The sequence below is a fragment of the Ammospiza nelsoni genome, chromosome 6 (assembly GCF_027579445.1).
Source record: "Ammospiza nelsoni isolate bAmmNel1 chromosome 6, bAmmNel1.pri, whole genome shotgun sequence".
NCBI classification, from domain to species: domain Eukaryota; kingdom Metazoa; phylum Chordata; class Aves; order Passeriformes; family Passerellidae; genus Ammospiza; species Ammospiza nelsoni.
This window is the reverse complement of record NC_080638.1, coordinates 6,833,578-6,948,423: the sequence shown is the minus strand read 5'-3', so window position 1 is coordinate 6,948,423 and position 114,846 is coordinate 6,833,578. Positions and strand designations below refer to the sequence as shown.

At 41.2% G+C, this 114,846-nt stretch overlaps 2 protein-coding genes across 6 annotated transcripts in view; one reads left to right on the top strand and one right to left on the bottom strand.

The window, feature by feature from the left end:
• DKK3 (dickkopf WNT signaling pathway inhibitor 3) overlaps nucleotides 1-23,949 on the top strand; it is a 24,002-nt gene extending 53 nt beyond the window's left edge. Inside the window, exons 1-7 of the mRNA XM_059474388.1 lie at nucleotides 1-151; nucleotides 1,693-1,830; nucleotides 2,340-2,423; nucleotides 17,034-17,126; nucleotides 19,316-19,460; nucleotides 22,100-22,256; nucleotides 23,400-23,949. The exon at nucleotides 1-151 is cut by the window's left edge and continues 53 nt beyond it. Coding sequence (XP_059330371.1) covers nucleotides 1-151; nucleotides 1,693-1,830; nucleotides 2,340-2,423; nucleotides 17,034-17,126; nucleotides 19,316-19,460; nucleotides 22,100-22,256; nucleotides 23,400-23,643 — 1,012 coding nt within the window. The 3' untranslated portion in view covers nucleotides 23,644-23,949. The remainder of the gene's footprint in view (nucleotides 152-1,692; nucleotides 1,831-2,339; nucleotides 2,424-17,033; nucleotides 17,127-19,315; nucleotides 19,461-22,099; nucleotides 22,257-23,399) is intronic.
• A 1,591-nt stretch (nucleotides 23,950-25,540) lies between these two features.
• On the bottom strand, nucleotides 25,541-77,271 carry USP47 (ubiquitin specific peptidase 47). 5 transcript variants are annotated; one of them, XM_059473746.1, is made up of 29 exons: nucleotides 77,061-77,271; nucleotides 62,757-62,816; nucleotides 59,516-59,719; nucleotides 57,988-58,104; nucleotides 56,742-56,880; nucleotides 55,129-55,225; nucleotides 54,484-54,629; nucleotides 53,596-53,675; nucleotides 52,636-52,785; nucleotides 46,545-46,640; nucleotides 46,302-46,454; nucleotides 44,766-44,933; nucleotides 42,907-43,038; nucleotides 42,148-42,224; nucleotides 41,786-41,841; nucleotides 41,136-41,248; nucleotides 40,159-40,263; nucleotides 38,631-38,838; nucleotides 38,102-38,217; nucleotides 37,059-37,178; nucleotides 35,046-35,829; nucleotides 33,266-33,441; nucleotides 33,024-33,104; nucleotides 31,877-31,992; nucleotides 31,051-31,169; nucleotides 29,510-29,640; nucleotides 28,133-28,180; nucleotides 27,911-28,041; nucleotides 25,541-26,956 (listed from the first exon to the last, which is right to left on the bottom strand). In XM_059473746.1, exons 1-29 carry the CDS (start codon nucleotides 77,097-77,099, stop codon nucleotides 26,782-26,784), a joined length of 4,137 nt encoding a protein of 1,378 aa, XP_059329729.1. In that variant the 5' UTR covers nucleotides 77,100-77,271; the 3' UTR covers nucleotides 25,541-26,781. The 5 variants fall into 5 exon arrangements, with proteins under 5 accessions (XP_059329729.1, XP_059329731.1, XP_059329730.1 ...); XM_059473748.1 differs by having other exon boundaries at nucleotides 44,766-44,930; XM_059473747.1 differs by having other exon boundaries at nucleotides 57,988-58,101.
• Between the last annotated feature and the right edge of the window lie 37,575 nt (nucleotides 77,272-114,846).

Below are 114,846 nucleotides of genomic sequence, written 5' to 3'. Positions count from 1 at the left end.
CTGGGCGCTGCTGGCCGCGCTGCTGGCCGCGCTGTGCGGGCCCGCGGCGGGCGGCGGGCGGCGGCGGGCGGCCAGCCTGGGCGAGATGCTGCGGGAGGTGGAGGCGCTGATGGAGGACACGCAGCACAAGCTGCGCAACGCCGTGCAGGAGGTGAGGGCGGCCGGGGCTCCCTGCTCCCGCCGCTCCCCGGCCGGGCAGCATCCCCGCGGCGGCCCTGAGGGAGCGGCTGTGGGCGGCGCGGGTTCCCCGGCCCGGTGCGCGCCGGCCCTCGGGGCTCGTCCGGTGCCATCCCGGGATGGCATGGCATGGGATAATGGGATGGCATGGGATGCAATGGGATAATGAGATGGGATGGGATGGGGTGGGATGGGCCGGGCCGGGGCGGCGGGCAGAGGTGCGGGCCATGGTCCGGCTGGTGACAAAGGGACAGAGCGGGGCGAAGGGAGGAGCGAAGGGAAAAGCCACGGGATGGTCTCTGTGCCGCGGGAGCTAAGGAGCACCAGGGCGTCCCGAGCCGGCATTCGGGGCTGTAAGTGTCCTGGGAATGTGTGGAGGAGCAGCTTGCCTGCGGTGCGATTGCATGTCTTGATCTGAAATTGCTGGCCCGGAATTGCCCAGGATCTGTTTCAGAGCCAGAAATTGAGACCAGACCCCAAACCAGTGTTCTCATATGGTTGTCAAAACACCTTGTCCCTGCACTCCCCTTTCTTGTGGGCTCTTCATTCCTCTACCTCTTAAGAATCTTCCTTTCAAGTTCTCTTCTCCTCTCGTTCAAAAATATTTAATCTGCAAAAACTTGTAACTGACAACCTGCTGCAGAAACAGACTTGGTTTACTATAATTAAATTAATTTCGGGTCTTTTGCTGTCCTCTGGATGGTTTCTGAAATCTACCACCGTTATCCACTTCATTTAGACTGCAAATACATTGAGACAAACCATTCTTTACAATGCTGTGAAGATGTTAAGGGTGTAATCAGAATTTCTGTCTGTTTTTCTGTAGTCGGTTCTGGGTTGCTGCCTGGGTGCAGCGCAAAGTGTGAATTGTTTGAGCAGAGTCTTAGGAGATAAATGGTTTGCACTTAGAAAGATTTGCAGCTGTAATTTAAAATAAACAGACACACCAAAAGGAGGGATTTTGTCTTGGGGAAAATCCTGTTGTTCATCCTGGTTGAACTTTTGGCCTCCTAGCTCTGCAAATAAAAGGACAGATTTATTCTTGTGTGTTTGCAAGATTCACGCCCTTCTTCATCCCACAGAAACAGCAGGAACTGAAACAGAGAATTAAATTCTGGATGTGTGCACCCTCATCTGCAGGGTTGACTTGAAGGGGCTTTTGTTTCTCTCTCCTCTTGTGAGGAGATTTTCTCTTCTTTGTCAGAACGGAAAGTCTGCCTGGAGTTTTCTGCAAAGAGCAGAAAGCTGGGCTCTCCACTGACACCAGCCTGTGCAGATACCAAATTGCCAGTGGCCTGCACACTTTTTTCCCTCCCAGAGACTGGCTTTGCTTTACCAGCCCAGAGCTGAAGGGTTTAGCTCTGTTTTTGTGGCCCCTGAAAAGAGCAGCTGCAGGCAGTGTCTGGAGCAGGTAGTGTCAGTCACTGGGGCCTGCGCAGGAAGCATGGCTCGGCCTCTTTTGTGACATTTTTGCTAGTTTTCAGTTGTTTTGTTATGTTTTTCATAATTTGGCAGATGGAAGCCGAAGAGGAAGGGGCAAAAAAGCTGTCAGAAGTCAGCTTTGAGGATTTACCTCCCAACTACCATAACGAGTCCAACACGGAAACCAGAGTGGGCAACAGAACTGTTCAGACCCATCAAGAAATTGATAAGGTATGAGAAAACTTGTATATGGTGAGCTCTCCATTCTTAAGCAGGTTTTCTTCAAACCTCCCCTGCCCCAGCCCAGTTTTACATGGTTATTCACAAAATAATTTGGAGTGTAAATTTTCCTGATGATAATTACTTTGGGGTTTGATTGTATCTTCTGTGCTTGACTAGTCACAGTGTTAAAGACACCTGTCACGAAAGGTTAGTGTGAAATAACAATTTATTTTGAAAAAGGGCCTGCTAAAAATGGGGCACAGCTACAGCTATTACATGAGGAATGAAAACCCAACCATCTCCTGCTCAGTTGGCTCCTTTACAGTGCCATTTTAAATAGACAGGGAGGTAGCTCTGTCATCTACTTTTCCCCTCTGATTATGGTTTATTAAGAGTGACAGCAAAGTGGGGAAAAAAGAGGGGGTGGGAGTGGGTTAATGATTGCAGGATGTAGGGCTGAGAGTAACAAAGGACTAATAAAAACTGTAGTTTGATATTTTGTTCTTTTCCGGTATCAGGTTACAGATAACAAAACTGGATCAACAGTTTTTTCTGAGACAGTTATCACATCCATAAGAGATGGAGAAAACAAAAGGAATCATGTAAGTGAGCACGTTTCTTTCTTTTGAAAATCAAACAAAAACTTTGGGTTCCTTGTTCAGAAGACTGTGACAGAGTTCACCTAACAAAATTTTGCAATGTTTTCAAACATAAAACTATTGGGGTAAGCAGTCAAAAACATCTGTGTTTTTTAATTAGTTTAACTTTAGAATATTATGACTTGGAAACAGAGTTCCAGTGTTGTGGTTAATAGACATGTTTGACTATTTGTCTGTCAAATGTAAATATCAAATAGCAAAGGTAGTTACACAGCCCTTTCCAGTGAGTATGGATAAATCCTTTGTATAACAGTGATCTTGTCTTCCATTAAAAAATGCTTCATAGATTTAAACAGTTGAAAATAAATAACCCCAAATCATTCATTTATGAGGAATCTATGGAACAACAGATGGCTCTATTTGCTTTTTATGCCTAACAAGTGATGGACAACTGGTTCTGAAATGCCACTTTGAGGAGAAGGGAGAGAGATGGGACAATAAATCCCCCTCCCCTAAAAATATGGTTGTTTAAGGACTCTCAAAGGAGTTTAAAGATCAAAAGATCAATAATATTCTTTACATGAGCCTTGCAAGCACAGGTACATTTGTTAAACATCAGTAGTCCCATGAGAAATTCAGCACATACCACTGCTTTAAAAAATTGGGTTTTCTCTGGTTATAGTCTTACCAAAGTGGAATATTTTTTGTGCTCTTACTAAGACTGGGCTTGCCAGGTTTCCTCTGAGAGCTGGCTTCATCTGACTAATAGTTTGTGATTTGATTTACTTCAACATATCCTGGCTTTTTTTAGAACTTACCTCCAGTTCTTTCACAGAAGCAGCTCTGTAACTATTTTATAAATATAATTATGGAAATCATTTTATAAATGTAATTATGGAAAAATTATGTCAGTAGGTCCGATTTCTAATGGATACAGAACCTGAAATTAGTGCCTCTTTTCTAAAGTTTTCCCTCTTGCAGGCTCATGTTTTTATACTGCTATTTAAGCTTGAAAATGGCAAGCAGCAACATACAGCACACACAAGCAACTTCACTTTTTTTCTTTTTACTATTAACTTTACTTGTTTTCTTTTTACTATTTTGCAATGCTTGTAGCTTAAGTGAAAACTCAAGGTATAAAATAAATTTTAACTATTCTAAACTGCAGCTAATTCTATACAAAGTGTTAACATCCTACACAGTGCTTTTTAATAAGTAATGAAGACAATACAATTTTTTTTTTCCAAGCAAATGTGATCATCACCTTCAAACCCAGTGTACAAAGGCAAACTTTTTATCCTTCTTAGCACTGCAACACAACACTAGTGATTTTCATCATGTATTTGGCTTGCCTGTGGTGGCTAATCATTCTCACAGCTGCAAAAATTACTTCTAAATGAACTTTCTCCAGGTTTCATACACAGTTCCTTATAAGCTTCATATATCAAGGTACAGCTGCATTTTCCATCTGGGAAGTTTGCCTCACTGACCAAGCCAGTGCTGCACGCAGAGCTCTCCCAGTGCTCTCAGAGCTCCAGCTGAAGGATGTGAGGGCTGAATGCACAGATGATTTTTGTCTGATTTCGTGGTGGCAGCCCCGGTGCAGCGCTGGTAATGCTCATTTCCCCCCTCACACTCATTCTGAACTTCCAGCATGCCCAGGGTACAAACACCTTATTTAGAGGTTGCCAGCTTGGAGGAGAAGCAGCCTCCAGATGTGCTTGGTCCTTGGTTAAGGAGAGAGTGAAATTAATGTGACTAAGAGGTGCCTAAAAGGAGCAAATCTGAAAATGCCTGCAAACTTTAGACATGAAGGGGGAATATGAATCACTTTTGCTATTGCAAGGACAAAGAAATATTGTAGGAGTAATGCCATTAAGAATGGGAAGAATTGGGTTACAGCAAGGAAAGGAGTGGTGCTGTGGAGAGATCTGTGAAGCAGAAGAAAGATTTTGTCCAAGTGAAAAGGCATTGTTGCTTAGGTCTGCAAACTTAATGTGAAAGTCTTGGGAAATGAGTTGCAGAAAACTTTGCACTGGACCCTTAGGTCACTTTTATGTGCACAGATTTTCATACCTGAAGTTTTGTGAGACACTGTGACATGTCCTGGTCACTCTCCAGGCCACAGGCTTCACAGACCACAGGTGGTGGAAAAGTCATTCCACTGGTTCCACAGGCTCAGTTTGTAGCCCTTATTTATACAAGTCAGGGGTTTCCACAGCTCCTGCTTTTCACAAATTTGGTTGGTAGAAAGAAGAATTTTCCAAGCACTGTCACAAACCACATGCTCTGAAATTTAAGCTCAGTGTCATTCATTCCTGCAGTAATTTGTGATAACTGGAGCCCTACCCCTCCCCAGTTTACATTTATTTTCTGTGAGTTATAAGCCTCTGAAATCACTGAAAGCTTTTCACGTGACATTTTTGGGCTTTGAGAGATGACAGAAGAGCCTCACACGAAGGCAGAGAAGTGTCTGCATTGCAATAATAAATCCACTTACTGGCCGCAATGAGAAATCCAGCCCTGGAGAAGCAGCTCCATGGAAAACAGGTTGTGCCTGCATTTTAAATCCCAGTGCTTGTCCTCCTGCAGCAGGTACCAATACACACACAGAGCAGATAAATAAATGTACATAAGCACGTATACGTACATAAAAGGCAGATATGACAGAAGCACGAGGGAGAATCCTCCCCACACAGGCTTTTCCTTCCAGACTGTCTCTTCCTGGCTCTGCATCCCAGCAGCATTCCCCTCGGGCTGCTCTCTGGTAGTGGGGGCTCCTCTGGCAGGGCTTTTGTGCCTGGGGCTCTTTGGAGTCTCCACGAGTGGGGCTGGGCTCGTTGCCATTCCTCAGAGGCACTGCATTTCTGCGAACCCCAAGTGCATTCCCAGACTCACATTCACTGTCTCAGATGTCACTGAGGGCTGGCAGGCACCCCTGTGGATGTCAGGCTTCAATCCAGCACTCTGTGTCCCTATAGAGGCCAAACACAGGCAAGAGGTAGCTGGATGGGCATAAAGTCTGTGGAGGGCTTCACATCCATTTGTTGCTGGATTTAAGGCTCAAATACTCTGTAATTTGTTTTCTCAGGGAGCACTGGGTAGCTTGCAAATTAATAAAGTATTTTCAGTCAAAAGTTCAAGCACAGAGCACAGCAAAAAATAACAGCATTCCTCATTATCCTATGAAAATCAAAATCTTTTCTAGCTCGTTGGCTAGGCCTATATCAGGTGTGATGTATTAGCCTAACCAAGGAAGAGCAAGGATGAAAAATAGAATGAAGCAAAACTGGTACTGGTAAGGTTTGCTACAGAAATATTCGTTGCATTTCTTCTCACTTCCATTCAGAACAGTAATTTACTCTCTCTTCCATTATAAGCTCTCTCTTGTAATTCAAAGCTAGTGTACCCAACCTTTTTTCTTCTCTCTAGTACTATGATAAATAATAAAAAAAAGCAATGCCTCTTTTTAGCTAGGTTGTTTTTGTGGGTTTCTTTGCAGTTTTTGGGTTTTTTTTTCTCAAATTTTAGTAGAAGTATATCTGTTAGCTTTCAATTCTCTTTTTTGAAGGAGATTGTTAATGATGTTGGTATCTAGGGAGTGAGAAGCAGGGAGCTGGAAGAACAGAATGCATTTCTCATTTCACTGCCAAGGTAACCACTTGGTTCCTCTTTGGGCACCTTGTCTGTGATTTCACCAACCATGTACTGGAGCTGCTCTCTCTGAGGCTCATACTGCTGCAGGGACAGGAGTTCCTACCAGTGCTCTGTAGAAAGGAAGCTTTGGAAACTGAGAAGGAAGAATCAATGGAGTGGAAATTGCAATTTTTCCATTAGCAGCACTGCAGGAGAGGAGTCAATGGCAGAAGTTTGAAAATGCAGCATTTTAGTGTTGACTTCTGCTCCCTGATATCTCAGGGAGGACACTTGCTTTGGGCAGTCTTATATTTGGGTCCAATTTTTTTGTTGCTTTTTTCACAGAACTTTTACTCCCTGGTGACTTGCACTCAACAACCTTAAACTATCAATAGACACTGTAAGTGCATTCCTGGGTTGAAATCCAGGTCTCTGCCTAGCCAAAAACCACGTAATATCTAAATCTGGTAGGTTTTGTATATTTAATAATTTCATTCCCTGGTACTCTGAGTCTGCTCTTAGCTGTCCAGCCTGCTCTGCCCCATTAATCATGGGGCAGTGCAGGTCTGTTCTGCACAGCAGCCACCCTTTAGGGGATCCTTGGTGGAGGAGCAGATAAGGTGAACTGTGCTTGTTTTGGAGAGCCATGTCTCCTCAGGCAGGCATGGTTAGACATCCTCAGCCAGTTCTTAATGTCTTACTGAGCCCCCTTTTTTGGTTCCCTTTTCAGTTTTGGTCTCAGCGGTGTAGAATATGAAGCTTTGGGGCAAGTGGGAATAGTTCATGGGGACAAGTAGCCTGTGTTTGTTAGAGTAGAAAATGATGTGCAAAGGGAAACTGGGTTTAGCTAAAGATGAGAAGAATTGTTCAATTGACATTATGAGTTGCTCTTATTAATCTGGAGTGTTTTCAGGCTGTGAATCTTGTTGTAGAGAGGGACTTATTCTTGTATGAAGGGGGTGATGGACTGTGTGCATATCTCTGAGACTTCACAGGTAACTCCATAAGCAGCAAGTGCTCCTTAGTGATGCAAAAGCTGTTAAGGGATTTAATTTAGGTCATGGATGAGAGGATGGCAGAGTATCTAAACCCAGTGGTTTTGACAGCCATCTGATGTTCACTGGGCTGTGGCCAGAAGCCAGTCTGAATGCTGGCCTCAGTAACTGCAAAGGGCTGCCAGGAGGAGTTTGAAATACAAGTGTCAGGCCTGATCCTGCACAAAGAAACTTCTCTGAGGAGGAGGGTGGGGAATCCCTGTAATTACCAGGGGCAGGAGAAACAAGGTGCCTTTTGCTGAGGGTGAAGCCGGGCAGGTGTTCTGGCTGGAAACACACCCAGCCATGTCAGAGAACACAGATCAGTAGCTTTTTGGGGTTTTTTTTACTCCCCTCTTAAATGGTGGCTTAGATTTCCAGACAAGCAAACTGATGGAACAGCAAAATGGTTATTCCTAATTAAAGGTATCAAATCCTGTTCTTGTTTGTATCAGTGGGAGTCTGAAGCAGTTTAGATAACTTTAGTAAATTTACTTGGTTAGTAATGAAAAAAATAGTAAAAGAGTGACTAGGATTTCTCTCATATTTCCTGTTAGTCTAGTTTAGTTTGTTTTCTGTTGAGTTAGGGAAACACAACTATGTAGTACTAATAGACATTCCAAAAGTCTTCATTAGCAATTCCAGTCTATGCCTGTATTTAGAATTGGTAAGAAATTTGCCAGATCCTCATGTGCTGTAATGTGGTATTTCTATTCCAGCTAAACCCCAAAGAAAAAGAATATTTTTATCAAATTGTTTGAACTGTCACCTCAGCGTTTTTCTCTCCCTAGGCTGTTACTCTTTGAGTAGCTAAATACCGAGTTTGGGGATCCAGGGCTGTGCAACTGGATTTCATGGACCATGCCCAAGTCATAGGGAGATATTAAAGCAAATCACCATGAAAGATTTTGTTTTCTGCCTCTCCTAGATCAACCTGTTTATTCTAAGAGAAATGTTTGGGGCTCTCTTCTCTTTCTGGTAACATCCATCCAGAAGAGTGAATCTTTTATGTGTGCTGGTGGCAATTTTGTGATCTGGTGACATCTGTTAAGAGATCATAGTATGGATTTTCTCCATTGAAGGTTCATCAGCAGTGTTTCTTTCCTCTTGCCATACACATGTAGCAAATTACCCATGAGAGGAAAAGCTTTAAGGCAAATGAGAATTTTTTTTCCACTGGTTTTGATTACGTAACTTAATCCATTGGCTCCAGCAGCTGCTTATTTGAGATTTTAGCTGAAACCATGTTATCTAATTAAGTAGCAAGCCTTAGCTGGAAGGGTAACAACAGCAGCTAAGGCTTTAGGAAATACAGGCTACAGCATTGGATGTATTGCAGAGGGTTTTTTTTTTTAAATCTTTTATTTGCCTCTGTTATAATTTGGACTGGTTGAGATAGATGCAGAGGATGCAGATAAATGGGTTAAAGTTGCTTACATCTGTCTTGTCATAGGCAGGGTGGCAGAATTTGCTGTGGCTGGGAGGTTGGAACTATAACACATTGTTCCATATATGATGAGCCTAATGTAATCTTTGCCTGGACTTGAGGAGGGCTAGATTCTACAAAATCTGTGGAATGATACTGGTTTTACACCAGTGAGTAGGAGGAAAGAGAACGAAGGTGATCAGTGATTGCTCAGCATTTCCATTTGTGTAGAGTCAGGAAGAGGTGTGAGATGTTACCAGTCCAGCTTGAAGGTGTTCTGCACTATGGTTTATTAAGCTAAACCATGGAAATTGAAGGAAAATGGGGAATTGAAGTTGTGTCTGTTTAGTGGAGAGGAAGGAGAGCTCTAGAATGGTGTTGTTATCATATTGTTGTTATCATATTTCTAGAGTCCCATACCTTCTGGGTGGTTTTCTCACGAGCAGCTCTTCACAGCAGTGTTCCTCCTGCTTCTTCATCAAGGCTCTCCCTGACCAGCCAACCCACCCCCTTTTATCCCAGTTATCTTCACTAGCCACAGCTGCTGCCCAATTAAGGCCATCACAGCTGCAGCCCATCTAGAACAACTAGGACTGGGGCAAGGCCACTTATACAATACATAGATTTTACCAGGACTCCTACTATAGAATGGTGGTTTGAAATGCAGTGCAATGCCTCGAGAAATGCATTTCTCTGTCAGCTGAGTGAGTCTCAACTTTGTCCTTGCCCCCATGTGACTCACAAGGAGCATTTTGGCTTCTTTTGTGGAGCGAGTGTCTGGCTGGCCTGCGAGAGGCTGAGTCCCTGATGGCACTGAGGGACACCACTCTGGTGATGGCATCACTGTGGTTCCTCACCTCTGCAGCCCCCTGCCCTGTCCTGATCCTCACCTTCAGAACAAATCCCCTTCTCCCTTCCAGTCACACATACTGTAACGCAGCAGCATGGTTGTGCTAAAGGTACACAGGGTGGGGTGGGAGTTCTGGGTCTGTTTACTTGTTATTCTGTGTGGAAATGACTCAGAGCCTGCTCCTGAATTTCTATCATATGAGGAATCCCTCAAAATTCTTCCCTTAGAAAGCCCAAGGGGAGGAGCAGTATCTTAGGACACGGTGGTGTCAGGCAAAGGGGAGCCTTAGTGATTTTCCTGGATCCCAGATACCTGACATCTGTCAGCAAGGGAAGGTTTTGGTCCCCTGGTGTTTCTCTTGGACTTCATACATGCTGGAAATCTGCAGTATGTTTGTATTCTCATGTTCCTTTTGGAAGGACAAAAAGAGTGTGCTGAAGACCCTTTTTCGTTTCTTTCTCATTTGTGTTTGTTTAGAAATGGAATGAATATTCATGAACATCTCATGTTGTCAATATCCTCTAGGCACATGATTTCAGATGGAAAATTAAATTAAGGGAATAATAAAATAAAAGAGGCTCTTTTGTAATCCCAGCAAATGCCCCAAAGAGGAGGTCTTGACAAAGCTTCAAAGAGTCCACACCTATGACCCAAATATCTATTTCAGCCTTAGGTAAACATGGATCTCATGTTCCAAAATCCTTGCATGCTGGAGATAATTTATTTCAATGCTGTTGCCGTAATTCAAACCTCTTCTACTTCCATCTGCAGCTCATGGAAAATAAACTATTCCATTTCTTCTACAGTAAAAGCAGTCTCCTACACTGTCAGCTCTGCCATGGGCAAAATCCACTGAATGTGGATCCTCACCAATGTACTGCTGTTCAGTATTATTGTCTTTGGCTGGCACCTCTAACAGAATCTGTTGAAGTCTGTTGAAACCATAGACTACCAAAAAAAGCACATTATAAAGGAACAAAGCCCATAAGATTCAGGGTTTGAAATCAGTTTAGTGAGGGACGGGGCACAGGTCAACATCTTACTCTTGGTGTGCTACTCTTAATTTGGTGGTGAAGATTAGCCAGCAGCTATTAAGTACAGAAATCCTGTTTCCAAAGGCTTTTATTTTCCTCCAGCTGTTTCACATCCTGGCTGCGTACAGCTACTCTGCCTTGTTTTGCTTTTACAGATTTGCAGAACTGCCATAGTTGAGTAGTGAATCACAGGAACTTCTTTTTAGCTGCCAACTGCAGAGACAAGAGCAGCCTGCAGTCAGACCCAGCTCCTGGGGAGCATCACTGCCTCCAAGCTGTGTCTGTGCTCACTAAGAATGGCACTTCACAGGTTTGTGGCACAGCCCTACAGTGGCTCCACAGCTGCTGCTGGAGCTCAGGGCATTTGGAGTGAAACCCAGGCTCTGTCAGAGCACGAGTGCTTAGACACTTCTGGTTATCAAAGATCAAAGAGTTGCTGTTCTCCCATCAACAGATCCACAGGTGGATGCATTTCTCAGTTAGCACTATAAATTGCAGACTTGTTAGGAAAGCTTTATTTATAAATGTGCATCAGTATTTTGACCTCACTTATGTATAAATATGTATACACACACACATAGACACAGTCCTTTTCTCCTTTCCTAGTTAGCTAGCTCTTAGTTTCCAGACTAAGTTAATTACCTGACAGATATATAATTTATTAAATTAAAATAGTTCTCATGTGCCCTCTTTGATACCACTGCAAACCAGATTGAAATGAGTACTTGGCACTGTGTTTCCTACACAAGAGCATTTGCAGAAGCTGTAGTCCTGCCAAGATCAGGTTCTTTTTACTGAGGAAAAAGAAGGGTGAGGGAAGAAAATGAAGTGGCTGCTTCTGCAGAGTGACCTGCTATTAAATTATTACAAGGCATACAGAGAGGTTTTGACCAAGAGTGAGCAGAGCATGGTCTGAGAGAGCACCTAGGTACCATTTTTCTCACTATTCTGAGGCATTTGCCAGGATTTTTTTTCGTTTTGTTTATTTAGGTTTTTTTGGGTGTAGTTTCTTCTTTCATTGGAGTAAATTCCTTGAAGCCGTGGATAAGATTGTATTTTATTTATTTCCTCTTTTGCCATTGAGCATTAACTGCACCAGGGTCTGAGCAGTGCCAGGATCACTGTTTGTGTGGGGGAATAAGCAGGTGGTGCAGGAAGGGATGCAGTTCTTGCCCTGGTGGTGAGCAGTTTATTGGGGATCACAGCCTGCCTCAATAATTCCCTTTTTGACACCATGTTAAGGCTAACACAGCTGTGTTGCTTTGGGTACCTAAAGCCAAGCTCAGGCCACTTTCAGTTATGTCATGTAGACGTATTTTGCCTCCATTTATATTGTCCCGTGTGGAGAACCAGAAATGAAGTTTTCCCAAATGAAATGTTTCCGGGAAATGGGGGAGAAGGAATCGGATGGGATTAGCTCTATGGAGAAGTTCAAGGCGGAGCCTGGGGACTTGTTTAGTGTTGTTTATGGGTTCTGAGCTCAGCAGGCACATTCCTGTAGAGCAGCCACCCAAGGAGCTGGTGTTCCCCACAGCCCTGACCCCCAGCACAGCTCTCAGCTCATGTCTGCTCTTTTTAGGACGTCTCTTTTTAACAGAAGTTCCTGATTTTACCAGTGCTGTGTGCTTGGCAGGACAGCAGTGAGAGACTTGTGCTGCTGGAAAGTATTACAGAGGTTTTGAGGTATTTCAAGGCAAATTAATCCATATCTCATTAAAGACAAATGCATTGCATGCCCTGTCTAGACAACGGAGAGATTAGGAACTGGAATGCTACTGCATTTCAAATTTAGGTAGTAGTTTCCATAAAGCAGTATTCCATTCTATGTAATTCTGCCTTTTTTTTTTTTTAATACATGTAGAATATAAAACAGGTTTTTATGCCTCTTTTTTTTCCCTACTACTCAGCAGTTTTTGCCATCTGCTGCAGTAATGGAGAGCAGCCCTGCGTGAAACAACTTACAGAAATTGAAACAAAACCTAGGAGGGGATTGGTAAACACAGAAATGTTAACTCTTAGGAGGACTCACTGCTGAGGGATGCCAGTGCCAGTGTGACCATGGCACTGCAGCCACAGCAGGAGCTGTTGCTGTCTCACTGGTGCAGCTCTGGCACTGTTCGGGAAGGACCTGTGGCTGTGGTTTGTGGAGGCTAACACTGAGTTTCACCAGAGTTACAGGTTTTTGAGAAGGGAATTGCTTTGTGTGAGGAGTTTTTAATTAACATGTAAAGGGGCTTTTGTTTAGAGAAGCTTTTGGAGGACAGTTGTCCCGAAATACAGTGAGAGGTGCTCCCACGCATTTCCAAGGTTATTACTAAAACTCATTTTCTGATTGTCACACCAGTTGCTCTAGTGGAATTGTTTCCTGTGCTGTGTTTCTGCTGGCAGAACTTCCTCACCTCTCCAAAATCATTGATTTTTGCCCCCACACTTCGTGGCTCGAGCGCCTGAAGTGCACAGAGGTTTAGGAATGAACACTTTGGAAGGGCTGTTTTGGCTTACCAGCTGTGCAGAAAACAATCCTGCCTTTCCCCTCAGCTCCTGCAGGAGTTTATAGGCACAAACTCTACCTGGATCACAACAGGCCAGCAAACTGAGCCATGTAGATTACACAGGGAGGGGAAAAGGGGTTCTCTTGCGTGAATCTCACCGTTCCCATGCCAGAGAACCACAGAAATGTTTTCTATTGTCATGGCTGTGCCTTCCTCTGCTTTTTTGGCTTCTAAACAAAAGAGTAAAGAGCCCAGGAAAGTCTCACTCAAGACAGTCCCAGACAAATATTTGCTGAAGATATGAGTAGTGTTTTGTTTAAAGTTACCTTTGAAGAACTTTGTGAGAATGTGGAGGCAGGGTGAGTGTGAGTGGGGAAAGGATAAATCAAATGCCAGTTGTGTATTTAAAATCAATGAGTCCATCTTGAAGGTTAGTCATCATCAGAATATTTTTTAGTCTACAGTTAGGGTTTTAATTAAGGATTAAGGGGAAAAAGATGAAAGCAAAATGAGTGTTATTTCAGTACATACTGTATCACCAGCAAAACAGCTTTAAAGGTATTGCCACAGTGAGGCACAGAAACCAGAGAAGCACTGCCAAAGACAGTGGGTTTCTGTATGAAAGCTGGTTAACTCTGCCTTGTTGTTCTCCTTTCGTGACTTGAAATGAGGAATTCTTGGCTTGTCCCTGTTTCTGCTCCCTGGTATGGGCAGAGGTGACGTGGCCCACCCTGGGCTGGGCTGGGCTGGGTGCAGTGCATCAGCCTGTGAAAAATGCCTATTTTATGATTGGCTTTTGGCAAATATTGAAATGAATATTATATGGGTTATGTTAGAAAGTGATGCTGTATTAATTCTCGTAAGTAGAGCGTTAAATATAGTTTTAGGTTATAAGATAGTGTTAAAATAGAATCTATGCTATGTAAGATACTTTTCTAAAGAAAGGACTCACCCCAGATAGCAGCCACAGGACACCTGAATCTTTCAGAGAAAGAGAATTTATTGCCCCATTATCAGAAATAAACTTCTTCCTGCCTCACGCTGCCCTGAAGATGCTGTGAGGATTCAGAGGAAGAAGCTGACACTGCCCAGACAGAATCCTGTGTTTGAATGGAATTTATGCATCATGTATGAGGTGTATGAATATGCAACAGGCTGTTGCTTTTAAGGGTTAATCCTCTGTTAATGTGGGTCCTTTTTCAGGCTTATTTTGCCCAGAAAAAGGTACCTGGACTGTCCATAACTCTTTTGTTTTTATTGTCTCATATTGTCCTAATCCAAATTGTCCAAATTATTATTACTCTAATTATATGACTATTTTAATAACCATTTTATTACTATTAAACTTTTAAAAACAAGCGATGATTGGTGTTTTTCACAGAGCCCATTCTGCAGAGCTGCCTGCAGCCCCTTCCAGCCCAGCCCATGCTGTGGGTGCAGGCTGGCACATCACACAGAGAGGAAATTCTCCTCTTCTGTGCCTTTCCCTGTGTGCAGAGCCCTGGGGGAAATGCTCCTGTCCAAGCTTGTCCCCCAGCTCAGGCCTGCTCAGCCACACCTGCCCCGTTCAGCTATCACCAACATCACTCACTGCTGTATTTTCAAATAAAATGGACACTAATCATTCTTTAGGAAAGCAATAATCTTTGACATAATCTACCAAAGACAAGAAACCTGACATTTCTTTCAGCAGCAGTTGTTTCAGCAGACATAGGAACCTTTTCAATTATTTTCAATTTTTTTTTTTTTGTTTTTTTTTTTTTTTCCCTGTTGGTTTTGGAAGAGATCCTAATGCCCAAATAGCTTCCAGGTGCTGCAGGATATTCACTGCAGAGCACAGTATTATAGTGAGAGTCCACAGGATGCTGAGTGTGTCCTTGCAGGTCCATGGCATGGGTTCTCCATCCTGGCCTCTGTTGTTGGTGTGTCCCAGTACACCCATTGATAAACGGGCAGTGCTGCTTTCACTCTGTATTAATCCCAAACAGCCTCTTCCTTTGCCACAGCATTAACTGTTACTACGCCAGAAGGGATTTCAGAGAGGTGTGCAGCATTATCAGTGTGCCTAACCCTGTCTGCAAGTTATCTGCCCAGCTTGTGTGCTCTGCTGCACATCAGAGGCCACCTCTCTTTCTCCTCACTTTACCTTGTTGCTCCTGCAATGACAAAATATTCTGAGATAATTTGGTTTTGCAGTTCCAGGAAAAAATGGATTATTCAGAATGTGCTGCAGCTGATGATGGTGTTCAGATTTGCTCCTTGTCCAGCAATTATTCTGTCTAAGGGTAGCTGAATCAGAAAAGCTCTGTTGCCTGATTAAATAAGGAAAAATAAATAATTTTAAAAATACATGTAAGCACAACTGAGTTCTGCATGAACTCTGGGTGTCTGTGGAGTGTGGCACACAATTTCACAGAGCTCATGTGAAGGGAAGCCTTTGCCATGCCAGGAAAGAAAACCACAAAGGGATTTTTTTTTTCCCCCTGACTGGAAACTCTCATAAAACTGAATGTCTGAACTGGTGGGACACAATTCAGTAAGAGGAAAAAGTTTTTTGGTGTGGGACTCATTAATTCAGGAGGAAGCAGCAAGTGGAGAATTGCAACTTTGGTGTTAGGTGGTTTTAGAGCTAGAGTTATTCCATGAGCTTAGAGCAATCATGGCAAGGTTTCTCCTTTGTGGAGAAGGACAGCTGGAAAACCTGACTGCAGCAAGACCTGGCTGTGTGCCTGAAAGGGGATGGAGCAGCACTGAAATAGTCTGTTCTGGTATGGTTTATACAGAGCATTCATAAAAGCTACAAACACAAAGCTGGCCTAGCTGCTGAAGAGAGGAGGCTGGCTGCTCACCTGGAGCACAAAACCTCCAACATACCGCATAGCATTTGGATATTTGGATTTTGATCCACCTGGTTATGTAGCAACAGAAAAGAAAAAAAAAATAAAAAAAGAAAGAAAAAAAACCAAAACCCACACAGTACTGGGATAATGAAGCAGAAAAACATTTCAATAATTTATAGCAGCCTAGGCCTGGTGATACTAATTCCTTAAAACAGCTAAAATTACTTCTTCTGAATTATAAACACATATACTTAAATGTTGAGTTGTGGACTTGAAAAGAATCAGGCCCCAGACTGTGTTTAGCTTCTGTTCTGTGTTCTGAGTAATCAGTCTCAAGCTGCACCAAGGGAAATATAGATTGGATATTAGGAAAAAGGTTATTTACAGAAAGAGTGATAAAGCTCTGGAATGGCTGCCCAGGGAGGTGGTGCAGTCCCCATCCCTGGGGGTGTTTAACAAAGCCTGGATGTGGCACTGGGGGCCAGGGTTCAGCTGAGGGGTTGGGGCTGGGTTGGACTGGATGATCTTGAAGGTCTCTTCCAACCCAGTGATTCTGTGAATTTGCACAAAATGAACGCAGTAAACTGCTGGAAAACATCAGAGGTGGCCAGGATGGGTAACTTAGATGAGGCTGGTTCCTGCAGAGCAGCCTTGCCTCGCCCAGGGCAGGAACCCCCAAATCTGGAGGAGATCTGAAGGAAAGGAGAAGCTTAGTGGGAACTTTCAGTAGAGCTTGCACAGCTGATCAGCAAGTGAGATTAGTGTGTGCCAAAGAGCAGTCAAGTGCTTAATTCAGAGAATCCAGGCATTTTTGTGTAATCCCCTTTTCCTTTTCCTTTTTTTCCTTTTTCCTTTCCACTAACAAAGGTAGAATCCAGCGCTGGGCAGGCCATAAACAGGTGACTCAGAACTAGGAGTTATTCTTCTGTTGACTAACTTGTTTCCACCCCAGAGGAAAAAAAAATATTTAGAGAAGAGGGTTAATCACACAGTTTTAAGGAGGTAACCATGAGATGGGAAAACACCCCCTCCCTCCCTGTGAACCAGACATGAGGGTGCAATAATATATCACTCTCACTGTGCTCTCCTCACTGCCACAAGCTCAGGAGGTGAAATTTGAGGCCAGAGGATTTAGATGAGCCGGGGAGAGGGCACTGCCCTGTTACAGAGCTGTGATTGAACAAAGAACCCCAACAAGCTTTTTGTCTTGGTTCCCAAATAAGAAATCTAATCAGTGAAGAACTTGTGGTGTTTCAAGGAGAATGAATTTTGATAAATCACTCTTTTATCCTTTCCTCCAGGAGTGTATCATTGATGAAGACTGTGAACCAGGGAAGTATTGCCAGTTCTCCACCTTGGAATACAAATGTCAGCTCTGCAAGCCCCAGCACACAGTAAGTGCTGAATGAGATGGGGTTTCATGTGATCTTTAGAAACTCAGTAAGTTACTGTTGCTAATGTCAGCCAGTCAAAATTGACAGAAAAGAAGCTGCAAAGCTTTCTGCATGAGGGTAAAATAAATTTTCACGTTAACAGGGAGTAATTAAAAATCAAGATTGAAATGGCCCAACACCGACCCCCCTCCCCACATTTCTTTTCAGTTCTCAGCAGAACACTTGCAGGCTAAAGAAAGTAAAAGCTGGATCGTGTGTTGTAAAGTGAGCCCAGGCTGAGGGAGGTGGGATCACCTCCCTGCCCTAGAAGCTGGACAGCTACAGAGCATTTTCCTCTTTAGTGGTGCCAGTGCAGTGCTGCTCCTTGCCCTGTGTTCAGCATCCTGTGGGATCCACTGGAAAAGAAACACAGCTTTTGTATGGCTGCCCACACAGGGAAAAGCTGCTGAAATGCTGAGCTGCTAGGAATGTTTAAGATTGTTAATCAGTCTACCTAAAAAAGGAAACAAAGTGACACACACGGCTCTTACTGGGTTGATTCCTGAGGTTTGTATGGTTAAAACACTTGGGCAATTGTCATACAAAGCAACCTTTAGCTAGAAATTCACAAAGAGATTTTTTTCTGAGAGTTTTTTCAAAGACTGTTGGTTACCAATGAGGTCTGGTTCTTATTACAACTAAAAAACAGGTTTTAGTAAGACTTGTTTTTTGCTTTGCTCTTTGAGAACAATTCTTCTGAAAATTTTGTTTAGTTCCGGACTGCATTTGACAATGGAAAAAAATCAGTAATGTTCTCCACTGGTGACATTTAATTTATTAATTTTTTGTTTGATTGCAGAAGAGAGGAGCCCAGGGAGAGCTTAGAGCAGCATTTCAGTGCCTAAAGGGGCTGCAGGACAGCTGGAGAGGGACATCCTGCAAGTGCATGTAGTGACAGGATAAGGGAGAATGGCTTTAAATTGAAAGAGAGCGGGGTTAGATGGGATATTGGGAATTAGGAATTGTTCCCTGGCAGGGTGGGCAGGCCCTGGCACAGGTGCCCAGAGCAGCTGGGGCTGCCCCTGCATCCCTGGCAGTGCCCAAGGCCAGGCTGGATGCAGGGCTGCTGCTCTGCTGTGCAGGTTCCTGCCTGGCAGCAGTTCCATGTGTGCTTCAGCTGAGAAGTGAAGCAGTTCTACCTCACCAGTGGGAGTGTGACATTTATTTAAAGTGGACATTGTGGTGCTCAGGCCCAGGGCCCAGTTCTGAGCACAGCCGTGTGTGATGTCCTGCTCTGGGTGCTGCAGTGCCAGTTCTGTGTGTGTGATGCCCTGCTCTGAGTGTGGCTGTGCCAGTTCTGTGTGTGTGATGCCCTGCTCTGGGTGCTGCAGTGCCAGTTCTGTGTGTGATGCCCTGCTCTGGGTGCTGCAGTGCCAGTTCTGTGTGTGTGATGCCCTGCTCTGGGTGCTGCAGTGCCAGTTCTGTGTGTGTGATGCCCTGCTCTGGGTGCTGCAGTGCCAGTTCTGTGTGTGTGATGCCCTGCTCTGAGTGTGGCTGTGCCCAGTTCTGTGTGTGATGTCCTGCTCTGGGTGCTGCAGTGCCAGTTCTGTGTGTGATGCCCTGCTCTGGGTGTGGCTGTGCCCAGTTCTGTGTGTGATGCCCTGCTCTGGGTGCTGCTGTGCCAGTTCTGTGTGTGATGTCCTGCTCTGAGTGTGGCTGTGCCCAGTTCTGTGTGTGATGCCCTGCTCTGGGTGCTGCAGTGCCAGTTCTGTGTGTGTGATGTCCTGCTCTGAGTGTGGCTGTGCCAGTTCTGTGTGTGTGATGCCCTGCTCTGGGTGCTGCTGTGCCAGTTCTGTGTGTGTGATGCCCTGCTCTGAGTGTGGCTGTGCCAGTTCTGTGTGTGTGATGCCCTGCTCTGGGTGCTGCTGTGCCAGTTCTGTGTGTGTGATGCCCTGCTCTGGGTGCTGCAGTGCCAGTTCTGTGTGTGTGATGCCCTGCTCTGGGTGCTGCTGTGCCAGTTCTGTGTGTGTGATGCCCTGCTCTGAGTGTGGCTGTGCCAGTTCTGTGTGTGTGATGCCCTGCTCTGGGTGCTGCAGTGCCAGTTCTGTGTGTGTGATGCCCTGCTCTGGGTGCTGCAGTGCCAGTTCTGTGTGTGATGCCCTGCTCTGGGTGCTGCAGTGCCAGCTCTGAGCCCTGCCCTTGCCTTGCAGCCCTGCTCTCGGGATGTGGAGTGCTGTGGGGAGCAGCTCTGCGTGTGGGGCCAGTGCAGGAGATCCATTTCCAGAGGGGAGAACGGCACCATCTGTGAGAGCCAGCACGACTGCAGCCCTGGCACCTGCTGTGCTTTCCACAAAGGTACCCAGGCTTTGTCCTGCCCAGCTCAGAGTGCAGGACTGTTGGTGTTTGGCTCTTCTGAGCCCAGGGGTATCGAATTTGCATCTGACTCCATTCATATCAGAAGGTTAATTAATTACTTTATTATACTATATTATTCTATACTATGTTACAATATATTACATTACACCTAAACTGAATCTGCCAAGCGCTCACCTGCTCACAGTGCCCAGAATCCCGTGGCTGTCACCCACAGTCCCCACACACACACACACACCTGGCCCTGACACCCTCCCTGTGGGTGAACAATCTCCATATTGCATTCGATTTGGCACAAACACAGGAGCAGCAAGTGAGATAAGAATTGTTTTTCCTTTCTCTGAGGTTCAGAGAATGTGAATCCCAAGAATATTCTTGCCCCGCTTTTCCCTGTGGGCCTGCACAGGGGAAGTGGTTAAATCTCTGCAGAATCAGGAGGTTGTTGTCCCTTGGCCTGTGGAATGCACTGGGTTGACTCCATTGGAAACCTTGACAGAATCAGGAGTGAGAAGCAGCCTGGTGGGATGCATGCTGGTGAAAGCAAAGCCTGTTGCACACTAGAGATGAGACCAGCAGCAGAAGCACAAAAAAGTTCATTTCTAAGACGGAGTTCTGTGTCAAATTTACATACAATTACCAAAAGTGATAGGATTACAAATGTGCAGAAGGAATTAATGAGCTGGCTGCAAGTGTCTTCTCCTTCCTCTCAGCAAGCAGCCCATCAGAATCAGGCTGCAGACACATTTCACAGCCCGAGTTTCATGTGAGCCTTCCAGGGCATCACACCATGCAGTGGGGACCAGGCAGCCAAGGGACACACAGGAATGATGCTGTCACTCCACGTGGGAATGTGAAAGTTGATTTACAGAAGGGAGCACAGAGGAGAAGGTCTTGGGCCTGAAATCAATCCCCAATCCTCTTTGGTGGGGTCCAGTTTCCTCTGCTGTTTCGTACCCACTGCATTTATCACAGCTCACCTTCATTTAGTAGTGACAGCACACAATTCCAGCCAGCTCCCTACACCAGGGACATACTGCCCCAGCTTTTTTCCTTGCTGAGAGCCAGAGCAGGCCTTGTACTGATGGCTGGGCCTGGTGGATCAGGCTGCAGGGCATTCCAGGAAAACAAAGGAGAAAGCTCCAGCACCATTTAAAAGTGAAGAGAATCTGCTCAGCTTCCCCACGTTAAAATTGAGCATTGCATAGTGGACCTTCAATGCTAAGTAAGTTTGGTTAGGAAGGAGAAACATATATAGTTATTAAGAAAATTTTATATATACACTGAGATATATAGATATATATCTCAATGTATATATCTCAGTATATATATATATAGTAGATAAGAACATTGATGAATATTGACAGAATACTAAAATTAAGAAAATTTTATATCTATATATAAATATAGATACACATATATATAGTAGGTAAGAACATTGATGAATATTGATAGAATGCTAAAATTAAGAAAATGTTATATCTATATATATATATAAATATAGATATATATATATAATAGGTAAGAACATTGATGAATATTGATAGAATACTGTTTTATATCTCTATATAAATATAGATATATAGATATATCAGTAGGTAAGAACATTGATGGATATTGATAGAATACTCTTGTTAGAACATAAAATAGTGCTGTTGATTAATAGCAATGCATTTTTATTCTCTATGGCTCTCTGCTTTAGCAGGGCTTTAGGGTTTCTCAGGTCAGGCCTAACCTCAAGGCTTTTCTCCATCACTGGAGAGTTGCAAATGATTGTCCTAATAAAGCTGTGTATTTTTATATAAAACTGTGGTAAACTGTGGAGTATTTGCTGCTCAGTATATAATGTTTTGAGACTGGGAACTGATAGGTTATGTGCATTAAAGCACATGTGTCTGTGCATGCACACACATATATGTGGTTTTGGACCAAAACTGATTGAAAAACTTAGAGTTTGAATTCTTCTCATATTTCATCCTGCCATATGAGGTGACTGAAGACAGGAGGAAGAAAGGAGCTTTTCTAGGAACATCTGGAAGAGCTGAATTCCAGATTGAGATTGGGAGTTACTGACATGAGGAAACCCAAAGGACACAGCCTTTTTAAATAATGTCTTACACAGGCTGAAATTCAGAGAGTGCCGAGCCCCAGGTGCCATCAGACAGCTTTGCCCACAGCAGAATTGATAAAATAAATCGATAAAATATTGATAAAATAAATATCTGAGTTGTAGTTCTTGTAAGCTCATTAGTTTCTGAACAATTGCTCTGTATTTGCAGCCTCTGCAAAGAAATAGAAACAAATAACAGGGTTTAAGATAGAGAGGTATGTGTCTGTTCAGATTTCAAACCTGTTACTCATTGCAGAGGATTCCCTGTAACGTTCATTTTCCAAGGGATGCTGTGCTGCCTCGAGAGCAGGCTCTGAGTGGGCTGATCTTGCTCATTAAGGATGAACTTCAAATGCCTTACTCCCACCTAGTGGAAAGAACGTGCTCGTGGCTCCCTGTCACGAAAGGGAACTGGAAAAGAGATGGAGCCTCTTTTTATGTCGTGCATGCGGAATTAAACATGGGGTCACCCCAGTTTAGCAGACAGCTAAAATGCCTTTCCCTTGGCCTGCAGAGCTCCTGTTCCCTGTGTGCACACCCTTACCTGAGGAGGGAGAGCCCTGCCATGATCCTTCCAACAGACTCCTGAACCTCATCACCTGGGACCTGGAGCCTGACGGGGCGCTGGAGCTGTGCCCCTGTGCAGGGGGCCTGAGCTGCCAGCCCCACAGGTGAGCACAGAGCTGGGCAAACACGTGCCTGGGAGCTTGGCAGGGGGCTGTTTCTGTGCTCAGGAGCTACAGAACTCTCATTCTGCCTCACTAGAAAAGGTTTTGACTGTTTTTGCTTTGTCCTTCACAGATGTGCCTAATTGAGTTTGGCAGCACATGAATCCAGTGTGAATTAAGTGTGTGAATTAATGAGGCTGGTACTGTTTTTTAATCAGTCAGTGCTAGCAGCTGTTGAAATGCATCATTCCAATTTCATTCTCTGCATGCAGTCCCTGTCCACCAACTCTCTGTGTGAGACTGGGTTTCTGTCAGATTTTTGCTTGTTTTAGAATGTAAGATATGTTAAAAGAATTTTAATACAAACTTTTCATGGGTGATGCTTTTAATATTTCTTTTAAAGGAGTTATTTTTATCGTCAGCAATTTCATTGGCAGAAAGTGAGATCATTTCAGTTTTGCTAAAAGCATTTTTACAAAACCTATGTTTTCTATGAAATAAACACTCCAAGTTTTCTCCTACACTTCCAGCATCATATTAACTTCCAACAAGGCATCATAGCTGGGATAGAGATGCAGATTAATATTTCTCTCTTCTCTGTCCAACTCTGTGTTTTTTCATGCTTGAAAAGGAATTGGGTAACATTTTGTTTCATAAATGTCATCAAAGGAAGCAAGCAGAGCTGATTCCATCCTATCCCATCAGAACCAGAATTGTTGTTCGTGTGCCATTAACCTCAGGGAAGGTCTGTCAGCAAATGTCAGCTCTAGCAAGAACAACGTTTCAGATGAGGATACAGAAACACAGAAATTAATTGGGGTGTGAATGTAGCTGAACTGTCCAGAAGTTTCTATGGGAATTTGAAGATTCAAGTGACTTTTTTTTGTTACCTGTTTGTTTTGAGGGCCGCTGCTCTTGTTTAGCAGGATCAAACATATTACGCTGTTAGGATCTCTGTATGTGGAAATCACATTTATAACTCACCAGCTGCCAAGCATGTAAGAATCAGGTGCTTGTGAAGTCAGCTGGGGTAGATCCATTGTGCATTTCACATGTTTGCCTATGGGGAGGGAATGGAGAATTTCACAGACAGCAGAAGAACACAAAACGATGTCCTGTGTGACCAGATGTGCCTTTTCCCAACAGCCACAGCACCACATCTGTGTGCCAGCTGTCTGCCAATGAAACACAGCACACTGAAAAAGAAGATCCCCTGATCATGGATGAGATGCCCTTTCTCAGCTTGATCCCTCAAGATCTCCTCTCTGATTATGAGGAAAGCAGTGTCCTCCAGGAGGTGCAGAGAGAATTAGAAAGCCTGGAGGACCAAGCAGGTTGGAAGGCTGAGCCTGAGGCAGCTCAGGAGCTGGTTTTGGGAGATGAAATCTAAAGCCCAAAACACCAGTTTAGTTAGTTATTTCTAGATTTATTTTTGTTTAGTATTTTGCTTGTCTGAACCCTGAACACACACTACTGGATAGAAGTGCAATAAACAAGGTCTTCAAGGAGCATCCTTCTCTGTGCACCAAACCTGCATGTCCCTGTGGAGTTCATGCTGCTGTGGAATTCATTCAGTGCCTGCTTCAAACCTTCTGCCAAATGGGAACCGTAGGAGTGCTCTTCTGGATTTGTACTTTCCTCTTGTATGTCAGAAATAAACTTCTTTGTACTTGTACTCATTAAAAAATACACACAAGCATCAATTATTTCAAGTTACTAGAAACTATACAAGTGATCTTTGAGTATGGATGTTCAGAGTTGTTTTATTTCTCTGGGGAAAGAACCATCTACTCTGACACTATTGCAGTCATAAATTTTAAGGAATTTTTAAAGGAATTTAAATTTTTTTCTTTAGAATTGTATTTTTAATATACTTCAAAGGCACAAATCTGTGCATGTTACAAGATGTGATTATTTTTACCACCTTAAAAGGTCATTGATTTAAAAAATCAATAGCCAGCTAAGAGTAAAATCTGACCCCCCAAACTCCCCAGCTCCCAGCTGTCTCACCACTTTGCCACCATGGCTCCTCCACTATTAATGGTTTTCTGCTAGATTTCTCCATCTGTTGTTGCACATGGTAAAACAAGATGTGAGGGTCCAGCCAAGGAACTTTCCATGGTGCTTCTTCCCAGATAATCCCAATTGCTCATGTCTAGTTTGGAGCAGCAGATCACCAGTAACCAGAGCAGGTATAGGACTGTGCCACTTTCCCCACTTCTGGTGTAAGAAGGCTTTTCAAAAAATTCCTTGGGTACCAAAATTAATAATGAATAGCCATTGTAATTATAAACAGGGAGGATAATATTTCATTGTAACTTAGTTGTGGTTTAAGGATTCTACAACCCATTCTCACACCAACACACACACACAGACATCATCTCTGAGAGTTCACTGGGTCTACCCTCCCTTTCTATCTATAATAAAATTATTATTATTATTACATTGTGCTTTAGACAGCCCTTTCTCCCCAAAGAGAAGGAATTAAATGCCACTCCTATTTTCCTGTTTCAAACCACATCCACGAGAGCAGTAACTCTCTGTAAATACAGCCCTCTTAAGGACACTATTCTCCTTTCAGGTTCTTGGTGCTGCCATCCCCAGATTTGATCTCTACATTTTTGCCTCTCCAAATACCAGAGTTAAAGGAAAATTCTTGATCCATTCTCTCTTCCAAAAGCTCTAAGGATGCTTTAGCAGTCTCTACCTGTGGTAAATGGTAGTTCAGTGAAGTTCCCTAACCAGGGGATGGTATTTCCCTCTCTGCTCCCTTTGCCCCCAGTTCCAACCTCACCTATGTTGGCCAAGAGGCAGCACAGCCCAGTGCACAGAGGAATAATGAGGGAATGCCTCTGTGCCATGCCTGCTTCCCAAGCTGCCACACCCCTCAGCATTTTAAGGGAATGCCTCTGTGCCATGCCTGCTTCCCACATCCCTCAGCGTTTTTAGGTTGCTGTAGGCCAGCATGGAAGGAAGAACTGAAGGTTCTGTTACTGAACATCCCTTTCCCACTGGAGCAGAATTTAGCTGCCAGTCATACTTGGAACTTGGAGGTTCCACTGGTGAGAAACTGAGTTCTAGAAAAGGAAACTCAGAGCTGAAGCAAAATGTGGTGTGAATGTAAAGAGGAGCAGCAGCCAGGCCATGAACCAGTTCCTGCCACACTCTGTACATGGAGGGGGTGTGCACATACACACAAACACACAGCCTTGCAATTCCAACACTGCCTTGGGAAGTCTGTATTTCCATGAAACAATTCCATAATTTTTAAAATAAAAAACACAGCATTTAATGATTAAAATAACACAACAGAATGAACAAATGTTTTATTGGCATGTTCATTGTTGTAAACAGCATCTGGCATGAAAAAGTTTACCAAAATCTTTTGATTGTTATAAATCAGGTGGTTTTTCCAAAAACTATGGAGAATTGTTCTCTATTGATCTTTATGGACCAAAGCAAAAACTTACTGTTCCTAGGCTTTGCAATGAAATCATGTTGACTGCATCAGTCTTTGCACCACAGCCTGACCTACCGAGTTCGTACGTTGAGGTGTTAAGAGGTTGCCCCAATATTTGACTACATATAGCTATGGAATCAACTCTGGGAAAAAATAAACTGGACTTTCAGCAGGTGGAGAAGATGCAAACTTGTAATAGTCTTAAAAACAAAATGTACAAAAAGTAGCAGAACAGAACAAAAACTTCATTAACAAGGGGAAGTACAACCCTAAAGTACCCAGCATCGTCAAACATAAAATGAATACAAATTTAAATAGGCAACTACCAAATGTACACAATGAATGTTGATATGTGTAAAGAATAGCATGGTAAATAGCTGAACTGCAGTTCTGGTAAATGGCTAGGGCAGATTTTATTTACACACTGAACGCAATACACTAGAGCTGCTCGTCAGTAACCTATTAAAAACCACTTTACCTTACAACAGCACTTCTGCAAACAAACAAGGCCTGCCAGCAGCTTCCTGCAGACACTCTCTGACCCCCTGTTTTATGGAAGAATATTCTAAAACCTGACACTTGCAGCACTCCCACGCCCGGCCCTTCCCCGCCGCTGTCCTAGAACCAATGAGTTAACATCTACTCCAGACTCTCTGATGAGGTAATGCGTGTATCAGTGAAACAAACAGAGAAAAGGATTCTTTCATGGCCTTTGCACAGCTTTTATTATTAAGCTATGAGTATCCTGTTGGAGGCTAGTTTCACTAGCTACTATGTGCACACTGTCCTCAACAATTTCCACTCGTTTCCCTCCCCGCCCACTTTTGAGTTCTAATCTTTTATTTGCACATCCCTTTTAGCTTTACAGTACATGTGACTCTAGTGCACAACATGATTCCAAGTCCCACGGAGGCCAGCGGGCGCTGCCTGCGGCCGGCCCCGCCCGGCTGTGCTGGTGTCAGCGCTTTACACCTAATGAATGTCCTGCCGTAATGGCACTACACAGTAGTAGTGAACCTTTTGATTGGAAACAAAAAAAATTCCCCAGGGAAAATGCTATAGCAAGTATCAGTCTTGAGTCAAGTCTTTATTTGGTGCTCCATCCAGATAAATTTTTAGTGCTTTTTCTTTACGGGGAGAGTAGGTTACCCGGTGTCCAGTTTTCTGGAGTCTGCTGCTTTCTTTTTTCATCAGTTCATTTCTTTGCTCATCTGTTAATTCCATTAATTCTTCAGTTTTATCCCTAAAATGTAAAGATATGTTCAAATTCAGATCAATACAGTAACCACAAGCAGACTTCTGGGGTTTTTTCGGCTTGGAGCAACTTCGTAAAAACCACAACAAAGCATAATATTTCTTAGGGATTGCTTTATTCTGCAGGAACAGGCAATGTGTCCAAACCTGCTTTTCCAGCAGAAACATTCAGTGTTCTGCCTGACTACAAACCAGGGCAAGAAACAAGCCCATACTCCTCCATCTCCCTTACATTACTCCTGTTCTTTACAGACAACCACAGCTCTGCTTTGCTTTTGGTCTCAGAGCCAACAGCTGGAAGCTGTGTGTTAGCCAGCCCTCACCAGATGTTCTCCCAAGTCATTTTCATCAGGACCAGCACATTATCAACCAGCTGGTTTTCCCCAGCCCACATGCAATTATGCAAATTGCCACAGCAATGTGTCCATGAGGCTGCCCCACCAAGTTTAGGAGAAATGACAATATTCAAGCTCTCAGTCCTCAACTCCTGCCCTCAGCTGATCAACATTTCCCACATTAACAGAGTTTTTAGCATAACGGGCTTTTTAAAAAGAATCCATACTAATTTCTCAAAGGAATAAACTCAGACAATAAAATCCTTGCTCTCCAAAACCTACAGCAAGACTCTCACTAACTCCACATGGGATATGGTTCTATTTTAAGAAATTAAATCCAGATACACACTCAAGCATAACAACTAGCTTTAATTTCAGTGGTTCAGGAGGGAGGATTGAGTAAAAAGACACAGTTCTTGTTTTCTTAACCTTAATTAATATTCAGGCTTTTAGGAAGCTGAGGAGCACAAATATTTCAGCTGAATGTTTCAAACCTTTTCTTTAAGGTAACAAAGGGTATTTTATGTTCCTGTCCATTACATCACCCCACAAATGTTAATCACAGGGGGTTTTTTGCACTGTTTATTATACTGTAATGAAATACACACCTATAAAATATTACTGCACCATCATCACAAATGTACAGGGGCCAGACATTCAATGTAGATACTTTTGGATTCCAGTCCAAGTCTTGATGAATCTCTAGTATGGAAATGTCACAGGGAAAGGTTCCTCTACCCTGAAAAAAGCAATTACTTAGTGAATACAATAAAACTCATAATCACACATCTGTGCTATTAAAGGGTAAAAAACCATAAAATTTTACTTACCTTTGCAAATTCAATGTTTTCTAAGGGTATTCCACTTATTTCACTTAGCTGTGAAGAGAAATGGTGCATTTAATACTATTCCAAAGCAACATTACAGTGTCTACATAAAGTGAACAGCTGCCAAATCTAGAAGTGGAATTATCCTCAAGTCCTCCAATGTACAAAACTGAAGTGACAAGTACACATTCTTAACATTTCTGACGTTACCAGTGTGTCACAAGTGACGCTTGCTGTGACAGCATTTCATCACACTTCTCTTAATACTGAAGGGGAGACAAAAAAAGTTCATAGAAACAATTAATTCATAACATTCAAGTTCCAAGATACAAAGAGACCAAGTGCCTCAAGTTAAACCCTGTGTCACGTGGAAGGTGTTATCCAGTCAATCTGGGAGCAGGCACAGCTGGAAAGTATGCATGACTAAGACCCACCTCCACACACCTGCACTTCCTCCCAGAACTTTAAGAAAGAAAATTGCTCCCTGCACATCAATTCTTAAGGCAAGAAAACAAGGCAGCCAACTCTTTCTTCAGACACAAGTGAGGAGGAATTCTTGACTGCATGCAAGAACCTGTAGTTATGACCTCATTTCTACCTGAGGAATGCAAGAAAGCAGCCCATAGCTTAATCTGTACAACACAAACCCAGCCTGTGAACTACCACCCCTAATTCATGAATTCTCAGGGTCACTGACACCAGCATTTTTACTGGCCTTAAAATCCAAGGTGGCCTCCTAACAACTGGGTATTGCCATGTATAAATAAACATTTCTCCAAGTGTGGAACCCTGTGATACATTGAATTAACAAAACAGTTTCGGATTTCTGCGGGCATGACACAGGTCTGCTTACCTGTTAGGGCATCCTGACCTTGAGTAAAACCAAACCATACCACAGCCACACTTCTTTCCAACCAAAACATAGTTCAGCCTACTTGATACAGCAACAGTTGTCAAATTCAAATACGAGGAGGCTGAAAATGTTTTGTTATTCCAAAATACCAAACCTAACATGAAAAAACACCACGAGGCAATAGCTCAGCTTTTCTTTCTTTTGGGGCAATAGCTCAGCTTTTCTTTCATGTGTGTTTTCTGATAAGGGACAAAGGTACTATTAAGCTGCTTAAACTTCAAGATGTGACTTTTTTTGCATGTATTCACTCAAATACTTTCAGACCAGACCATTAGGTGAAACTAAGAAATAAAGTTGATAATTCAAGTGGTTTGGTAATGGGATGGGATAGGTTATCAGTTCCCAGGGAAAAATAATCACCACACAACAAGATTTTTGAGGCTGTGACATCCTTGTGCTTCCCACCAGAGAACATCAATAAGGCTCTTGGTCATCACAAGAAACTTGCATCATATTACACATTTTACCTTCTCTTTTAATTCTTCAACACTGCTGCTTTCTAGTACTACTTCCTGGAAAGAATCTAATTTCATCTCTGACGGCCTCCATCGTCTTGATAAAACAGCAAGCTGTGACATGGATTTCATCTTTTCTACTCCTAGCAAAGAAAGAAATTTTTTGTATTAACATTGCAAAATATCCTATTTTAAATTAGAGTTTGTCCATAGCTTAAAGATACTTTAATATGGAAGACTGCCCTAGAGATACACGCACAAATCAAGTAACCCAGTGTGCTGCAAGCAGTTCACTTGTAAAAAAGGGGAAGAGGAAAAGACTATGATTTAGTTGAAATTTTCTGTTACCAGCTCCTATCAATGAATTTTTCATGGGCAGAATCTCTTTGAAGCCATAGGGCAGTTGCCATAAAGCCCAGCTCAGTTATCCATGGCAGATCTATCCCCTTAACCAGAGGCTGACTCCAGATCTGGCATCTGCACAAGACCTTCCTCAGCTATCTGGTATTTCTTCATGTGCTTCACCTCCTTTACCAAAATAAGCTTTTCCCTTTTAACTTCTAGATTTCCCTCACCAATTCTACACTTGTTACTCAAATAATCTTTTCACCCACCACCTTCAAGAGTTTTAGTATTTGCTGCCTCCAGCCTTTTTATACCTTGTTCCAGGTTTCAGAGCAGTCTCTGGCTGATGGAACAATACTGTTTATATTACAATTAGATAAGCAGAAATGATATCCAAGGGGTGATTTATTTTTTATTTTTAATTAGCCTATAATTTCATCATCTAGCATGCAGAACATGAGGATTAGACATTTATGTCTAACATTACATGTTTGTTTTGGTGGAAACTGTTGCAGAACACTTGGAAGCCCTGTAATCTGCAAGGTGAGGTAGGTGGGCTCCAGTGTCTAAAGCTGTATCTCCAAGACCTACTCACTACTGAAACAGTACAGCAGGAGCTGATACATATACATAGGAATCTGCAGGCTTCCTGAATCTCCAGGTTCATTTCAAATTTTGATACCTTCCTTGGCATAATTCTATTAAAACTGAAAATACCAGAATTGAACACAGCTCCCAAAATACTTGACTAAGAGCTAAGTGAGACTTCTTAAACCAGGTATGCCTAGGAAGAACATTCCTGAGTGAATGGAATTCACATTCTTCATCTATACATTAACTGTAGTACCTGTTAATCTAGAGGCCAGAGAGCATAGCCCATTTTTCTTACCCTTAAATTACTTTTGAATTCAGAATCAAAATTTTAAGTGTACATGCAAAGGAATGCTTAAGAAATGGCGTAACTTAAATTATATTTAAGCAGAATTTCAGAAACATTCTGCTCTCTAATCTTTGATTCCAAAATTGTTTTGATGAACAGAAGCTTTGGTTCCAAATTCCTTGACAGAAGTGTTTTCAATCCTGTCTGAAAATTACTAAATGACTGAACTGCTGGGCCAACTTAAATTATACAAATGCATTATGTATCTGCATGTACATATTTCAGCTACCTAGTCATCACTAATACTAATTTAAAAAGAAATCATTACCATCAAGTATTTCTAAGAAGACCTCCCAGTTGCTGGAAATATTGATATCTTCTTCATAGATATGATAATCCAGAAACACAGTGCCTGGATTCTTCCAGGTTTTCTTTCGTAGGCGAAACCTATAAATACATCACAAAAAACCCCAGTGAGAGTTTCTATCTGCTCATGAACACTTAGCAATGGCAGAGATCAAAACTGAGTATTTTCTGACAAAACTGAAATACTACAACTCATTAATTCAAGGCTTGGTGAAGCTCAACAGGAACAAGTTTAATGTTCAGGAGAAATCCTGACAGCAGGGCATCACTGCTGGCTTAGTGCTGAATCATTCATAAACACAAGGGAAACAAGTCTGCATTGCACTTGTTCAATGCAGGAAATATGTAGGGATTTAAAGGAAGAAAACCATTTCCTAATTAGGGATTACCCAATTATGGTAAAGGGCAGACAGCCCAGATCAGTGCTGTACACTCACACAGTGATGCTGCACAAGCAGTTTGCTGCAGTGATCTATGCTGGGCCTGCATGTAGAGAGCAGGTGGCTCTTTTAAGAACTGATTTACTTAACATCCCCCTTTCTGAAGGAAATCATCATTAGAGAGATCTAAAGCTGCAGATATATTGCAGGCAATTCTATGTAAATGTTATCCCCTACAGAATTCATTTTGTGCGAGATGAAAGTAAAGAATTGCTGAATTAGTGTTTGCATTCACAAACTGATTCAAAGACCACAGCAATTTATTTCTGCTTCTTTCATTATTTTCTTTCTCCACAAGAGGAAAGAAATCCCCAAACACATTTTAAAATGATATTTCATCAGGTTTACCTGTCAATTGTCAAGTCTAAGCCACATTGTTCTCGAAGCTGAGGAAGCAGCTCCTCTTTGGACTGTCGGACAGTCATTCCTTTAGCAAAAACTGCATCTAGAAGAAACTTGCATGGCTGTGAACATAAATAAAAAGAGATAAAGGACAGAATTCTTTCAAACAGAAAACTGTACCACTGTTTATGCCTTGTGACCAGTCCCATCCACATGGCAAAAAGATCAGCAAGTTTCTTGTTAACCAGGTAGGCAATGAATTCACTAATCTGGGGTGGAACTAATTAGTGTAACAGCAGCCCTTTGGCAGGGCACTCCAACCCTCTGCCTGCCTGTGCAGAAATACTGCCTGTGCTGTGCTGCTAATGCTACCATTACATTCACATTCCACACAATGGCAAAGGAGCTTCCAAATTAAATAAGCCACACCATCATAAAAATGCCATTTTGTTGGCTTTCATGATCAGACACAGCTCCATCCATGGAAGTTGCTTTTAAATTTATCTTATTCCCTGCTTTAGCAGTTCAGCTTAGTCTCTTATCCATTATTAATACATCTTCTGCAATTTTGTCCAAAAAATAAAATTGAAGTGCATACAAAATCAACTTCTAAAGACTGCAATCTATCCAGTCCACAATCTATATAACCACTTCTGTATTTTTCATGTCCCAGAAGATGTAACAAGCATGAGCTGCCTTACTGCAAAAGAGGCACTTTTGTTTCAGCCTTGCCTTATGCAGAGGGACCATTACCCAGATAACCCTCCTGACCAGCACTATCTGCAGCACATGAATGGGATGAATTAGATCAGTTCAGCATCACTGGAAACCACAGCCACAAGCAAACAGTTTCTTCTTTGGAGAGAAGGCTACATGACTGTCACACTTTTAAGGGAAACAAAGGAAGGATTCACTTGTTCTCCATTTACACTACAGAAATAGAGACACTTGAGAGATAGTGTAAATCACATTCCAACTGCTTACTTGGAACAGAAATAATCTCTTAACTTCCTCTCTAAATCCTTTCTATATCCCTTGTGGAGAAATATGAAGAAAAGCAGTTTCATTTTTTTCCGAGATTTCGAAGCAAAACCTCGGCCAAGGCACACACCAATATTTTCATGAATCAGCATTGAAACATGCAATGCCTTACCTCAGGCTCATTTACCAAGAGTTGATAGACTTTGACTCTGTATTCACCCTTCTTAAGGGCTCTTCCAAGTCTAATAGTTATCTAGAATGCAAAAGGAATATCTGTTAGAACTGGTATCAAAATCAGAATTGTGTTTTGTAACGTGCTACCAAGACCAAAAGAATTCTTTCACCTGTTACAAATTAACTTTATCTATATTGTACCAATATACTTTCAATGATTGAAAATAACTTCTAAACAACCTTATTGTCATCAGAAAATGATGAAAGGGTCTCATTCAGCCGAACACTCTCAAACTCTTGATTGCTGGCATAGACTCTAAAGACTTTGAAGTGAGAAGATGGAACTCCAACAAAAGGCTCCAAGTGTTGCTTGAAGGCAGACAGTGTAATTCTTTTATCAACATGCACCATCAGCCCTAAGCAAAAATAAAGATAAAAATGGTATGAAACACCTTGCTACAAAAAAAAGCACTCACATACAATTTCCATATATTCAGAGTTAGCACTTGCAGCAAAAGAGTACTGAAAAGTCTGAATTATGGTTACTGGCTACATTTACACTTCATCTAATGATGTTATCATAACCTTTAAAAACTTTTCTATATTTTAAGTGGTTATGGGCAGATATTTCTGGGGGACACAGCAGTTGAGAAAACAAACAGAATTCCATGGAGCAACTGCTAAATCCTCCTCCAGCTTTATCTGCCTCAAAGGACAGGGAGCTGCTTTGGTGCTGGGACTGGCTGGGCACAGCCACCCAGCCCCTTCTATATTCCTTCCTGGCATTCTGCATTAAAAAGGTAAATTCTGTGTTCTGGAAGGCCACAGGCTATCACAAGACAAGCTCAAATCCAGATTAAGGGACTTTTTCATGGAATAATGTTGTAATTAAGGAACAACTGTAGTAACATTAAATTCTGGAATGTAAAGGGAATAGTTACCTTTAGAAATTGTTCTTCTTAATACATGCAATTTGTACTACACTACAAACTACATCATGATTATGTAACTTCATGAGACTCTAGAATAAATTATCCAGAATACTGAAGTGAACAAATAAATAATTTGAATTATATTAAAAATAAAAGAAAGCTTTCTCCTCAGGATAATTGTTATGTGTACTATGTGTACTATGATAACATCAAAATTACTGCAAACAAGTAGTTCCTGAATCCAACTAGACCAACCAAAACATAACAGGGAAAAATGAAAGCAGTTCAGAATTAGCCCTAAAGAAAGACCATTCCAAGTGAAAGGAGTCATTTTATCAAAGCTTTAGTAGATGCAAATCAATTTCTCTGTGAGAAACTCTTCTTTATCTATTATTATTACAATCAGATTTCTGGATTGACATGAAAGCCTTTGCCTTTGAAAATATTTATCTTACATCCTACTATTCTTCTATTATTATTCCATAAAGCACATGCAGGTACAGAGAGTTGTTGAAATTATTTATTTTTTATGACAATTATATACCACTTAGGCTCTTATACTGCACTTGTTTGGATACTTTCATGTCAGCCATATGCCTCGCTGTACCCACTGTATTTCAGTTAGTGAATTAAATCATCAATATTAAGTGTATTTGAATTTTCTTTACAGTCAAATGACTAAGGCTTTTCAGGTTTGTTAGCCTAAATGGTAACAGAAATATGCTGTTTTAACCACATTAAGTAAGTGCATTCTGAAACAGGTGAATCAGCAGCAGCAGATGCAACTATGATCCTTTCACTAGAAGGCAACTCAGCTTGCTCTTCAGGGAACACCATCAATACACTTAAGCAGAGGTTCATTTTCTTAGAAACAAAAGAGTAAGACACTTTTCAAATATGTAATCACTTATAATAAGATCAAAATAGATTTTTGCTGAACATCACATCCTGTCAGCACTTCCATTAGCTTTAATTTGACATTATAATCAAGTTTTTCAATGCTGCCATTAGACTTATTTAACACAGCACATAAATTAAGTAGTAAAACCCACAGAATTCTTTTAAGACACTTAAAAAAGAATACATACATTTTTGCCCTTCTCCTGAACCCTCCTCTGCAGTGTAGGGCTCTGATTTAAAGTACATATACTGTGCTTCTCCTCTGCTCTTGCCACTTTCATCATATTCACTGTCTGTTCCAGAATCCTCTTCTGCTGTGTCCCAGGTTTCCTTCTTGCCCTGATTGGCCTTTGATCGCCTGCTGCTGGTGATGCTGTGGGAATCCAGCCCGTTGGCCAGGGGCAGGGGGGCATTGTCCACGTTGCACAGAGTGTCACTGCTGTGGCTGGAGCTGAGGATGTCACTGTCCACTGAACTCGTACTCCTGTCGTTGTTGACATCCGAGTCCGACCGCTCCTCGGACTGCAGATTCTCTGCATCAGAAATCTGAATTTGGTTGTCAAGTTCTCTGTTTTCTGCTGATGCTGAAGAGTCTATTTCATTTAAAGGTGACTCAATGTTTTCAAAATCACTGGCTTCTGTGCTTTTGCTGCTGTCTCCATTATCTCCCTCCTGCTGCTGCTGTTGCTGCAGGGACAAGCTTTTAAGTTTTTCAGTGCTTTCTTCCAAAATCGCCTCTACGGATTTCATATTACCTACAGGTCCTTTTACTCTTTCACAAGGTTCCTCCAAGTTGCCTGCAGCCCCAGCAGACTTCTGATAAAGGGCCCGTCGGAGCTGAGAGCCAGGAGCTTGCTCTGGCAACGACACGTACAGTCTGATGGTGTTTGCGTGGCGATCCAGAAGCTTCCACAGCTGCGAGTCTGTGTATGTCACGTGGCGGTCCAAGGACTCTGAGCTTTCAATGAACACCTGAACAGGAAAGAAGCGTTGTACCATGTAGTGTTCTTTTAAATAAATGCAACAGCAAACACGGGGTTGAGCACACATTAGAAATAATGCCATCAAGAAACATCACCTTTAATCAAAATGTTAAAATATACGCTTAGAAAAAGACCAAGGAGTCTGCAGTACAATAATGATTTCACTTTTCCTTGTTTACATAACCATGTTTAAGACTGAACTGTAAGCAGACTGACGAGCTGCAGGAAACACATCCAGAAGTGGATTGATGGATCACACCACGTGCACCCTTCACCTGTGCACAGCACTGTTATGGCAGCAATGAGACCCACCACTGCAGCAGACTGTGTCTTTACTTTCTAGTACAGTGTCATAAGAAGTTTTAAATGTATACATGTTCAACAATAGTGCAAATTAAATGGCTCTCTTCCCTTTGTCAAAGGGCTCCATGTTGTAGCAACATTGATTGAGAAAGGCCTCTAAGTAACTGAATAGCAACTCAGTGCCACTGTTCTGCTCAGCTGTGAGCCATCCAAGTCTTCCTTAATCTTCCTTCATCAAGATGATTTAATATGGAGCTTCAACATCAGAGAGAGAGGATGTGCAAAATGTGCTAAAAGATGGGCTATTTCTACAGCAGTAAAAAAGGGCAATGTATGCATTTAAAATGTTGAAGTTATTTGAGTGCTAAGTTACTCTTCTTCTGAATTCATCATACAATTATTATTGGAAATATTTATTAAAAGTCTTTTTTGAAAAAATAATGTAAATTGTCCAGGGGGAATCTTCACAGTGAAAACTACTGAATTTAAGATAGAAACCCAATGAAAACTTGTTTTTGGTTTTGATATTTGTTTCTTAAGAAGTTTAATAATACTAAGAGCAGGTACAGTTGTTCAGGTGTTTTTAGCAAACACATCCACAGCAGGTTTCATAGTTTACTCCCTAAGAATGCTTGATTTTTAACAGTCTTCTTCACAAGGCTGTTAAGCTCAGCATCATCTGAACCAGAGCAACAGCCACATGTCTGATTGTCAGTCCACTCTCTCCTATGCACATTTGGTTTCATAAATTGCCTAGAGTACTCACCAGCACCACTGTACCAGGCACAGAAACCCACACACTACAGAGCAAAATCCGGGACAGTTATCCATTATCAATTCCTGTCCATGCCTTTTATAACACAACAGGTAACCACAAACACAAGGAATGAACAATTCAAGAAACAGAGGAGGTACCTTGTTGCTCCTAAAAAAGCCTTCAGCTTTCAGAGTTTTGCTGGAGACGTTCAGCAGCCGCAGGTCGTTGTAGCAGCGCTCCAGCACCACCCGCATGGTTTCAGCAGGCAGGTGTGTGGCCTAAAGCAGGACATGGACAGGGACAGAACATGGGCATCACACATGCCTTCAAAATTGAAAAAGCTGCTGCATTTCTGGGATTATTCACTGGGAAAGGAGCAGGTTTGTTTATCAACTTGGAAATTGCAAAAGAGGCCCCAGGGGGGAAGATCTCCCAAACCTGTTCAGTCCCAGTACCTTTCCTCCACCCTTTAATATGTAGCAAGTGTCAGTTTTCCCAAAATGTCAGAAGCATGAAATGGCCTGGCTTTGCGGAGAACTGGAAAATCATTTATGACAATGGTCTTATCTTTAACGTATGAACCAACTGAAAATTAAAAATATTCTTGAACAACAGGTTTTGCACAGTATTCACTTAATTCTTAGACTGAACTCAAATTCCTGGAATCATATTTTATAACAAATAATATGAACTTACACCAACTACTGAATTATTTTACACAGAAATGTGCAAATGCAATCTGTGTCTTCCAATGCAACGGAAGCAGTAATGTCCCTTGGTTTCAAACCATGTAAAAATCAATTTGCATCTTGGTAACACGGGGCTACTGGGAAGAAAAGGATTGTAATATAGACGTGGACAGCTTTGGATGTTGAGTGTCAAATGCTAAAGCTGGGGGGAAGTTACACTTAGGTTCAGTTGTATGGTAACAGTTCATTAGTTGTGTCACCAGCTGGACTCTCAGTGAGGATGTTAAAGGTACTAACTCTGCATGGAAGCAAGAAGCAGCCTGCTGCTCTTAGCAGGAGTGAGCAGATGGACAAACTCAGCTGTAGCTTCTAACTGAACCCTGCTGGACAGGACTCACAGCATGATCTGCAAAAGGTGCAGGCTCTCATTTGAGGTATGGAAATCATGACACACTTCACAGTGACAACAAATGAAAACTCTGTAACACAAGTCCATAAGGACTGTAAAGTACCTTTGAAATAAGCTGTTTAAACTCTGACACCGTTTGATTCAAATAAGCTCGCACACTTATTGGAGGAGCAACAGATTCAGTCTTCAGGTCGACTACGTGAACCTTTACCATGACCTCTGCAGGAAGGAGAAAAAAGAAAACAAAGTCACACATATACACAGAGAAAATTCAACAGACAAAGAAAACACATGAATGTTTATCTGATGTAATAATTAAGGGGCTGCATTAAATACAAACAGTGAAAATTCAAAAAGCAGTCCAATTTCAGAATTGCATTTTTTGATCAAATTTAATGCCAAAAAAGAAAAAACCTTCCAGTTTGGCAAATTTTAGTATACCTTAGACCTGCTTCAACTAGAAGCAAAGTCAGCAGCACAGTACATTATGTAGTTCTTAATATTGACTGTAAAATCTGATTTTTTTTCTTGCAACACCTCATACTGAAGCTGTTTTGCAGCTCTGTGCTTGTGCCATCACACAATATAGATAAGGATAGACTAAAAGCATATATTGCAATTATGTATCTTACCACCAGGTTTATAGCACTGGAAAACTTGGTCAGGCCTTCTTGTTTCCAACAGTAAGTCAAACATGTAGGTTGACTTGACCCCTCCAAGTAACAAACCCATTGGGGTATCCTCTTCTCCTTCGTACGAGCGCTCCAAGTAGTCATGGAACTCATCATATTTGACAAGGCGACAGCAGCTCAAGGGAACAGCCTCTTCTAAATCCATCAGCTGCAATGTGCACACACAGAACCCCCCTAACATCAGTAACAGCTTAGCTCTGAGTTTAGTTCTTAACCTGCAAGCTAGAAATACCTCACTGTGCGTACATCCAGGAACCCCTTGAATTCACAACAGCCACTGTGGTTTTAGAAAACACATCACAGATATTTTGCAATATAGATACATGTTATATATGCATTTATACATGCAATATATATACATGTTTCCAAATTCAAATAGATGTGTTGTTGTTATATTTCTAGAGTCCCATATCTTCTCTCGGTGTTTTCTTATGGCTGTAGATCTTCACAGCATGGACTCCTTCTTCTGCATGTGGTTCCTTCTTAGTCAGGGCTCCTCCCAGGCTCTCCCTGACTGGCCAACCCACTCCCTTTTATCCCAGCTACCTTCACTAGCCACAGCTGCAGCCCGTCAAGATCAACTGGGACCTACCGGGGCAAGGCCTATATACAGATATTGAAGTACAATACAGATGTGTTACTGGGACTCAGAGGCCACCTCTACTATATAGATGCCTGCATGAAAACGCAGAAAAGAGGGACTTTTGAAAAGTATGGACAGAGGCACATGAAGACATTTCCCAGAAGTATTTTCAGAGGAATACATTCCCTATCACTTCTACCAGATGGCATCTTAGAGGCTGGAGGGAGTCACATCCACTAACTGTGCATCTCAAGAAGATGTCAGCACATCCCAAATATGTAAATGCCTTGCTGGTGCTCTCCTAGCCAAAAACATACACAGCAAGAAGCAAGGAGTACAAGTAGGTGAGCAAAAATTGATGTCTTCAGCCCCCACCTGTTTGAGGAAGGCAGAGATCAAACAGGCCTTGGTGTTCACTCCTGTTACTGAATTAGCCACCCAGGAAGATTCTTGAGAATCTTCTCTGTTATTATGTATCTAATATAAGGTTTTTTACTGCAATGCCAATAAAAGTGTTCAGAATTCTTTCAATTTGCTGAAGTCATAGTGAGTTACCAGCAACTCTCACTGTCTGAGTTTAAAATAAGGGTATGCCAGATCATACTGCCTTCTACAAGGGCAGGCTGCATCACTCCAATCAGCAATCAGCTGATGGCTACTGGCAGAAAACTTCAATAATGACAAAATAGAACACCTTTAAAAAAACAAAACCAAAAAACCCATTATACAGAACTTCCCAAGAAGCAGCCTCCAAAACCAACCCCCCAAAAAATCCCCACAGCCAAGCCCTCTCAAACACTCCCACAGTATTACAAATTAAAAATCTGAAGACACAAAGCAGAAATCGCTACAAACAATTTAACTATTCTGTTACACGTGGCATACCTTGTAAGCTATTTCCACAGCTTCCTTCAGTGTTCTGTCCTTATGAACTTCCAATTTGTTCTCCATCATTATTTGCTTTGTAGGATGCATGCAAAATAATTTAATCTATGCAATACAAAAGGAAGAAAAATTATCATGAAGGCATTTTCAAATGTCTTTCCATTGAAGTTGAAAACACCATATCCATGCAATCTAATATGAAATACACCTTTAGCTCTGCTTCAGCTGTGAGATAGGTTCCTTATAGCTTGTTATACAACTGCAGACAGAGTATGTCAAAGGCACATGAGGTATTTGTGTGCATCTGAATCTTTCTCCCAGCTAGGGTACAGCTTCTATAACCAGAACATCTTGTGGGCACAGGCAGTGAGCAAATGCTCCAAAGCCAAATGCACATTATGAACAATGAATGTGAAATTCCTTTTTTGCATAGAGAGTTACACATTTTGCAATGAGAGAACTTCCTCAGAAAATCACTTAATTCATAGATAGAGCAGCTGACTGCCATGCTTGTAAGGCACTGAGATCCAATTTTCTTTGCCATTAAATCTAGGGTTTGAAAAAATTCTGCTCTTTCTACCAAGTAACTATTTAGAATTAGTTTAAGAAACAACACTGCACAAAGTGAAGGGTCACAATATGAAAAGATTTAACAGTACAAAACACAATGTGCAGCATTACACATTCTTTGGAAGTAATTTTGCTTAAAATAAGTGCTAAGTTGTTTTGGTTTTAATACAAATTCAAATTCACATGCAATACATTAATTCAACAAAAATGTCTGGTGAATACCTCTAACAGATGCCTGCACTATGTACAGCTTTCCAACAGGTGTGCAATTCGTTTAAAAGAATTGTTAGTGCAAACATTTATCACAAAGGAGCCCTTGCACTGTAGTAAAAAAAAAAATCACTGTTTACTGTAGAAACATTTCCCACTAGCAATGTATTGTTACTCAGTCCAGCAGAAATTCTAACCTTGCACGTGTTGCGTTCAATTTCACGTTGCCTCTTTTCTTGTTCTTCTAATTCTCTCTCTTTCTGTACCAATTGTTTAATGTGCTCTGGATATTCATGTGCCTCAAGAAACTCTGCCAGTAAAAACAAAGCAATAGTTTTTAAAAAATAAGAGTTTTTCCACAGCAAGCATTACATTTCCACCTTTAGGCATTACAGGTATATTTGAGTTATCTTTCTTGTCTTGTCACCCCACTCTTTTTCCACATAAATTTCCCACCTACACCATGCCCTGTTCTCTTTTATATTATTTGAATTAAACTGAAATCAGTCTTTTATTCCCCTTGCTTATGTTATCAGCAACAAAGAAGGTGATAGTAGCAAAAGATTCCAGTACCAGTAAAGCTTTTCTGTAGTAGAGAAATACACTAAAGCTGATGACTGCACTTAATCCATTTTTACAATAAGTGCCAATACTCTTCCAAAAAGTGAATTAGTTGATAATAAAAGTCTCAAGCTATCACTATATTATGATAAAAAAAATACCGCACTTCATGCAGGTTAGTGTACTTTATGACATTGTTTCATAACAACAAACAAAACAACAACATGCAACATTTAAGTTAAAAAAAAAAACAAACAACTTTTGCAAATACAGCTGTTGAACTTACTTGCATTTCTTGTTGGATCTTTCAGTCTGTATATCAGCATGTAAGCATTTGTTGAGCTGGGGGAAGAGACCGTGAATTTATCACTCAGGAGACAATACTGGCTTCAGAAGCTGCTCTGGTTTCTTTATCTTTCAGTAAGGAGCTATATCATATCTAAGTTACACATTAACCAAGAATGATTTTTAAAAATAAATATCACATTATTTTAATGATCTGAAACAGCAGTCAGGGTAGTTCTTACAACCACCTGAAGCATCTGCTAATACTTTTAATGTAATATGTTAGGCATATGCACCTTGGCCATTCATCTCATTACACTAAAACACTACCAGAAAGAAAAGTAACATTACAGTAATACTAACCTAGCAAAAGCACTGGAATAATATCCTCTGCTTCCAGAAGATCCTCCATATGTTTTCTTAATATCTTCCTGAGTTATCTAACAGAAAATCAATGTAATGATTATTTGAGAAACTTGCACTAATCGAGATGCATTTATTCTCACAAGGAAACATGGCATTACACAACACACCATATGAATAATTTATTTTTGCTTATTTGCTGACTTCCAAAATCAATTTCAAAGTGATTTGGCTCTCCATTTTACAATGAATGCAAACATAACATACTTTTTTCGTTTTTAAAGTGGGAACTTCTTAGAGAAAGAGACCAAGTTTCCTGATTGCAATAGTACCTATGGATGATAGCTGGAACACCTCCATCAGCTGGACAGGTTTAAGAGCAAAGTCTGGACTGCAACAGGTCTACAAACACTTCTCTAAGCAAGAAATGCTCTTCACATGTACAGAAGACAAAATCTGAAATACAGCCTGGTCTGCACATGAATGACAGCTTCTTTAGGAACCATCCCACCACCACTGCCAAGGAGAAACACTCCTTTCCCCACCACACAAAAATACATAGATACATAAATAAAGACTCTCCAAACCACCAGAAATCAGTTCAGCTGATGAGTGAAACATATGCATATGGCAGGACATTAGGAGATGATGAAATCAAGGAAATACTTGAAATATATATAATGAAACTGGTTTTATGGGCAGCTAAGAGAAAAACCACAAAGTATGAGTACAAAACATAACAAAAATTACTATTTTTACCTTGCTAACATGCTGATCATTAAAGCTGTACCACTGATCATCACTAAAAGATTTTATACAGGCATAATAATGGCCACCAGCAGCACTTCCAGAATGAACCATGACAGAAAAGAGCTCATACAGCAAAGAACTCTGTGGAGAGAAGAAAAAGGTGTGAAACGTACCCACTGAAGAAAAGCTAAGCAAATGGTAATTAAAAAAAAATTCAAAATAAGGACACAAACCCAGGTACGTAAATAGTTGGATGCAAAGAGTGGATTTGTGTGATAGAGATTAATTAATGCAATAGGCACTGAACAAAACCAGGCTCTGCTATGCTAAACTTTATTCAGCAGTTTGTAGCTACAAAGCTTAGGTCTATTTGCTATCACCCCTCTCCACACTTGATGCTTTACACCTCTTTTTTTTCCATAGATAAATGGATAGAAATAGAGGGCACTGAGCACATGCCTTCACTGCTGCATATAAATGAAAAAATAAAACTGAACCACACTGATTCACAAGTGTTACAAGGATATTTTTAGACTATGTAGAAGAAACACTTATGTTCTCAGCATATCCCACAGCCATTATTAAGATATCCAAACCAAAAAGCTTGGCTTGACAGCTTGCTTGCCTTGAGAACAAGTAGTAAGAAACAACTGGCCAATACTTGGACATCCCACTTGCATTACAGACACAAAATATTCTGGTCTTGTTCCAGTCAAGTGACTAGAATTAATTTTTTCATCATTTCCAACTAAGACTGACAGTATTCAGAACATATACCAAAAACACCCTCTCAAATGGCTCAAGGTAAATACAAACAGGGCCAGATGTGAAGATTAACATGCAAGTCAGCCTTTAAAACTGTTACTTTACAAAAGTACCAGATGAAGCCCAAAAGCTTTCTACCAAGACTGAATGAAAGCTAGTGGCCTAACTTCAGATGAGTTCACTGAACAACAGTACATGAAGTACATAACATATTGTGGACATCACCATAAAAGTCAACATTTTCCATGAAAACTCAACCAAGTTCATCAGCAATCTCTACCAACCCTGATTTCCCACAGCAGGATGGCTGCTATTCTGGACTGACTTGCTATTTAATTCCTTTATATTAAGATGACTGAAGGAATATTTAACATTTAGACCCTTGGCTTCATCTATAAAATTAATCAAAACTTCCCAATTGTCTTTCTACTACTTTGCAGCTAAATCTGGTAGACCTTTGACAGCTGCCCACAAGTAAAACCACTGCTCACAAGGCAAAACAGATCTTCAGTTAAAGGGTCTGCTGGCAAAACAAGTTATTGGAAATTCTCAGTCTGACAAGCTGGGAAGACTCTTATGTATCTCAGGTGACCTCCAAATTAGTTGAATTTTTTCCTTTGTTGTAATGTCAATTTTTGAAAATTCAAATAAACTCACACACTTCCAACCTCTCACCTCACCTTCAATGTCAGAATGAATTATATATTTATCATTTACATTTGTGGTGGGTGGACCCCAGCCAAGAACAAAGCATCCCTCCAGCCAGTCAGTCACTACTCCCCTCAAGTGGGATGGTGGAGAAAATCAGAAGAGCAAAAGTGGGAACTACTTGGAGACAATGACAGTTTAATAGATAAAGGAAACATACAAAAAATTAATAGTGCAGTGATGCAAAGGCCTTCCTCAGCACACCCCCACCCCCTTCCCCCCCAGTCTCTGAACAACAGCAACCTTGGAAAGCCCCCAGTTTTCCTGCAGAGCACGATGGTGCCCAGAGGGAATCTGGCATGGAATATCCTGGTGGTGAATGCAGGTCAGCCTTTCCAGCTGTGTCCCCCCTTGCAGCCTCCTGCCCACCCTTCCAACAGCCAGTGTTCCCATACCTTTTCACTGCCAGCTTTGGAGATCCTCTCTGCTGCACTATTGCTTTCAAGGCAGATTCCTTCATCAACTCCATCATCATTAGAAAAATCATTGCTCATCTGATCACTGTGACAACTGCCTTCATTTTCAGCTCCACTATCAGTGCAACTCTCGGTCTGAGGAGACTTCTTAAAAATAAGACATTTTACAACATTAAAAGTTACATGGAACAGGAAATAACAGTGCTTGTGAAATGAAAAAATCCACTCTATGAAGCAATCAAATTCCTCAAAAACTATAGAGACCTCTGTAATTCAGCACCAAGAACAGACTTGTTTCTGTTGGTGTCTTCAGTCCACCTCTTCAGTGTTCCTGGGGTTTGTGTGCAACTGAACAGTAATTAGGAGCTTTCAGACTTGGCAAAGTTATATTTGTTACTAGACTATTCCACTCACTAGCTATCCCAATTCAGTACCTGGAAGTCTGATACCAAAAAACAATCTGTTGTGATGTGGCCCTGCTAATCAGAACTGACTGAAAATATTTTCAGTCACGATCAAAGACTTTTTTTTCCATTTCAACTCACTGGACCAGGCCAAGGTATTACAGTAAGACTGATTAGTGCTCTGCTAGCTTAACAGCATGGTGTCACCAACACTGTGAATGCAGCTCACTCAGTATACTCATCTCTTACCTGATCCTCTTGCCTCTGGATAATTGTTTTGATTTTCTGACAGTCCTTAATTTTATCTGAGTTCTGTCCTCCCAGATCAATCTTCATTGTTATTTATCCCACCCTGAGAGGTATCAAATTGTCTACACGGGATCCTTCCTAAGACAAGGGTTTGTAGAGAGCCAGAAAAGCCTCTCCATGTGCACATCCAGGCAGTATTTCTCTTACACCAGTGCAAGCCAACAAATGTTTTCAGGAATGACATTAGAGAAATTACTTTGGTCTTCAATGCAAAATGCACAGTAAATACTTCTAGGTGAATGTAAGTGCACAACATGAATTTTGGTAAAACCCGAAAAGTAAAAAGCCAGAAAACTGATGGGAAAAAATAAAAATTTTAAAATCTTATTTCTACAGTATACACTAACAACATGGTGATTCAGAGGGAAGAAATTAATTATTAATGATTTCTGGACTAACTTCAATATTCAAAGTTTTGAAACTTTACATCACCTCTTATGACCAACACAATTCAGACACAAGTTTCAGATAAATCTTCCCTTCTGGAATTGGAGTACATATAGAAGCCCTGAGACTCACGTCTTTAAATCTGTCTATTGAAGATGTAAGAAATCTGAAAGAGATTCCTTATGGAAGCAGGAACCCCAAACATGTTCTAGAGAGAACATGTTTGTTTGCAATATTAAAAAAAATCCATATGGACAGACTTAAAATGTTCAAATTATAGCACTAGCATGGCTAAAGAACATTATATGTAGATGAATAATATTATTAAAATGGGTTTATAAGACTAGAATTTTGATTTCCTGAATGAGAAACTTGAAGGAAGTTAAATGCTTTTCTCTGAAAACAAATACCTTACCTCATCTTCAACATCAATAAAGACACTCATGTCCAACTCCTCTGGAAAAGTCATGCGATCATTGAGTTTAATCCTGTGCATTGTGGTATAATCAAAGTCAAATCTCTTCAGCTGCAATGTCAGCAGGTACGGAAAGTGCAAGAACCGCAGGCCCTGAGTGGCACAAGGACAAGATTATGTCCCTGTTAGCAGGATTGGTATTTATTAAAAGTAATTTTTGCAAATCATTTGACTAGTCTTTACCTTTCTTGCATCACATTTCTTCTTACATCGCTCACAAAAGTACTGATTTGGGCCATCAAGGATCTCAGGCTGAATGAAAGCATGCAGTGCTTCTTCCTAAGAATAAAAACATGTTACCCCATTTTTAAACAGTGTTTACTATGCAGGTATAAATTTCCAACGAGACTGCAAACACATACAAATAATTCATTTAAATCTACCACCAAAATTTGATTGACAAACTTTGGTACAGACACAATAGCTAGGTAAACATAACCAGAAATCAATATTTCTACCCAGCAAAACCACAATTACTGTCAATTGTATCTCGTTGAGTATTTGATGAATCCCAACTGTCTTTGGTTCAATAGCTACATTTACTCCTGTTACCTTGCACATCACATTTAGTCGTGTCTGTAAAGTCGTCTGCTGTGAAAACGAGCTTATTTTTAAACCCTGCCTTGTCCTTGTTCTCCCAGAATTTTGAGATGATTCTTCTGCATTTCTAAAGGAGTTTTTCTCAAAAGAGCCAATCTGGTATTTAGAGGGGGAAAGAGGAAGCAGCAGAAAAAAATGTTACTCAGTTTCTCAGTGCCCTGCATAAGGGCAGCCTTAGTCCTGGCTCTACCAAGAGTCAGGAAACTACATTTGAAGATCCTATTTTTAAGTGAAAGCTGGGGAGAGGACAGAGGGAAGAGTATTTGAGTTTTGCCCCCAAAGGAGTGAGAATCAGATAAGGTCATCTCCTATAAAGACAGAAGTAGTTTCCTAGCTAAACCTTATGAGGCAACTAAGCAATAACTGGAATTTTGTCTTCTGACAGCTGCCTAGTTTGGGGTAGTTAAAAAAAAAACCCACCAGTTCTGTCACTAATGCCCAGGACTTCAATGATTTCTATTTTGCTCCTCACTACAGCAATCAATATTCAAAATACAACCAAACTGACACAATTTGCAGCAATGACACTGCACATTAAGGTGTAAATACTTGAGAACCAACTTGTTCAAACAGAATTCACTAGGAGTACTGAGATGGGCTCACTGAAGAATTTCACCCAGAGATGTTCCAGGTTAAAACCTATAATCCAGTCAGCTTGCAAGCCAATAGGCTCTGGGTTTCTGAACTCCAAGTTGAAGGCAGAAGTTCTCTGTTCAGCCACAGAGGTGAAAGCAAACACAATTTGCACCATCATTTTTTAAATCATCATTTGTTAATGAAGGTCTGTGGCTGTTCCTGTGAAGTTTTGAGTAAGGGGCTTAATTGGGCAGAGTAAACTCAGCAGCCATGACTGGTACCTAAATTGTGTTGTTTGGCAAATCCCACTTTGGGAACAAATCAAGGATATGCCAAGTTCTTCACAAAAGCCCTCAGTTCTTCTCTCCTCCCTTCTTTCTTTCCAAGAATGGAGGCAATCAGCAAGAACAACAAAGCAAGTATTTTCCAAAAGCTCTGTTGCTATTCTAGGAGAAAGGACTTTTAAAAAATGGACTCTATTCCAGGTGACAACTATTCACAAATGAAGGACCTACCAAACTCCATAAAACAACTGTACAGTGAAGGCAATCATCTCAGTTTCCCATTTCTTGAGCCAGCCAGAAAGGCTTTTGAACAGTGTGAAATCACAGCTCTTGGGCAGAGACTCTCCAGACATATGAAAACATTTCAGAGTCTGAATTGAGCTGCTGTCTATGTCTTTACTTCCTAAATGCTACAGAAGCTGAGTCGCTTTTTACTCCAGGGCCACAGACAGCTAGTGTTTAGTAAGATTATGTACTGAAATGTGAGGAATCTCAGTCTAAAGTGTAAGAAAAAAGACTAAACAAGTTAGAACCTGCTTAAAGAGAAAGCAGAAGAAATGAATTGCTGTATTTTGATTACTATTCATACCTATTTCAGCAAAAGCAAAGAAGTTAATGGCCAACACAGAAAACATGAATCAGAAAACATCACATGATGACATCATAATCAGTGAGAGAACTGTCTTGTGAGCCAAATGCCAGTTAAGGCAAGAAAAATATATTTCAAGTGTAAGAAAAAAGTTGCAGCTCATGTATCAACATGAATACAAATGGGAATATATGGAGGATGGGGCATAAATTATTGTGTAATGCTTATGTAGACTCATGTGATGTGCAATTTAACAAGGAAACACCCTACAAATTTTTACATAAGGCAAGAAGTGATGATGCTTTAGACCCCTGAGAAGGCAATGAAGCATTATTACATCACTCTTGAGGTTTCACTGCTTAGCACTCATAGTGAGCTGTGCTTTGAAAGGCCTGATTGAAGCTCCTGGGACCTCCATTCCTTTTGAGCTATATATATATATATATATATATATATATATAGCCATGTATTTTTCAATCCTTGGATAATCATCATTGCTGCTCCTCAGGCTGACTCTCTTCCCTCTTACACAGTCTTTACACCAAGGTTAGTTCTGCTGATTAGGAGGTTTCTTAATACACTTCCTACTCTAGTGTAGTTCACTGCTCTCTGCTCTGACAGTTTACTCAGCAAAACCAGAGGCAAAGCTGCCAAGCTGCACAGCCTTTCACAGCACACATCCCTGCCCTGCAGTGCCACCAAAGTCAGTGTTACCTCAGCAGTTCCCTTCAACGTGGCAGCTCTTATCTACCTTTGGAGTCACTGACCATTTCCAAAATCCCCTACACACACACTTCAAAATAAAGCTTAAGCGATCAACCTACAGATTAGGGTGACAAAAGCTATTTAAACTTCTTTCTAGTTCAAAGAATCAAAAGAACAATACAGGCTGAAAGAAATTTCTGGAGATCATCTGATCCTAATCCCTCGCTCAAATCAGGTCAAACTTTAGACTTATTGCTCAGAGCCTTGTCCAGCCAAGTTCTGAGTGTATTCAGTTTTTAATATTCTGAGATCTCTATCACCTAGCACACTAAAATGTTGTAACAATTCAACCTAATTATTGTCTGGCTTAAGAGAGGCACTGCAGAGAACTTACCCCTCCATAAAAATGCCTTATGATCTAGTCAGTAGTTTGACAAGTGCCCTACTGCAAGCCTTCATAAATGTGTAAATTTGTAAAACCTGTGAATAGGAGGAGTAGGACCTTTATGAAGCCTTACACAAGTGGTATTTAGGTGAAACTGCTGTTGGAAAAAGCTAGAAACTAACTGCCGTCTCAGTTTTTCAGAGGTCATCAGTTTTCCTGTGCTCAAAGAGTATGTTCAATGAAAAATACAAGACCTTGTTGTTACTGATCTAGCCTTAAAAACAAAGAAGGAATTATCACATCATCCATATTCTGCCTTCAACAGTTTGGCAAGGACACCACAAATTAAGTTCACATAAAGTTCAAAGTAATTTCTGCCCTAAGAAGGACTACTTGTACACATACTTACATTCTCAAAAGAAAAGCTATGGTACAAAAGATCTTGAAAACTAACAATACTTAACAAAACACCACTGCATTGGCTACACATCCACATATCCAGAATACTTAGATCATTACTAGTTTTCTGGTATTGCAAATCAACTCTCACTGTTTTAGTATCATAATTTCAGCATCACTGCTAGTTCCCAGTTGCGTCTTTCTCTCCACTGTTCATCCTGCAAAATATTTTTTTTTTACTACAAAACATTTCAGCTTATGCCTAGTGCTGTTAAATTCAAAAAGACACTAGTACCTAGGAAAATCAGAAGGTGAATTGTTGCTCCTGTTTACCTCCCTGAAATAAGCCATATGTTTTTATGTCTGGATTTCTACTGAACTCAAGAAAAGCCTGATTCAGGGATTTTTTGACACCATACCCTTGAACAATGCAGATTACATAAGTACTTTTTCAGAAACCATCTTGAGTCACACACTGACAACATCTCAATGCCCCAGAGCTGCCCTAGTGAGTTTGCAGCTATGCTACATGGAGTTGGGGGATAGAGTGGAAAATCAGAACAATTCTAAATGCAAACCTTAAGACCACACTGAAGAATTTCAGAATTAGTTCACAGTAGGAAATAAAGAAAGCATGACATTATCCTTCCCAGCTCTTCAATATCCCCATGCATTGAGAAGTAATATACATATAAATTAATGCAACATTTCAAGTATCTGCATTTCTTTGGTAATACACAATGTCAAACAGTGGGATAATGCTCTTTAAATGGCATTCTACAGATTAACCTAATTCAAGGCTCATCCATCCATTCTCTCTTATTGGAAAGTAATGGAAAATCACTTACCTCTAACTAGAGTTCTTTGAAGGTAGTATCCTCCTTAGATCCCCTATCTTGGGTTGTGTCGCCTGCTGCAAGTTCCCTCAGGAGCTGACTAGCAAGGTCTAAAAAGTTTTCCATTCCCTTCCATAAGCCCTATTAGCGCATGTGTCAAGTTTTTGATCTCTCAGACCCTTTTACCTACACCTACTGAATCACATCATCTATGGATCAATGGAGGATACTACCTTCAGAGAATTCCATTTAGAAACAGGCGATTTTTCCCTTCTCCAAAAGCAAGTATCCTCCATATCTCCCCACTGCTGAAGACTACAGAACTAAAAATGACATCTGCTATTGTTAATACATATGCAGGGAGGAGAATCAACTAAGTGTAATCAGAATAGGAATTGAAAAAGTTCAAAAATTGAAGCATCAATACAAGTTGCAACCATGTAGTTTGTGTAACAAAAATCTTAAAACTACGTTCCTCAATGTAGTAAACCCAGTAAATGCTGACTGAAAGGAAAAATATCATGTACTATTAAAACTAATCTGAACTTTAAGTCCTTATTCATTCAAGTTTTGTTTTACAAATAGACAAAGTCTTTTTTTAGCATTGCATTACAGACTTGTCCATTGAAGGAAAAAACCTTTCCATTTAAGACATACAAAAAATACATTGTTAAGTGCAGAATTAAACTATATAAACTGAATAGTTTTCATTCTTTTTAATAGATCATAAAAATCTAGTTATTGAATAAAAATTACAAAATTTAGTTCAGGGAATACTGCTAGAAATAAGGGTTAAGAGATGCAAAGGGAAGCCATCTGTATAAAATATCAATCTGTATTAAGACAGCTTCCATTAGCTGGATAGTTCCAGAAAATTTTGATCTTAAGAAGAATTCAAAGGACATTACTAACTTGAATTCTTTTCACAAGAGCAATGTCCCTCACTTTTACTACTTCTCAACACTGATATTTCAAGTTTCAAAGTATGAGGTACACTGAAGCTATACTATAGTTTAAATTAATTCTAACAATTCTTAACAGAATTACCGTTAAGAATTATGGACTATTAGTGCTTTAAAAATATTGCCAGCACACTAAATACAGAAGGCAAAATACTTTATGTTTAATGAACAAGCTAATTACACAAGTGCTTGTTTAAAACAACCTTTACTGAAAGATTTGTTTGATTCAGTCTTATTCTTTCTCACAACTCGATCCATAGTGTACTGTGGAATGCCACAGCTTGTAATACTTTTTTTTTCAGGGTGGAAAAACTCAAACAAAAGAACTTCCAATAGTTATGCTTGCCAGCATCAGTAAAGCTGGAGCAAAAGAGACTACAAACATTGATATAGAACAAGATTTTTGAATCATCATCAAATTGCTTATTAAAAGTATTTGGTATCTAAGAAGTGACCTTTAAAAAGCACAGCAACAACATGGCAATTAAAGTAAAAATTTTATGTCAATGTTCTGTTCTTTCACTAACACTTTAAATAAAGCTATGAAAATTTAGCAGATGTGCCAGTAAAAAAAACAACCCAAATAAAACTTTGTGATCTCATAAAAATCTCTCAAGTAAATGCTGAAGATTTTATCAGGAAGAAAATAACTGATTACTGCAGCCTAAGGCAATAAAGTTTCATTTCCCCTCCCCTTATACATGCACCAGTAGGACTCATCGAAGGGCAAAAGAAAAAAAAACCAAAACAAAAAATAAACCAAAAAGGCAAAAAAAAGAAAAATCTTCTAGAACTTGCTAGCTGGTTCACTGCACAAAGACGAACACCCCAAGATGGAGTATCTAGGATGATACTTACCAGGGAACCAATTCTACCACTGGGGCATTATGTATTCTATGTGTGTATGGATGCACTATTAGGACCATAATAGTACACACCACGCTAGCAAACGCCTGGCTGGAGCCATAGGGCCGGATGACCAGAGGGATATCCAGGTACGTGTCGATTCTCCAGCCTTCATAGCCACACTCTAGGCACCTCACATAGTCCTTCAGTTTGCCTTGGTACAGTTGATTTATAAGATCAGCCTGAAACAAACAGATGCAGCAACAGGGAGTTAAAAAAAAATTACCAATAGGCTATTTCTTTGGTTTTACAAAGAAATACCTTCTTGTCAATTAAATCTTAATTGCATGGCTACACATTTAAAACGCTATTCCCCAGCAGGACATCCATCTCCTGAATTCTTACTTTGCCCTGCCCAAAACATGTATCAAACAAGCTTCTCAAGTGATGTTACATAAGTTTCAATGTCCTTAAGAGTCATGCCTTAAGTGACTACAAAAGCACCAAACTGAATATTAAAACGAGCCTGATCTTGCAGACATTGTTAACACTGACCCTGCAGTCCTTTCCTGTATTTCCAGAGACAACTTACAATTACTCCTATTTACCAAAACTGGTGTACAAGAGGGTGACTATTTATCAGAATGTATCCTGTGCCAGGAATATATTCCTAACTTTCTCCTTAAGAAGGGAGAGCTTGAGCTTCTAGAGGCCACAACAAAGCCTAATAAATACTGACAGCAAGGAAGTTACTGTAGGAGTTACACAGTCACTTTCTGTGCTTCAAATAAAGACTGAGTATAATATTCCAGATTTTATATATATATTCCAAATGTTCCACTTTTAATTGGGGGAGGAAAACAGATGCAACACACTCTTGAAAGTCATACATCACAGTAGCTTATTACAAGAAACCAGAAAACTGGAAACTACCACAGATTCTCAACAAGCTGGTATTTAAAATTTAGTAAATGATTTTTACAATCATTAGAAAACCCAACAAATGCCCACAATACTACACCACTGAATGAAGACAGTTTTTCCAAGCTTACCTGCTCCGTTTGCTTCCATTTCTGCTCCAAAGCATCAAACATGACTCTACAAAGCTCCTGCACATCATGCTGCTGCCACGCTATTAAAAATTGAAGTTATTATTAGTTAAAACAGGAGATGTTGTTAGTCCAAATATTGACTGTAGCCTAAGAATGCTTCCTAAAAAACTAATTAGTTCAAGTGTGTACCTACAACTGCTACCTATTGACTACTGGGCCAGTGCTCAATTCCACAGGCAGCTGCCTCTCAATGGAAGCCAGAAAAATAAGCAACCAGCTTGCTCACTATGTTTATACATAAACAAGAACTGCGTACACAAGCAAGAATATGTGAAAAATACAGAACTGCTGATGTACTCTGGTGTAAAACAAACAGCTTCTGATTTCTGTCCCACTTCACAGTGATTCTCCAAAACCCAACTTCCCACTTCTCATCATCATGTGCTGATGGAAACATCAACAGGTGATGGGGCAAAATTACTCCACACCAAGAGTAAAAAAGACACACACAGTGCTTGATTTGAAGTAGGCAATAATATGGGTAGCTCCATAAATGCAATATGGGCATCTGACATTCGTGATTCAAAACAAAAGCAAGTTTCCCACAAAGAATTACTTTTTTAGAAACCATTTACATGTGTAATGACAGTTAATTACAAAAAAATAATGCTTTTTATGTTAACAGCCTAAAACTCACAGATGCCATTTCTTTAACAATCAAACACACTGCACAACAAAGTATCCATGTAGGCTATTTTGTTTCCACTGAAAAAGTCGATTCTATTAATTACTCTTAATTATTCTGGTATTTTTCCCCACAAACAGCAGTTCAGCCCCTAGCAGGCAGCAGCTGAAGCAAACCACAGCAGATTACCAGCTGCACATTACCTTCACTGCTGTCCCATCCAAAACTCCGTGTAACATCTGTTGTTTCAATTGCCCTTTTTTTGCTGGTCTGCAGTAAAACAAACAGTCTCTGTAGCTGGTAGGGGATACTCCTCTCAGGATCCTCTTCAGATTCCTCAAATTCCCACCTATTTGGAATGCAAGATATTTGACAAATAAAACTGCTTTGAAAACATTACTCAAAAACAGCATTAAATCAACATTTACTACATTTCAGGTCTGCCATATCACAGGTTAACTGCAGCTCTCTTTCTTGGGAGAAGTCAAATGCAGTTGCTTTCCATTTCTGCAGTAAGTGGCAATGATACTCTTCAAATGCATAAACATAAGACCAAAAATTTTGAAGATATTCACTGTATAAACATGAACTGCACTTAGCATCAAATTTAACCTTCAGTTTGATGTTTTCAAGATTCTATAAAAAGCGTCCATGCCACAAGCAGTAACTTATATTTTACTTAAAAGCTGCAGCTTTTAAGCAGATATAATTTATAAAGCTATTCAGCTTGACTTTCATTATGATTTCCAGTATCCAAACAAGGAAATTTTGAGAAGTGAAATTCCAAAGGGTCTCCTACCAATATGAACCAGTACAAATTTAAGAAGTTGTTGATTCTATATACTCACTTATACAATGCATTTCTAAATTCAGGAGTCATGAAAAGTGTTTGCAGAAGGCTGTTCAAGTAGCAAGTCATTGCTTGATTTACCAGCCCCACATAACCTAAAAATATGAGAATAATGAGATGGAAATAATGCAAAAAGATGGCACATCAATTCAAGAGTTAAAACACTTGACAAGAAAACAATTCTGTGATAGTGATAGTGTTTAAGAACTGCATTCATCTGTTATTATTTATTGTTATTTACACTATAAATGAAGGGAATGCTACAACTTCTGAAAGCAACAGAGAATAATAGTTCTCCTGAATGACATGAAGCTGTTTTTTGATCACATTAAAAAGCAATATTTAATGCTGAATACTACACTAATGGGGGTGTAGGTAACTATAAATAATAGCAGATTTAAATATTTCACAGAATAAACTAGAATTTTCTAAGAATCAATTGTGTATCAGCTTGTTTATTGCTTTATGTCTGCTAAAAGTAATAATATTATTATTATATATTATATATAAGTAATAATATTATATATATATTATCCCAGTAATAATATTATTATAATATGTATCTGCACTGGTTTTATTATTGTTTTCAAATCAGAAAAAAAAAAAAATCCCAAGTGCCCATACAACACTACTATTCTAAACCCTTCCCCCTTAAATAACTAATTTTAAAAACTAACTGAACTACTAAAAGTCATTTTTACTAGCTGAAAATGAAATTATTTACTTATATTAATCTAAGCTGTAATATTAAGATTTTCTCCAAAATACGCAATATTAGCAACAGCTGATAAGCAAGGAGCATATACTGAAGCATCATATAATAAAGGAATTAAAAATGTTTGTTTATACTCCCAAAATTCTCGAAAAAAAATAATCTCAGTATCATACTAGTAATGAAAAAGCAGCTAATTCACACACAGGCATTTTCTGTGAAGAGACCAAATCAGAACATTTGTATTTTATTTATTACTCTATATAAATCATCTCTTCAGTTTCATTAAATCAACAAAAAGGCAGATAAACTTTGTTATTTGCCAAAAAGCCTCGAACAGGTAAGAAGTAGTGCAACAGAGTGTCAGTTTAGTGGCTGCTCAGCACCTTCACCTCAGCTGTAACGCGCTGTCTCCTCCTGCCCTGCAGAGCAGCCCCCCAGAACCCCAGGAGGGCCTGCTGCCTGGGGGATGCAGAGGAGCCTCTCCAAGAGGGGCAGCCTCCTCTCCCTGGAGGCACAGAGACCTGCAGCCCTGGCAGGAATTCTCTGGCCAAGCAGAGATGTGGCAGGAGCCCCTCCAGTGACAGGGAATCCAGTCCTCCCTCAGCTGGGAGTGAGCACAGCTGGAGCTGGCACTGCTGGTCCAGCACTGCAAAGGAGCACCCTGACAGAGTCTGAATTACCCTGTCCCAGGTAAGGAAAGGCTAGAACACAGTTCTTCCATTTCTAAAGGGATGGGAGAATATAATAAAAAACATGAATAAAAAATGTAGCAGTGATGTGGGTATTTTTAAAATAAATTGCAATTTATTAAAAAAAAAATCTTGTAGTGCTGCTATTTGAAAATGTGCTAAAATAATTACAAACTAGCATTGCCTTTACAAGGGAGAACACAATACCTGTCTCTGATTTGCTCAGGACTGAAGAATAAGAATAGCTTTGACTGACATAGTCATGGGTACATCCAATGGAGCCTTCTCTGGGAAGGGGGCCTATAAATCTCTCCTGTGCACCATCCTCTGTGGAACCTGACTCCTCCTGAAACACAAACACACCCACGGTGTGCACAAGTTAAACAAAACGTTTTTACTGAAGTACCTATGAGATCTGCTTTTCTCTCCTGGCTAGGAAACCAATTTTGCTTAGGCACATCACACAATTTTTTCAACATTGCAGATACACAGTGTAACTTTAGTTCCCTTGACACATTGTTCTTTAGCACTGGCAGAAAGACAGGTCCTTTGGAACACTGCACAACCAAATATGCTATTACAATGTACACAACAAGCAAGCTGGCAATTCAGCATCTCCTGTGCCTCAAGTTTTCAGCACTGCAATACAGAATAGATTTTTTCTAGACATACCAATTTCATTCCATTACTCTTCCAGAACCATTTTTAAATTCTGATCTTGAGCACAATTATTTACATATGGGGTTTTTTTCCCCCTTTTTCAGGTAATTAAACTCCACAACAAAGGCTAAGCCAGCCAGCATTATGCTGATACAAGAGCTAGGCAATAAATCTTAATATATCACTAGTCTATCCAACCCTTGATTTGAGGATACTGTAGCATTGTGCATCATGTATTTGAGAAACAGAAAATTTCCAAGTCTTTGTTATGGCAAACAGTGGCTTCTAGCAACTCTGCTGACTCTTCTTCTATAATTTTTTTTATTTATTCATTTTTCCATAAAGATAAATGTGGAATCAGCTCATTGCTGTCAATGCAGGGTTGCCATTTCTGAGAATTCTGCCAGAAAGGCCAAACATTGCTTTCAAATACCCAGAGGAAAGGGATTGGATATATGATTAAATATGTATTGTTAAGACTTATCTCTGAATGTATCAAAGATTAATTAATTATATAACTTTAGATTTAGAAAATTGCTTGCAGCAAACATCACATAAATATTGACAAGCATGAACAGAACGACAGCAAATTATTACTAATGGAATTAGTCCCACTCAGGAGAAATGTGAACATAGATGTAAATATAGTCAAAGTTGTTGAGAAGGTTCCCAAAGAAGCTTAGGATGAAATATTCAGCCCAGTTTTATTTCATGTTCTAATCTTAGACAAGCACTACAGAGAACACACACCTCTCCCACGACACTGGGTTATGCAGCTGAGTGAAGATTTTACCTGCATTACATGAGGCTGCTCACCATCCTTGTCTGTCAAATGCAGGAAGTTCTTCTTCCCTGGCTCAAAACCAGCATCAAGAATGGTTTTGTCACTGTTCTGATCTATTGGAGTCTGCTAAAAAAGAGTGAAACAACATTTTTTAGAAACAGATCTATATGCAATTAACAGATTCCATCCAAGTACATTGCTTGATGTGGTTGCTGACACAGTAAGACCACATGAAAATAAATAATTATCCAGTAAACAAAACACATCATCAGTACTGAAATAACTTGCAAACAGTTTAAGAAACATTGCAGTCTAATGCAGTTAACTAATGTTAACAGCTGGTTAATCTATTCAGGAGCCAGTCTGTAAGTTTCTTGTAAACATCACATTATCCAGTGAACTCTATAGCATGCAGACACTTTTCTTTAAAAGAGGAAGCAATTAATTACTTTCAGCAGGCATAAACCTGACCTGAAACAAACTAATGTCTATTTCTTAACTTAGAAAGTTTTCTAGATGCATCTATAGAAATAATATTAACTAAAATCAACACTGATTTACAATAAAGCATAGGAGTGATATAAATAATTTTTTTAATGTAATATATTCAAATAGGTCTAAGAAACATCAGGACTTGCTACACAACATGCTGCTGCTGAGAAGAAAGCATTTCTCAAACAAGACTAGAGGAAATTGAGACTATTTATCACGGTATTATTATTAAAAATACATACTGATAACAAAAACTAATAATACATCTGAATGATCATATTAGTTTTTGTTTAATGATTAAACAGATATATCATTAAAGAGCATGCTTTGAGACTAAAATTCAGCCAAATCAACACAGCAGGAAAACATTACAGGAATTCACTCGCACAGAGAAGGAGGTTTTCTGCACTGTAACCAAACTTTACAGGAATTCACTAGCACAGAGAAGGAGGTTTGCTGTCCTGTAACCAAACGTTACAGGAATTCACTCGCACAGAGAAGGAGGTTTGCTGTGCTGTAACCAAACATTACAGAATTCACTAGCACAGAGAAGGTTTGCTGTGCTGTAACCAAACATTACAGAATTCACTAGCACCAGAGAAGGAGGTGGTTTGCTGTGCTGTAACCAAACATTACAGAATTCACTCGCACAGAGAAGGAGGTGGTTTGCTGTGCTGTAACCAAACATTACAGAATTCACTCGCACAGAGAAGGAGGTTTGCTGTGCTGTAACCAAACATCACAGGAATTCACTCGCACAGAGAAGGAGGTTTGCTGTGCTGTAACCAAACATTACAGAATTCACCAGCACCAGAGAAGGAGGTTTTCTGCACTGTAACCAAACATCACAGGAATTCACCAGCACCAGAGAAGGAGGTGGTTTGCTGTGCTGTAACCAAACATCACAGGAATTGAACAGCACCAGAGAAGGAGGTGGTTTGCTGTGCTGTAACCAAACATCACAGGAATTCACCAGCACAGAGCAGGAGGTTTGCTGCACTGTGAAGTGCTCGGAGCCCAGAGGAGCAGCAGGCTCAGTCCCTACCGTGGCAGTGGCAGTGTCTCCGTTGCCCCACACCAGATCAAAGGAGCCGTTCTCGTAGCCCACTTTGGCAGCCACGTCTGCGAAGAGGCGCCGCAGCGGGGTGGAGGCGGGCAGGTTCAGGGTGACGCGCTCGTTCACCCTCCTCGAGTTGGTGGTGTCCTGGATTATACACAGCACCCTGGGCTCCTCAGCAGCACATTCTGCCTGCAATCACAGCACACAACAAGTCAGGAGCAACAGCAGGAACATTTAGGAGCTTAACTGAAAAATCAAAACGAGACTTCACCAATAAAATGTAGTGTACTTTTAAAAACTAAGGTTCCTAAAATTGGACTTTATTTTCTGAAGTGAGCATGAGAAAATGAAGAACCTCCCAGTTTTGAAAAATCTATAAAGACAAACTTCATTTTTATAGAACAAGAAGGAATTTGTTCTGGTGTGGGGACAGAGAAACCGCTCAGGTTCCACACAGAACTCCAGCTAGCAAGCGCATAGGAGACTCCTTCAAAATCAGGAACAGACTTCCAAGTCATCACTTCATCCTGCTGAGGCAGAATATACCTTTTGTGACTTTCAGGAATGCAACCCAGAAAATTTGCAAGCTTTCAAGCAACCTTGGAAGCTGACCACTAAACAAAAACTTTCATAATCAAGCCACCAACTTCCTACTAACTCCACAACTGTCTGAGTTGCAGGAGATATTCTTCTGCCTGAATAAATCAACACTGACAAATGGCTACTGAACAAAGTAAAGGGAGTTTAAATAGAAACTTCAATGTATCTGAAATCAGAACAATAATGATCCTGAATGAAAGTGGTAATGGAATAATAATAAAAGTTTCTGGACCCAGTAAGTCAAGAAAAACAGCACTTTGCCAACACTGAAAACCGAGCAAGTCAAAAATCTAAGCACAATCAATTAATTATTTTAATTATCCAAAACCGTAGAACAAGAATAACTGATATTTAAATACACATCTCATAGGAAAGGATCGGGTAAGTAAAAGGAATTAGTCCTTCAGGTACTCAGCCTTTTCAAGCTGTCACACACAGAAGCATTAGTAATGCATTGTCAAAGTGCCCAAATCTCAGAACATGGATAAAGGCCACAGCACCCAAAAAGGCAAAAAACCACATGTGGTGCTATCACCATTCTCAGTGGACAAGAACAACAAATGGCAATAATTACATTCATGCCCAAACCCTCAGCCAAACATCACAGGCAGCTTCTAGAGAATAGAGAACTGCAAAGCAGATTTGAACATCTTCAGAATCTCCTGTGTTTCTACACACCCAGCCTCTCAACACAGATGAGCACCACCAAAGTGGTACAGCCCCTTCTGAGAGCTCTTACATCACCAAACCCGTGGAAAAGGAACACGGACATTCCAGCTGATGCCTTCATTCCAGGGGATTGCAAGATCTGCTGGCAGTGCTCACACAGGGATAGAATAAAATGTTAGCTGACTGCAGCATCTATTCCTATCAGCATCACAAAAAAGTTGTTAGAGGAAGGCAAATAAAACCACCCTCGATCCAATCTGAATGACATTAGTTTGCTTTTGATTGGGATTGTTTTTAAAGACTTTGGAGTCCCATTTCTTTAGGTTTATTACATGAAATATCCTGTGTGGAAGCCTTCATTACCTGCATGCTCAAAAAGATTCAAAGTGTTATTTGCAGCAAATCTGTAACACTTCATATATTTCATCTTTATGGGAGAATTTTACATTTATGAACTACTTTCCAAGAAGACACAGAAAACTATTCCTGAAACATTAACCACACATTAAGAAGAAAACAGAGTTTGGAAGTCAAAGTAATTTTGACATAGTATATTCTCACTTTCATCTATTGCACCCACAGGGACACATAGTGCTGTACTTAAGTAGACTAAAATTAAATTTCACCAGTGATTTCTTCTCCTGGGCTACTCCCTTGAAATTTCCTAGCACAGCATCTTTTTTATTTTGTTGGGTTTTTTTTTCTTTTTTGCTGAAAAAGCAAGTTCTCTCATTCACTGTGTGGTTAGGAAGAGAAGGTAAAGCTTGTTCAGTGGTCTTTTTTTGGTTTTTTTTGAGAAGGTGAGCAGCAGCTAAGACCCAACAAACTTGGAAGATCAACACATACTTACATGCAGGTGCCTCAGCAATGGTGAAGGCTTGCTGTGGGTGGGAGCCCACCCTCCTCTACAGAACTCTGCAGGGGGGTTAAGAGGTATTTACTACTACTCACACAGGCTCATCTCAGAAACCAGAAGGTACTTTGGATTTAATTATCCCCACGCTGATTTTGTATTGATGCTGTAACTCGATGTAACTGTGTATAAACATGTCATGAGCAGTTCTCCACTGGACACTCAATTCCTTGTGCTCCTGCCTTTACATAACCAGCACTGACTCCCCTCCTCCCTGCAGGAACTCCCTGGGAAGGGAACTCCTCCCACTCCCACTCTCCCTGCTACCCTGGATGGTGAATCAGTTGTGACTTGCATTAGAGTTGCTACAGAAAATAATTAGGCACACAGTATCTGAGGGATGGAAGTAACATTAAGGGAACAAATTATAGACGATTACAGAAGATTTGCTGGTTGGGTTGCTGGATGTAGCACGTCACACAAATCCTCTCTTTCTTCTTCACAGATGTAATTCTGACAGACTGAACTGCTCTAACTCACGGTCAGTACAGCAAAGGGTATTAAGCTGTCATTCATTCACACTGTCACCACTTCAAGTTGTTAGGAGTAAACAGATAAAGCAAAAATAACCTCAGCCCAACTCTACTCACCTAAAGCATTCACACACACCAGCTGAACTAGGAGACGACAATGCAACACCTGTGGGGCTACTTTACTACAGAAATAGCGTGAAAAGCAAGACTGGTGAGTGATAGATGCCTCAGCTATTCTGACAGGCTGTTAGCAAACCAAATCCACAACAGGAACACAAATTAATTGAAACCATTACATAATCTGATATATTTTGAGAGCAAAACAATGACTTTTTTAAACGCAGAGACAGCCAAAGCCTCACACACCAGTGTAAAAGCATAACAACACATACTCAGTTTGAAGGTACCACTTAGACTGAATTGCATATGTACATCATCTTTGTATTCAAGAACATGCACAGAGTTTAGTGTCAATAGCTCATGCTCATGTTAAAATAAATAGAAGCTACAGCATCATGCTGCTGCTATATTTCTTGGTTATCACTTTATAAAGCTGATTTCATCTGTCTACCTGTGCAAACTTCTTCTTCATTTCAGCAAAGATACTCTGTCTGCAACTCCAAAACATATCCTACAGTATATAAAAACAAAATTAACAAGTCATAATAACTGAAAGGTGTTAATTGACTTTTATTTTATACTACTAAAAAATCATTACTGAGTTTGGAAATACCAATCACAGAGTAACTCGAGAAGGAATAGCCTATTTTAATATTTAAATTATCATAGGAGCAACGTTACAATGTCAGTTAAGTTGTAATACACAGACTACATCTCCTAAAGAAAGAAGTGAATGGATAAGAAAATGTAAATAACAATTCAAGATACAAATTCATATTAACACTTTCCTTGATTATCTTTAAAATATGCCACAGACAGAGGTAAACATTTTACCTCAAATGATTCAAGGGTAGGATTAGCATATAACCCTGTAGTTCAATTTATTAATGTATTTATAAATTATGAAGCTGTCCAGTTTCATATGAAACTATTCTTTCCTGCCTAAATTATTTCCTGTAGGGAAGGTTTATTATTATGAGCCCATTTTTAAGTATGCAGCTGAAGGTAGTAAAGAGATGAAGTTATTGATTTTATTTCTACTACTCTTAAAGAAATCTTGCCTTGGTATCTCTGATGGATCATCAAAAATTCAACAACAAACATTGACTGCACACAATTGTTTTCTGACTAAACATCAAATTAACCAGTTTCTGAATCTCAAGCGGTGCACTTTGTATTTCTCCAGAAAGGAAAAACAGGAAGTGAGAATGAAGATGCTCATAACATCACTGATTTTCTCCAAATTCCTTCAACTGTGCCCTTGGTAAAGATTACCAAAACAAAAAGCCCTGACAAATCTTTACTGACATGCCCTGTTTGCCCCACCAAATGACCTACAAAATTAGCCCAAATTAGACCACTGCATTTAATTTCCCAGCAGGATGACACACAAAGCATCGTTTTTTTCTTCACAAACTGAACTGAAGATCCAGTTTGGAAGTCTTACCCTGACAAGACTGTGTCTAGCAGTTTCCTTTACACACCAGTCTGTAATTTCAGATTTGAGAGATTTCAGATTTACATGACACAATTTAAATGTTTTGCTGCCTACGGTTTTACCTGCTCTTAATCAAAAGCCATATACATTTTGTTAAAATGACACAAAGGTTAATGGAGTCCCAGAGCCACCAATCTGAAACCGCTGATTTGTAATTTTATCACTGTTATCAAATGCATTGCCCTGTGTCAAGGACTTAATTAAGACAAAAAAATTTTCCTCCTAATCAGGGACTCCAAAGACCCCTGACTTCAGCCTGAATTTGTTCTCTCCAGAGACAGGCAATCCAAGTCTGGTACACACAGGGGCACGTGTAATTTTGTAGTGTGCTATTTGACTTGCTGCACACAGCAGAGGGTGGAAGGGGAGGACAGGCTCCAGCTATCGCCCACACAGAACTATCTACAGGTTGCTTATTTTATAAAAACATTCCTGTGCTGGGTTATCAGCTCTTGTTTTTTCACTTAAGGTCTGCTGGAAGATTTTCAAGAGCTACTTCACTAAACAAATTCCATGTAACAGATCAAACAAATCAGATTTATAAATTATACTGTTTATATGATGTTCAGAAATTTTAGAAATAACTGAGAGCTTCTTAGACAAGACAAGTCACAGAATCACAAAAGCATTTAGGTTGGAAAAGACTTCCAGGATCACTGAGTCCAACCTTTAACTGACTATTACCATGTCACCTAGACCATGGCACCAAGCGCCACATCCAGTTGTTTCATCACCACCTCCAGGGATGGAGACTCCACCACCTCCCTGGGCAGCCCCTTCCAATGCTGGACAATCCTTTCTGTGGGGCAATTCCTGCTGATGTCCAACCTGACCCTGCCCTGATGCAGCTTGAGGCCGTGTCCTCTCATCCAGTCCATGGTTGCCTGGGAGGAGAGGCCGATCCCCACCTGGCTCCACCCTCCTGTCAGGCACTTCCAGAGAGTGACAAAGTCACCCCTGAGCCTCCTTTGCTCCAGGCTGAACATCCCCAGCTCCCTCAACTGCTTCTCACAGGGCTTTTACCCTCCAGACCCTCCCAGCTCCACTGCAGCCGCTCAATGTCCTTCCAGAACTGAGGGGCCCAGAGCTGGGCACAGCACTCGAGGCCTGGCCTCAGCAGTGCCCAGCACAGGGGACAGCCACTGCCCTGGCCTGCTGGGGACACTACTGCTGGTACAGGCCAGGGTGGCACTGCCCACCTGAGCACTTCCAGCTGCTGGCAATCAGCACCCCCATGTCCTCTTCCAGCCAGGCTCCCCAAAGCCTGCAGCAAAGCATGGGGTTGTGACCCAAGTGCAGGACACAGCACCTGGCCTCGCTCAAATCACAAGGATGTGTCCATCTCTCAAATTCTCTTTTTCAATTCATTCTCTACTTTTCAATTAAAGTGTTCACTCACACTCCAAATAAACTTTATAATAACCACTAGTGCAATTCTACATTTTACAAAAAAGCTCCTCTCAGCATGGAAACATATTTAAGGTACAAGTAAGAGATCAAAGGTCTTCTATAGAAATTTTTACCCTCATAAAAGTTATTCCGGAATGCACCAAGCCAATTTCTTATTACACCTCACAAAATCAACAGGCAATTAACCACACAGTTCAAGGCTTTCAAATGAACATACACACTATTCACAGCAAATGCAGGAACACCTTACTGCCTTTTCCTCATAAGAGCAACTGCTCAGGTAGCAAGCACATCTATCCAGTGCTTGGGAGAAGTCCTCAAAGCTCCATGCTCAAAGTTCCATGCTGCTACTTTGCCAAAGTGTGACATAGTACACCAGTGGCTTAGGAAAACAAGCTGCAGACCCTCAACTGCATAGGGACCTAAAGGGCAAATTAACTACAGACTGCAGACTGTTAATTAAAGCTATAATTCACAAAATCATCCCACTGTTATTTTAGCACATCAGTCTTCTCAGGCTAATATTTTGGTCAACAAATATTTGAAATTGTAATTTCAAGTGTTAATTGTAATTTAAAAAAAATAGTGAAACACTGACACTTTGATCCCAAGTCACTCCATCTTGCTGAGGCTGGGAATCCTGTGGGATGGAGAGCATTCTCAGCAAGTCTGCTGATGACAATAAGCTGGGTGGTGCTGTCAACATGTTGGATGGAAAAATGCCATCCTGAGAGACACTGACAGCTTGAGAGGGGGGCTGTGTGACCCTGATGAATTTCAACAAAGCAAAGTGCAAGGTCCTACACCTGAGTTGGGACTGTGCCAAACACACCTAGAGGCTGTGCAGAGAAGTGACTGAGAACAGCCCTGAGGAGAAGGACTTGGGGGTGATGGCTGATGAAAAACTTGCCATGAGCCAGCAGTGTGAGCTAGCAGCCCAGAAAGCCAAAAGTATCCTGGGCTGCATCAAATGGAGAGTGATCAGCAGGTCAGGGGAGGGGATCCTCCTCCACTCTGCCCTCCTGAGCCCCCACCCCAAGTGCTGGGGACATTCCTGGTGCCCACAGCATAAGGAGGACATGGAGCTGTTGAAGCAAGTCCAGAGCAGGACATGAAGTTGATAAGAGGACTCAGGTGCCTTGCCTACAAAGACAGGCTGCCAGAGCTGGGGCTGTTCGGCCTGGAGAAGAGAAAGTTGCACAAAGACCTCATAACAGCAGCATCTGAAGGGCATACATGGAAACCAGAGAGCAACTGTTCATCAGGAACTGTAGTGGTAAGACAAGGAGTAATGGGTTCACATTGAAAGGGCAAATTTAGACTGGATATATGGAAGAAATCATTTACATGAGGGTGGTGAGGCACTGGCACAGTTTACCCAGGGAAGTTGTAGAAGAATGCCCCATCCCTGGAAGCATTCACAGCCAGTCTGGATGGTGTTGTTATCATATTTCTAGAGTCCTATACCTTCTGGGTGGTTTTCTCACACACAGCTCTTCACAGCAGTGTTGTTCCTGCTTCTTCATCAGGGCTCCTCCAAGGCTCTCCCTGACCAGCCAGCCCACCCCCTTTTATCCCAGTTATCTTCACTAGCCACAGCTGCTGCCCAATTAAGGGCATCACAGCTGCAGCCCATCAAGAACAACTAGGATTGGGGCAAGGCCACTTACACAATACACATATTTTGCTAGGACTCCTACTATAGGATGGGGCCCTGAGTGACCAGCTCTAGTGGAAGGTGTTCCTGCCCATGGCAAGAGAGTGGAGCTAGATGATATTAAAGGTCCTTCCCAACCCACACCATTCTATGGCCCTTTACACTGCTCCATTTCTAGAAAGGTGATGATGATAAACTGCATGTATAAGATTTCTGACTATTAGACCAGACTTAAAAAAGACAATTTACAATAGGAACATGCAATCAACACACAAGTCTGACCTGGGTGGACATTCTAGAGGGCCATGCTACACAAGAATTCATACCCCATGTACCTTTCTAAAATATATTTCATCTTTCTTCCATGAAAGATCTGCACCTGCAAGTTGCAGAGCATAAAGCATGTTGTTGCTGTATTTCTGTATATACAAAGGCAGCATTGTTATTAGTACCATCTGCAAGACAGACATTTGCTTAGACCATATAGGTTCTGTATTTGTTGAAAATAAAGGAACAATAAAAATAGAGTGTTACTAGATCTGTCACAACAATATTCAAATGTACAACTGCAGTGGTTTTAACACTGCATTTAGAAGTGGCTTGCTATTTTTCAGCCTTGAATCACTGAGTTAATTAAAATTCTATAGCAGCGTTTCACTATTTTAACTCCAGCTTCATTTTTATAAAATTACTTTGTTGTATTCATATTGTTGTTATCATATTTTTAAAGTCCTATACCTTCTGGGTGGTTTTCTCACACACAGCTCTTCACAGCAGTGTTGTTGCTGCTCCTTAGTCAGGGCTCCCTCTAGACTCTCCCTACCTGGCCAAGCCCACCCCCTTTTATCACAGTTATCTTCATTAGGTACAGCTGCAGCCCATCTAGAACAACCGGGGCTATATACAGATATTCAAATACAATACAGATATTTTACTAGCACTCCTACTATATTACTTTAGAGACTGAAAGCAAAACCTAAAGCTAAGGTCAAACTTCATACAAATTCTACCCAATATTTCCAAATTCCAGGTCAAGAGCTGAACTAATAGATGTGTGAAGTTTTACTGCCAAGTAAACTTAGTGGCCTACTGAGACTTAAAAGGATCACCACTAGAGAAGACTCTGCATGTCCACACCCCATAAATAATTCTCACAAATCACTGCAGTACAGAGGAAAGACAAAGAGATCAGTAGGAAGCAGCAGACATCAAGCTCACGTTCACAGAATTACTTGGATGATTAAGCCCAAGACAGCAATTCTTAAACCTAATGTACCTTCAGCAACTTCAGACTCCCACATGAAGTGCACGAGTGACTACTGCCAGTCACATCACTGCTGGGCAAACTCTGGGGTGCACATTCCAGGTGCTGTAAATGACTGGATGCACATTTCCAGCAGTTACAAGGATAAGTGAAATGTGGCACCTTCAATAACACACAAGTAGTCTGCATGTGTAACTTTACTTCTGAAGTATAATCACAGTTGAAACAAGCTTCTGTTCAGCTGAACCATTGTCAGTGTCTGAATGTTCCTTTCTCTCTCAGCAATGACCAAATACTATCAAATCAGCTCCTTGAGAACCCACAACCATAATTTAGGAATTTTCCCACCTATTTCAAGAGGTCCAATCCATTAAATGCCACACTGGATACACGCTGATAACACTGCTTCCTGCAGAAAATGCGAAGATCAGAGATCTTTCCAATAGACAGCAAATAAGGGGAGAAGAGTCAGTGAGAACCGGGGTACCATTCCCCCTCCTTCTACCCTGTGCTTTTGAACCACAGACTCCTACAACCTGCTGGGTTTTTTCTGTTTAGGTGACCTGGAAAGGCCCGGGGTGGCCTTGGACAACCGGCGCTTCAAAGGACGAGAAGAGGCTCCAGATCTTTTCTCGGTCTCGGTGTTTATTAATTGTTTATCTAAAAGATTTTCTCTTGGCCCGACAGAGGTCTGCTCAGCAGTCAGCCATGAGCACACTGCGAGCCCCCGGGGCAGTCACCTATCTTTATACTCGAAGTTACGTGTACAATATTTATCATTTTTCCCCAATACCTTTTACCTTTATTAACCCGTGCACTTTTAGTAATAACCAATCCCAAAGTGCCACCACCACCACAGAAGATGGAGGCCAAGAAGAAGAAGAAGAAGAAGAAGAACAGGACACGCCCCAATTCCTCCATCTTACTTCTTTAGACCCCCCTGTACAGAAATCCTAAACCCTGTGTCTTACACTCTAATTAACTTATCCCTTCACCATTCACCCAGTGAAACCTTCCCAGTCCTCATACAGGTGTCGTCTCCTGTGTCGGATCAAAGTCCAGCCACCAGACACTTCTGGCAACATTCCAGGACTCCCGAGCCCCCCAAGGGTGGTCTCGGCCACTCTGCACCTCCATCCTGAGGTGCTGAGATCCCACAACAACCCACCACCCCTTCCACCCCAGCAGAGCTACCCATGCTCCATGGTTGTTTCCAAGCCCAAGGAAGCTCTTTCAGAGGCCAACTTCCCTGGTACAGCCAGGGGAGGGGAACACAGGGTGACAAAGGTTCTCATCATGAAGGAGGCATTGAGCGGGTGCTCTCAGACTCACATTGGGCTTTATTTCAGAGGAAAGCAGCACCTTCTTTTTGAAACACAGGTTCTAAACTAATCCTGTCAGAGCACTGAGGGGTTTGTTACTCAACACAGGTGCTTTGCCACAGCCCAGTCTTTAATGAGAGAACAGTGCACTTCGAATCCTGTTACAATGCCTGAACCAAAACACTTAAAGATGTATTTAATAGCACACTTGTGGCAAATTGAACACACTTCTTAAAACACAGATCCCAGAATGTCTTAAATAGAGCAATTTTGAGCTGTTAACTTGATGTATTGTATGTTGGAATGTTTCCTGAAGCAAAAAAAAAATCTGAACAACCTTTAGATACAATCATTTAATCTTGAATCTGACTGATTTTGAAGTATCAGGTTTGTGAGTACCTCAACAACATACTTTGTCCTCATCTCTGAATTCTTCATTATACCTGGGGAGACTTCAGGCAAAATCCAGACTATAGAAAAAAATATAGTGTAAGGGGACACATGCCTTGGGAGAGCTGAACTAAAGACCAAAAGATCCACTTTTCAGTTTTACAGAATGCATTTTTCATATTTAAAGCAAGATTTTAAATATGTCTTACTAAGGACATCCTGAAGAACCAGTCTTCTTACACTTATCTCCTTATGGTCTTTTAAATATAGTAAATTAAGGTGATTCAAGATAAATTACTTCCCCTAAAAAAAGTCAAACAAAGCAGCTGTCAATAAAAAAAGTGTGCAAATATTTCCTGGTCATACCTGCAGATCACACAAGAACAAACAAAGTTTTCTTCAGGGGTAACAAAGAATAGTTTATATATCTACAGCAATCTCTTAACCACTAGATATTGTATTTCACTCTCTTACTCTTAAAATTTTTAATTTCAGCTGATCCTATTTTCTTTCCTCTGACCCAAGTTGAACTTGCAAAGGGTTTTGTAACCACACTAAAATAATTGTGAGAATTAAATGTCAATGAAGTTCTCTACATTCACAATCTATCTGCCAGACTCTCTACATTTATTACAGTGTAACCTTTACACTCAGATCTGAAACAGCCTCATTTTTATAGAACTTCCTTTGCTTGTAACTTCTCTCCACCTTCCTAATCAGCATGCTCCTTGGTTTTCCTTAAAAAACAAAACCCAAAAAAGCTAAAAATGGGGATATGAGAATGCCCAAGACACTTACTACACTTTTATATATTGCTCAATACTTATAATATTTGTCTCCTACTGAGAGTTGCAGAAGTAGTGGATGAACTTGCCCTTCATTTCTTCAAGTGTGAATTTTATGGAAATGTTTTCCTTTGCTGCTCCTATTCTGAAGAACTTTCTGCTGGATTGAATTACAAATGCAATATTAGCATAAGTACTCAGAAGAGCTTTCTCTTCATGGAGAATTTTGAAATGAAAGTTTACTTCCCTACAAAATCACCAACAGACATGTATGGTAAAAAATTAAAATCCAGTTCAGACATTAAACATGACTGCAGGCAAAGTTTTTAATTCTTTAACAGCTCTCTAATTTTCAGCTGTCCAGCTTCTGTTGGGGAAGGAAAGATGGAAACTGAACAGCAAGGTATGTGAGCAGGCATTCTTTGTGCAGCTCCCTGGGAACTCTGCACAGAACAAAGGATCCAGGCCAGAGTGGAAGCACCATAAACTCTGCCTGCTGCCACTGCCACCAAGGGCTGCAGGGAGAGCACACAACTCTGGGGCAATGTCCCCACAGCAGGAACAGGGATCACAATGTGCATGTGAGAAAGGACTTAGACAATTTTTCCATATATAAACTGATGAACAAAAAAAAAAGGTACTACATAAGAGTTTCTGCATCTGCTATTTTTTTCTTTTCCTTCACTGTTGTTGATCTCAACCCAATGAGTGAGCATGGCTGCCTTCCATTCCTTCAGCTCCTGTAGAACACTGCCAAACTTCTTCAGAAAATGCTGTTTATATGTTCAGACATTATTTTACTGGGCAAACTTTCATGCTATATCAAACATATTTCTCATGAAGCTCCAAAACCAGAGCATTCAGCAATGCTCAGGAATCCAGGCACACTTGCTCGTGTTACTGAGGCAGCTTTCATCACATGTGCTTATTGAGAAGCTACACCTGAACTGCAGCACGATACCAGCTCTAAGCTATTCACAGAAATGCCAATCTAAAAATAATCTGTTGCCATTTTTCAGAAGCACCTAAAGCACCCCTGTGATTACAATCTCAACAATTATATTGAATCAAATGATCTGTACCAATTTCACCCCTCAGTATTTTTAGAACATGCACAACATCCTTTTTAGAAATTATTTCATCTGCCAATGCTGTGCAAGAGCATTTGCTCAGTGCAAGCTGACTACATGCCAAGCATTGCAGAAACCAAAGAAAATAAAAATCTCAGCATGTCACAGTGCCTAAAACTGTGGTCAAGTTCATTGTTATTTTATCAGAGCTCCACAAAAAAAATTCTGTGACTTAAAATTATCAGTTCTTTAGTAACTAGTGGCATTGTTTTGTGAATATTTCAGTCAAGACAAGAAAATAACAAGATTATAAATGGCAGCCCAGCCAAAGGTATGCCACATTAAATCTTAAAGGGTGAAGTGTAAAAGAGCAGCTTTAAATGTTCAAAAAGGAATTTAAAAAAACTTTTTCAAACTGCATAAAAAAGCTGAATATGTACATGTAACTCAATCACTCCATTTTCTACAAACGTAGCTTTCACCTTTATTCTCTTAGGTAAAACTCAACATATTTTCAAACACAACAAAAAATGAAGCTGGGAATATTTATGAACATTTATGAATATATATGAATATTTGTACATAATATAGTACATTGCAGTACCAGTTGTAATGTACTGGTGGGGGAAGGTTTAGAACAAAACATTTCCCCCACTCCCATTTAATTCTGACAAGACTGAAACATGTGATTCAAAGGTAGCACAAATTCAAGGTACTAACTTATTTCAGTAAATCACCACAAGTTTTAATCTTATATTGATATCACTACATTCTGTCAGAAAAAGAGGCAGCACAATAATAATTTTAATCACTATGTGATTGTACAACTAACATTTTAAAACTATAATGCAAGGATGCCTTGATTGTATCCACAGGCTTTAAAAAGAACAGAAAATGGCACCAAAAAAATATTTTCACTACTGATGCTTTTGAATGTGAAATTTTAAATCACCAGTGACGCACAAAACGGTAATGACATAAAATAGCATTTATTGTTTGTGATGATGTTCAGAACATCTCACTGCAGGGAAAAAAGAAGGATTCAGTTATTTAGTTGTCAGACTGTTCTCCAGGGTAGTAACTTCCACCAGCAGCATTTCCAGTCTGAGGCTGCAGTACCAAGGGGTGCCCATCAGGCACTGGTACCTCTCAGGCAAAAACATTTCATCAGATGATTGAGAGGTGCTGATACTTCCCTGTCCTGATCATCCTTCCATGCTCAGATTAAACACCCAGCTGACAGCAAGGGAAAGTGAACGCTCACTGGGAAGCCCCATGGCTGGAAAAAAGCAGGAACGCTCTGGAATTCTACTCCAAAGAGTAGAATTTTTCTACTTTATTCACCAAACTCAATATCTACATGAACATCATTCAGAAAGTGTCTGTTTGCAAGGAACAAATTATTTGGTGAACTTCCCTGTGAATTTTCTGTTTGTTTCCTAAATTTGATTTCCAAAATTGCTTCTCAGTCAATGAATTAGACAGTTTCTCTAGTTGTCACAACCATTCCTTTATGTTTTGTAATGGAGCACACGAGAAGGAAAGCAGGATAAATTATGCAAGCTGTAACCACTTGTAGAATCTTTTGATACATGGAAAGAAAAAACAAGGATGTCATCAGCACTGAAAAGAACAGCATCCCTTTACTAAAGAGAATTGCAAAATATCTTAATCAGATTCCTGCTCGTATAATGAGGAAGTCAGAACGATACCCATCAAGAGACACATTTGATTTGTTCAGTGCAGATGATTAAAATGGACTCATTAGTGCAGGGATGAAAAGATTCCCATTAGTGAGCTGAGAGAACTCACACCACCTTGGTCAATTTAATGGCAGCAAGTATATATTTATATATTTATATGTATTTATTTATTCATTCTGACAGGTGTACTTTAGATAGTTCATGCTAGAACATGTTGAAAAAGCATCTGCACAGCATTTATTTAATCAGTAGCACAAACACTTCAAAAATCTCATAGCAGAACACACTTCTCATATTATGACCAATACTCACTAAGTTCTCATACATCTTGATTTTCAAGATAAGTCTTTGTAAAGTTCACTTACATTACCAGTAAACACACATAGGCATCTTTCTCACCAACTGTGTTGGCAAGAGTATTTTATTATTTTCTATTTGAGGTAGATTTTCCCAAAATAAGTTTCAAGTCAACTTTTCCTGTAAGAAACACTGAGAGCCATAGAAATGTTCTCCCATCTGATAGCAGCATTTTCTTATTTTCATATTTATCTAACTCATACTATTCACCCTCCCTTCCCAGGGTTCCTAGGTAAAAATCCACACCTATTAATACAGCAAATTTTATAGAATATGCTCAAATTTTGCTACCAGGGTGCAGCAATGAACACTTTTTACTCAGTGACTTCTTTTTATTGGATATAAAAGGAAACTGAATTGATTCTTTTCATCTTTTAGATGAAGAAAGCAAAGTAATTGAGGATGAGGAAAAGAAGGAAGGGAAAGGAACAGGGAGCAGTTTACACTGAGCCGCAGAAGCAGAGAACAGGGATTCTCATGGGGAATTACTGGTCACACCATTGCAGGGAAAGCACTGGGCAGCAGTAGGGATGCAAGAGGGAACTCACCAAGTGCCTGCATAGCCCAGCCAAAAACCTTTATGCAAAAAGAAATCCCAACACTGATCTATTAGAACCTGCTTTCATACATCTCCTCCAAAGGAAAAAGAACTTTGTCTCAAAGTTAGGAGCAAGAGAAAATGACAAGGCCCTGATTACTCGGACTTCCGAGACGCAGGCGAAGCTATGCAATGTCCAAAAGAAAACCTTTCATAACAGACTAATAAAAGATGAACCTTTGTATGGACTCTGTATCCATGAAAACATAGTGCTACTCACAAAACCTAATGAAAACATCTTAGCAATTCTACTTTGCAAACAGCAGCCTGAGCTCCTGTTAATATACAAAAATATGGATAAAAACACAAATTGAAGACTCATAATCAACTTAATACTCATCCTTCCCCTCCACCACATGCAGACTGGCAGAGTTAGAGACACCTCCCACCACTTATCTACCAAGGCATCACTAACTTGTAGACAAGAACCAAAATCCTTTTCCCATCCACTGCTTTGGATGATTAGTCATTCCCTAAACCAGCCCAAAGCAAACTCATTACATTTCTTCTCATTCCTGCACACTGGAATGCCAAGGCAACTCTGGCTGTGGGCTCATCTTCAGCAGAGGCTGGTTCAGCGCCCAGCTGAAATCTCTGAAGCGGCACAGTGACACCAGCCAGCCCACCAGGAAGGGACAAAACATCAACTGTGCTCCTCTATCCATCCCTGGGGGGCACAGCTGAAACTCCCAACGATCTGCTCTGCCTCCAACTGCTCCTAGGGGCATTGCAGGAATATTTAGGAGCAGGCTGTTGAGAACTCAGAGACTTGGCGAATTCTGTTTACTCATAGCTCAGCGTGCTCTGCAATGGGACTATTAATGAATCTCAGAAGGACTTAATGGGAATGCTGCAGTGTAGCATGTTAAAATTCCCTATCACTAAAAAAATGAGGTTATACTGAAAAACACTGGAAAAGTTGAAGATAAACTTCTGTTACAACACATATATAGATATAACCAGATGGACTTGACACAAGTAGTTCATCTCTTTTCTTTCTCAATTTGATTTCACTAATATTCTGTTCAGTTTCATTTAGAGACACAACAAAGAACTTGACAAAACTTGCTGAGAAAAAACAACTCCTCCCGTTAGCATTATCAATGTACAAAGTTTATAGATTTCACACTGTTTGTTTAAGATACCCATAGCTATAATCACATAGATTCGTCTTCCTTTCCCCATACTTCCCCCCCTACAGATAAAAGTACATTCAAAAGGCTCCTCCAATGAGTCAGTTAAAAATACACAGCTGAATCATAAGCATATTCTGAATACAACTCTAAAGCCAAGGGGGATACTATTAATACATATAACTAAAGACACAGCCTTGGCTAGCTGCTTTTATTAATATCTTGTCTATTCCACTTCTCTACAGCTGCTGCCACAATGTTTCTCCTGCCACTATCCCTTATCTGTTTCTTTGGTTTTAAAATTAAATCTTTAAGTATATCAGCTACTCTGTCTTCTGGCCTAGTTTTATATTTGTGAAGATTTTTGTTAGAAGTCAATATTCAAGTATATTAGCTACTACATTCCATCTCTTTTAAAGTTTCTGGAGATTTCACTTTCGTGTAAAAGACAAAATATAGTCTTTTATACCTTAGTATTTAAAGTAAGGATACGAGGTAATGTTACCTTTTTCCTACATATGCCCTGTGTTTACATGCACGAAAAATTGTTTCTAATATTCAGTGTTGTTATTTGCTTCCCAGTTCTACTCGAGAATACCATTTAAGGATCAGCACCTCATTTTGCTAAGCTCCACAAAAACGGAGCCCTTGCCTGACAAAGCTTCCCGTAAGGACACACGACGGGACAGGTAAATGTAACAAAATGAGGTTTTTGTTACTGACGTTCGACGAAAACTCCGGGAAGGCTTTGAGTAATTTATCAGAACTGCAAAACTGTCAGAAAAGTTGGCAAAACGTGTACCTGCTCAGGAAACAAAGTTTATGCTGATACTACTCTACCAGCAGCTGTTTCCAAATATTTTATGCCATCACTTGAACTCCTTCCTGTGCGCGGTATCGCTCCAACTTGACACGTGTCATTCGCCTATCGCTGCAGGACAGAGGCTTCGCCTTCCTCTTTCTCTCGGGCTCTTATCTCCAGCCTATGGCCAAAAACAAGCCTTTCCCCTTCTCCCTACAGCAGGGGAGAGATGAGGGGCCCAGAGCAGAGCAAACAAGCCGCTGCTCGACCCGTTCCCCCCGGCAAACACCGCGGGCACTGCCGCCCGCCCTGCCCCGCTCCCGGCCCCTCGGCCGAGACCCGCCCGGTTCCCGGGGCCGGCTCCCCGCTCTGCCCCTCAGCCGCAGCCCCGCGGGCCGGCAGGAGCGGCCGCGCTGCCTCCCAGCCCCGTGACACCGGAGCGGCCCGGCCGGGCCCCGCCGCGCAGGCCGGGCTCCCCGCATGCCGCGGCACGGACAGGTGCAGCCCTCGGGCCGCCCGAGGCCCTGCGCAGCCCGGGCTCAGCTCCAGCCTCCTCCTCCTGCCCTGGCCAGCCGCTTCACCCGCGCTCCACCATCACCCCCGGGCCTGCACAAAGACAGGCCCGCGCCCGCCGGGCCGCGCACCGAGGGAGCGCAGCGGAGCCGAGCCAGGCCAGGCCGGGCCGGGCCTCCTCCACTCCCTCCTGGGGCGGCGCCGGTGCCCCGGGCCTCCTGCCCGCCGCCGCCGCCTCCATCTCCCGCCTCACCTCCTTGGGGACGAGCTGGTTCTCCTCGCTGGGCACCATGGCCGGCGGCGCGGCGCGGATCCCGCAGCAGGCTGAACCGAGCGCCGTCGTCAGCAGCAGCGGGAGGCGGGGGGACGCCCGCGGCTCATCCTCCCCCTTCTTCTCCTCCTCCTGCTCCTCTTCTTCTTCTTCCTCTTCCACCTCCTCCTCCTCCTCTTCCTCCGCTTCCACCTCCTCCGCTCCCGCGGGCAGCGCCGCGGCCCCGCCCCGCCGCCAATCCATGGCAAAATGGCCGCCGGCGCGGGTCTCGCGAGAGCCGCCCCACCCCGGGCTCGCTGCGTTCCGCCGCGCTCATCGCGCTCGGCCCGGCCGCGGCGGGTCCCGCTCCCGGCCCTGCTGCCGCTGCCCGGCCCGGCCGAGCCGCGCGGTGTTCACCGAGCACGAGGAGCGGTGTCGGAGCCGCAACGCGGAACCTCCGTGGGCGGCCGGGCCAGAGCTGCCCCGCGCACGGGTTATTCGTGGCGCCGGGATAACTCCGTCACGTTATCCTGCTCTGGGGAGCGCCGTGGGGCCTGCGGGGGAGCAGGGAGGCAATAAATGGAGTGGGCGCCGTCTGCGGGCTTATTTAGGGAAAGACTGCACGTGCCGCGGGGGTGTTCGCTCATGGGGTGGCCTGGATGATCTCAGAGCTGTTTGCTAAACTGATTGAGGCCGCGCAAATGCAGCGGCGGGAGGCAAGCGGGCAGGGAGCGCGCCGGGGCCACTGCCCCAGCTGCGGCTCGGGGCTCGTCGGCACATGGCCGGGGGCGCGCTCGGAGCCGGGCCGGCCGGGGGCGCTGAGGGAGCGGGGCTCGGGGCCGGCCGGGGGCGCTGAGGGAGCGGGGCTCGGGGCCGGCCGGGGGCGCTGAGGGAGCGGGGCTCGGGGCCGGCCGGGGGCGCTCAGGGAGCGGGGCTCGGGGCCGGCCGGGGGCGCTGAGGGAGCGGGGCTCGGGGCCGGCCGGGGGCGCTCAGGGAGCGGGGCTCGGGGCCGGCCGGGGGCGCTCAGGGAGCGGGGCTCGGGGGCGCTCAGGGAGCGGGGCTCGGGGGCGCTCAGGGAGCGGGGCTCGCGGGCAGTCTCGGAGCTCGTCGGCACCCGGCCATGGGCGCGCTCGGAGCGCCAGGCCCCGCCACACGAGCTCCGTGCCCTCGCAGCTCCCCGGCCGCCCCTGGCGGACACCGGAGGCTCTCTCCGTGCGATTCCCTCGCCCCGTTACGGTGCTGGTGCCAGCTGGAGGGGACGCGTAAGCACAGCCCGCTCCCGCTGGCATGCGAGCCCGTACTGATGCCCAGTTGTTCCTTGAAGTCATGCGATGGAGTTCAGCATGTGCTCGCTGTAAATCCAATGTTGATAGCTCGTTTTCAAACGGAGTACAAGGCTGTTTCTGTGGCATTGCTTAATTGTTGGGTTTTGTCCACAACAAGCTGAACTATATCTGGTTTTTTGTGCCACCTAAAACACGCTAAAAGCCAAAATACTAGAATGACTAAAACGCACACTTAGAGGGAAAGTAGTTGATGTCTACTTCACTGCAAAATAGTTTGTAAGTGAAAAGCATTCTACTTGGCTAATGAACGATGCTGTTTTGTAGCTGTACATTTCTGCACAACTGTTTTTCTTATTATGTTAGTGTCCTCTTGTGGAAAAATGCAGTACTGAGCATAGGTTTTGGTTGGTGTCCATGAAGTTTTGGAGTTGGGGTAATTTTTGAAACCCATTGTACTGGAGGCTACTGAAGATTTGATAAAGTTGAATGATCTCATTTTGCTTTTCATGTTCAAAGTGTGTAACTTGTCAGCTTCCTCTGCTTTCTCATAGATAAGTGGCAGCTTTTAGAATTAGGATATGTTGGTAGTGTTTCTATTCCTATAGTATATTAATGCTTCAAAAAAAGGCTTCAAAATGGTAATTTCTGTAAACATCATCAGTGGTTTTATTTTCATCTTTTAAGTGTGCTGTGGAAATGCTATATTTCTGGCTTTGTTGGGGTTTGTTTGTTTTTTCTTAAATTTTTGCTCCTTGAATTAAACACAGAAATCCTCTCATTGAAAAACTTAAAGCAGTTTTTAAGTATATTTCTGTTTTGCATTATGTAACTTAATGGGTTCAAGTTATTTATCTTGTAAAGGTCAGAGGGTTCTTTGGCACAGGAGCTCTTGCCCTGTGGGTTTGGAACATGTTGCACCTGAAAGCCCCTCATCTTAGACCTTTGAGCTCTATTATGATAAAATCAAGTACTGAGACAGGAACCTGTGAGTCCCTTGCTGTTAATGTTACTTCATGTTAGCACGGGGTTTTGTAGAGCTGCCCCCCTACAAGAGGAAGAAAAATATCTAAAATAGTAGGGGTTTTGATAGGAAAGGCAGTGTGAAATGAATGAACTCCTGTAATTGTGAAAAGAGGTGTTTTACTCATGCTTATCAGCTGTGTTGTGCATTAAAAGGTTTGGGATTTAGTTGGGGTTTTATTGAGAGCTTTGTCAGGCAAGGGCTCCGTTTTTGTGGAGCTTAGCAAAACGAGGTGCTGATCGTTAAATGGTATTCTTGAGCAGAACTGGGAAGCAAATAACAACACTGAATATTAGAAACAATTCTTTCTTGTGAGCATCTAGGTATGAGAAAAGGTGCAGGAGTGAGAAACGATCAAGATGTGTAGCTACCTGAAGGAGCTCAGCTGCCTGGTGATCTCCAGTTGCCCAGAGGTGCCCAGAGGCCCAGGAGATGAATGAGCAGGTGCTCGAGTTGAAGAGCCAGAACAGAGCCAAGCTTCCAGTGCAAGGGATCCAAGCACTGGGGCAAAACTGTGTGTGTCTTACTGTCTGCTGTAATTCCCCCTCTCCCCCACTCACACCCCACAAAACCTCTCAGACTTGGAGGATTCTTCCTCTGGGTTGTAAGGAATCCAGAATTCAGGGACAAGAAGCTTTCAGAGATGTTACTTTGGAAAGTTCTTTTGACTCTCTAAAATGTGATGATCTTACATGTTTGTTTTTGCTGCCGTTTGTGCATATCAAGGGAAAAAGCTGCACAACTCAATGACTTTTTGAAATATATTGTTCTATTACAATAAAGAGGTAGCTACCATAAATATGTGCCTGCTAGAGTTGCTTTTTTAATAAATACTTTGTTAGATCCTCCACTCAGCCTTTAAAACTGTGCAAACGTCCAGTGTAGCATGTGTGCATAAAACATCTTTAATGGAGTAATAATCTCTAGTTAATAATTAAATCTCCAGGAGCTTTTGTAATTTGTGGATGCTACAACATTTAATCTCCTTATGTGAGACTTCTTAAAGAGGAATATTCAGTATTTGAGTTTCACTAAGAGAATCCTGGCCTTACATAAAGGCTCATTTAATACAGCACAGGTTTAACTTGTTATTAATGTTGAAGGAGAAAAACTGATGCCTCAGACTGCAGTTGATTCTGGATTTGCAGGTACAGGTAAATTTGTTGGGCTGTTGATTGTCAGACTTGCTCAGACACATTAATGAGAGTCACAAATGCTGCAGTGTGTCTGTTTTCAGTACAATGCTTGTCACACTAATATATGCACTGGAATAATGGAAATACAGTTATGCAATGTCAATGTGCTGAAGGAAATAGAAAACCTCTATTTTAAAGGATGCCGAACTTGTAAATTAGTCTGTAGGAATGGGATACCTCCTTAAAGATTGTGCACTTATCATTCCTCCTTGTCTGTAAGGACTCACTGAATCTTGTCCCACGATTTGACAAATAATTAATAAAGTTTTGAAGAAAGTTCTGAGAATGAAATGGAGTGCTGCTATCTAGCTCTTTCCTATGTGCAGTTAGATGCTGTAAACTGATGTCTTTCCCAAAGGAATGTTAGCATGTTAGCCTACCTCTTTGAAATGGAAAGAGGATTGTGTGGATTGATGCCATGGATTTGGGATGTCTTCTCTGAAACTCCTGGTTTTGGTTTTTCAAATAGGCCGTCGGTGGGACATCCATGGCCTGTTTGAGAGGTGGACCCAACTTGCTTGGTTTTTTTCTGTATTGTCCTGTTAAAAACACCCAACCAAAAAAGCTACAAAAAACCTCCTTCCCACCAACCAACTAAAAAAACCCCAAAAAATCCCCCAATTCTCAAAACCCCTAAAGCTGAAGTTTGCAGTCCTTGGCAAGGTGCTGCCATTTCCCCCAAATGTCCCAGCCCTGGCAGTGTTCACTCAGAGCTCGTCTGCACTGTCAGCACTCTCAGAAAATACAGCTCAAGGCCTCTTCCCTTTTCAATCTTTGGCAATTCCACATCTGCTGATAGAAGAGATGTGTGAAAGTTCAGGATATCACAGTCCAGCAGGTCATTGCACTGCTGATTTACTTTGCAGTTTGAGCCTCAAGTCACTTTTCCCCAGTTGCACAGCAAAATTTGGAGTATTTCTCTGAAAATCTGCCTGTACCATCCAGTCCTTTCAACAAGGAAAGTTAAAAACATAATCAGTAAATTCAGCCCTTAAATGGATGGAGGGGAGAACTAATAGGAAGAATAAATAGAATTAGTAGAAGTAAAAAAGAGAAAATTATGGAACTCAGCATCTTTAAATGCCCTTTTAACTAGATAATAAGCTCTTTGATTTTAGCTCCTTAAGTATGAAACAGATCAATAAAAGGCTAAAGAGCAAATAAGGTCTTTGAAAAAAGAACACTAATTATTTTTAATTATTCTGTATCTATTAAAATGCTTCTATATTTCAGTATTGTAGACTGTTTCTTGAATGTGTTAAGTACTTGAATCAAGACAGTAAAGATAAAAAATTTTAAAATTATTTTCTATTATATGTATTTTAAAACCCCAATATAGACTTTTATGTTTGAAGATTAATATTTTGAAGCAGAATTTTGGAAAGTAAAGAATTAATTTGAAAGAGTTGAGAATGGTAGGGAAAATTAAACCATTAAATGGGAGACATACTATGGAAAAAGTATTATTTTGCTTTAGAGGGACCAATGTTGCAGGTCTTGTGGTTGTAATAGGTAGATAAGCAGCCCTCTGAAGTGAAACATCATGAGATTAAGGAAAGAAAATGTTTATGTTCAGTGCTAAACATTGTGTTCTGCAGTTCCTAAGCAGTGTTTTCTGCCATAATCTTTATGAACAGGCAAGTGCTTTTCTCTCCTCTGGCATGGTATTTCATGCCAACATCTTTTTGATCAAAACCAATAGGGGATTAGTTTAATTAATTATAAATCAGCAGCCTAGATTCATTAACATTTTTGTTAAAGATTATCTTATTACTCTACTTTCAAGACACCAAGTGTTCAGATACTGGCTTAGGAAGTTAGTTGTCTTTTCCATGATAGCACTAATCTTATGTATGAATTCCCACAAGAGTTTGGAACTCAAATGACAGTTGTAAAAAGAAGTAGAAGTACTACAGAGAGTTTTGCAGGACTGTGTATTCCTTTATTAACACTGAATTCTTTTACCAGCTTGGCTTAAAATTTTCAGCATTGTGGTTTTGCCTTTCTTCCCCTGAAGGACACTAACAGAAAACTTCAGAACCTGGGAAATAGAATTGCCTGAGCCTTCCCTGCTGCTTGCAGTTAACAGGAAAATATGGAGGCGTCAGGAAAATGTAATTATTTTTCCACAATTCTTCTGAAATCTGAATTGCATAAGTGAACTGTCTGTCTGCAGATACAGATATTGCCCATGGGAAAGCAAGAAGGAAGGAGGGCTGCCTTGAATTCATACCATGACAATAAACTAGTCATCAAAATGGTTCAGTTACTTGGGAGGTTCAAAAAGAGCTCGCTGTGCCACAGCCAGTGTATTTAAAAGCACTGAGTTAACACTTGCTGCATGTGAGGAATTGCTGTTGCAGAGTCAGCCTGGGACACAAAGGCAGCAGTAAACAAGAGGCTGTCATGTGCAAAAGGAACAGAGCAGCCTGGATTCAGCGTGCCCTCGGTACTCAGGAGCTCTCAGTATGGAAACTCGAGGTATTTCTAGCTGCCCTTGGCTCCTGGGGAATTTCATAGTTGGGGTTTGCACCAGGGGCTCCCAGTGACCCTTCAGATTACATCTGGTGACGTGTAATATTCCCAGTGAGTGCTAATTATGCTGCTTGCAGCTCTTTGGGCAAGCAGGAAGTGGTTTCCCATCCTCAGCATGCCCTAGCACATACAGAACATTCCATCCTCCCAGAGCTGGGTTCCTAGGTGGCCTTACCCTGCATCAAAGTTGTTTTCTTCACCTTTTCTTTCTAAGGTGTCGTGATAATCAGTGTAAAGACACCTCACAGCTGCCTGGGCTCCACCCCATCCCCTCACTGAGAAGAGGGAAGAAAAGGCACCTTTAGAATGTCTCAAATCCCATGGCATGGAGTGCCAGGACAGTAGGTGCAGCAGGATTTGGTGTCATGTGCCTTGGGCGTGGGCAGTGCCCAGCAGTGCAGACCTGCCAGCCTCTTGACTGGGCAGGGCTGGAGGGCAGGTGGGGACTGTCACCATCTCCCCATTTCTGCTGGATTGGTGCTTCCTCTCAGTGCTGACACCACTCTCTGCTTTGCTCTGTGCTCTCAGATAACTTCATTCCGCTGGTGGTGGGAGGAACTTTGTACTTTGAGGAGTGCTGGGCTGGACCTGGTTATTTCCTAGCTGGTTTAGGATCTCTGATGGGACAGGAGGTGCTTTTCATCTTCCCTCATTCCTCATGCCAGGGCTTGGAGCAGGCTGTGCTGGGACCTTGCTAAAGCAGCTTTTGGGCAGTCTCTGCATAGCTGGTGGGAGCCTTGGTCTAAAACCAGCTGCTGGCTCTGCAGCTCTCCAAGCTCAACCTTGTCCTTGTTTTGCAACGTGCTGTGTGTGTCCTGAACATCTGCAGCCTTCTGGGGCTTTAAGGGCCACTCTGCTGTGGGGCTTGCTGAGCTCTTTCTTGCATTAATTAACGTAGCTTTACCTTTGGCAGCAGCAAAGGGAGCTGCCAGAGGTCTTACATAGCATTTCAAATGTCAGCTGCCAGAAAACACCAGCTGCCAGCACCGGAGCTCTGGCAGGGGGAATGTTGTCACAGGACAAGTGCAGGGAATGCCAGTGTGGACACAGCATGAGTCAGCCAGGGCAGGGACTTGTGTACAGAGTATCCTGACGTTGGTGAAATGCCCTTTGAAATGTCTCTCTCACTGGTGCTGCTTTGGTCACAGACACGGAAATGCTCCTGGGTGTTGTGGCTTGTACTCAGCCCTGACTGTCAGCAGCTGTCAGAGTGTGGGGTGTGCACTGATCCCGTGGTGCTGGGAGTCTCTCTTCTGGCTGGAAGAGTAGAGCAAAGCATGGGTGGTAAGAGTGTTGAGAGAATGTAATTTCTGAAATTTTTGTCACATGTATCTGAATTTTAATTCTTTTTAATGGATTCTTCTTCTTTCAAATTTGTAATTTATTTGTAATTTATCTGTTGATTGAACTGAATTAACATGAGATAAATAAAAAAAAAAGTTGTAACTACTGTTCTTGCTTGTCATCATTGCCTTTGTGAATAGATGTGTCTGGAGAGCAGTTGTTTCTTCAACATTTGGATTAGAAGGCTTGGCTGCAGAATTGGAATCTTGTGTTGGCTGTTAGTATGGGAAATAGATTTCTTTCAATATTGTTAGTTATTTGCAGTGAATTGTGCTGGCTATTTTAAGTTAGATGCATACCCATTTACCTCTCACCTGTAGTTTAAACCAGGCTTCTTAATTGGGCCTGTTGGATGTAAGCACATCTTGCAGAGGTATCCACATAAGTTCCAGGTAATGTGGACTGAATCCAAATCCTCTCCTGAGATTTAAGTCTTCAGCAGAGCATTCTTTTCTATGCAGTAGTTAAAGGAAGAGGGGCTCCTTGGGGTTTTGGGGTGGCTGGTTACTAATATGCAACCATTAGCTGCATGGGGTGTGCATCCATGGAATGCAGGGGGGCATGAATCAGCAGGGTCTCAGTGCCAGGCTCAGAGATGTAATCATAGGCTAGCCACTGCAGTATTTACCACAGTGCTTTACATATGGAATTAATCTGTGTCCTTCCTTGTGCTGGAAACGTGCTTCTTTGCATAGAAGCTACCTTTGTGTACCTTATGGGAGCAAAAGATTTATGTTAAGCAGCCCAGACCAATTTTAAATTCTTACATGTACTAGAGCTGTGCTTTTGATACCACCAGCAATGCAAATACTTAGAGGGAGCCAGATTCCAGTCTTGCTGATGGGAATGCTCTTTACTAGGTTTAGTGTAATCTTACATCAACTGTTTGATGTTCTAGGTTTGTTTCTGCCTACAAGAAAACTTGCACACACAGTAAAGCTCCCATCCTGCTCTGCATCCCAGACCTGGGCTGTAAGGCAGGTTTGTCCTTTTGAAGTCTGGCAGGGTTCCCAAATGGGGAAAATGCAAGCCTCAGACTGTCAGAAACTTTTTATCCCTACTGCTCAAGAAGTTATAAACAAAGATAATCAAAGCAGATGTATTTGTCTTTTAGGGGTTTTATCTCTTCTGACCTCTGAATTCTAAGAAAAATGAAAGCATGATGATGACATACTTTTCTAACTGCAGATTTTCTGCTAATACCCTGATCATTCCTCAGTCTGTTCTTCCTTATGTTATGGCTACTCCCTTAGTCTCTTCCTTCAGAGACAGGCTGAAAGTGTAGTTTGTCTTTTGTTAATCTGCTTTTTGTATCTCCATGCTATTCACTGTCATGTATTTGAATTTACCCAGGATGGCACTAATGCAGTACACATTTCAGGCATGGAGAGGTTAATGAAGCTTGGGCTGACTGCCTCATGATAACACCCATATTCCTGGCAGCCTGGGGATGGTGGTTCCTGTCACATCCAAGGACTTTTTTCCTCTTTGATTTCCACATTTCTGTTCAGCCAAAGTAGATTTAACAGGGTCTTCAGGGGAGTCCTTTTGTACAGTCCTTGGCTGTAACAGCACTTTGAAAACTGAAAGGGCAGCTTTTTGTGACAGGTAATGAAACCAAAAATTCCTATGTTGAAATGAACAGAAATAATATTCATACAAAGGTGTTTTGAAGATGCTTTTGTGATTTAATTTTTGGAAATAAATTTATGGCATAAGAAATGCTTCTCAAAGCCTCACTGCTAATCTGATTCTGGTCCTTTGGCTGCTTAAACCATGGCACTACCTCAGGATGAAATATTTAACTGTTTTTTTTCTTTTTAATTGAGGAAGGGGAAAACTGAAAGCACCAAGAATTAAAGTGGACATGCAATTTTTAAAAATCTTTAATCAAAGTGATTATTTATTGAGATTCCAGAGTAGTTACTAGTGCTGCTCTGGCTATTTTAATTCCATCATATGACTGAGAATGGTGCCACTCAGTTTACTTGGATTGCTTAATGCCATTTTTCTGGGCACTGTTGTGTTGTAAAACAGTAGTTGGGGAAGGTGGTGTTTCAACCAGAGTTAGTTTGGTACTAATATGCAGTGTGGAGAAATCTGGTTAAAACTGCAATAGCTGGGGGACATTCACAGGCAGAACTAGAGAGAGAGATATGAAATACAAACCCAAGGCACTTTCTTCTACCTCATCTGTCTAAAGCCTTGAGGCTTGAGGGTGAGAAGTTTGATTTTGAATACAAGGTTATGTTTAGTCCTGTTGTTCCCTTGACTGTTTGCTGCAGTACATCACAGCAGTCTGTAATTTATTGTTTAGGTACATGAGATGTTCAGTGTTGCTGCAGCTTTGAGTCTTGGAAATAGCTGAGGTTTATGATTTGGAATATCCCCTTAGATTTCATTAGCAATTTTGCTTTTTCTTCCATTTCTAAAAGGGAAGTCCCTTTGCCTATTTGCATTATTTATTTCTACTTAGCAAACATCTGAGTCCACACTGTCACAGCTGGAATAGTTGAGCTTAGAGTTTTGTATCAAGTATACAAATCCTGAGATAATTAGAGTAGTGATGAGTGCTGCTACCCAGAGAAGGAAATTTCTGGTTTTCAAAACTGAGAGTAACTCAGACAGTCTCTTCTGCCATAAACTGGGTGTATCTGTACATTAGAAGAAGTTAGATATTAGAATCCTTTTGTGAAATGTTAACTGCAGCTTGATGTTTTTTCTTCTTTGAATTTATAACGTGCCTTGATGTCATTAAAGGAACCAGCAACCCAAGGTTTTCTGGAGAGCACAGTTAGACCTTCCTCTACCACTGTGCTAAGAGGTTTGAGGTGAACAGATTCACATTCCTTAGGGTCTGCAGCGAGACTATTTTAAATCTAATAGCGTGCTCTAACAGCATATTTAGCTATGTTTCCTTGTGCTCAGTGAGCACGTGAAAAGAAGATGGAAATTTCAAATGTGGGAAGTGTGGGAACAGCATCACATAGATGCATGTGAACATTAGTCTTTGCCATGCATGATGCCACTTATGACACTTCAAATTTTGCAAATTACTGTATATACTGGAGTTTTTTTCACAATAATTTCAAGACTTCTCTCTTTTCCTAAGCTCTCCCAGTTAAACCTGGAAGAAGGAACTAAACTTGCTTAAGTTATGTAAATTTGAAGGTTAACGTGATGATAAAGAACCCCCCAGAAATGGATGTGGCAAGGTGAAAGGCAAATCCAAAAAGTTTGGAAAATAATGAGAGACAAAGTGAAAAAGAGAGAGAGTGAAATGTGACCTCTACAGATGAAATCTGTGTCCCTGGGAAAATGCATGGATAGCAATGATGGTGATCATAGAAGGAATCAGCATCTTGAAAAGAACAAGCAGGACACTGTCCAGCTGCTTTTTTTGTATTGTTTTTGTACCCTAAGACATTCTGGGAAGAACCAAAACATTTTCCCAGGTGCTTTTATAGGACAGAAAGCAAAAGCAACAAAGCTACTTCCTGATACTGCATTAGACAGTGACAATTGAGAAAGCTTGGTTAAAAAAATATATTATAAAAACGCTAAAACTTTAATATCAAGTGAAATAAATCAATGTCTGTGTCCTTTCTATTTCACAATAGTCTTGTTGCTGAGAAGCTGAGCCTAATATAAGGCACACAGAGGCAGCTGTAGGTGTGGGACACCTTCAGCCAGGAGCTCTGTGGCTCTGCTGGGAGCTGCTTTGGGGCTGCAATTGGAGAGAGCTTTGAGGAGAGCAGGAAATTGCATAAGGACTCTCTGTTGGTTGTTTACTGGGAGCCAGTGGCACTGGGATAAACATCTGTGCACAGCACAGTGTCCCTTTTGTCATCCAGCCTGACAGCACTGGCAATGGGAGCTGGGAGCTCAGGGCCTGCATTCAGGGAAGCCCATGGGGTAAGGGAGTTTGTCACTGAGAGGAATAGCAGATTTGTCTTTCCAAACAACCTTGCAGGTAAAACTAGACTGGGAGAATAAAAGAAACAACGGGAAGGATTCCACTGGTTGATGAATGGAAAAAGATATTTGCTTTTACAAATAAGCTTTAGGTTTGCTGAGAAATGAAATTAGGCATTGAAAGATGAAAAAAAACAATGGGGAAGACAAACTCCTAAATTCTGTAAGAATTCAAAATTAAATGGAGGGTTATCTGTTAGAGGGAAATCTCTGGTATCAGGTGTTTTGGGAAGTCTGTGCCTCTCAAGTACCTCTGAAATGGGGAATGAGAGAAGGGAAATATGGGAAATTGGGATAAAAAGGAGGCAGCATCCTCCAAAAATCTGAGAGATCCCAGGGAAATGCCCCACGGCCTCTCCCTTTATATGAATAAAGCAAAAGGACTCCTCTGCCTCCTTTTTGGACATAAACCTCTGGCATTTGTGGATTAATTTTCCTAACATCACAGACCCTTGGGAACAGGGTAAATGTGGTGCTTTGGAGCAGAGACCAGAGCTTTTTAAACCCAGAAGCTGCTTCTGCCAGTATTTTTATTTATTCAGTAAGCTAACTTTAATAGACACACATAGAAGTTGAAAGCCCTGCCCACTGCCCTTACCTCTCCATTCCCCGATGATGTAGAAGTATTTTACAAATTTTCCTAAGGTTCTTTGAGCAGAGAAATGTGTGGTGAAGAGAGTCAGGTTTCTTAGCCTGACAGTGAGATGGGGAGGAGGAATTTCCCAGCAAGGGAGTGAGCAATGCAAGCAGAGACCATCCACAGTTCTTCAGCCTCAAGAGAATGAGCAATGCAAGCAGAGACCATCCACAGTTTTTCCCTACTCCTCCTGAAGCAGGGGAATACCTGCAGGCTGACTCAGCCAGCTGGCCTCCCTTTGCCTTGCACAATTAGAGGTGATGATAATGAGTGCTTTCCCCACTAGGAGATGCTGGTAACATTTCCACGTATTTTCTAAGCATGTGTAAATATTTGGACCAATTAAACATCTTCCTGCAGGTGTAGTGTTGTCACAGGAAAGGGAAAATTGTGATTTCACCAAGTAATAAATATTTAATGTTATGATCAGATGCTGCTACATTAATCTTGTTTCTTTACTCAGATGCTGGGTTTTCCAGAACACCAGACATGAATCCAGTGCCAGAAAACAGGGTGAAAAACACCCAAACCCACCAGGAATTTAATAAGACTGAAACATCTTTGTGTTCCACTGCTAAGCAAACCACAAGGAATGTATTTACATGGATCCACTGGCAGTTGCTAGGGCTGATTTATTTCAGTATAGCAGAACATAGTGAGTGGATTGTAAAGAAGTGTGCCCTTACATTGGAATTATTACACCTCTAGCAGAGAAAAAGAATGTTTGATTTATCTTATTGTGTTCTCCCCAAGCCTTCTGCACAATAACATCCAGAGACCTCTGTGCTCCATTGTACAACATCAGCCAGTTAGGGTGTCTTAGAAGAATATACTTTTTTTCTAATTTCTGAGCTGGGAATAGTTTAATTAGGTTCTAGCTGAATAACTCAAGCTCAACAACCATGTTTCAATGTTAATGTTAGGTTCTGGTAACTGGAAAGAAAGGTCAGCATTACAGAAAAACCTTTGTGCTGTTCTTTTCTGACACTGTAGGAATTGTCCTTGGTACTGTGACGAGTGTTCATCCCGGGCATCTGTGAAGTCCTGCAATAACTCACTGTAGGTCATGTTTAGACTGTTTTAGGAATGTGTTTATTTTCAAGGAACACCTAGCAAATCTCTGTTTGTGCAGTTGGTTGTGTTGGGAGACAAGAAAAAGAGAGGCAGAAGGTTGAACTGACTGTTGGATTAGGAGCTATCAAATTGAAAGGAGTTCATAGAATGTCAAAGAAATGCTGTGTTCTGGCTATTTAAGAAAAATACTAGTCCAAAAATAGCATAAGTTGGGAAAATATTTTGCTTGTCTTGTTAATCTTTCATGGCAAATTAGTTTCTTATTCATCAAAAGAATTCCTACTCGGTTTTGATTTAAATAATGCAGTTATTTAAATAAAGTTCTTTGGTGCTTCTTGTATATTTTCTAGAAAGCCCTGTATTAATGTAAAATTCAGTATTGCATTTCTATGCAGGGAACACAATCCTTCTCCTTCATCTAGCAATCTGCATCACTCATACATTCTTTTTTAAACCTTCAGAGGTAACCTCATGAACTATTTAAGGCATAGCTCCAACAGAACAGTTGTAGGCTGCCCTTCTCTTAATCTTGCCCTGCCTTTTCATCTGAGAACTTGTTATTCAGATGTTCTATAAAACACAAGAGGACCTCAGCACCACTGCTTTGGGTGTTGGACTTTCTGCTGGATGGGTTACACTTTTTGGAGGCTTCCTGCTGTTATAGAGAAGTTCTGCAAGAGAAATCCTGCATTTCCCAAAATTCCAAGTAATTTGGGACTTCTTTTTCCTTTGCTTCTGTGGTGAAAGGTTCCATTAATTTTTAGCTCCTCTGTAATTATTTCACTGTGTGTATTGTTGTGTGTTTATTTGCTGTGCAGAAATAATTACTGCGGCCAGGAATAATAACCAAAGAAGAAATTAATAAAAAGAAAGTCGTTTAACCAGTACAAGCTTAAGTATGATGAATAGTTCAGGTGAAGGTAATTTATTCTAGAAATTAATGGGTTTGAGCAGCCTTGTGATTAAAATAAAATTGTCTTTCTTTGGTAACTTTTCTTTGTGTTTTGTTTTCTTTAATGTCTGCTGCTTTTCTTAAATCTCATTTTGGACAATTATATTTTAAGTAGCAATATTGGTTGTGTGTAGCATTGACAATTGTGGACATTAAAAAGGAAAACATCTCTCTTAAAGCCTCAGTTGAGGTAAGTAGTCATTCTTTAATTGATGTTTGCAATATATTAGACCAGCAAGGTGAAGCACTTAGTATTTTGGTTTAATTTTTTGAGGGAGGGCCAACTGTACCCTGAATAGGTCTGAATCCTTAGGTGTTGATTCAGGAAATAACCTTTTTTCCAGAAACTGTCCTGGAAATGTTTAGAATTCTGCATCCCTTACCATACTCTTATAAACAGCTAAAAACAGTTTCATCACATATAACTCATCAGATAATAAATGCATAGAAAGTTTTCACCACAGTATTCTCAGGATGTACTTTGTGAATCAGAGGGAACAAGATGTCTCCTATTTAGTCATGTTTGGCTGAGCAGGGAGCTATATCTTAACTCATATGGATATTTCAAGTTGCTGAATTGCATTACTGAAAAATGCTTAGAAACATTCTCATTCTAAATATTCTCATTCTAAACTTTTTTTTTTTTTGGTAAGAACTCATCCAGTTTGAGAAAATGATCTTTCATTTTGCTGACAGAACTTTTCTGTAAAGAAGTCCATTTAGAAGAAGGGACCCAGAGGGTTAAAATCTGAATATTCATGGTGGTTGCAGGTACCGATAATGATCATCTCCCTGCAGCTATGTTGGGTACTTGGCTCAGCTCAGCTGGAGATACTTCTGTACATCTTCCCCATGAACTTGTAGCCACAACTGACACTCCTTCAAAAGAAGAAAGGAAAAAAAAGGCTTTAAAAAGAAGACAGAAGTAGAATTTTGCAACTCTGGAAGTACCTTAGTCTTTTCACCTCCTTTGCACTTCAAATAGAGGTGTGAAAATTCACTGCTTGCCAAGGAAAGGTTTTTCTGACATGAGAATTCTTGTAGGAAGCTCAAATCAGCTCAGGGGAGCTCAGAGATTCAGACTTCTTGGTTCTTGTTCTGGTTCCCAAACTCCTGGAGTTGTTTGGAGCAGAATTTGTGTTGTCCAGGTGGCCAAAGCTGTCCCTGGGCCCTGCAGGAGGCTCTGGCTGTGGCTGGCTGGGTGGCCAGGGCTGCAGAGGGGCTGTGGGGACACAGTGACCCCCATGCTCTGTCACTGCGTCCCCACAGTGACCCCAGGCTCTGTCACTGCATCCCCACAGTGACCCCAGGCTCTGTCACTGAGTGCCCACAGTGACCCCAGGCTCTGTCACTGAGTGCCCACAGTGACCCCAGGCTCTGTCACTGCATCCCCACAGTGACCCCAGGCTCTGTCACTGAGTGCCCACAGTGACCCCAGGCTCTGTCACTGCATCCCCACAGTGACCCCAGGCTCTGTCACTGCATCCCCACAGTGACCCCAGGCTCTGAGTGCCCACAGTGACCCCAGGCTCTGTCACTGAGTGCCCACAGTGATCCCAGGCTCTGTCACTGCATCCCCACAGTGACCCCAGGCTCTGTCACTGAGTGCCCACAGTGACCCCAGGCTCTGTCACTGCATCCCCACAGTGACCCCAGGCTCTGAGTGCCCACAGTGACCCCAGGCTCTGTCACTGAGTGCCCACAGTGATCCCAGGCTCTGTCACTGCATCCCCACAGTGACCCCATGCTCTGTCACTGCATCCCCACAGTGACCCCAGGCTCTGTCACTGAGTGCCCACAGTGACCCCAAGCTCTGAGTCCCCACAGTGACCCCAGGCTCTGTCACTGCATCCCCACAGTGACCCCAGGCTCTGTCACTGAGTGCCCACAGTGACCCCAGGCTCTGTCACTGAGTGCCCACAGTGACCCCAGGCTCTGTCACTGAGTCCCCACAGTGACCAGGTGTGAGGGAGAGGTGAAATACCTGAGGGCAGACCAACATTCTGAGGTGAGATACAGAGATAAATCACATTAAAACCAAAGCCCCTGAGCTTTGAAAGAACACCTGCATGCTGGCAGTGTAAGGTTGCTTTCCCAATGAAATAGATACATCTCCTGAGTCCATTTTTCAAAGAGTTCTCAGACTCCAGCAAATTAAAAAGCTCCATTTGTCAGCTGGGTAACCAGTACCAGGAAACACAATGAGAGGGCTTTGCTTGTGAGTGTGGGTCACATCATCCTTTCCCCTTACCTGCTCCCCTCTCAGGCCAGAAACATTCATATTTACAGGAATTAACGTGGGCATGTGGAACATCAAAGGATTCAGAAGCTCTTGCCCAAAGTCCACAACAGTTTTGCAGATAGAGAAGTACAACATATTCTAATCTCTGATGAACACAGTTTATTTTAGGCTGTGATTTCAGATTAGATAATTGAATATAGAGTGTAGAGACTCCAGACTCGCTAAGCATATTGAATTAAAAATAAAATTCAGGGCCATTGTTGTGGTGAATAAAAGGCCACGTGTTTTACAGAGGAGGCAGTAGAATGTATCTTTTGACTCAGTGCTCTTCCAAGTAATTACAAGGAGCAGATCTTGCTGTTAAGTCAAGAAACAAAAACATTTTATAATTAGGTAGGACCAGATTGTCTGGTTTACAGTTTCCCAGTGAAAAGCTGTTCTTTGGAAAGCCTGGGGCAGAACTTCCCCTCTTCTTCCAGCCCTTCTGAAGGAGCAGCAGAGAGAAAAAGGTGTTCTTGGCTCACACCATGCATGCTGGGGTGTGCTGCAAGCTAATGAATACATTGCACATGGTTTGTCACCATGACATCTTCTGAAAAATCCCTTCACCAGGATTTATCTCCTGAGAAGCCTCAGAAAAGAAATGCAAACAATAATTATCTGATTGCTTGGAATGTGGTTTGGAGGTTGCTCACCAACAGGTGCATCTTTGATCGGTTCCATGTGAATTGTTTTAATTAATGACCAATCCCAGTCCAGCTGTGTCAGACTCTCTGGTCTGTCACGGGTTTTTATTATTCATTCTTGTCCAGCCTTCTGATGTCTCCTTTCTCTTTCTTTAGTACAGTTTTAGTCTATAATCTCTTATAATATCATAAAATAATAAATTAGCCTTCTGAGAACTTGGAGTCAAATTCTCATCTCTCACCTTGTCCTGAGGACCCTCACAACACCACAAAAATAGTTTGCAACTGGAAACTGCCAAAATGCCTGATAATTGAGGCTGTAGTCATTTCTTTCAGAGATTCCAAAACATTTTACTTCTGTGTGAATAGCTGTGCTGTTCAAGGACAGGGCACCATGGTGATTTCCACTCTTTTTCCAGAGGAATAAATGAAGACCCAGAGCTGTAACAGCCTGTGACAGAGCAGGAATAAAATCTAACAGTGTGGTGGGCACTGTGTCTCCTCACCAGCTGCTCCAACTACAAAGGAACAGATTCATTTCAGTAACACCTGTGAGGGATTATTAAAATACCTTCTTGTAACATAACAAGTTTGCATATTGGGAGAGCAGAGAGGTCACTGCTTAGAGCTACAACTCTAAACCCAAACAGCAGGATACTATTTCTGGTGTGGGGAGTCTGCAGAAAAACATGGATTTTGCAGCCAGGATAGCAGGTGATTTTTTTTTCTAGCAACAGTAAACCTTTAGGTGTGCTAATAAAATTAATTTTAGGGACATTTCTCTGTACACCCATGTGAAAACTGAATGTACACAGACTCTGTGGTGTATGGCCTCTAGAATACCACACATGTTCTAGTTGCTTTCAAGAAATGAAACGTTATAAAATTGTGTTTTCTGCATTACATGTTATAAATGTGGAAATAGAAGATTTAAATACTCCATTCACAAATATGAAGTCAGAATATTTTGATCATACTGAAGTTACTTTATTCCTTTTCCAAAACAGATTCACGCTGAGTGCATGCAACACTTGAAGTGACATTTTCAGTTGCAGAAGCATTGTTGGGAAATTTCACTCTAGATTTAATAGCAGTCAGTTTCTTTAGCCCATGCTGTGAAATTCAATCCAACTGTAGGTGCTTCTAGTTCTTGTCTTGAAATCTGGTGTGTGTGCATTTGGATGAGAGTATGGAGAATTAGAATACAGAGATTCAGAAGAATGTAAGATATTATATCAGAATTAGAATGACAGTGGTGTGTTATTTGGTGAAACACTCAAGAAATTACTTTGTTCACTTTAGCTGTACCCTGTCCCTTGATCCCTAATGTCAAGGGCTGCCGGACGGATGGAATATCTGGCTATGCAAAAGGCATTTTTAAAATTTGCTTGGGTTTCCCAGTCTAGCAGCACAAGGTACCAGCTGTACAGTGGAATTTAGAAGAAGGGAAGTGGAGTTCACCAACTTTTAGCGTGAACTGCCCATGGTTTCTCTGCTTTCATTTCCACCTGAAATGCAAGTTCTCTTTGTTTTGAATGTCCCACTACAATCTGAATATTCTGCTCCACCAAGGGTGAGCTTGCTTTGAAGAATCCTTAATTTCTGGCCAGGGATGCGTGTCCTCTTCACTCTGTGTGCAAAGAGCTGGTTCTGGGCAGGGAGAGCCAATGTCCAGCTCCCCTCCCTGCCATCCCTGTCCTGTGTGTCCCAGATCTACTGTGGATACATCTCAGGAATGAAAATAAAAGTGGATTTAAGCCTTTCCCTCACAAGATGGCAGCATCACTTCAGGGAAACCATCGCCTGCACCAGTCAGGAGGCCCTGGGCATTTGAATATTTCCATTTTATCGAGTATGTGAAAGAAACTCTGATAGCTTTGCTCATTTGTGCTAGCTGAACTTGTAGATCAGCATCAGGCACGGGCCTGGATGGGTTTCATTAATTTGCTGCTGGGTTCACGATGAAAATGTGTTGAAACTATGTCATTATTATTGTGACTAGTTAATACTGTATTTGCAGTCCTGAGGTTTCAGCAGCAACGTTTGATTGTTTCAAATGCACTAAGCAGAAGTATCTCACAGAAATTTAGTTTCAGATAGACACATATTTCCCTCCATGTCCACTGAGTGTTTTTATTCATTCAAGGCTTGATCCTACTCTCCCTGAAGTAATAGCTGAGTCAGAATTTTAGGGTAAGAAGATAAAAACAGGAGGAAAAAAAAAAGACCATTGGAATTGGGGTTTTAATGGGGTTTTTAATATTTTTTCCCTCCCCATATAATCAGGAATGATGGAAGAGTGCTGTTTGAGCCATTAGAAGTATCGACCTTCAGTTTATTTTATTTCAGGGCAGCATTGATCAACTTCTGAAGGAATTAGATCAAGTTTGTTCCTGATTCTAAAACCAGGTCTACCAAGCTGGCCTTACCCATTAGTAATAAAAAGCTTGGAAATACAGGAATCCTCACTGTGCTTTTTGGATAAAGTTGAGCTTCCCAAGGCTATAGATACTTTTTTGTTGTTTTTTTTTAATTACCATTTTGATTTTGATTTTACAGCATGAGTTATGAGCTGAAGACCAATACTTTCTAATTCATATGGTTGTTTTATAACTTTCTTCAGATTTTCCACTAACAAGACCATTTTCATTTTTAAATCATGAGAGCATTTTTCATGACAGCCTGGAGACGTGCCTCTTTTATAGTAATGAAGATGTTCTTTGCTATTCTGGGTAACAACTGTTATTATCTCAAGGAAATATTATCTGGTGTGCAATAATACTTAAATAAGAAAATATTTTAAGTCTTGTATTTTCATTTACTTGAAAGCTTTTATGCTGAGCACAAAAGGAAATTCTTACCTTTTCTTTCAATTTCTCAAAATCCACCATGCTTAAGACATGGTTTTATTGACAAGTTTGTTTGCACTCCTAGGATTAAGGCAGGTTTAGTCTGCAAGCATATAACTTTCTAACAGCTCCAGGTATTGGACTTAATGTTCAGAGATATCAAAATTCATATGTTTAAACTTTACCAAACCGAATGCATGACCCGAGTCTTTAATTTGTTCTTTAATGTACCTGGGGATTTTTATTGGTGCAGCTCTCCTCATCTTCAGGAATTCACAGTACAGCCTCCCAAAAAACAAACTTACCACCAGCATTGTTTGCTTCTGTGGCTTTGAACACATTTTCTAAGATTGCTGAAGGAAGGAAGCCGTGGATATAAAAGAAAGCACAGGTAACATTATTCTCTCTGGTTATTCAGAGGATGCAATACAAAAGCAGGCAAAGAGGACAATATAGATATCAGATGGTTTAAGGAAATGCTGAATTTTTGCTTTACACTTGATTTTAGTATGGCCTATTTATTTTTTTGCTTTATACTTGGTTTTAGTATGGCCTATTTATTTTCATTGCTAGAATAATGCTAATCCAAGTTTATATTATAATCCATGTGTGCAATTTTCATAGAATATCTTGGTAGTTGCTTGACTCTTGAAAGCTATGTTGATTGTCTAGAATTTTCAGAAGAAACATAGAAATAATTAGGAGTATTTCCTTTTTCAATACCTTGCTTCAGTCATGAAAGAATTTGCAAAGACACTGTTGACGATGACCAGATTACAAAATTTACTTCTCCCTCAAAACCAGTGGAATGTTCTGTTTCAAATTTCCATCCCATTTTATTTCCCCATGCTTTAAGGATTTGTGTTGGAATTACAAGAATAGACAGAGGTAAACATTTAAAATTCCATTTATTCATATCCTAATAAAGGTGTACCATTGATATAAATAGATTCTTCAAAAGCCTACATAATGCTGGAATGTTGGAAAATCATAAAAATGGTTTTGAGTAGCTGAGTACTGCTCAAAATCATTGGATGGGTCTGCATTTGGCTTCTATTTTACTTTAAATAAGAGATGCTGAAATCTCAAACTTTTAATTAAAGTTTCTGACCATTATATGTATCAAAAATCCCCAGGCTTACTCTGAGAAGAATAACTAGACATATGGCCAAAATGTCATTTTGCTCAAAAACATAATTAAAGGAACATATGCTCTATGGTGAATAACATTGTTTCTACTAATAAAGGAAAGGATTTGTCAGAAGTAGTCCTTGGGCCACATTCCACTTTCTCATTCTGCTATAACAGATGTGCAATAAACTTAAAGCTGAAATAATACCAGAAAAACACAAGCTATTGTTTGCAAAGGTTTTATACTGGCATGTTTGAGATGAGTGTCTGTTCTGTTTGCTGTACATGAATTTTTACGGGGTAATATGTGTGGTAACTACAATACATATTGCTTAGTCCCAAGCATTGTCTATTAGATTGGCTTGCCTGGAAAGTAGCACAATAAATTAATAAATGTTATGCTTTACACAGTATTGCTAAGAAGAAATTTGGTATTGTTCTGCCATTGGGAGATGGGGCAGAGTTAAATAAAGCCCAAAAGCAGTGGTATTAGTGTAAAATGCTCAGCTGTTAATGTAGAAGAATATGTAATCCTCTTTGGAAGTCCTCAGGTCTTTGGGGTGTTTATTCAGGAGTAACTTGTAACAAATCAAGCAAAACAGAGGTTTTTGGGCTGTGGAAGACCTTTCCAGGGAATGTGAGTTCCAAGCCTTGCTAACAGACCATATTCTTTATGGTGCATGCCTTGCTATATCAAAGCTGTAAAAGCAGACATCCTTTAAGGTGACAAGTGAGATATTTGATATAAAATTATATATGAAATATTTACTTAGAGTTCATCATGCCTGGCAGGTGAAAGATTGTAGGTGCATGCATTCCACTGCACAGTTGAAGGAGATATAGGAAAGTGAAAATAAAAATATTATTACAAACTACAGTAAGTTTGGAGATGTTGAAGAAGAAGCTGAAGGGTCTTAGAATAAAAAGAAAGGTAAATTAAAAGTTGTAGTTTGCAGATAAAAATGAAGCCAGGAGAAAGGCTGAGTGAAGACAGGAGCTTCTGCAGAAATCCTGAGTAATGGAAAGAGTGGACAGAATATATGGGAATATGGGACTGGAAATGTAGGGAGCTTTAAAATGTGAGCTTACCTGGGAGAAGTTAAGATCCCCCAACCCATCCAGGTCGTTTAGGACTCCACACAGTGCTGGGGAAGAGCAGATTGTTTTGTTCCATTTGCCTGCAGGCCTCTGTGGCAGCTGTGCAGTGAGGAGCTGCAGCAGGAACAGGAGCTGCACATTTGAATGCAATGGGTTCATGGCTGTGGCTGGGCTGGTACAGAAGTCCAGCATTATAAACATACCTGGTAGGGAAAGACACTTGCAATGAACCTTCTCACAGGTAACAAAATGGAGATAAAACCCCTGACAGTATCCTAACACTTCATATAAGTAGGCTGAGAAAAGAATTTGTGTATAGGAGTTCCTGTGAAATCTATGTATTGTATAAGTGGCCTTGCTCCAATCCTAGTTGTTCTTGATGGGCCCCAGCTGTGATGTCCTTAATTGGGCAGCAGCTGTGGCTCGTGAAGGCAACTAGGATAAAAGGGGGTGGGCTTTCTGGTCCGGGAGAGCCTTGGAGGAGTCCTGGTGAAGCAGCAGGAAAAACACTGCTGAGAAGAGCTGCTAGTAAGGCACAGGATTCTACAGTAATATAACAGTAATATGGATGCAATAAGTGGTGGCCCCGATGTGATAGTTGGCAGAGATAAGATAGCCAAGAGCTGTGGATGGCCTTTGAGCCAGGAGCTGGGGATAAGACAGCCAAGAGCTGTGAAGAACATAGCTTTTGAGTCGAGGAGCTGTGACAGCCAAGAGCTGTGAAGAACATGGCCTTTGAGTAAGGAGCTGTGTGTGTGGCCTTTGAGTCATGGGAAAATGTATGTATTTTAACGTGGCCTTTGAGTCACAGTGAAAGATATGTATTGTGTTGGGGTAAAAACATGTATTGTGGGGAAATGTATATATTGTATTTGAATATCTGATAGTAAAAGCAAAGGAGGAAGTAGGAGTCCCTGTAAAATCTACATATTGTATAAGTGGCCTTGCCCCAGTCCTAGTTGTTCTAGATGGGTTACAGCTGTGATGTCCTTAATTGGGCAGCAGCTGTGGCTAATGAAGATAACTGGGATAAAAGGGGGTGGGCTTTCTGGTCAGGGAGAGCCTGGGAGGAGCCCTGACTAAGCAGCAGGAACAACACTGCTGAGAAAAGCTGCTCATAAGGCACAGGACTCTACAATAATATAGTAGCAATATGAATATAATAATATAACAGCAATATGAATGCAATAAATGTGCATTTCAATGTTCTGGGGCAGTTGTTTCTTGCTTTCCTTGTAAAAGCCCTGTGCAAGAGTAAAAGCTGAAAAGCAGAACTGTTTGCAGCAGAAGGAGCAGCCAGAAGAGAAAAGGATCTTTGTGTCCTGCACTGAGTATGGAAAGCTGTGTTATTTCCACCATTGCCAACAGCATGCTCAGCAAGGTCAGATGTTACTGGAAATTATTGAAACCAAAATGAGATGTGGGCTCTGAGAACTTCTCTGCAAGACACAGAGCTATATATGCAGGAAGAGCTTTTGTAATTCCAGTCTCAGAGGGGAGGAGAGACCTGTGCAAGTGATGGATATTGATGGCACTGCCAGTAGCAAAAGTTAGCAGGCAGCAGGTTTTGTGGAGAATATGTGGGGTAAGACTGGAAGAAAAATCTACTGAGGAACAGCAAACCTTGACTGTGTTTTAAAAACAAGCACTGACAGCTGCTGTGAGCCTAAAGCCTTTAATTGTGTTTTTCTGAAAGAGTAAAACCTCCCCAAACCAAAGCATGCAGTATCTGAAATAACTTCCAGTGTAAGAGATTTCTTGCAGCAATCTCAGTGACATGCTAGTGCCTTGCTGAAAAATGGGTGGGTGTAAGAAGGCTGCAGCACATTTAGGATTTCTCTTGAATGAGTAACGTGCATTGGTGAAAGGTATGGATGGCATTAGCTCAGAGATTGCTCAAGGAAATCCCCAATACCAACAACCTGAAATTCTGTCTTGATGCTAACACACAGAGTTAAGATTTACTAGCAGAGTCCTGACAAAAGGCACTTGATATTTGTATGGAGTACAAAGTGGTGGTTTTTAACCATTCATTGCTCCTGAAGATCATTTCCATCTGTTTCCCATGTTAACTCAGCTCTGAAATGTGCTGCTCAATGGTTGTGGATTATGTTCTGATTTGTTCCTTTGCAGGTGAAATGCAGCTTCAGAGTAGCCAGAAATGCTGTGGTGGAACCAAAACTTGACTTAGTTCTTTTAAATTTATTTTGAAGATTTTGAAGGCATTCTGCTTTCATAGCAAATCTTGATGTCTAACTTTAGCTGAGTATTTGTTAAGTGTTTGAAATGAGCAGGGAAGGGGTTCTGAAGGAAATGCCACGTGTGTTACCAAGTTTATGTTTCTAACTGTGGAGACAGTAGCTTAACAAATATTGTGTGAGTATTTCTGGTTTAGTTCAGACCAGCTGCAGATGGGATGTCATCAAATATATTGTTTAAACAGGCTATAAACAGCCTTGCTAAATCTGAGAGGTGTGATGATTCCAGAGAGCTTGCTGAAATGAGCTATTTTTGGCAGGAAAGAAAGAAGATAGGATTTGGGATGTGCACTGAGAACCTAATTTTCTCTTCATTTAGGGAACAGGAAATGAGAAGCAGCACTAGAGCTGAAGGTAAAGCTGGTATAAAACAATGAGGATGGAAAACTGAGATAACACTGTCCATTTCAGGGGAAGGAGTCAGGCTGAGAGCTGTGCCTGGCTGGCCTGGTAGAGGAGATATGATGGGAAAGTCTGGGGTTATTTGGGTTGGGCTGATGTCTGGAAAAGGCAGCCAGTGAGGTTCTTGAAGAGGAGGGGGGAAGTTTGGTTTAACTCTTACATATATTTCCTGTATAACATTCTGTGCTTTCTGAGGTGCCTCTTTGGAGTATTTTTCCAGATAACATTTTTAGTCTTGTCACCTTGTGTTTGGAAGCCATGGGTGAAATCCTGGTGGTAATGAAATGCCTCTTCTAATATGAAAAACAATGGGAATAAAGTTTATAGATTTCCACTATTCTCTGCTATTGAATGTTCTTAAACAAAGCTATCAGTAAGGATGGCAGAGCTGGGATTCTGTGCTCTGTCCAGTGTTTTCATGGCTAATTCACCACTGCAACTGAATTTGTAAACAGCACAACTGAAGTTATGAAATTAACTTTGAAGTAGAGCAGAAGGCTAAAGAGCACAGGATTTGAAAATAGATCTTGATGAATTCAAGGAAGGAGCTATATGATTCCCTAGGATGTTCTTGTATATTTAAATGGATTAGGAACAGTTGTTAAACTTTTGCTTTTAATCAATTATCTTAGTTGATGATTGTCACTAATTACCTGAAGGATTGAATAATAACTGTTTTCCTATCTTTCCACTATACATTTTTTTTTCATCATTACATTTGTTGGGTTGGTTTGTTTGTTTCTTTGCTCGGAACAAAGATGGGAGTCTGAACATGCCATACTGTTATTCCTATGGGAAATCTTAATGATCCTGTTTATGTTTTCCACCCATGCTTGGCAATGCCATCTGCTGTGCAGTTGGCAGATTTGAGGGGAGTAAGGAATTGCCTCCTCTCTCCCACCCTCTCATCCTTGTTTACCCTGGCAGAGACTGTTGGGATCTTTATTTTTCCCTGCTCTTGTGTTTTAGGGGGTAAAGTTCAGTTCCTGGACTTGGTTCAACTGCTTCCCTGTGGCTCCCAGGCTGTGAGAGACCTCCAGTGCTGCGAAATGTGTTTGTTCTGTATTTCTGTGGGATGTCTGAAGGGGTTTTTAGCTTTTGTGTTAAAGATACACATTAGAGGCTATGAGTGCATTTCAGCTGCTGTGTGTGTATGCATGAATAGAATGGATGTTGTTCTCTATTTTAATTTAACAAATACTACATGGTTTAGGACTCCAGGGTGATGGGAGGGAATCAAGGTAATTCTGCTAGGAAATGTCTCTGCTACAATCACACAAGCAGCAAAATCAACATTGTGCTTTAACCCTGGATGTACTTAGTCTTGCTTTGAAAACTCAACCATTTCAGACATTTCTTTGCTGTGCACCCTCAGTCTGGTTCCTAGGACTGCACCAGGAACAGATTCAAATTCTTTCAAGTCCCAGTTTTCATTGAAGGACCCAGAGTTGTCATGGGAGAAGCAAAAAGAGGATCTGTGATCTCAGAACCATTGCCCAAAAGGTTTTGAAAATCTAAGAATTCTAACACTTTTATTTTAACAGGATCAGAGCCCAGCCTTTCAAATACCTTTCCACGTGACTTAGAAAGCAATGATTAATATGCAAATTTAAGTCTTTGAGCTACTTGAATATTAATTACTTTTGAAATCTGCTTCTATTGAGATGCTTGAACATTAAGGACAGTGAACATAACATAAATGGTAAGAATGGCTCATTAATTAAAGCAGAGTTTGTGTGACTGTTGATGAATGGCCTGAAGTCCTATTAACTTGTTAATAGTCTGTGTCAGTAAAGGGTTAATTTTTGAGGTGTGAAGTGGTATTTGAGAGTTGGATAGGAGATTGCAGAGTACTGATAGGGCAACACCAGCTCTGCCAGTGTTGCTACCTTCTAGCATGGTGTAATTTAGGCAGAGATGGGGGAAAGCAATGGTTTGTTGTGCTCTCCATTCAGCAGTTCTATATCTGTTTCCATACTTTGCATTCATGATATTTATAAAAATCACAAATTGTGTGGTCTGAGGAACTCCTGATGTGCAGCTGTGCCTGCTGTGGGGGCAAGCTGAGACCATGAGCCGGAGGCACCAGCAGTGCCATGGGGCTCTGAACAGGACACAAGGCTGGATTTGTTCATGCAGGAGATGAAATCCTAATGCTGCTGTGGATAACCCTGCGAGCCCTGGAGCCTGAGCAGAACCTGTGCTGCAGCAGAAAAAGGTATTTGGTAATTATAAAAGGTATTTCTCAGTTCCACAACTCCAGTCAGAGTAATTGCTGTTGGAAGGGGTGCCTGGAACGTGAGGATTATCAAGCTCCCTTCTAAAGAGCTGTCAGATGTGGGGAGGGAGCTGAGACCGTGGCTGATGGCAGAGATAACTGTATAGCTGTCCCTGGTGAGCAGGGAAGGGGCCCAGAGGGGCCATCCTCATGTGAAATATGTGTGCACAGGGTGCTTCAGAGCAGCAATGCATCTGGGTGAGAAAACCATGGAATCACAAACCCATCAGGTGAGTCAGAGCCAGTGGTGGGCACCAGCAGGGAATACAGGGAGCAGGGGTAGCCAGGAACAGATGAGCAGCCACAAGGGCAGAGCCCATTTTTTGTGAAGCAGTTGCATTAACTAAAGCCTGCATTGCCAGAAGTTTTGGATCAAATTCTTGGATCCTGTGGGAGAGCACAGAGAGCAGAAATCAGTGTGGAACACCTGCTGTGGAAGTGGTGGAAGGGCAAAGCAGCGCTACAGCCCACCTGAGAGAGAGCACAGGGAGACAGAATCTGCTCCCTTCAGTGCCATCAGAAGACATGGATTATAGGCAGGAAAGAATCAAATGTTTCTCAGCCATTTCCCTGGCAAACCAGAGAAGTTGTTTTATTTGCCTTACCTGCCAAAGCCCCATACCTGGGAATGAATGGATCATTACTTTAAACATGCTTGAACTGCATCACTGCAATTCATTTTGAACATGCAGCTTGCAGCAATCTCTGTGGAGATGCAGGAAAGGATTCAATTCTTGAGCCTGTTTATTGCTTTTATCTCAGCTGTTCCATTAGAAAGAAATGGGCTAGTCTAGAAATGCTCTTGCAATAAATGACTACATCAGAAGTGTAAGGTGAAGCTGGGAGATAACATGAGGATTCAGAGCAGCAAGACTCAGAGAAATGCATAGCAGGTGTGTAGTGTCTACTGTGATGGGACTCAGATGTTCTCCTTGCCTCCTACTTCAAACTAAATGAACTAAAAATCATACTGTGGATCAGATAAGAACAAAGCCCTAATGCTGTGCAGCTGTCCTTGCTGAAGGATGGCTTTGTGTCACATAATGGCACTCAAAATGTCACACTGAGGCCATTGGAATGTTGGGGGTGTCCTGTGGGAACCTCCCTGGGCCCTTCCTGGTCTCCATCTGGAAGGAAGCTAGCCTGATGCAAATCACTTTTTGTGGGAAAAAAGGAGCCCAAGCTGCAAGGGTCACCCTGTAATGTAAAATATGCATGGATTTATCCAGGGGCGTCATTACCCACACACCTCAGTGCTGCTCTTTGCCTCAGCATGTGCACAGGATCAAGTGGGAAATCAAATGATAGGTTAAGGCTAGACATTTGAAAACCCTTCTGAGAGGAGCAGACACTGTTGCCCATAAATATAAACCTTTTAAGAGGTTGACATGGGTGAAGGTGAGACAAATTATTAGTGTGCTTAACAACAGTAATATATGCTCTTCTCCCTGGAAGTCAATTGTAAGGCTTCTGTTGGCATTGATGGGAGCAGGCTTGGCTTGTACAGGGGCTGCACAAAGAGCTCTTCAGTGTTTTGATTTGGCACAGAAATAAAAATGTAAAAATTAAAAAGAAAAAAATTTAAAATGCAAACCAACAAACAAAAAAAACCCCACAAAAACAAACCCAACCAAACAAAAATCCACACCCCCCAAAAACCCAACAACAAAATACCACAAATTACCTCCACACCATTTCCAAAGCATGGTAATGACGTCTGTATTAGAAGCAAAAGGAGTTGTTGATACTCTGTTTATTCCTGTAGGAAAATCATTTATTGGAGAGGGGTGAACTTTTATGGCTGGCCTTGGTGCACTGTTACCATGGTGAGTTGCAAACAATTCCCCTCTGGATTCTGGTGGATTTGAGCATTTGCTGGAGTTAAAATTGTTACTGAGTGAATTATTGAGTCCAGAATTCCTGGCTCATACTTTGTTGGTAGCAGAATTCTGGGACTAAAGTCTCAGTCTCTGAATGGCTGGCTCCTGATAAAGCAGTTTGAGGTGATGTCTTATGCTTAAATAAGCATCCTCTGGAAGGTGTGAAATGTCCCAAATACAGGAAATGGAAAAGAGCCTCTGGCTCCATGAGATTGAGTGCTCCTGACTGTTTGCCAAGGCCCATTCAAAGTAAATTGCCAGGGTTGCTTCCTAACAGTTCATGGGCAGTGACCCAGCTAAGAAAAACTTGTGCAACTTCACTTGCTGTACTTATCTAAAAGAATTTTTGGAAAAGGGCCTGCTAGAAAGAGATTATGCACATTGTGTTTATATTTGCTGCCTTCTTGCTGTCAGGTAACTCTCTCAGGTGGGAGTGACTAACCAGATAAGGTTCGATCTTCTGCTGCTGGAGAGAGGAACCAGGTCTGAGCTGGAGAGCATTAATCCACAAAGATGCAATTAAAGGTAGAAAACAGGAGTTGTCCGTACAAGGGGAGAGAAGAAAATGGAAGCAATGGACTAGAACATTGATCTGTTCTAGGACTGGAATCAGGCTGACAGAGAAAAATCCAATTTGAAAAACAGCTGGATGCATTTCAGACTCCGGGTTAAGGCACAAACTTTAATCCCTGGGAGGAATATAACTTCTTCAGGAAGTTGGTCCTGAAGGCAGCTGTCCAGACTGGCTGCACATCCAGTCTGCAAATGCAATGGAGCTGCAAATAATGGTGAACTTCCCAGAGCTGTTCAGCTTGGGTTTATTGTGGGTGCATCTGCTGCTGTCCTTAGAGATGCCAGAGCAGTTCCTGCGTCCTTCTGCTCCTTACACAGGGTGTTGTGTCACTTGGAGAAACACTGAATTTGTGACAGCTCTGTGGAAGGATGTGCTGCGCTCCTGTTGCCTGGTGCTGTGGAAAAATGAGTTCTGACCCAGATGCTTGTGTGGCACAGGTTTGAAATGAATTAATAGCATGCTGCAGTAATTGCCTCTTTAAGACTTGAAAGTCGGAAGAGAAGAACAGGTTTTGGCTAAGTATGCTCTTGATATGGTGAGGAAGCAGATATGTAAGGGGAAGAATACCTCCTCGCTGTGTAGAACTTTGTCTGGGCATGTAGCTCTTTAATTATATGTTCTACATGATTGTAGGCAAGGAAGTCCTGAATTCAGCTTTTCATTTCTTTACGCAGTGGTGTTGGGTTTTTTCTTACCCTTTTCCTAGCCAAAAGGGCACATTTCTTTCATAGTCAAATATTTAGGATATTATAAATAACTTCTCAGCAATGCATTAAAATGGAACTATGTCACTAATGAATGTTGGCTTGGAATTACAGCCAGTGTGGTAATGAAATATAGCCCCATTAGACTTAAGTAATTTGCAAATTGAGGTTGTTATCAGTTAATAATGATATTCCTGGCTGATGTGAGAAAAGAGTCATGCTTCTCAATTGAATAGGAAGTAGGACTTGTAAACAGATGTAAACTAGCATAAATGTTAAATTCTGGATTAATTCCATGCATTCATTGCAGTAAATCCCCACTAATAGACAGCCATCAGGACTGCCTAGAAAACTTGACTCCATTTATTTTCAATGTGATCATTCTCCTGCTCTTGTTCTACTTCTAGGAAAGCTGTAAGCAATGATTTCTGTGTGAATTCCAACAGTACATCAGTTTATCACAGTGCTTGTGTTAGTTATATATATTTGTAATTAACCACAAGTTATTCAGGGGCTAAACAGCTGCATCAGCTTCTAGGTCACTTTTGACTGTCTTAACTAGAGCCTTTCAAAAGAGCAGGCAAAATAAATCATGATGGAAAGAAGATCCATCCAGGATATCTCTGGAGCTTTTAGTAAATGTGGTTTTTTACCCGAAGGAGCTGCCAGGGGAGCAAACTGCGCCCCAAACCCCAGTGAACCCAGAGTGTTTCCCTCCCTCTGGAATGAATAATTCTGGTTCAACATGAGGCCAATGCTTTGTTGCCACTGGGTTTGCTCTGACACAAGATTTGAGCAGGGACCTGTGAGACTGCAGAACATCTGGGCTCTTTCTTTACCTCCCTTAATTAAAATCGGGTCTCTTTGTTAGGAAACATTGTGGGAAGCCTAGAGGCACCAAGAGGGAGCCTCCAATAGAGAAACTCACTGCAACCCTCTGGAAACTTCAAAGCTCAGAACAATGGAAATCTCTGCAGTTGTGGCAAAAGCAGAGTAGGAAAGAACAACAAAATCACCCTGACTGGTCAGTCACTTGCAAAGAGATGCAAATAAAACCTGAATTCTCTTATTGTGTCACCTGGGGTCCAGTGAAGCATTTTATTTTTCTGATAGAAATTGATCCTATAGAATGATTAAATACACCAGTCAAATAGCTTCTCAAACAACAAATAGTTAACTATTCTTTGTCCCTTTCTGTGAAAAGTTTAGAAACGTTTTTTGTCTCTGTCTACATTTGCCCCCAAGACCTACATGATATTAATGGTAAAAGGTTTGGTTGAATGAGAGCGCTACAAAGCTGTCTGGGGAGATGGTGTGGGTGACATAAAGGCTTCCTGCTGCTCTGCCAGTCTCTGTGACTGCAAAAAAGCAGAAAAACAGGAATTTGCTACCCTTGACTTTTCACTGCCTCCCTGTGTGTGGACTCAGGCCTCCAAACAGAGAGTTTTAAATGCTGCCAAATCATAACACCTCTTCCTGAGTGTCCTTACAGGTGTGACAGTGGGCTGTAATCCTTTGATCCAGTGAGGATGAACTGCAGTAGGATTGCCTGTGAGTTACTGGAATGTGGTTTAGCATTCTCTCCTCTGGTCTGGTCAGACATCTGGCACTGACTGGCTGTAAACAGAACGTGATGTTTCTTCAGTCACACACCTTTTCCCTTGGCACTGAGCACTGTGGCTGCGAGGTGCAGCTGAAGAGGAATTTGCTCATTGCAAAGTGGAAAAGGCTGAGCCGGGTTTGGTTGGGCTTGGTTGGCTTGTTTCCCCTGAAGGGCTGCCACTGTCATCTGAGGGAACCACGGGATATCCCCTGTCTTGGGGATATCTGGAAATTCTGCTTCAAACCATTTGTTCTCTCTGCATGTGAATGTGTATATTATCTAAATATTAACTACATGCTCCATTGTAATAGTCAAGGATGGCTGCTGCTAACCATTCATCTCGTGCTTCCTTTCATATAGTACAAGAAAAACGTACTTTTAAAAACTCTATTTTAAATTATTCATATGAGACTAGATGGCCAAGCAGTTCCATCCTTTTCTCTCATGCCTGAGCTTCCTAACCTGACAGCAAGATAGTTGGCCTAGAACCACTGAGATGAAGGAAGCTTGATCAGGGCCAAGAGGTCTGCTGGAGTAAAATTAGACAAATAACCAGGGTTCAAGGATATCCTGAAATGAACAGCATGGTTTGCACTATCTGTTGGCAGTTATTTTAAGAATTGTAAAGCATGGAGCCCACAGTGTCCTAATTTTGCAAGGATAGGCTGTAAAGATAATAAAATCTGTGAAAGGGGTCAGACTCTAATTTACAGGCCTGATTCAAAGCTTGCTGAGGTCAATGAAAACCTCTTCTATTAAATATAGTAGGGTTTGGATCATATCTTAAGGAAAAAGGTGAATTGAGAGAATGCTAAGGTTAAATGAGAGTATTAAAAGTTTTCCCAGGATAAATGTACTTTTCATCTATCTATCATTGAAACAGGAAAAAACAGTCAGGACACAGCTTTTTCCAACTGGCCAAGGAAACAAAACAATCCTCAGCAGAAACCAATTGACAAACTCCTTCAGATAAAGAATCTTCTAGCACATTCCACATGAGCACAACAATAGGAGCAGCAAATGAGATAGGAACTGTTTTTTCTTTTACAGAATAGAAGTGGGCCCTAGTTCAAGCACCAAGATCCTTTTAAAAAGAAGGAAAAAATTAGTCAACTTTGAGTTTGCTTTTTTGCAGCAAAATAGAAATTTCAGTGCTTCTACAATCTTAGGCCAGGCCAGGATTTGGTGAGGATAATGGGACATAAGTGCCTTTTGTCTTCTGTTGGGGAGGGTAAATTGTATAGCTGTCAAGTTGTGGCACATCCGTACATGCTGAGTGAAACCTGTGGCATTCTCATTCTCTGAAAAAATCCCTTTGTCCCAGGACTTTTCTCCTGGGAAGCTGAGAAGCCTCAGAGAAAAAGGAAAACAATTCTTAGCTCATTTGCTTCTCATATGTTGTGCTCATGTGCAATGTGTTTGGAGATTGTTTACCCACAGGTGATTGTTTCATTGGATTCTGCTGTGAGTTGTTTTCACTCTTTGGCCAATCAGGGCCAAGCTGTGTCGGGGCTCTGGAAAGTGTCACAAGTTTTCATTATTATCTTTTTAGCCTTCTGTAAGTATCCTTTGTGTATTCTTTAGTATAGTTTAGTATAGTATTCTTTAATATAATATAGTATCATAAAATAATAAATTAGCCTTCGGAGAACATGGAGTCAGATTCATCATTCCTGCCTTTGTCAGGATGTTCCCAGCAAATGCAACAGAAACTTTTGCTGGGAGTCACAAAATCTGTGTGCCAAAGGAGAGGGAAGGATGCACATCCATCAGGGGAACCTGTTAGAATCTGGAAGCAGGTTTAAATCAGTGCAGATGCCTTGACCATCTGCTGAGGATATGTGTGGACCTCATTGCACAGAAGAGCTGCCACTTCGTTTTTTATGAAAACACCTTAGTCTGCAGGGTGTTTGCAGCCAAAGCAAGCAGCTTCTCCCTCCCTCCAAAGGAGCAGCTTCCTGCTCCAAAGCTCATGTTCCTGATAAAGCTCCATGTTCTTTTTTAATGCTCAGACTCAAACAACCTGGTTTATTTGAGTGTGTAAGTTCCATCCAGCCTGTCCTGCAGAGGAGGCTGGAGCCCCTTGCAGCTCAGCCCCGCTGATGTACCTCAGAGTTTATCACACAAGCTCCAAGATACTCTGAGCTGTGAGGATGTTCCCAGAGCTCTGTAATTGTGGTTTCCATCACTGGAAGCTATGGGAGGATAATATCAATATCTGTGTTTTCCATTATTTTCATCACAGAGAAAGGGAGTGTGATCTCAGACCATGGGAGTGTTGCTGCCCCCTCCAGTGCATGTCAGGGCTGCAGAAGCCACAGAGATGCACGTGCAAATGCAAATGAAGGACATTTTTGTGTGCTCAAATATACCTTGATGGATGATTTTAGGTATTTAAATGCACAAGTGGCAGCAGTAAATTTCATTCATCATTTTAAAGCAGGGATCTTTTCACTCCAGCTTCCTAAGCACAGACACGGTTTTAGGTAGAAGCTCAGTTTCATCTGGTAGGAATAAAAAGTAAATATCCTGTGCCTGATCTCTGTCTAATGATTGACTGTTCCTGAGCATATTTGGAAATTGTTCCCAGTTGCTGGTTTTGTCACAGTGTCTTTGCCTGTTTGTAATTTGTATAATGAGAAAACAAACTAGAGAGACAAGGGTAAACAAGCATTGTTTATCTCACACACTTTTATGTCTGCATTTCACATTTCTGTTACTTGGGTGATGAGCTGTGGTCTCCATTTTTCTTTCTTTTGGAGTAGAATATGTATTTGCAGAGGCTGAGGTTTTTCAAAAGCAGTTCCATTGTAAGCACAGGAAATCTATAAAAATATTTATAGAAAAAAAAATATGACTGGAGAAAATGTCTGGGCTCACTCTGAGACAAATGTTCAGGTATTTTCCATTTTACTTTCTTAGCAGGTTTTGCCATTGTTACTTTATCTTTAAGCCATATGATTATATCAATTTAGCTTGCTAAAATGGTAATAATAGATGCATAAATTCTAAACTCATCAAACCATTTCTCCCAAGATTCAAAAGTGAGTCATGAAGGCGATGACCTAAGACTCCCTTTTTTTTCTACAGGTTTCCTTTTGTTTTCCTGACATTTTTGTTTGAGATTTCACTGGAGTAGTTCTCCCCATTCTTGAAGAGCTCCAAATACCACATTTGTACTTCACAACATGCCTGGGTTATAGTATGAAGTATATTATATATAGTATGAATACATATATATATACACACACACACTATATATATATACACTATATTATACATATAGTATATTTATTATATATAGTATATATATTATATATAGTATATATATGCATACTATATATAATATAGTATATATATAATATATACTATATATATTATATTATATACATAGTATATTATATATAGTATGAATGTATATATAAAATATACTATACTACAGATACAGTATATATATATAATATATAGAGAGCATATATATATAATGTGTTTCATACTATATATATAGTATGAAACACATTTCATACTCTTTGTCATCACGTGCAGAGTCCCTGTCAGGATGAGAAAATGCATCCCCACATCTGGATGCTGTGCTGGATGGGAAGGATAGGCTGGGAAGTTTGCCTGGAATTCCATCTGCTAAGACTCTGCCTGGTTGTATTGCCCACTCATGGCCAGGTTGGAGGCACATTTATGACTTCCAGACTGCATCTTGGTTTTTTAAAATACTCAGGCAGTTCATATTTTATAGCTTTTCTTTTTTCATGAATTTTCATTTCTGGAAACACTTCCGGATGTAAAAAATGAACCAAATTCTGATTCCAGTCCTATTCGTTAGATTCCCAGGATACCATCTTTATTAAAATCCAGGAAATTCACTCTGGAAAGGCTTCCCCTGATTCTTAGGGGCAAAGATCTCTTATGCAGGCTGATTGTCAACTGCTTGGTAAGGACCTCTTTCTTCTCCCACCTCCAGAATATTATTTGCTGTTTGCCCTTGGAGATGCTGCACCACTTGACTGTAATTCAAGTCTTGTCCCAGACTGGTTTCTCCTTCCAAGACATACCTGCTAATTGTTCTATTCTTGGTATAGAAACATGGAGGAAGCCTTTTAGTGTGACCCAAACTGAGTTAAATATAAAAATAAAAGTATTTCACTAGTCACTGTCTAGAATGATTTCCGTTTTCTTCACCCTGCTGATGGTGACCAAAATATTTGTGAAGACTTGCCTTTCTTTTCTGCTCTGATTAAAGCTCTATTTAAAAACCATGTTTAATACACCAGCATGTTCTGTATTTATAGCTATTAACTATGGCATCATTCCAAGTTCTGTTTTAAGACAGCTTTTGTTCAGTGTTTGTGTGATGCTCCAATTTCTGTATCCTCCCAGTGCAATGGGGGATTCTGTTCCTCTGCTACATTGCAAGTTTTATTTTAAGCTCCTTGTTAAAGCTCAGCAGATGTGTATTTATCATCTGGGTGATTATCTGACATTGTTGAATAATTGCATCTTTTAATGTTTAGCAGCTAAAGCTGCTCATCAGGCCTTTTGGTATTACCCTTCCTCTTGTTGCTCCTTTAAGAAACAATGCCTTGCTTCTCCAATTGTTTCCAGTACTTTGGTATTTGGGCTCTTTTATTTTTCATCTCAGGTTTCCCAGGAGATGAAGATGGCATATTTTTATCTGAAATATATTCCAGAGACTTGCTGATGAGGTTGTGCTATGTCAGTTTGTGCCTTCACACAGGGACTATTTTTGAGCTAGAGGTTTCCAGATCAGCTTACAGAATAGACTCCAGATGGTCTGGAATCCTTCTTTAGTGATCTATAGCTAATCAAACATTCAGCACAAACAACTCTGTTTTTAAAGCTGAGCACAGTCTTTCAGAAAAGCAGCCTATTGATCTCCAGCTTTACTTTTCATAATTTCTTTTATTTCATTGCTGTGTTTTTCATTACTTGTTTTGTTGTTGTGTGGCTCAGGAGCTGTGAGGTGCCTTGTGTCTTACATTTCAATCAATAAAGGAAATTAATAAGGCCTTCGTGGGCCATAGCTTTTTGGTTTTTTTAATTGCTATGAAGGGAAGAAAATAAGGTTGTGCTGTGGTCTGTATTTGTAGCAACCCCTGCTTGCCAATTGATCTCATGGAACAAGGCAAAGGGAGCTGAAGGGGGGTGGGAGAAAAAGCTTTCTTTTGTTTCTGTGGGGCTGATTTGAGGTAAAATATAAATGATCTGCGTGCTGGCTTGGGCTGAGCAGTGTTATTTTTGTGTGTGAGTGCAAACAGCACAGCACAGTCAGTGCAGAGACTGCTCCTGCCACCTGTAGTCAGAGAGACACATCAAGGAACAAACCCATCTCCAGGGAGAGCAGATCCTGCTCCTTAATGAATAGGATCAGACTGGGCTCCCATGGGATTTTTCTGTCCTGCATTCAAATCAGGATTAAGGGTTATCCATTGTTTATTAAATGGTGGGAATTATTAAATGCTGAGCATTATTAATTCCATTCTGGAAGCACTGTTACAGGAATGTTTCCTTACTATTCTAGAGCTGAGGAGCCATGATGCTGAATATTTTTACAGGCAAATATCAGTTAAAGGTAACAAAAACTTTTTCTGCTTCTTATATACCCAAAGATTATCACTATTGTAAATCCTTGAATAAAGTTTGGGTCAGATTAAATCTAGATTTGATTCATTAAAACAGTTTCAGGCTTATTGGACAAAGTTAGGACCATGTTTATTAAATATTTTGCTGATTCAAAGCCAGCATATGCTATTGTTACATGTATATTTATTCAGTATTCAAGGTGATATAAATTGGATTTTTAAAAATATATAAAAATGGTCTTTAAAAGGCCTTAACACATGAAAAATTATATCCCTTATGAATGTGAAAATTAAATCATGGGGAGTTTTATGTTTGTTTAATAAAACTTTGGTTCTAGAAGCCTATGGGCCACTCTAGTGACAAATGAAGTTATCTATCAACAAGGCTCTTGCAGGATCTGATGCAAAGAGTGCTGAAGGCAGAGGGAGGCCTCTGGCCCAGGGGCTAC

Coding starts and splice junctions, on each gene's coding strand:
- USP47 (XM_059473746.1), bottom strand. CDS start 77,099: ATGGTGCCCAGCGAGGAGAACCAGCTCGTCCCCAAGGAG. Junction 59,720..62,756: donor TGAAGAAGAAGTTTGCACAG/GTAGACAGATGA, acceptor CTGTGATTGCAG/GCAGAATGTGCTGCTGAGGA. Junction 38,218..38,630: donor CCAGTGCTATAAACCTGGTG/GTAAGATACATA, acceptor TCCTTCCTGCAG/AGGTCATGGTAAAGGTTCAC.